The following is a 139,727-nucleotide window of genomic DNA, read 5'->3' on the forward strand; positions in this document are numbered from 1 at the left end:
TTCACTGCTTAGTCTTTGTATTCAGAACTGTAGCTGTATCCTCACTGATGAAGCTTTTTGAAGAACCAAAGAACTGGGGATACTTGATGTGTCAGCAGGAGTCATCTGAGTTAACTATGAACTTCAATGCCAAGGAGAATTTTCACCCATTTGGTTAAAGCCTTTCTCACAAGAAAAAGCTTGATACTTTTAAGCCCAGCATTTCAAATATTGTGAATTCTCAGATTGTCAAAATCACCAATAAAAATTCTATGTGGGTTATCTGTTACTTATCATTTCCATCCTATGACTTTCCCTTCATCCATAACTGAAATTTTACAGGTGTTAAGAAATTGTTTTCACATAAAAGATGTGGAAACCAGGCAGTTATGCCATTAATTGTGTCATCTAGGGCTATTGATCTTTGAAGTATACATCAGACCAGCAGAATCACCAGCACCTGGGAGCTTTTCGGAACCGCAGAAATTCTCAGGCCCTGCTCCAGACCTAATGAATCAGAATATGCACTTTAACAAGATCCTTAAGTGGTTACTACACACACTCAAGCTTGGAATGCACTGACCTTCTCAATGCAAAACATTGAACAAATATTCATATGCCCATTCCTCACACAACCCTATTACGCCATGCATGACTGTAATTGCTCTGGTCATTTGGTCCTATGCATGAAAACAAGGGGCAGTGAAACTTGCTCACCTTATTTCTCAGGCTGATGATTAGACTTAAAACAAGTAAAACCCTATCCAATATATATTAGGTACACATGAAATATCAAATCCTTTAATAAACAGTGAACTACATACAAGTCCCAGGCATGCCACAACCACTTCTGGACTGAAAATCCTAAACAGCAAAAAAGACTGCCACTGTTACTAGATATCCCAAAGACAGAACTTCTTTTAAAATGCAAAATCTATTAATCAAAAATAAAATGTTGAGTGTTTTCGCTTTTCAGAATATATATATTTTTTAATTTTAATTTTATTTTAGCGTATTGTGGGGGTACAAGTGTTAAGGTTACTTATATTGCCCATCCCTCCTTCCCCCTCGAGTAAGAGCTTCAAGCATGTCCATCCCCCAAACGTTGCACTTCTTACTCGTTGTGGTTGTATATACCCGTCCCTTCCTCCCCCCTCCCACCCAGAATATATATATTTTTAATTGAAATATGTTATCCTTCAGTCAACAACTATTCAAGACATAAACCGTTTCGGGAAAGAAACACTGTACAGAGTCCCTCCTGCGCACTTCCCCTCTAGCCAAAGCAAGGAGCCCTGACCTAAGCCCCAAGGAAGCTGCAGGAAGCCACGCCTAGGACTATTACCGGGCACTCGTTTCCCAGCCCGCCACTGCCTCGGCCACACCTCTGCCCGAAATCCAGTCTGATCCGGTTGTCTCGAGCGCAGCTGGCCGCGTTAGGGACTCAGTGAATGGACCCGGCTTAGCTAGGTCAGCCCGAGACGAACCAGGGCCCGCCTGAGCGCGGATGTGCCAGGGCGCCTGGGCTCAAGCCTCGAAGGGGACGCCACTCCGGGCTTTCGCCGGAGTGAAAGCTGCAGCCACGAAACATCCTCGCAAGCGCTGAACACGTCCGAGCGCGTGGGCAGGGTCTGAACCTCGCACCGCGACCTCCGGGAAAACACCACAGCAGCTCACGTCCAGCCCGGGCTGGGGTCGCCTAGCAACCAGGAGCCAAGCGCGCAGACGCCAGGCATTGGCCGGCGCTCGTCACGTGAGCAAGCACCACTGCATACTGGGAGAGTACGCTCCGGGCACGTGATGACGCACAAGAACGTTTCCACAAAGCGCTGGCTTGTTTGGCTTTCCGCGGCGACCTGGTACAAAGTCCTGGCCTTGGGTGGTGTGACCAAAGAGAGACAAAACGGGCAGTGAGGCCTGCCTGCGCCAGATGTGGTGAAGCAGCCAAGCGGTGCAGAATCGCGCCCGTGAGGCCTGTTTGGTCGTGCACGAGCATTTCTTCAAAATAAGACTGACGTCAGAGACCCAAATCCGCCGCCTGTGGGAAAGGTTTGACCAACCGGTCCAACAGCAAATGTTAGGCTACCCAGACGTTTCCTAAGAAGTCAGAGCTGGAAAGTAAGGCTATTGAGTTGGCCAGTGTTTATTCAGCGCTGACCAGAAGGGAGACTGCATCTGGGGCAACAGTTTTATGGGGCGGGGTGGGGGGACGCGTCTTGTTGAAGCAATTACTGGAAAAGTGGTAGTTCCATTGGTAATTTTAGAGAACCGCGTTCTGGTTTATAATCCAGCTTCCCAGGGGACAGAGCCTGGTTATGCACATGTCAGTCTGTGAAATCTAGGTCCCAATAACAGGCAGATCAGGATGTGGGGGGACCTCGCCACAGTCCTGGCCAAAAAACCTAATGCGAGAGCGATTTGAGGTGATAACTGGGATGGTATAGACCGTTTTGAAAGACCCCAGGAGGTTGTTGGTGACACAAGCCTTTCTAATAAAATTTCCTCTAGGAAGCAGAGGAGTTCAAAGTACTATAATATGTTCTGTAATACTGGCACATACCTTGTAGTCATCCTTGATTTCCCTTTTACCTGCCATAGCCAGCGCATCAGGACATCTTGGTGGCCCTGCCATCAGGCTGCATCTGGAATCTGACCACTTCTCCCTGCTTCCACAGCTGCCGCCCTGGTCGCATCCCCTGTGATCTTTCACCTGTGTTACTGCGGTAGCCTAACTAGTCTACTCTTGCCTGGCTCCACAAGTCAGCCAAGGTGATCTTTTAACACTCAAGTCACATCATGTTGCTTCTCTGCTCAAAATCTTCCAGTGGCTTCCTATTTCAGTCAATAAAAGCCAAAGTCCTTACAACTGCTTACCGCATAATCTGGTTCCATGGGCTCCTATCCACTCTTCCTCCTTCCCTGACCTCCAGAAGTGCTATTAAATGTTCTATGCCCAACATGGTTCTCTTGCTTATGGTAAGTGAACCAACTTGCATCAGCAGTGCCCACTTTCAGAATGCTTTGTATCCACTTTATATCTTAAAAGTCAGCCTTTATACACTGACCGATAACACCTGAAATTCTCCACAACTATGCTGTGTTCCAAAAAGGACATCCAAGTTTTTGTGAAGAACCAAGTGTTTGTTGCAGAGAAAGAATAGAAAGGAACAATTCAGCAACCAAAGTGGGTCTTGAACTAAGTGTGTCAAGGGTAGATAAACAAATCCTGGCTTTGCAAAAAAAAATTCCCTGCTCAGATGGCAACAGAGTAAGTGAAGTAGGCCATGTCAGACCAGAAGTTTCTTGAGAAAATTTACTTTTCCCACCTTTATTCCCTATAAAATGCAAATAACCTGAGAGATCATATTAAGTTTCAGCAGTCATAAACACTTAGTGTGAGTGAGTACAGATCCTTTCTTGAGAGTAGTTTTTTTTTGTTTGTTTGTTTGTTTGTTTTTTTGAGACAGAGTCTCACCTTGTTGCCCAGGCTAGAGTAAGTGCCATGGTGTCAGCCTCGCTCACAGCAACCTCCAACTCCTGGTCTCAAGCAATCCTCCTGCCTCAGCCTCCTGAGTAGCTGGGACTACAAGCATGCGCCACCATGCCTGGCTACTTTTTTCTGTATATTTTTAGTTGGCCAATTAATTTCTTTCTATTTATAGTAGAGATGGGAGTCTCACTCTTGCTCAGGCTGGTTTCAAACTCCTGACCTTGAGCGATCCGCCTGCCTCAGCCTCCCAGAGTGCTAAGATTATAGGCGTGAGCCACCATGCCCAGCCTCTTGAGAGTAGGTTTTGAAAACGAAAGTAGGAGCACGGGAGAACTAAAAGGAGCAGGGGAAGGAGAAAGTCCAGGCACAGAGTTGAGCTTGCCAAGGACAAACTTTGGCTGAGTATTGCCCAGGGCTGAACTGCTCTCTAGCCCCAACCTTCTGAGTAGGCAAATTATGGCAAATGAAATTAGAGCCAAGAGAAGTCTATAATATTAACTTAAATGTTTTGATAACGCAGTGAGTACAGGTATATTGGAAATGAAGAAAAGGAGTTGACCCAGAATACAGTGGGACTGAAAGGCTATCAGATCTTAGGAAAGATAAGCAGGAAAGGGAAGCAGTGTTACATTATACATATGCACATGATCCTGGCCTAAGAATAAAAAGAGGTTTTTGTGTTAAGGTAAAATGAGTAAAATGAAGCACCAGCAGCTATCATTTGACATGCCAGAAACAAGACAGTGAGAGAGGCTTCTTTGAGCAACCTAACCAGAAACCAATGATGAAGGGAAAGTTTAAAGAACAATATATATTTGGTTTTTTTTTTTTTAAAAAAAAAGCAAATTGGACTGGTGTGATGGCACACCCCTGTAGGCCCAGATGCTTGGGAGGCTGACAGGGGAGGATCACTTGAGCCCAGGAGTTTGAGGCTGATGTGAGCTATGATGATGCCACTGCACTCTAGCCCAGGCAACAGAGTGGAGACCCTGTCTCAAAAAAAAAAAAAAAAAATGCAGTAGTTCACAAACATCAAACAACTATTTACAGTGTTTGTGGGAATTGGTTCCTACTATAGGAATTTTTAAAATTAACCAGGGTAGATGCCTTTACTGGTTTGTTCTTTTTAGTTTGGTAAGAACCTAGAAGTAGAAACTTTGCTGGTGTGATGAAAGAGTTTTGGAGCACAGCAAGGTGACTCCACACATAATGTGTAGGCAGAGCATTTTTGTTTTAGTTAAAGATTAGGAACAAATGTTTTCACTCTTAAAAGTTTCTTTCAATTTGAAAAATCTGTCACTATGTGAACATGGGCAAATTAGCAGATTATTTAACACCCACATGCCTCAATTTCCTTATCCATGAAATGGGAATGAATACTAATAGTTCCTATCCCTGAGAACTTTTTTTTTTTTTAAGACAGGATCTCACTCTGTTGCCTAGGCTGGAGTGCAGTGGTGTCAATGTAGCTCATTGTAACCTCAAACTCCTGGGCTCAAGTGAACCTCTCACCTCAGCCACCCCAGTAGCTGGGACTACAGGTGCACGCCACCACGCCCAGCTAATTTTTTAATTTAATTTTATTTTTTGTAGAGACAGGGTCTCACTATGTTGTTCAGGCTGGGTTCGAACTCCTGGCTTCAAGTGATCCTCCCACCTAGGCCTCCTAAAGCACTAGGATTAGAGATGTGAGCCACTGTGCCTGGCCCCCGGGGGCCTTTAAAAAATGAAATGGGGTCATATGTGTGGCAGTGTAAAATACTGGTCAAGACTGTGGGCCTTGGGCGACTTCTGGGGCCCCCCTCTCTTGGGGCCCCAGAACCTTGTACACGAAAAAACAAATAAAATAAAATAAAAAAGACTGTGGGCTTGATTCAAATTGTCTAGTTTGAATCCTGGTGCTACCATTTACTACTGTTGTATCATTGACCAAGAGACTGTCCCCTCTCTATGCCTCAATTTCTTCATCTGTAAAATGGAGATAAGACCTCATAGGATTTTTCTGAGGATAAAATGACTCAACATCAAGTGCTTAAAAGAGCGCCTGGCACAAAGTGAGCATTCAGTAAATGTTACCAATCATTTGCAAGGTGCTTGACACACAGAAGTGATCAATAAATGGGATCTATTCTTGGTAGCCTTGCTGATCTAGAGCAGGATTCTGGATTCTGAGATCTCCCTCCTTTGCTCAACCTTTAGACCACTCCATCCTGACTTAGAATTAAGGACTGGAGGTGGGGCACCAGTGACTCAAGCCTGTAATCCTAGCACTTTGGGAGGCTGTGGCAGAAGGATTGCTTGAGCCCAGGAGTTCCAGGGAGACCAGCCTGAGTGAGACCTGTCTCTACAAAAAAGTAGAAAAATAAGCTGAGTGTGGTGGCATGCACCTATAGTCCCAGCTACTTGGGAGGCTGAGGCAGGAGGATCGCTTGAATCCAGGAGTCTGAGGTTGCAGTGAGCTATGGTGATGCCACTGCACTCTAGCCTGGGAGACAAAGCAAGACCTTGTCAAAACAAACAAACACACAAAAAACAGGCAGGAGGGACTAGTTTGGGGACATTAGACCAATAAGCCAAATTGTTGGCAGAGGGCTTTGCCACATAAGCTTGGTAAATCTAAGTGGGAAAGGGTTGTAGAATAGCCCCCTGCCCACCACATTCCAAGGACTACGACCTTGGATCTGAATCCTTGGTACACAGAAAGAGTATATCTTGGTTACTGGGATGTGTTGATTGTGTATTGTTTCTTGGGTTTCCTTTCTCTTAACTCAGAAGTCATTCCTCTGTCACCCTCATCCTCCAAGTCCAACCCATTGGCAAGTTTTGTTGACTTTTCCAGATCTCTCTCAAAGTGTATAAGTGTTAAAAAAAAAAAAGAAAGAAAGAAAGAAAAAGTATCTCTCCAGCCCACTTGCTTCTCTCTGTCTCAACTGCCTCCTCTCCAGTTCATCATTTCTCCCACCGAGAATCCTGCTGTAGTCCATATTTTCCTGTTTCCCCTTTTGCCATAGTACAACCCATTCTCCCAACTCCACCAGTGTGCAGTGTGCATTTTAAAATTTTTTAACAACTTTATTGAGATGTGAATCACATATCATACAAATAATCTATTTAAAATGTACAATTAAATGGTTTTTAGTATATTCACAGGGTTGTATAACCATCACTGCAACCAATTTTAGAACATTTTCATCATCCCAAAAAGATACTCTGTACCCATTAGCAATCACTTCCCATATACTACCATTCCCCCTTCTGCCACCAGCCCTAGGTAAACACTAATATACTTTGTCTCTCATGGATTTGCCTTTTTGGGACATTTCATATATTAATAATTATAATCATATAGTACATGTCTTTTGTGATTGGTTTCTTTCATTTAGCATAATGTTTTCAAGGTTCATGTATGTTGTAGCATATAGTAATACTGCTTTTTTTTTTTTTTTTTTTTGAGACAGAGTCTCACTTTGTTGCCCAGGCTAGAGTGAGTGCCGTGGCGTCAGCCTAGCTCACAGCAACCTCAAACTCCTGGGCTCAAGCGATCCTTCTCCCTCAGCCTCCCGAGTAGCTGGGACTACAGGCATGCACCAACACGCCCGGCTAATTTTTTGTATATATATTAGTTGGCCAATTAATTTGTTTCTATTTATAGTAGAGACGGGGTCTCGCTCTTGCTCAGGTTGGTTTCGAACTCCTGAACTCAAAGGATCCGCCCGCCTCGGTCTCCCAGAGAGCTAGGATTACAGGCGTGAGCCACCGCGCCCGGCCGTAATACTGCTTTTTTTATTGCCAAATATTTTTCCATTATATGGATATACCACATTTTGTTTATCCACTCATCAGGTGATGGATGCTTGACATATTTCCACTTTTTGGCTATTATGATTAAGGCTGCTATTAACATTTATATACAAGTTTTGTTGTTGTTGTTGTTTGAGACAGAGTCTCCCTCTGTTACCTGGGATAGAGTGCCCTTGCATCACCCTAGGTCACAGCAACCTCAAACTCTGAAACTCTCAAACTCCTGTACTCAAGGGATCCTCTTGCCTCAGCCTCCTGAGTAGCTGGAACTACAGGTGTGCACCACCATGCCCAGCTAATTTTTTCTATTTTTAGTAGAGACAGGGTCTTGCTCTTGCTCAGGTTGGTCTCAAGCTCCTGACCTCAAGCGATTCTCTTTCCTTAGCCTCCCAGAGTGCTAGGATTATAGGCATGAGCCACTGCATTATGTACACATTTTTGTGTGGATATATATTTTCATCTCTTGGATATATTCTTAGGCGTGGACTTGCTGGATCATATAACTCTATGTCTAGTATTTTGAGGAACTGCCAAACTGTTTTCCAAAATGGATGCAACATTTTATATTTCCACCAACAGTGTATTAGTGTTCCAGTTTCTCCACAGTCTCATCACCACTTGTTATTATGTCTTTTTTTATTTCTTTTTATTATTATTTTTTTATTTTTGAGACAGAATCTTGCTTTGTTGCCTAGGCTGGAGTGAGTGCCATGGCATCAGCCTAGCTCACAGCAACCTCAAACTCCTGGGCTCAAGCAATCCTCCTGCCTCAGCCTCCCAAGTAGCTAGGACTACAGGCATGTGCCACCATAACCGGCTGATTTTTTCTATATATATGAGTTGGCCAATTAATTTCTTTCTATTTATAGTAGAGACGGGGTCTCACTCTTGCTCAGGCTGGTTTCAAACTCCTGACCTCGAGCAATCCTCCCGCCTCAGCCTCCCAGAGTGCTAGGATTACAGGCGTGAGCCACTGCGTCCAGCCGGACATACGTCTTTTTTGTTATAGCCCTCCTAGTGGGTGTGCAGTGGTATCTCCTTGTGGTTTTCATTTACATTTCTATTTTATTCTGCTCACAGAATCTATGGTTCACAAATTCAAAAGGAGTACAATGGAGATGGCTCCATGATGTCTACAGCCTCAGCTGGAAAGATATATAGGCTGGAGATGACTCAACAGCTGTGGTTGAAATCATCTGGAAATGCCTTCACTCATATGCTTGGTGATCTTTGATCTCAGCTGAGCTGTTGCCTGGAACATCTACACATATTGTCTTCATGTGGTCTCATTGCATAAGCATGGGCTTCCTCATAGCATGGCTGCTGGTTTCCAAAAGCAGGTGTTCCAAGGGAGAATCTATATTGCCTTTCATGACCGAGTCTCAGAAGTCACACAATGTCACTTGTGTGGCTGGGTTCAGTGGCTCATGCCTGTAATCCTAGCACTTTGGGAGGCTGAGGTGGGAGGATTACTTAAGCCCAGGAATTCAAGACCAGCCTGGGCAATATAGACTCCATGTCTACCAAAAAAAAAAAAAAATATATATATATATATATATATATATTTGTTGTTGTTGAGACAGTGTCTCACTCTGTTGCTTGGACTAGAGTGCCGTGGCATCAGCCTAGCTCACAGCAACCTCAAACTCCTGGGTTCAAGCAATCCTTCTGCCTCAGCCTCCCAAGTAGCTGGGACTACAGGTATGTGCCACCATACCCAGCTAATTTTTTCTATATATTTTTAGTTATCTGGCTAATTTCTTTCTACTTTTTAGGTAGAGACAGCGTCTCACTCTTGTGCAGGTTTGTCTCAAACTCCTGAGCTCAAGCAATCCTCCCACCTTAGTTTGCCAGAGTGCTAGGATTACAGGCGTAAGCCAGCTCACCCAGCCTCTACCAAAAAATATTTAAAAAATAAAATATTATCTGGGTATGATGGTGAGCCTGCAGCTCCCACCTACTGGTGAGGCTAAGGCAGGAGGATCATTTGAGCCCAGGAGTTTGAGGTTACATTGAGTTATGATTGTACCAGTGCAATCTAGCCTCAGGAGACAAAGTGATACCATGTCTCTAAAAAATAAATAAAAATTAAAAAACATTGTTACTTATGCCAAAGTCAGTCTGCCATGATTTGAATCGAGGGACATACAGCACCCACATAATGGAAGGAATGTCATGATCACATTGTAGGAAGAGCATGTAGGATAGGAGATATTGTTGTGATAAAATCTGGCCGATCTGGGAACCTGAGCACCATTAGAAAAAATACAACAGAAAATTTAATCAATGATTCCATCCTCAGCTGATTCCATGACACCACCTGGCTATCCTTGAACATTTCTTTGCTCAACTTGCCATGGTTACTTCAAACCATCTCCACCATGGAAGGCACTATGTGTATGTCTTTGCTAGTACTCATTCCCAACCACCTTTTCCCCATCTATGTCCTTTAAAAGAGGTTAGAAAAGCTAAACACTCAGTTTCCTAGCCTCTCTTTCATCTATATGGCATAGTCCTGTCCAGCGTAATGTAAGCAAAAATCTGCTGAGGGATTTCTGGGCAAGCTTCTTCCTTGAATAGGCAAAATGATGCATATTGCAACCCTCTGGGAGAGGCCAAAAGAATTGCAGAAGTATTGGCCCTGCTGTCATTGAGCCACTGAACCAATATAGTTGCCTACCTCCAGGCCTCCTATCCCATGAGACAATATACTTATTTGTTTAAGCCACTGATAGGCTTTCTGTTACTTGTAGTCAATACAATCACTCCCCTGAATCCCCTGCTCCTCAACTTTCTCTCTCTCTCTCTTTTTTTTTCTTGCAACAGAGTCTCGCTTTGTTGCCCAGGCTAGAGTGAGTGCCATGGCGTCAGCCTAGCTCACAGCAACCTCAAACTCCTGGGCTCAAGCAATCCTCCTGCCTCAGCCTCCCGAGTAGCTGGGACTACAGGCATGCGCCACCATGCCTGGCTAATTTTTTATATATGTATCAGTTGGCCAATTAATTCCTTTCTATTTATAGTAGAGACGGGGTCTCACTCTTGCTCAGGCTGGTTTTGAACTCCTGACCTTGAGCAATCCGCCCGCCCCGGCCTCCCAAGAGCTAGGATTACAGGCGTGAGCCACAGCGCCCGGCCTAATTTCTATTTATACTAGAGATGGGGTCTTGCTCTTGCTCAGGCTGGTTTCGAACTCCTGACCTCAAGCAATCCACCCACCTCGGCCTCCCAGGGTGCTAGGATTACAAGTGTGAGCCACCACGCCCGGCCAACTTTCTCTCTTTATAAAAGACTTCAACTAATAATTTTCTCTTTCTTGCCACCAAACCTACCACTTGCTGCTACCTTGTATAGGTACCATTCATAGCTACCTTGTTTCTTCCTTCCCTTTTGTTATAATGGAAGAAGGGTTCCTGCTCCATAGACGGAGGAGTGGGAGTAAATGGGGAGATGCTAATGTTGAATCCATTCTATATTCATCTTCCAGTTGTCAACGGAAAATAAGCCAAACTCTGTAAAATAATCTAAAGAGATTTATTCTGAGCCAAATTTGAGGACCATGACCGGGAGCCACGCCCGAGAAGCCTTGAGCAAGCGCACTCGCTGTGGTTGGGTTACTGTTTGGTTATACATTTCAGGGAGACATGGATTACAGGTAAAGTCATAAATCAATACATGGAAGGCATGCATTGGTTTGGCCCAAAAGGTGGGCCATCTCAAAGTGGGGGGAGGGATTACAGGTTAAAGGTGGGTTTAAAGACTCTTTGCCTTGTAATTGGTTAAAGAAATGAAGCTTTGTGTACAGACTTGGAATGTCTTAAGTTAAATTAAGGAAGTCTCTTAATTAGAGACAAGCTACTAGCCATATGTTGTGTAAATGGAAGCCCTGCAGGTTTGTCTTGCAAAGCCTTAGGCCTGTTAATGAGTTACAAAGGATGTCTCCAAGAATGGAGGGGGGCATGGTGAGGCACATCTGACCTCCCTCCTCTTGGCTGGCAATTCAGTTTTAGGGTATCCCCTTGGCCAAGAGGGGGTGCCTTCAATCAGCTGGTGAGGGGGAGCTTTAAGATTTTATTTTACTTCACACAGTTTTGGTTTTCTTAGTCATTCTCACATGCTGGGCCTCTACTACTCATCAGCTATGTAGCCTTAAACAGGCCATTAAAGTAACAAATTTGTTGAATAGATTCTAAGCTGTGCTCAATGAAGGCATTGGGCTAGATGCTGGGGTTAGTCAGGGCCAGGAAACAGACACAGTCCAAGCAGGCAGAAAACTTTGCAGGGTAGGGGAACTGAGCCCCAGAGGAACCCAGAGTGAGCAACGGGCTGGGAGGGCAGAGCATGGGAAGAGCTCAGGAAGCAAGGCTGGCAAGGCTGGAGAGGTAGGGAGGGGCCAGAGCCCCCACACCCAGTTCTACAGCCTCCACAGGGTAATGATTTTGGTTTTAATCCTAAATCACAGAGACAGGAAATAAATCAATCTCTCTGATCCTCAATTAGACCTCAAAAAATATGTTTCCGAACTAACTAGCCTGTTAGTCGCCTGTACTAGCTCGAGGTGTTTTTTGTTTTGTTTTGTTTTTTTTGAGACAGAGTCTCACTTTGTTGCCCAGGCTAGAGTGAGTGCCCTGGCGTCAGCCTAGCTCACAGCAACCTCAAACTCCTGGGCTCAAGCCATCCTCCTGCCTCAGCCCCCAAGTAGCTGGGACTACAGGCATGCACCACCATGCCCAGCTGATTTTTTCTATATATATGTTAGTTGGCCAATTAATTTCTTTCTATTTTTAGTAGAGACGGGGCTGGTTTGGAACTCCTGACCTCGAGCAATCCGCCTGCCTAGGCCTCCCAGAGTGCTAGGATTACAGGCATGAGCCACCTCGCCAGCCGGAAGTGTTTTTCTGTTTTTTTCAGGTCCAGAGTTAAGGGCAAGGACTTGTGTTTTCATTCATATTTGCGTCGCCAGTGCATAGCACATGGTAGGCGCTTAATAAATGCCTGTTGGTGAATGTGGATTCCTGCACAGATTACTGTTATGTATTAAAACAACTAGTTTAACAGAGTTTTCTTTCTCCGCATTCCTCTCCGCCCCTCCCCTGTCCTCGGCTCCCCTCCCTCAGCCCTCCCACGCCCCTTCCCACTCCTCCCGCTCCAATCCACTCCAGGCTCCCCGCCTCCCCGCCCCGGTCCCGCCCCCGGGAGTCATGAAGGCGGAGGAGGCGAGGCGGGCTTTACGGCAGCCGCGTTGCGGCGGGGCGGGGCGCCGGGCGGCTGGTGTGCTTGGCGGCAGAGGTGGGAGGCAGGCCGGCGGACTCGCAGGCGGGCGGCGGTGTCCGTGCTCGCTGGTGAGGGCGGGAGGGAGTGACTCACTGAGCGTGTGTGAGGGAGGGAAGGAGCGAGCGGGCGAGCGAGCAGCCCGCGCCGTCCTCCGGCAGCACCAGCCAGGCCACGCCGCCGCCGCCCCGCGCCCAGGCCGGGCCGAGCCGAGCTGGGTCGGGCCCGGGCCATGCTGCTCACCGTGTACTGTGTGCGGAGGGACCTCTCCGAGGTGACCTTTTCCCTCCAGGTCGACGCCGACTTCGAGCTGCACAACTTCCGCGCGCTGTGCGAGCTCGAGTCCGGCATCCCTGCAGCTGAGAGCCAGGTACGCCGGGCAGCGAGCCGGGGGCCTCCTCCCGGAGCCAGCCCTCCCTGCCTTGGGGCCTCACGCCCTCCCTTTGCTACTGGTGAAGAATTGGGGGTGGGGGGTGGAGGAGAGCAAGGATAGCCATTCCCAGCTCGCCCCCGCATCCGGGAGGGAGCTGGAATCGGTAGCTTCCCCCACACACCGTGAGTGTGGGGTGGGGTACGGGAAGAGGGAGCAGAGAACCTGACCGCGGACGCACCCACTGCAGCAGGAGGGGCGCGTGGACTTGAGTAGCCCTACACTCTCTGGCTTTTTGGCCCTTTCTCCCTTACTAATCCCGAGTTTGGGGTGTAGTCGTGGACCTAGGAAGCAGTCTTGGGTTTGCAAGGGTTTCTTACATCCTGCTTCACCAACCAGAAATACCAGTTTGGATCACTGTGGTAGATATATGTTCATCTGCTTTTTTGGAGAGGGTTCCTGCTTAACTATACGCGGATTGCCTTTGAATGTACCGATTTGCTCTTTAGGTGAAGGAGAAAGTTTGAGACTTGGCCCTACCTCGTTTTGAGGTCTTTGGAAGTGCTCTTTTCCATACCACATGCGTTTGTGGTTAAATTCTTTTTAAAGACAGTAAATTACTCAAAACTGTTTTCCTTCAGTGCTTCCCTGGTAGTAAGTCGACAATCCCTTCTTTTAGGTAACAGTTCAGAGTTTGGGTCAGTTCAAAGCTTAGTGCTTTGTAAGGATATTTGCTTGAAAATGGCCTAGTATCTTCTCAGTGCGATTTCGTGGTTTCATTTCCCTACACGGCTTGCTGGACAGAAGTTCAGTCCGTCTTACATCTTAAATAAGCAAAGTAATTTATTTTCAAAACGCTTTGAGGCTTCCGCTAGTCTTATCAAACAGAATTGGCGACAATAGCTCTGTAGCCTTTACACTAAAACACTTAGATCCTGGCTTGATTAAGTGAGCAGAGGAGGATATAGTCTAAACATTAAGAAAATTATAAAAGTCTTCTAAGGCCCCAGAATGTAAATCTTGATTTTCTACTGCAGTTAGGAAATAGTTCCAAAAACTATTACCCAATTACAAGCTTGTTCTGCTGTCTTATGGTAAGCAAATGTGTCAATATTTTGTTCAGAAGTATGATTCCTTTACACAATGTGAACTTTAGAACCTTGGCATAAAGCTATTCAGAAAGAATTTATTTCAAGGCACAGAGTGTGACTCAATTACGCAGGCTGGCAAAGGCCACAAAGAAATTGTTAAAAGGGATTTTTCTTTTTTGCAACTTCTTTTGTAAAAAGTTAATCCACGAAAACTCAGGAACCAATTCCTCCTGTCAGTGAATCCCTCATGTGGAGAACTAGGAAAGGACAGTTTAAATAGAGAGGGAAAATGAACTCAATTTTTTTTTCTTGGTTTTTTTTTTTTTTTTTTTTAGGAACTCAATTTTTGAAGATGGCTTTTTCAGTTCTTTTCCTTGTGGCTCTTTTAATACCCTGGTTATAATCACCAGCTGGTAGGGGAAATAAAAAATTACAATGCAAATTGATTTTGTTATTAGGGTTTGGGAAAAGAGATTGAGACTTTCTGTTTTTGCACTTTTTGTGATGGTTGTAACAAGAAATTTAAGTAAATTAAAGGGGTGTCAGATTGAAAGACAGTTGTGTGGTCGAGGCAGGCACTGTCCTCTACCAGTTCAGAAAGTTGGGAATACCTCACTAATACAACGCTAAATCCAAATTCTATGTCATTGATTTTGTCAATGTTATGGCATTTACTTCCTCCACAAGCCAAATTAGCATATAGAAACCCTGGTTCTGACTAGTGTTAAGCCTGTGTTAAATATCCAAAAACAGCTCCTGTTTTTCAAGTTTGTTCTCTTGGCTCCACTGTAACCTGACAACACAGTATCTATTTTAGGATGTCTGGTGGTCGGTTGTCTTTCCACTTGCTTGCCCATCAGGCAGGAACAGGATCCACCCTAGACACTTGAGTCATTTCCTTTCATCAAATCATAAAAGTAAACATCATTATAGTTTTAACCTACAAATACATCATCTTCACATTCTTGAGGGGCCCCTCCATTTACCTTCCAGGGTTCTCCCATATTACCATCTTCCCTTCCTCTCATAGATCTACTGGTTTGTTCACCTCACTCTATTTACCTTCTTCATTCTCATTCCTTCACTTCCCATTTCTGACTCCATTTCTTCAAGGGAGATTTTTTTCTTTTTTAATGTTCCTAGCTATTCTTTTCTGCCACTATGTGTCCAGACCTCTAGTCTCCAAACTTTTTCATTCATTGATCCCTGTCAGTAAAATGTTTCAGAACGTGCTCCTAGTTATGTGTATAATATATAAATGAATTAATGTTATGCATTATATATGTCCATGTATTATACACTATAAAATATATAAAATGTATTATATATACATATCTAGTACATTATGTACATAAGTCACATTATATACATAAAGTAATATATACATTATAAACACACAAAACAGAAGTTCAGGAAAGTTGAAGTGAAAGAAATGAAAATAAAAATTCTAATATTTTGTGTTTTTTTCCTATACCCTTACAGAATTGTCTTGCATGCCTGTCCCACCTTGGATATCACTGGTTCAGAATTTAGTTTTCCACATGAGTGACAGTTGTGCATAGGCATACACTTGGAAAATGTTAATTTTTAACAGCTCTAGTCTGATAATAGTAGTTATAATGCAGTGATCAAGAATTTAGAAACCATCTCTGCATATGATTAAGGTTGGGCATGTTCCATCTCTTAATACAAACGTGGGTCTGGAAACCAGTCTTTCCTCTGATGGCTTTGATGCAGACTTGTCTGGGTTAACTTCAATGATCAGAACTTAGCTTCACTTTAATATCTTCCTATTTTTGAACCATCGTTATAATTATGTAGGTAACGTGGTAAAAAGTGCACAGAATGTGGAAGGTGGAAGGGCCCTCAAATGAAAGGCATATTTAAATGCTGAGTAATAGGCTGGGGGAGTTGGCTCACGCCTGTAATCCTAGCACTCTGGGAGGCTGAGGCAGGAGGATTGCTCGAGGTCAGGAGTTCGAAACCAGCCTGAGCAAGAGCGAGACTCCATCTCTACTATAAATAGAAAGAAATTAATTGGCCAATTAATATATATAGAAAAAATTAGCCAGGCATGGTGGCGCATGCCTGTAGTCCCAGCTACTCGGGAGGCTGAGGCAATAGGATCGCTTGAGCCTAGGAGTTTGAGGTTGCTGTGAGCTAGGCTGATGCCATGGCACTCACTCTAGCCTGGACAACAAAGCAAGACTCTGTCTCAAAAAAAACAAAAACAAAAAAAGATAAAAATAAATGCCGAGTGATAGCAGTAACTGTATGATCCTGGAAACGCAGCTCTGTATACAGCATGGTCTGTGGTTTGTAAAACACTTTTAAACCAGTGGAAACTGAAATTTCCTCTTGTAGCTGATTTTGGCATGTTTGTTTTCGCAGGTAATTTTCATGTATTTTTTTCTGATGAATAGTACATCTTTATTATAGAAAACATGATACATAGAAAAGAATAAAGAAGAGCACACTTATTACCTCATAACCTAGAGAAAACTGTGGCTTTTTAATGTATTTTTTCTAAGATTTTTTTCCTTTTTATAGTTAATATGTCTTTTAAACATGATGGGGCCTGAACTATATAAACATGAATTGTTTATATGAAATTTATGTGAAAGGAAATTATCTTTCTTCAGTCACTGCTACAATGTTAGCATTTACCCATAACACTTCAGATTCTTCAAATGTATAATTTTTAATGGCTGTAAAATATACTGTCATATAGATGTACTGTAATTTATTTAACAGTTCCCGTGTTGGGCATAATATTGGGGAAAATTGGAAACAGCTATGAGTAACATTACCATGGGCATTTATATACTTAAGGCTTTATCCTCCATTTCTGATTATTTTCTCAGGTTAAATTCTTAAAGATATGGAATTGCCAGGTCAAAGGCATAAACTTTTTTGAAAGGCTTTTAGTAATCCTTGCCAAATTGCCTTCCAGAAGGGTTGTAAAAGTCAAGTTGGCCATTACATGGGATGGTATGTATGGATAACTTGGCTTATAGTGAGCACTCAGTTAATGGTGGTGCTATTATGAAGCCATTCACATATGGTTCCAAAGGTTTTGTGGCCAGTTTATGGGTCCTTAATGCTGGAAATGTATTGCTAAGATTTCTGTTAATAGAAGGCTCTCATTCAGAGACCAGAAAGCATTTGACCTCATGCTTAAATATTTTAGAGTTTTATTAATTAGTTTATTGTTAAATGTTGATTAAGATTAGAGTTCAGTCTCTAGGGTTCCTCCTCTGGTGTAAGTATTAGCAGTTATGCCAGTTCTGCCCATTAAGACCAGTAGCTATATACATCATTCCATCACAATAGCTGCCACAGTATTTCCTCAGCAGACAATATCATTTATATAAAGGCAGTCAGCATGATCTAACAATAAAAATGTACGACCCAGAAATCACTAACATCAAGCATGTATATGAAATATGGAATATTGCTATCTGCCCCGATTTCCTGGAAGTACTACTGAAAAACTTGGGTGAGGAGCAAATGTTCTTCGCACTGACAAAGCAGCAGCTGTGCTCCATTTTAGTCTAAGGACACAAATGAGATCAACTAAAGCTTAGTTATAGTTATAATTGCCACAAAGAACTGATTTCTTTGTTAGAATAGGCTTAAGAGTCCAAGAAAGAATTATTTTGCAGTGTAAGTCCCAAAGTAAATCTGTGATCTTCCAACTGAACATGAGTATCATCTGTAAAATGGGAATCCGGCAAGCGAGGAGGTGGTGTTCCTTTCTTTGTTTTCAGAGCAAGGGGATACATTAAGCAATGGACGGTATTTTGATCCTCCTGGTGGGTATAAGGCCTTCCGTGACTCATTAAAGTCACCAGACTAATTCACCAGGCCACTTTGGGGTTATGTTTGGGGAAGATGTGTTAATATAAGGTACTAGAGAAGAGTATAGGCTTTAGAGTCAGTCAGATGTGGTTCTAGTCACAGTTCTCTCTTTTTAATAGCTGTGCGGCCTCAGGTCACTTAACTTTCTGTATCTGTTTCCCTGTCCATAAAATGAGACAAATAATGGCTACCTCATAAAATGATTGTGAGACTTAAATGAGAGGATGTGAGGGTTAAGTGGGAGGCTGAGAGAACCTTGTAGATTGCTGGCTCTTAGTAGAAGCTCATTCAGTGATAGCCGACTGCTATTTTAATTTGGCTTTCCAGGTAGTATTTCCAACCCGAAGAGAATTCAGTGATCTTGTGGATAGGATCGTCTTAATCCTGAGTTTGAGTCCTCATTGTAAATAAATACATTTTCTCTTATCAGTTAGAATATGTCATTGCCCCAGGAGACTGATAATGTATCTCTAAATACATGAGAGTTGAGTTTCTGAGCCTGGAAAATTAAAGAGTAGGTTGTTGACTACTAGTGACTTCATTATGGTGGCTTCACAATGTTGATGCCACCTGTAAAAGCCTGCCTAGTGGGCATCTCTCTTGGCTTGGCATGCCTCTTTCTTGTTGCACACCTCAACCTGTGACGCTTATCAGTTTTGGTTTATGGATTCTCCTTTTTTTTTTTTTGAGACAGAGTCTCTCTTTGTTGCCCAGCCTAGCTCACAGCAACTTCAAACTCCTGGGCTCAAGCAATCCTCCTGCCTCAGCCTCCCGAGTAGCTGGGACTACAGGCATGCGCCACCATGCCCGGCTAATGGTTTATGGATTCTCTTCCAAGCAGTCCCACAAGTTATAATATGACTCCTGGTTGTACTGCAAAAAAAGTCTATGTTAATTGTGATATACTTTAGTATGATATGTGCTTAAATAAGGGTGTGTGAATGGGATGATAGAATGACAGTTACAGTCTGTTAGAATGTATTTTAACTCTGCAAGTTGGAGTTAAGAACCTATTATACCTTTTCTAGTCATGTGTAAAATTCGTAAAGTGTATTTGAACCCACAGTCAGGTTTTTGCTCAGCCTCAGAAGGGTTCCATTTTGGAGGGAACTAGATTCAGTTTCCTATTAGTCCTGTTCCTCATGTCAGTGTAAATTCTGAGAGCAGATGTGACAATCACTTTTTTCCTGTTTAAATGCCACATTTTCAGTTCTATGCCAGTTAACCTTACCATGAGAGCTGTGAGGAAACACTGTGGAATGATGGTATAGCAGAAAGAACTGGAAGGGACAGCTGTAATGATGATCTAGCCCCAACTGCTTGCTTGACAAATGGGAGGGGTGGCCTGGACCTTGTGAGTGGCATGCCCCTCTCTGAGAGTTACTGGCAGAGCCAGCATAGAACTCAAGTTCCTCAGTTTGCATGTGGCCTGGTGAAAAGCGAATCACTAGGAAGAAAACCTTTCAAAGCCTGAGTTTGTTCTGAATGCCTTCTGGAGTACATAATCATGCAGGGCAGGTTTTATGTTCCTTCATGATAAAATTACAGTAGGCCTTTGTGTGTTCCTTTCTTTTCTTTCCACAACACATTTTTATTTAGTACATCCCTGATCCTTTTTTCCATCTGTGTTTAATTGTGGTTTTTTTGGTGAATTTCTTTCACTTCTACTCACAAGCATAAGAGTGGTAAAAGTTAGGAGAGGGTAGAACAGAAGTAAGAATGCAGGAAGGGTAACATTTGGGAACCTTTTAAACCTGCCAATGTACAATATCATTTATTTTTTTATTTTTTTTTGAGACAGAGTCTCCCTTTGTTGCCCAGGCTAGAGTGAGTGCCGAGGCGTCAGCCTAGCTCACAGCAACCTCAAACTCCTGGGCTCAAGCAATCCTACTGCCTCAGCCTCCCGAGTAGCTGGGACTACAGGCATGCACCACCATGCCTGGCCAATTTTTTCTATATCTATTAGTTGGCTAATTAATTTCTTTCTATTTATAGTAGATACGGGGCCTCCGCTCTTGCTCAGGCTGGTTTGGAACTCCTGACCTCGAGCATTGTGCCCACCTCGGCCTCCCAGAGTGCTAGGATTATAGGCGTGAGCCACCGTGCCTGGCCTATAATATCATTTAAAAGTACACATTATTTAATAGTACTGTAGTTAACTTACCCAGAATAAATTGTTCCTTTCCCTCCCTGCTCAAAATTAAATCTAAAATTATATCCACTACTTTCATAAATTCATCCTTTAATTCAACAAATATTTGAACATCAGTTATATAACAGGCCCTGTTATGGTGAATGAAACAGAGTCTCTGTCCTCAAATGGCTTACATTTGGTGGGGCAGAAAGGCAATAAACAGATAAATATATATAGTATGTTAGGTGAGAGTATATTTTAAATAGGATATTAGGGAAGAGCTCTGAAGAGGTAATGTTTGATCAGAGATCTCATAAACATTACTAGGGAAAGAACATTCTTTAGGTGGAGACAAGAACAAGTGAAACAGCCCCAAGGGGCAGGTTGATTTCTATTATTTGAGGAACAACAGACATGCCAAGTGAGTTCAGAAGGGGAGCCAGGGGCCAAATTTTGGGGGCCTGGTAGGTGATGGGAAGGATTTGGGTTTTATTCTAGGTGTGTTCAAAACCCATTGGAGAGCCAGGCCTGGTGGCTCACGCCTGTAATCCTAGCACTCTGGGAGGCTAAGGCAGGAGGATCTCTTGAGGTCAGGAGTACGAGACCAGCCTGAGAAAGTTCTAGACCCCTCTCTACTAAAAATAAAAAAAAATTAGCCGGGCATGGTGGCATATGCCTGTTCCCAGCTCCTAGGGGACTGAGACGGGAGGATCACTTGAACCTAGGGGTTTGAGGTTGCAGCACTCTAGCCCAGGCAACAGAGTGAAACTCTCTCCAAAAAAAAGAAAAAAAACATTGGAGTGTTTTGAACAGGGAATTATATTATCAGGTAAGAGGAAAACTGGTCATTTTTGCTTTGTGTGCCATATTGCTTCTGAGTGCTTTATACTGTTATATATCTTTTCTTCTTGTAGATTGTCTATGCTGAAAGACCTCTCACAGACAACCACAGATCCCTGGCTTCTTATGGTTTGAAAGATGGGGATGTTGTGATTTTACGACAGAAGGAGAATGCAGACCCTCGACCTCCAGTGCAATTCTCAAGTAAGACATCTCTTAGTGGTTTAGCATCTCCTAATCCAAGCATCAATAGGTGGCAGAACATAGTGGTTCAGTTTTGGATTTGTTTTGGATTCAGACTACTAGTATACAGATCCTGATTCTGCCTCTTGCCTGCTGTAACTTTGGACAAGTTATATAATGTCTCTAAATCAGTTTCTTCTTTAAGATAGGAGCCATGATTAATCCCAACTCCTAGAGTTGACATGAGAATAATGCATGTAAAATCTTCAGCACATAGCAAGCCCTCAATAAATGTTAGCTTCTGTTATCAGTGATAATTACACAGTAAACTTTATCCTTGGAAATGACTTGAGAGATTGCATACGCCTATGATTTCTAGCTGACTTTTGCTACTTTGTGCCTGGCTTTCAGTTTCTTTGTGGAGCATTTTATAGTCAGCTAGGCACTTGCACCCACATTTCACGTGATCTCATAAATTGGTTGTGGGGGAAGAGATCCCTCTTTACAATTATTTATCATTAACAGATGAAACTTAGATTTTAAATGGTGTCTTCACAGTTACATTGCTAGTACGTGAAGACACAGGAATTAAAACTTCGAGCTTTTTCTGTTATCCTAGACTTAATGAACATTAAGTACCTAGGCCACCAAGTTGTGGTTTTTCCCACCAGCTATGTTAATCATGTGAAAAGAAACTGTTAGCTGTCTTGGATGCTCTATCCAGAATAGGTCTTTATAGTCTGGAATCTGTGCATTGGGATTTAGGAGCTTTCTGTGTTACTGAAATAATATGCAGAATTGTGTGGGTGTGAATGTATGTCCATTTGATGGGGTGAAGGCCCGTAGCTGTCTTCAGATACTCAGAGGGGCTCATGATCACAAAAAGTTTATAAGGTCCTGATGTGGTACTGCTTGGTGAAATGCATTAGTTTTTTCCATTCCCTAACGTATTCTGGTAGATTTCTCTAAATAGTATTTAGCCTCCAGGTCACCTGGTTTTAAAGTTTATGTTAACAGATGATAGGAGTCTGGGTGATGACCGACTCCAGCTTTGAGCACAATGCTTTCTTTTTTTTTTTTTTTTTTTTTGAGACAGAGTCTCGCTTTGTTGTCCAGGCTAGAGTGAGTGCCGTGGCATCAGCCTAGCTCACAGCAACCTCAAACTCCTGGGCTTGAGCGATCCTTCTGCCTCAGCCTCCCGAGTAGCTGGGACTGCAGGCATGCGCCACCATGCCCGGCTAATTTTTTATATATATATCAGTTGGCCAATTAATTTCTTTCTATTTATAGTAGAGACAGGGTCTCGCTCTTGCTCAGGCTGGTTTTGAACTCCTGACCTTGAGCAATCCGCCCGCCTCGGCCTCCCAAGAGCTAGGATTACAGGCATGAGCCACCGCGCCCGGCCGAGCACAGTGCTTTCATTCAGCCTGAAACTGGAGCTGTACAGGCCCAGCAAGCACTGGCTCCACCATATCTCAATTACATTAGTCCCTTGGGGCTACTGCTAAACTTTATAAAGAGTAGTTGTTTAAATGAAACAATCAATAAATACCAAATCTTCCTTTGTTTAATTTGGTGAGGTTGTAAGTTCCGGAGATACCCCATTTTGTTCCTGTAGTGTCCCATATGGACAAAAGATCCAATAGGTTTCGGGTTGAAGGGATCTGGTTCATAAAGTAAACATGTTTTCCAAAATTATTCTGAAGTGAATGGACTCTGAAGATAATGTGTAACAGTGGTGGAGATAAAATTTCTTGGCCTGTAAAGAAGGCCTGCCCATATGTGTTTTGCTAGCTGGCATAGATTAACTACCTCACAGAAATCATGCCATTCACGTTACCTTTTCATTGGTTGGGAGTTAACACTCACTCTCCCTCTCTCTTTCTCACTCTCTCACTTTCTCAGTCTCTCACACATACACTAGCTGACAGCTAAAGTCTATTTGAAGAAAGTAGCTTGTCGAACCTGTGCTAAAGGGCAGAAACCTTATACCTGAGTTGAAGCATTACCTTTTTCTATTTGAGGTCCAAAAGGCTTCAGGATAGTTACATACTTGGGACAAAGTTTGGCTGTCAAATACATTTTGGGGCTTAAAGAAATGGTTTTTGTTTTTTTGTTTTTTGAGACAGAGTCTCACTTTGTTGCCCAGGCTAGAGTGAGTGCCGTGGCGTCAGCCTAGCTCACAGCAACCTCAAACTCCTGGGCTCAAGCAATCCTGCTGCCTCAGCCACCCAAGTAGCTGGAACAACAGGCATGTGCCACCATGCCCAGCTAATTTTTTCTATATATTAGTTGGCCAATTAATTTCTTTCTATTTATAGTAGAGACAGGGTCTCACTCTTGCTCAGGTTGGTTTTGAACTCCTGACCTTGAGTAATCCGCCTGCCTCGGCCTCCCAGAGTGCTAGGATTACAGGCGTGAGCTACCGTGCCCGGCCTTAAAGAAATGTTGATTCACTCAGGCTTAGCTCCTCATTCTGGCTCTACTTGTTTACTTTTTCTTTTTTTAAAATAACAGCTTTATTAATATAAAATTCACATACCACACAGTTCACCCATTTAAAAGGTACATTTCAATGGTTTTTTAGTATATTCATAGAGTTGTGCAACCATTACCACAATCAATTTCAGCATGTTTTCTTCACCTTAAAAAGGGAACCCTGTATCCACAGCAGTGATTCCCCTTTTCTCCCTAAGCTCCTCAGCCTGAGGCAACCACAGTTTACTTTCTGTCACTATGTATTTACCTATTTAGGACATTTCATAGAAATGGAGTCATTCTGTATGTGAGTTCTTTGTGCAAAGATTAAAAGTCCCTTTTATTTTCCTTTCATTTTTTTTTTTTTTTTTTTTTTTGAGACAGAGTCTCGCTTTGTTGCCCTGGCTAGAGTGAGTGCCGTGGCATCAGCCTCGCTCACAGCAACCTCAAACTCCTGGGCTCAAGTGATCCTCCTGCCTCAGCCTCCCGAGTAGCTGGGACTACAGGCATGTGCCACCATGCCCGGCTAATTTTTTCTATATATATTAGTTGGCCAATTAATTTCTTTCTATTTATAGTAGAGACAGGGTCTTGCTCTTGCTCAGGCTGGTTTCGAACTCCTGACCTTGAGCAATCCGCCCGCCTCGGCCTCCCAGAGAGCTAGGATTACAGGCGTGAGCCACCGCGCCCGGCCTCATTTTATTTTTTTATAGATGGGGTCTCACTATATTGTCCAGTGAGACAGGCTGGATTTGAACTCCCGGGCTCAAGCAATCCTCACTTCTCCAACTCCTGAGTAGTTGGGATTAGAGGCACACACTGACATGCCTGGCTTTCCTTTCATTTTAATAAGGTCAGCTCACCCTGGAGCATAGAAGTTGTAGCCTCTTGACCTGTGATGGCTTTTGGTGTACTCAACGCTGAGAACCTATGCAAGTCCCTTTTCTTCTTTCTCTCCTGTAAATTGGTTACACCAACTAGCTCTGCAGGGGCATGAGAAAAGCTAGCAGTTATGCACAGATGAAAGTGCAAATTCACAACTATTAAGAACTTCCCTAAGCCAATATGTTCAGCACAGACTTGCAGAATTTAACATCTAACATCTATGCTGTTCTCTTGATATGTATAGTATTCTTTACCCCAAGTGTCTGGGGTTTGAAGCATATGTCAAACCAAACTAGGATTTTTCTCAAGAACCACATCCAGAATTATGCAATTATATTTATTGAGACTAGCTTTAATTTTAAAAAACATAAATAAAAATTTGATGTCTATTCTGGGATATTTTACAAGCCAAAAATTTGGGATTATACCATTGCCTATTCCCCCTTCTTTCCTGTCAGTTCACTCTCAGACTATAGTCTTTGCATTGAGAGTCAGTGTGAGAAAGAGCAAGAGAAAAGCATTCATGTCTACAGTTGCCATTTGCTGCTGTTCCATACCATGTATGAGCAAGTGTTCTGCTGTTGCCTTCAAATGCTTGTTTTTACAGAGTCATTCCAGTAAACTTTGAATTGATTTTCCCCAACAGACTTACCCCGAATAGATTTCAGTAGTATAGCTGTGCCTGGCACATCAAGCCCCCGGCAGCGTCAGCCACCGGCAGCACAGCAGTCCCACTCATCTCCTGGAGAAATAGCTTCATCTCCTCAGGGTTTGGACAACCCGGCCTTGCTCCGAGACATGTTGCTATCCAACCCACATGAGCTGTCCTTGCTGAAGGAACGCAATCCGCCCCTGGCCGAAGCCCTGCTCAGTGGAGACCTTGGTAAGCTTATACATTTGGAGGGCTGTCAAGCTGGCCTGAGTTGCAGCAGTTGTGTCCCAGCAAATGGGAAGAGCCTCAAGCAGCTGGTGCGTTCAGCCCACTGTCACATGATTTACTAAATACACCAGTCAGCTGTCTGTGAGAGGTAAATAAGCACCAATGACCAAGGCTGAGATAACTTGTCGTAGTGATAGCATTTTAGGACTGAAATCCATGTAGACCAGCCGCCTCAGTTTATATGTTTTTTTCTCATTGTTTTTAGCAGCATATAACCCAGTTACTGATATTTTGACTTGTTTTAGTTAGATCTTCAGTTAAAGAGAACACCAAACAAGCCAGCTGATCCTGGCTGAAATGTTTTTAGTTACTGAAAACAGGTCCAGTGCCATCAACTTGTATGGGAAAGTGGACCCCCGCATCCCCTTCCACTCCAAGTTTAAGTGGTAGCAGGGTTGTTGCCAGCAGTTTGTTTAGAGCTATATTTGAGCCATTCTTTTACAAAACAGAACATTTACTTTTAGTAATCTTTAGAAATAGTTTTCTCTGTAACTTCTTTTCATTTTACTTTTGGGTTTATAAGTTAAATTAGGTTAAAATTTAAAATATAATGAACACTTAATAACTCATTCTTTAATAGGCCATTTTTTAAATTGAGGCCTTATTTACCTTACAGAGAAGTGTGCAGATTTTTTTTTTTTTTTTTTTGAGACAGAGTCTCACTTTGTTGCCCAGGCTAGAGTGAGTGCTGAGGCGTCAGCCTAGCTCACAGCAACCTCAAACTCCTGGGCTCAAGCTATCCTCCTGCCTCAGCCTCCCGAGTAGCTGAGACTACAGGCATGCGCCACCATGCCCAGCTAATTTTTTCTATATCTATTAGTTGGCCAATTAATTTCTTTCTATTTATGGTAGAGATGGGGTCTCACTCTTGCTCAGGCTGGTTTGGAACTCCTGACCTCGATCGATCCGCCCTCCTCGGCCACCCAGAGTGCTAGGATTACAGGCGTGAGCCACCGTGCCCGACCTCAGTCATCTCTTATAGTTGTATTTTGAGAAGTTGTTTGGTGTGGAAAAGTGCTCATAAAGAATGAAAATATAGGCCGGGCATGGTGGCTCACGCCTGTAATCCTAGCTCTCTGGGAGGCCGAGGCGGGCGGATTGCTCGAGATCAGGAGTTCGAAACCAGCCTGAGCAAGAGCCAGACCCCGTCTCTACTAAAAATAGAAAGAAATTAATTGGCCAACTAATATATATAGAAAAAATTGGCCGGGCATGGTGGCACATGGCTGTAGTCCCAGCTACTTGGGAGGCTGAGGCAGGAGGATCGCTTGAGTCCAGGAGTTTGAGGTTGCCGTGAGCTAGGCTGATGCCATGGCACTGACTCTAGCCTGGGCAACAAAGCGAGACTCTGTCTCAAAAAAAAAAAAAAAAAAAAAAAAAGGAATGAAAATATAGTGGTACTTAAGATTTTTCTCCCTTATTTTTGTAGAGAAATTTACCAGGGTCCTGGTGGAGCAGCAGCAGGACCGAGCCCGGAGAGAGCAAGAAAGGATTCGTCTTTTTTCTGCTGACCCCTTTGACCTTGAAGCTCAGGCAAAGATAGAAGAAGATATAAGGTAATGACCTAGTCATCTAAAGAACAAGACTCAGAGATTCCAGATTTCCCAAACTGCAGGTCATCTAGCATCTGCCTGGAGGTAGCTTCGTGTTGTGCACTTGAGGAAGTAACCTCAGTCTTATAGGCTGTTCTTTCCTCTTCCCTTTTCCTCATACTTTGATTCAATATTACAAAAGTATAGGTGTGTAACTTAATGACTTTCTCTTTTCCTAAAATTTTAAGGAAGACTCCCTGACAGAGCATCATTAAAACAGCTCCAGGTAGACAACCCCAGGACTGAGCAGAAGCCTCCATCTGGTGAGACCAAGAGGCTGGTTACTTTATTACGTAGGCTAATATGGATCTCTTTCCTTGGACATATTGTGTGAGTCCTGATTAAATCCACGGCGGCTTGAACATGATTAGATTAGAGATGGCTCTGCACAGGTGGAATCTTATAGTCCTGTTTTCCTTTTTCAGTTCTTGTATTGGCCATAGTGGATAAACTGATCGCCAGACACATTTCCAGCTCCAATTTCTGTAATGCAGTGGTTCTCACTTGGGGCTACATTAAAATCACATGAGAAGCTTTTAAATGTGCAAATGCCTAGGTCCTTCTCCCAAATCAGAATCTTCAGGCATGGAGCCTAAGCTGATACAGTGATGCTAATGCCAGTCTCAGCCTCAGTCATATTGCTAGTCACAAGCAAGATACAGTTCAGTCAGTCCCTTTGAATAAAAGCTGGTTTTCCTCCCCTAGATTCACTTTTTGTTGCTAATTGTCAAGGACTTAGTGTAACTACTAACTGTGACAATCCTCAGACTGAGCAGCTTTTTACGCACTGTGTCATGTCATCTTTGGTTGCTTAACTTGGGCATTATGTTACCCTGTCAACTTGGAAATCAAATAATGTTTTGTTAGTTTCTTATTATTCTTACTGCATATGAAATCAGAGAAATATATGTTGTACACCAAAGTCAGTTGACAGCCCTAAGCCATTCACTTGTATTCTTGTTGATTAAGTGTTCCCATTAATTGTATTAGATATTGGTGAATGTCTTTGAGAAACATGTCACCAGTTAAATTTATTCAGAGAAACAGGAAGATATTTGTGTCCTCTGAATTTGATCACATTGCAGCTATAAGAAAATACTGATATAAGTTTTAAGAATAGTTGCATTCAAACCAGGAAGCAGGAGGGGTGAGAAAGCATCATAGGCAAACCATACTTCCCAGCTATTGGAAGAATAGAAGTGAAATGGAGCCATATGGATGGCTCGAGTTTCTTTCCAGGGGTGGGTTAAAGGAAACAGGGTAATGCCTTTTATTCTTTTAAAGGAGAAAACCTTGTGCCTCTGAAGAGACTCCCTGAATAGCCCAGAATAGGCAAAGTAGCTGGTGTTATCTCAGAGGATATTTTTTTGAAAGTTTTTTGGGTTGGAGGGAATACAAGGTTGGATACACAATTAATTTTAGGTTATTTCTAAATGTAATGTGCAATAGGATAAAAGCTGTATAATTATATCAAATGCCTATTAAAGATTCATTTGGCTTGCTATACCAGTGATTACACAGGGTATGTGTACACCTAGGTATAATAGTTTGCATATTTGCCTAACTAAATTAAATGAAGGTGCTTTTGACCTTCTGAGAAGTTTAATATTTTATTATAGAATGGTTGGTAAAGCATTCAGTAAGTTCAGGTGGGCATTGTTACAAAAAGGACAGACACTATAGTTAGAGTAATGGTCAGCAGACTTTTTCAGTAAAGGGCCAGAGAGTAAATATTTTAGGCTTGCAAGCTATACAGTCTCTGTTGCTCATGTTCAACTCAGTCAATCACTACCTTGTGAAAGCTACCACAAATAATATATAAATGCATGGTGTCACTGGATTCCCATAAAAATTTGTTTACCCAAACAACAGGCTGCAAGTTGTTTACAGTGTGTTTTACCCCACATCTTGGACACTGTTCTGTTATTGTTTCTGTCCTTAGATAAGTTGCCCAGCTGCTGACCTAGTTTACATTAATGTTGGTAGTATTTGGTAATGTTTTTAAAAGGAGACTGGAAATGAAGACATGAAATGTTGGCATAAGCAAGAACTCTCTTTTTTTTTTTTTTTTTTTTTTGAGACAGAGTCTCGCTTTCTTGCCTAGGCTAGAGTGAGTTCCGTGGCGTCAGCCTAGCTCACAGCAACCTCAAACTTCTGGGCTCAAGCAATCCTACTGCCTCAGCCTCCCGAGTCGCTGGGACTACAGGCACGAGCCACCATGCCCAGCTAATTTTTTTATATATATATATATATATATATATTAGTTGGCCAATTAATTTCTTTCTATTTTTATAGTAGAGACGGCATCTCGCTCAGGCTGGTTTTGAACTCCTGACCTTGAGCAATCCTTCCGCCTTGGCCTCTCAGAGTGCTAGGATTACAAGCGTGAGCCACCGCGCCCGGCCAAGAACTCTCTTTTATATGCTTATTTCTCATTTAAGAATGAGATATATTGCTTTTTTTTTTTTTTTTTTTTTTTTTTTGAGACAGAGTCTCGCTTTGTTGCCTAGGCTAGAATGAGTGCCGTGGCATCAGCCTAGCTCTCAGCAACCTCAAGCTCCTGGGCTCAAGCAATCCTTCTGCCTCAGCCTCCCAAGTGGCTGGGACTACAGGCATGCACCACCATGCCCGGCTAATTTTTTCTATATATATTAGTTGGCCAATTAATTTCTTTCTATTTATAGTAGAGACGGGGTCTCGCTCTTGCTCAGGTGGGTTTCAAACTCCTGACCTCAAGCAATCTGCCCGCCTTGGCCTCCCAGAGTGCTAGGATTACAGGCGTGAGCCACCACGCCCGGCCTTTAAAATTGCATTTATAAAGTTTCAACATTCCACAGGATAAAAAGGGTATGACCCTTGCTCTTCAGTTTATTTTCTTATTTCTAAGCTTATAAAAGAAGCATAATTATTTTATATTAGGTCGTGTCTTTATGCATTTAGATTTTTTTGCCACCTGTGTTTCACTACCTCCTAATATATCACCTATTGCAGGATAGAGTACCAGTTTCTTTTTTTTTTTTCTTTTTTTTCTTTTTTTGGGCCAGGTCTGGTTGCAAAGTACCAGTTTTCATTTCCATGACTCACTTGCTATAGTTGGGGCAAAAGATCTGTACATTTTTTTTTTTTGGAGACAGTCTCACTCTGTTGCCCAGGCTAGAGTGAGTGCCATGGTGTCAGCCTAGCTCACAGCAACCTCAATCTCCTGGGCTCCAGCAATCCTCCTGCCTCAGCCTCCCAAGTAGCTGGGACTACAAGCATGCGCCACTATGCCCGGCTAATTTTTTTTTCTATATATATTAGTTGGCCAATTAATTTCTTTCTATTTATAATAGAGATGGGGTCTCACTCTTGCTCAGGCTGGTTTCGAACTCCTGACCTCGAGCAATCCGCCCACCTCGGCCTCCCAGAGAGCTAGGATTACAGGCGTGAGCCACCGCGCCAGGCCTGTACAGATTTTTAATATTGTGACTTTGAAACTGATTTCTCTTCATGGAAGTAGTGTTTTCAGTGTCCCTGTTGTTGGTCTCTTACAGGCAGCAGAACATTGAGGAAAACATGACAATAGCTATGGAAGAGGCTCCAGAAAGTTTTGGCCAAGTTGTGATGCTTTATATAAACTGCAAAGTGAACGGACATCCTGTGAAAGCGTTTGTTGACTCAGGTGATGTCTCCGTCTTTTGTGTCTCAGTCTCCCACCCTGACACGCTGACCTGACATGGGAGAAGGGGAGACTTGAGTGTCTGTTCAGATGGCCGTGCTCCTTTGGATCGCCAACTTAACAAGCCTAGGAGTTTCTGTTGCACTTGACAATCCTCTTATTAGTAATAGGTTTATTTCTTTAATCTTTTTTTAACCAGTTTTGCATTTTGCAGTGTCTCACTTATCTTTCGAGCTCCCCTTATTTAGTCCTGAATTTCTCAGATACTTCTGTAAGAAATAGGGATTAAATAGGTTTAGAAGAAGGAGCTGGGTAGAGTATAGGTTGAAACATAGTTCATACTGGCCTTTGTGCCCAGCACTTTGCCAGGATCTGTGAAGAGTGTAAAACTTTTTAGTACTGGGCACAATTCTTGCCTTAATAGTCAGGTAAGGAGACGGAGTTTCCCATTGGCAGAGTCAGGTAATCCTTGTACTAATTGGCACATTTTCTCTCAGTAACAACTTTGCTTTTTAGTAAGACCACACCGTGTAGCATGTTGTGAGGATATGACCAAGTGGTCTCATGTGTGTCTTAATTCTGGGTATCTCAAGGTGGTAGGATAGGTGAGTTCATAAAGCAGATAAATCCCTTGGTCAAGTAATACTCCATTTGTTGATTCAGGAATACTGGAGCACATTCTAGCATTCAACTAACTCATTAAGCGATTGTATCTTAAGATACAGGTATTTTGGGGAGAAATAAATCTGCTAATTATTCAGTTTAAAACATATCTACTGAAGCCAGGTGCACTGGTGTGCACCTGTACTTCCAAATGCTCAGGAGGCTGAGGTGGGAGGATTGTCAGAGCCCAGGAGTTCAAGGCTGCAATGTGATATGATTGTGCCTGTTAATAACCACTGCATTCCAGCAAGGGCAACATAGAAAGGCCCTGTCTTATTTAAAAAAAAAAAAGTCTGTTGAGTGCTCTGCGTAGGGCCTTGTGCTGGGGGCTTGTCAGTAAGACTTACTAACTAGAGCTTCAGAGAGCTCCTGTATGAGTGAGAAGGACAAATGCATGAGACCCTGTGTAACACTCAAATATTGATCCCTTACTATGTGCCAAGCACCATGCTAGGTGCTTAATATCTATCATCTCACTCAATTTTATTTCATCCTTAGAACATCTCTGTGAGCTTTATTCTATTATTCCTATTTTACACATAAAGAGGTCACTCTCTACAGTCTCTTTTTTACACATAAACTTAGGTGTAGCGAGGTGAAGTCACTTTCAGGTATATAGGGTTTGTGAGTGGTGGACCTGGCTTTAGCCCTGATCTGCTTGATTCCAGAACTCTTAACCACTGTGCAAAAATCAGGTGAATGTTGGATAGGCCTAAAGACCACATTCCCCCTCTGACTAGAGTGTTCAGGAGTGTCGTCTCAAAATGGGACATTTGACTGAGTTGTCTCCCTGGGCAGAGGATTTGGGGCTTTGATCTAAGGCTTGGGAAAAGGCAAGAGAGCAGGAGAAAGGGGCCCTTCTCATCCTGAGTTGCTTAATTATATCAATGACTAGCTTTGTGAATTAATGTGAGAAGGAAAGAAGCAAAGAAAGAATTGCTTTCTCACATTCCCTTTTCCTTCATTGTCTCTGGGCCTTCTTGAATCTAACCTTCTTCAAATGCCATGAGTGGCTGGATGCAGTGGCTCACAACTGAAATCCCAGCACTTTTGGAGGCCCAGGCAGGAGGATCCCTTGAGGCCAGGAGTTAAAGACCAGCATGAGCAACATAGTGAGACCCTTTCTCTAAAAAAAAATAGAAAAATTAGCTTGTCATGGTGATAAACACTTGTATTCTCAGCTACTTGGGAGGCCTGAGGCAGGAGGATCGCTTGAGCCCAGGAGTTTGAGGCTGCAGTGAGCTATGATCATACCACTGCACTCCAGCCTGGGAAAGAGAGAGACCCTGTCTCTAAAAAAATTTTCTTAAAAAGTAAAAGTGCCATGAGCTTGCATTGCGCCCAAACTGTAGAATATCTAATGAGTAATAATGAACAGGAAGTGCTGGCATTGAATGAGAGAGAAGGTAGTTGGGAAAGGGTGGTCTGTTGGGGAGGAGGTGGGTCTCAAGCTGGGCCTTAAAGCATCAGTGGAATTGAGAGAAAGTGAAAGCAGGGGAGGGGCCACTTCACAGGAGGGTCACAGTGAGTAACGGGCAAAGGGGACACATCTTCCTGCTAAAGTGGAGGGGTTAGAGTAGTAAGAACACAAGGCTGGAAAGAAACAGTGGGGCCAGGATGAAGTGGAGTCTGAAGCTATGGTGGTGGTGGTTTGAAACTAATCTTACAGAGTGGAAACCACTGAGGACTTTTGAACAGATGAAGTAAGTGATTTGAAGAAGGTGTATTTTAGGAAAACTGAAGGCAGAACACAGATCTGGAGAATTCTGTCCCCAACAGGGTCAGAATTATTTATGTTATGTATCCTTTAAGTTATGTATCCACAAAGTGGTTTGGAAGCCAGAGAAATTTTTCACTTGCTAGAGGATAGGGTGTGAGCGAGGCTGATTGCTGTGGTAGATACAGGGTCAGAAATAGCAGAAATTGCGTAGAGCTTATTTACAGATTTGGGACAGTTTGAGATCAGAGAGAAGGCTTGAAGAGATGTCAAGTGAACCATGCCAGGTTTTATGGCTGCAAGAAAATAATTCCATTGGCAAAGGTAGAGAAATCCAAATTGAGAATTAATTTGGGGAGAAAGAGCTTTATACATGTTGGCTTTGAGGTGGAAATGTCTAATATACAGGAATGTGGTACTAGAGTTTGAGGGAGAAATTAGGACTGGGAGTGAAGGTGTCTGTCTTCTACACAGGCTGACTGTAGCTGAATATGTGTAATTGGGATAGAAAATAGCTGAAATGCCCTTATCTTTATTTATTTTGAGACAGAGTCTCACTTTGTTGTTCAGGCTAGAGTGAGTGCCATGGCGTCAACCTAGCTCACAGCAACCTCAAACTCCTGGGCTCAAGCAATCCTTCTGCCTCAGCCTCCTGAGTAGCTAGGACTACAGGCATGCGCCACCATGCCCAGCTAATTTTTTCTATTTGTATTAGTTGGCCAATTAATTTCTTTTTATAGTAGAGACGGGGTCTGGCTCTTGCTCAGGCTGGTTTCGAACTCCTAACCTTGAGTGATCCTCCCACCTCGGCCTCCCAGAGTGCTAGGGTTACAGGCATGAGCCACCGAGCCTGGCCTTCTTTTTTTTTTTTTTTTTTTTTAGTTTTATATAGAGACAGGGTCTTGCTGTTGCACAGGCTGTTCTTGAATTCCTGGACTCAAACAGTCCTCTCACCTTGGTTCCCCAAAGTAGTAGGATTGTGGGCATGAGCTACCACAACTGGTGAGGATATATATTTTTTTTTTTTTTTAATTTTTTTTTTTTTTTTTTAGACAGAGTCTCACTTTGTTGTCCAGGTTAGAGTGAGTGCTGTGGCGTCAGCCTAGCTCACAGCAACCTCAAACTCCTGGGCTCAAGCGATCCTCCTGCCTCAGCCTCCCGAGTAGCTGGGACTACAGGCATGCGCCACCATGCCCGGCTAATTTTTTATATATATATCAGTTGGCCAATTAATTTCTTTCTATTTATAGTAGAGACGGGGTCTCACTCTTGCTCAGGCTGGTTTTGAACTCCTGACCTTGAGCAATCCGCCCGCCTCGACCTCCCAAGAGCTAGGATTACAGGCGTGAGCCACAGCGCCCGGCCTATATTTTTTAACTAATAAACTATTTTGTCCCAAAATTTGAAATAAAAATAACTTGATAAAATGCCAAGACATATTGAGTATAAACTGCTGAGTGTGAAGTAGTGCTTAATTTGGCATTGCCATCTGTAGACATTGTGGTCATCGTTTGAACTTTTAGGAGGTCTTTCCAGGTAGTTTTGCATTTACTGGCAAAGTTTTAAACTATGACTTAGTTGTTACATTGCAACAAAATATTCTGTCCCTCAATGTCAAGTTTCCATAGTATGTTTCAGATTCCATTGTGTAACTGAAAACTGAGTAAGTGAGCAGGATACCTGCTAGGTAGGAGTAATTTTACAGAGATAAAAGCCTAGGCATATATTAGTACCTGACTTTTTGCCTTGTTATTATTGCTGTATTTTGAGTCTTGCCCCAAGGGTGGATTTTGTTTTTATTATCTGTTGTTTCTCTTTCTCTCCAGGTGCCCAGATGACTATTATGAGCCAAGCTTGTGCAGAAAGGTGTAATATAATGAGACTGGTGGACCGTCGATGGGCAGGGATTGCCAAAGGTGTGGGCACCCAGAAGATTATTGGAAGAGTACATCTAGGTGAGCAAAAGGCCCTGGGAGATGCTGTCTTTTTTTAGGGTATTTGTAGGGTAGTCAGTTTGTAAGATTTTGGAGGGTTTTTTGTTTTGTTTTTTAATTTCTTTTGTGTGGATACATCTGATCTAGTAAGCCACATTCCTAGAAATTTTAAATCCTGTGTTCTATCAAAGATATACATGTACATGCTTTTGCTGGTTAAAAAAACTAGCCGCCTACGTACTTCTCTTTCCTGTTCCTCAGAGATAATCCCTTTCAATTAGTTTAGCTGATTTCTTTTGGTACTCACCTCCGTGTTTCTAAACAACATGTTTATATTTCTGTTTACTGTTGTGACTATGTAAATGATTTTGAGAGCTTGAGTCATCTAATTGAATATGACTTTTCATGTCTAAATTCTTTTCTCGTACAATGAATAATCGTCTTTTTTTTTGTCATTTGGTTTGTTATGTACTATTCATCCACATATACTTCCCTGGTTGTGTAAATCTCCTTTAAACAGGCGCAGGCACATCAGGTATTGCATATGTTTCATTCTGTTGAAGATACTTCTTCCAAGGCCTGCACTGCTGGTTCCAAGACTGCTTCACAGCTCTTGTTCTGAAACCTTCCTTGAATCCTGAGGAAGAAATCCTGAAGATTCCTTTCTCTTTTGTCTTGCGATGGATTACCTGAATCCCTGTCTTCCCCTGTTTTGTCTTGCTCTTCAGTTTATTGATGTGCCTCTTGCTGTAACTTCCTGGGAAGAGGTGCGTGGGAGTAAGTGGAGACCTTAAGTACCAGAACATGTCCTTTTTCCCACATTGTACCTGTCTGCCTATGTTGGAATTTATTTTCCCTCACAATTTTCAGGCATTGCTCCTTTTCACTGTCGGTCTCCCTGTAGAGAAGCTGGATGCTATTCTGATTCTTGATCCTTTATGTGAAAGATTTCTTTTTCTTCTTCGAAGCTTATAGATCTCCTTGACCTTTGTGTTTAGAAATTTCATAGGGATGTACTTGGCTGTAGATTTCTTTTCATCTGCGTACTGGGTATGGGTACTTGATAACCTTTTCAGTCTGGAAACTCATGTCCTTCAGTTCTGGGGACTTTCCCTGAATTATTCTGATGATGATTTTCCTCCCTTCTATAATATCTGTTATCCAGATAGGATAATCAGTCTTCCATCCTGGACTTGTCATACAGTTTTCTTTTCTTTCTTTCATTGTGTTCTGGTTTTTTTTGTGTGGGATTTCCTCAACTTTGTCTTCCAACCTTTCTGTTACTTTTGTGTTTGTATTTTATTTTAGATGGTTTTTATATTATTTGCTTCTGCTCATATTAAAGAGTGGGACACCAAAAGGCTGTTTGGAAGGTGACCTGGGTGGGTGGCCATGGCACATGTGGTCTTCACTATAGGGTAGTCTGGAAGTTGGCAGGGAGAAAAGGGCTGGAGTCTCAGGAGACTTTGACTTAATCCACCCCCTGGTGTTTGGTCACATGCTTATTGTTCTGTCCCTGTCTTCCTCCATGCCCACCTTGTTAAGAGTGCCTCTGTTTCACCCTCTCCAGAAAATATACCTCTAGTCTGCTGCTGGGGTGAAGGGTCACCTGGCTGAGCAGAGTGCAGGAGGGGACGCCCCAAGGTCTAACTGTGCCTATACAGACTTCCAACCAGCCTCCCTGCTTTGGGCCCACCTCTACTCGTATTTGCAGAGGTACTTGTGATCGATTCCTAAGCCTTGTAGGAGTTGTGCAATGTAAATTGGGTTGCTGTCAGTTTTCCTCATTGTCATCTGCTTTTTAGTTCCAAAATTTTGTTTCTGTTATCTCTTCCATTGTATTTGGCCTTAGGAATTTGGGCCTTAGAAAAAAACCAAAAACTTTTTTCCTAATTTTTTAGGAGTAAATGTAGATAAATGTGGGTGTTCAGTCCTTCATCTCTAATCAGAACTGTTCTTTTTTTTTTTTCCTTTCTTTTGCTATCCATTTAATAGATGCTCATTGTAGAGAACTTTGAATGTATCGAAATGTGAGAAGCAACAACAACAAAAAAATTTTCCCTAAATCCCTTTAGTAAGAATCAACCACCAGTATCATTTGGTTATATCTCCTTCTAGTCTTTTATCTGTGCATTTTTTTCTTATAAAAGGTGGTCATATAATATAGAAAATTATATACTCTGCTTTAAGAAAAAGTGATAACATTTTCCTAATGTCACTATAAATTTCACAGGTATTATTTACATAAATGTATGCCATTGTTTTATGTGGGTTTAATGATCAGCTTTTGGGGTATGTTCCCTCCCCCCCATATTTTGTTGTTATTACATGGCAGTATAGTTTTATGCACATTTTGATTTTTTTTTTCTTAGTCCAAGATTCCTGTAAGTGAAACTACTGAATCAAAAGTTATGAATACTTTTAAGGTTCTTAATATATTGCTAACTAGTACCAATCTGGTTTATCCAGCACTGAATGAACATTCATCTTAATATCTAATACTATTAAGTAATACTAGTTCTTCCCCTTAAATTTACAAATAAAAAAGTTGTTTCTTACTGTTGTGAGTCATTTTTCTTTCATTGCAAATGATAGTTTTTCTACTCATTTGCCCTTTCCTTCTTTTGAAATACATTTGTATGTTTATTGGGGTATTGTGTTTCTTGTATGATTTGTGTAGCATAAGGATAGTTTAAATACCTTATTCTTATACTTTCTTAAGCACAGTAGGACTGAATTGGGGAGGAATACCACAAACTGGTTGATTTAGAGGTTGAGGGGGGAGGATCCCTTGAGCCTAGGAGTTTGAGGCTACAGTGAGCTATGATGACACCACTGCACTCTAGCTTGGGTGAAAGTGAATAAACACCAACTAGGAAAGAACTTTAGGAACACATACAACTAATAAAGGATTTGTGTTCAAAATACATACATAGGAGGCCTATCTTCCAACTCAGTAAGACAGACAATATAAAAATTTATAGAAACAGTTGAATAAGCACTTGAGAAAATCCAGATGGTTATTAAATACATGAAAATTTCTTAACTTCATTAATCAGGGAAATACAAAATTACTTATCAGATTAGCAAAGATTTAAAATGTAATATTAAGCCTTCATTGACTTTTTTTTTTTTTTTTTTTTTTTTTTTTTTGAGACATAGTTTTGCTTTGTTGCCCTGGGTAGAACACAGTGGCAGCATCATAGCTCATTGCAACCTCCAACTTTTGGGCTCGAGCAATTCTCCTGCCTTTCAGCCTCCAGAGTACTTGGGGCTATAGACATGCACCACCACACCTTGACCCTTCATTGACTTTTAAGCTGATCATTGGTCTTATTAGATTTTCATAAATTAACCCATCTGTTTGCATGCTTTGCCTTGGCTTTGATTGATTGTAGGAAGCAAGATACTGAATGATGGGTACCTTTCCAAAGCTTGTCTCTGGAGCTTTTGAAGTAAACATCAGTAACCTTTTCTCTTCTTTATGTGCTTTAGCTCAGGTTCAAATTGAAGGAGATTTCTTGGCATGTTCTTTCTCTATACTTGAGGAACAGCCCATGGACATGCTTCTGGGACTGGACATGCTTAAACGGCATCAGGTAATTAAGAGATTAACTTTCCTTTTGTATCTGTTTTTTGTACTTTGATTACATTATTATATCATTTCTATTGGTTACATATACTGGAAAACCAAAAAGCATGACTTTTTAAGCCTTTTTAAGACATTTTAATCAAATGTCTTTTTTTTTTTTTTTTTTGAGACAGAGTCTCACTTTGTTGTCCAGGCTAGAGTGAGTGCCGTGGCATCAGCCTAGCTCACAGCAACCTCAAACTCCTGGGCTCAAGCGATCCTCCTGCCTCAGCCTCCCGAGTAGCTGGGACTACAGGCATGCGCCACCATGCCCGGCTAATTTTTTATATATATATCAGTTGGCCAATTAATTTCTTTCTGTTTATAGTAGAGACGGGGTCTCGCTCTTGCTCAGGCTGGTTTTGAACTCCTGACCTTGAGCAATCCGCCCGCCTCGACCTCCCAAGAGCTAGGATTACAGGCGTGAGCCACAGCGCCCGGCCTAATCAAATGTCTTTGATTATGTTGTAATGCAGGGGTTGAAATGATTTTATTAGCTAAAATAGAATTGCTTTTTGTGAGATCTTCTGTGAATCTGTTTAATCTTGTCATGTGTTTTCAGATTATAATGGGCAGTTTGGTTCCCTTGTGTAATTTTAAGGTTCTGATTAGAACTGGTAAGATTCTCATTGGTAGTTTTTTCATGATTTACTGTAAATTTAGCAAATCTTTGGTATTTTTAGATGCTCGTCGAACAGTACATGGGAAGATCTACAAGATTAAGGAAAGAGAGCCAGGTGTGGTGGCACTTGCCTATAATCTCAGCTGTTAATACTTGGGAGGCTGATGGCGGGAGGATCAGTTCAGCCCAGGAATTTGAGACCAGTCTGGGCAACATATTGAGATTCACATCTCTGAAACTAAAAAATAAAAAGGTTAAGGAAAGTGTAAATAAAATGTTGGGATTGAAAGTGTTTATTTAGTATAGGGAGAGGAAAATATATATAAATATATATTTTTTTGATCGGGGTTATTCTCATTATCAGGAGTATTATACTGTTTATTTTTTTCTTTTTTTTTTTTTTTTTTTTTTTTATATTTTTTTCTTTTTGAGACAGAGTCTCACTCTGTTGTCTTGGCTAGAGTGCCGTGGTGTCAGCCTAGCTCACAGCAACCTCAAACTCCTGGGCTCAAGCAATCCTTCTATCTCAGCCTCCCGAGTAGCTGGGATTACAGACATGTGCCATCATGCCCGGCTAATTTTTTCTATACATTTTTAGTTGGCCAATTTCTATTTTTTAGTAGAGACGGGGTCTCGCTCTTTTTCAGGCTGGTTTCGAACTCCTGAACTTGAATGATCCTCCCAGAGTGGCTAGGATTACAGGTGTGGACCACCTCACCTGGCCTACAGTTTTTGTTTTGAGACAGAGTCTCACTCTGGGTAGAGTGCAGTGGCATCATTTTAACTCACTGCAACCTCAAACTCCTGGGCTCAAGCGATCCTCCTGCCTCACCTTCCCAAGCACACACTGCAATGCCTGGCTAATTTTTCTATTTCTGTAGTAGAGAACGGGGTCTTACCCTTGCTCAGTCTGGTCTCGAACTCCTTACCTCAAGCAGTCCTCCTGCCTCGGCCTCCGAGAGTGCTAGGATTACAGGTGTGGGCCACCTCACCCTGCTGAGAATAATATTATTGCTTTGTGTTCATATTTCGATTTCTACTCTAAAGCCAAATAATTTAAGATATACTGCTCTCATTGAAGAAGCAGTTAGTGTCCACCGGGTAATAAAAATTTTTCATGGTATGGTTTTATATCTAGTAAATATTTCTATGTCACTATTTCTTAAAGTATTAAATTCCTATAAAAGAAGATGCATTATATTGATAATAAGATACAGCATTCTAAATAGAAGGAATGAGTGAATGTGTGTGTAAATAAAGCTTAACTTATCGACTTGCTACTATTTTTTAGTTATGGTATAGACTGACAGTCTCCAGCTTTATGGATATAAATCATAGGTGTATAGCTCTTCTATGTTAAGTAGTTGTAAAAATAGACAGAAAGCGAGGATAGCATAAGTTTGAAATAAAAAACACTTTTGCACAGATTGCCTAGCACATCCACCACTATTGAGACTGTTGGTATGGAATTTAAATAAAAGCTGTACTTTATTATGATAAGGTGAAAGAAGCAAAATATAAGACTGTATGGCCTTGATTTTATAAGAAATCGTTTGTGTGTTCTTAAAGGTGGGGCTGCTAATCATGCAAGGAAGGGGCTGTTCCAGATTTTGTACAGTGAACATGTATTACTATGTTTATAATCAGAAGTGGGCAAATCTTGTTTTAAAGATAGAGTCTCGCTTTGTTACCCAGGCTAGAGTGAGTGCCGTGGTGTCAGCCTAGCTCACAGCAACCTCAAACTCCTGGGCTCAAGCAATCCTGCTGCCTCAACCTCCTGAGTAGCTGGGACTACAGGCATGCGTCACCATGCCCGGCTAATTTTTCTATATATATTAGTTGGCCAATTAATTTCTTTCTATTTATAGTAGAGATGGGGTCTCACTCTTGCTCAGGCTGGTTTGGAACTCCTAACCTCGAGCAATCTGCCCGCCTCGGCCTCCCAGAGTGCTAGGATTACAGGTGTGAGCCACCGTGCCCGGCCGATGTTGTTCTTTGTGTTTCGGGTTTTATTTTTATTTTTTAGCACTTTTTTTGTGAGACAGAGTCTCACTCTGTTGCCTTGGCTAGAGTGCTGTGGTGTCAGCCTAGCTCACAGCAACCTCAGACTCCTGGGCTCAAGCAATCCTGCTGCCTCAGCCTCCCGAGTACCTGGGACTACAGGCATGCACCACCACACCCGGCCAATTGTTTTCTATATATATTAGTTGGCCAATTAATTTCTTTCTATTTATAGTAGAGACGGGGTCTCGCTCTTGCTCAGGCTGGTTTCAAACTCCTGACCTCGAGCGATCCGCCTGCCTCGGCCTCCCAGAGTGCTGGGATTACAGGTGTGAGCCACCACGCCCGGCCTATTTTTAATTTTTTTAGAGACAGGGTCTTCTTCCCCCCATCACCCAGGCTGCAGTGCAGTGGTCTGATCATAGCTCATTGTAACCTGAAATTCCTGGTCTCAAGTGATCCTTTCCTGCCTCAGCATCCCAAAGTATTGGGATTACATTCGTGAGCCACCACACCAGCCTGAATGGAGTTTTAAATTTGGGAACATAGTCTTTCTGCATGTTTTATCTGCTATAACCATTCTTTGTTTTCCTCCTTCTAAGTGTTCCATTGACCTCAAGAAAAATGTACTCGTGATCGGCACTACAGGCTCACAAACCACCTTCCTTCCTGAGGGAGAGCTACCAGAATGTGCCCGGTTGGCATATGGTGCTGGGGCCAATCGAGAGGATGTGCAGCCAGAGGAGATTGCAGACCAAGAATTAGCTGAAGCCCTTCAAAAATCAGCAGAGGATGCAGGTATTTGGAATGGCCTAGCTCTTGAATAGTACTTGATTGGTTGGTGAGTGGGGACATGCTGGCTTCAGGGGGATAGTGACCTTTCCAATTTGTAATCAGTCTCATCGTCCTGTAGTAGATGTATTCATTGTTTGTCTTCTTACTTCCTCCTTCCCATCTCTTAATACAATAAAAAAAAAATGCTGTGCTTCAACAGATCAAGAACCAAAAGTCCATTGTTATGTGTAAGATAGATCGGTGCATTATTTGTCTAGGCATTTTTTTTTTTTTTTTTTAAGAGATGGGGTCTCGCTCTTGCTCAGGCTAGTCAGGAACTCCTGACTTCAAGCAATCGTCCCACCTCGGCCTCCCAGAGTGCTAGGAACCGGCGTGAGCCACCATGCCCAGCCTGCCTAGACATACTTTGGTAGCTTCCTAAAATATCTTCTGCTTTTTTTTCTGTAAAGAAAGTTATAACAGGCTGGGCTCGGTGGCTCACGCCTATAATCCTAGCACTCTGGGAGGCCGAGGCGGGCCGATTGTTTGAGTTCAGGAGTTTGAGACCAGCCTGAGCAAGAGCGAGACCTGTCTCTACTAAAAATAGGAAAAATTAGCGAGCCAACTAAAAATAGAAACAAAAAATTAAATTAGCCAGGCATAGTGGTGCATTCTTGTAGTCCCAGCTACTCAGGAGGCTGAAACAGGAGGATCGCTTGAGCCCAGGAGTTTGTGGTTGCTGTGAGGTAGGCTGACGCCAAGGCACTGTAGCCCGGGCAACAGAGTGAGACTCTGTCTCAAAAAAAAAAAATAAAGAAAGTTATAACAGTATAGCAGATACTAACTTTTGAGGTCAGTAATATTTCCCTGAAAATTTCTTTTCTTAGTCCTATTTATTTTGAACGCTAGTATTGCTACTGTAACTAAGCAGCCCCAACTTTAAAAATATTTACTGAAATTGCTGCCGCCAAGGACCGAACCAACAAGAAGCAAAATTGAACATTAATCAAAATGTAATGTTTTATGCCCTTAAACTGAGATCACAGTAGTGTCATCAGGCCATATCAGGACAGTATGTACCCAGGCATGGTGGCTCACATATGGGATGTATTTTCTAGAAGCTGAAAAGAATTAACTTTTAAGGGCTGGGTGCAGTGGCTCACACCTATAATCCTAGCACTCTTGGAGGCCACAGTGGGAGGATCTCTTGAGGTCAGGAGTTTGAGACCAGCCTGAGCAAGAACCCGTCTCTACTGAAAATATAAAAAAAAACTAACTAGGCATGGTAGTGCACACCTGTCATCCCAACGACTCGGGAAGCTAAGGCGGGAGGATCACTTTAGCCCAAGAGTTTGAGGTTACTGTCAGCTAGCTGATGCCACGGCATTCCTGCCCAGTCAATAGAGTGGGACTCTGTCTCAAAAAAAAAAAAAGAAAGAAAAATTTTAAGTTTGGGTTATTTTAAAATCTTGAGCTGGAATTATTCATCAGAATGACTAATACCACACATTGCTTTTTCTAGTACATTAAAATGTTTAAGAGTTACAGGTTCAGGCCTGGCGCGGTGGCTCACGCCTGTAATCCTAGCACTCTGGGAGGCCAAGGCAGACGGATCACTCGAGGTCAGGAGTTCGAAACCAGCCTGACAAGAGTGAGACCTCGTCTCTACTATAAATGAAACAAATTAATTGGCCAACTAAAAATATACATAAAAAATAGCCAGGCATGGTGGCGCATGCCTGTAGTCCTAGCTACTTGGGAGGCTGAGGCAGGAGGATCGTTCGAGCCCAGGAGTTTGAGGTTGCTGTGAGCTAGGCTGACGCTATAGCACTCTAGAGGGGGCAACAAAGTGAGACTCTGTCTTAAAAGAAAAAAAAGAGTTACAGGTTCAGGGAATAGCTTCTAAAAACAGAAGAGGTATGAAGTTTAAAAATAAGCCAAATTTGCCACTATTTTACTGGAGAACATTCAGGTGTCCATCTTTGAGCTTCTTTAAAATGGGCATGGGTAACAGATGGAGTTTTCCATACTGGCCTTGTTTAGAATCTACTCCAGCACCTTTTGGCTCCGTTTCAGATACAAAGTACAGTTTTAGTGGTGACTTAAGTATTTTGTATAAAGGGGAGAATTTTGAACAATGAGACAGGGAGAAACTAACTTTAATAGTTTTAATCTTCTCAGCAAGGTAAGCTTGAATGAGTTTGACTCACCCACTTACAACATTTTGCATTTTGGGGAGTAATTTGTCATCGTAGTCGTAATACAGTGTGTTAATATGAGACTATGTTACCATTTCATTAAATGTCTTTTTTTTTTAACCTCTACAGTTTTGCTACTATTATTTAAGAAATGTTAGCTGATGATAACAGTGTTTTCTAACCTACTAATAACAATTACCCTTTTTGGGTGATTACCTTATTTCAGTAAAAAATTTAAGAGATTAAAACAGATACACTGATGTGTTCAGGCGCAGTGAAGGGGCTATAGCAATTTCAAATGATTAAAAGGATATGGGCCAGTCGCGGTGGCTCCTGCCTGTAATCCTAGCACTCTGGGAGGCCGAGGCGGGTGGATTGCTCGAGCTCAGGAGTTCGAAACCAGCCTGAGCAAGAGCGAGACCCCGTCTCTACTATAAATAGAAAGAAATTAATTGGCCAACTAATATATATAGAAAAAATTAGCTGGGCATGGGCACATGCCTGTAGTCCCAGCTACTCGGGAGGCTGAGGCAGTAGGATTGCTTGAGCCCAGGAGTTTGAGGTTGCTGTGAGCCAGGCTGACGCCACGGCACTCACTCTAGCCTGGGCAACAAAGTGAGACTCTGTCTCAAAAAAAATAAAAATAAAAGGATATGGCAGCCAGGCGCGGTGGATCATGCCTGTAATCCTAGCACTCTGGGAGGCGGAGGCAGGCAGATTGTTTGAGTTCAGGAGTTTGAAACCAGCCTGAGCAAGAGAGAGACCCTGTCTACTATAAATAGTAAGAAATTAATTGGCCAACTCATATATATATATAGAAAAATTAGCCGGGCATGGTGGCACATGCTGTAGTCCCAGCTACTCAGGAGGCTGAAGCAGTAGGATTGCTTGAGCCCAGGAGTTTGAGGTTGCTGTGAGCTAGGCTGAGGCCACCGCACTCACTTTAGCCTGGGCAACAAAGTGAGTCTTTGTGTCAAAAAAAAAAAAAAATGGCTTTTTAACCCATGTAACCATCTGTTGCTGATGTATATGGTTTATGATAGTTTTTGGAATGTTTAAATAGTTAAATAATTTTACCACATCAGGTTCTGTTTGTTTAGAACATTGACTCTTCTGGTATCACCAAAATCAAAATTCTGGATATAGTAAGTGAAAGTATTTTGTTTAAAGCTGCTTTTTTGGTATACTTTACCCCAAAATATCTTTATCTTATCAATTACTTGAAAAATAATTCAGAGCAGGAGCTATGTCTGATATGTTATCTAAAACGTGAGTAAAAGGTAAAGAAGGTCAGGATAGAATTTAATCAGGTTTGATTTGCTCTAAAAATTAATCTCAACTGAGAAAGAAATTTAGAAAATGACTGTTACATGTGTTGACTCACCTTTACTCCATAAGATTTTTTTTCATATATTAATAATTCCATCTAATAGATTTACTTTTTTCACCTGTCCTACATGTTTGCCCATGAATCCTGTGTATGTGTAAAATTAATTTCTTTCCAAGTTGTGTTAAAAATCTGTTGAAATTGATACATTGCTTTGTATATTGTGAGAGAATTAAAGCAATCAACAAATATTTTAGATGTCCAAACTACAGAAACATTCCCCAACTTTCACTCTACCAGTTCCTGATTTTAAAGATGGCAAGGAATGGAGACTATAACCCTGCATGCTGTGTGGTTTGCATTGTTAACCCAAGTTTGCTTGTCTGTTTCCTAATTCAAACAGAGCGTCAGAAGCCATGATGCATGTAGTGTGTGTGTACTGCAGCTGGAGTGGGCCCCAGACCAGGTATTTATAGACACCACGTTAAGCCTTCCGTCCAGTTGTCATCTATGGTCTGAAAGTCTCTGTATCTGCAGCAGTTTTAGAAGTTAGCTTCTGTTATTCACCATTTCACCTTGTTTAATCTGGTTACAGTGAGCCTGTGTATACATTTATATGTTGCCATGCATACATACATACATGTGTAAGTATAAATTCCTGTTTAAAATTGTATTAATTATTACAGCAATGCAAGGGTAAAAAAAAATCCCAATAGAAACAGTGTCCATTATACCTACCACATCTGACTATTGTGAATGTCAAATCAAGAATATTGGTCTCATAGCACTTTATCATCGGAGATAACTGTACTTTTTGGATTTCATAAGTTCCTTTCCTCTGAAAAACTAAGAGCTCTTTTTTCACATTATTGCACATAACTACCTGGAGTTATAGAGAGGCAGAAATTTTAATTCTGTTGAAGAAATAGAATCTTAGCCCAGGGGACTTGTTGAGAGTCACAGGGTCAGTAATATAGGCAGAACTTACATCCTATCAACAACAGGATCTAAGACTTTGCTTTTTCCTTTGTCCCTGGCCTGACAGATTTTCTATAGAAGGCACTCTTGCTTCCATTTCCCTGTGGTATAAATTTGGTAAATGTCAACCTGAGTATATCATCAGCCAATTAACCAAGAGGAAGAAAGGTGGTCTTTTGAACTGTTAACCTAGGACTTGATAGCAGTTTGCAGGCTGGTTGTAATTAGATATGTACCATTTAATTTCTTTTTTCTCTTTCCTTTTTTTTTCTCCCTCTTTTAAGGATGAGTTAAAAGCAGGCATAGTTTAATCTTACTATCCATTATCCTCATCCACTTCTCTTATCATTCTGTAAAATTGACCCGGTCCTTCCCTACATTTAGAACTTAGGCCAGTGAAACTGACCTCAGCTACAGGAGGATCATATGCTACTTTCATAGTGAGTACAAAATCCATTGAGGCCGTGTGCACCTTGACCCCACCTGGTTGTTCATAACTGGTGTATCAGTGCCAGAAGGCTGTTATCATACCTCTCTGTTGGTAACATGGATATTTCACTACATTGTATTTTTTCTGTTAGCATTAGTTCAGAATTGAATCTCTTCAAGAATCAGCATTAGAGATTGATAAATAAAACTAATAACTGTTTCTAAACTCTAATGCATATAGTTTAAACTGAGACAAATGTTGTTTTCCGGTGTACCCTAAATTATAAGTAAGATTGTTTCATAAAAAGTCAATAACTTCCTGACTCAGTGCTTTATCTTCTCATGCTATTAACCAATGTTTGATTAGAATGATTTAAAGCCATTTGAATATAACTGGATTGCTTCATAATTTAAGGCATGATCAAGTCCCCCTCCATATTGCACGTAAACATTTAGCACAAAGTGTTTGAGTTGCATCTCCCCTAATAGTTTGTATTGTGAGGTCAATTTTGTTACCATTCTTTTGACTGTTAAATTAAAGATCTTAAAATAGGCTAGGCGTGGTGGCTCATGCCTGTAATCCTAGCACTCTGGGAGGCTGAGGCAGGTGGATTGCTGGAGGTCAGGAGTTCGAAACCAGCCTGACAAGAACGAGGCCCCGTCTCTACTGTAAATAGAAATTAATCGGCCAACTAATACATATAGAAAAGAGTTAGCCGGGCATGGTGACGCATGCCTGTAGTCCCAGCTACTCGGGAGGCTGAGGCAGTAGGATTGCTTGAGCCCAGGAGTTTGAGGTTGCTGTGAGCTAGGCTGACGCCACGGCACTCACTCTAGCCTGGGCAACAAAGTGAGACTCTGTCTCAAAATAAATAAATATCTTAAAATAAGTGTATAGAGGTTGATTTTTAACTGTATCAGTGGGAAAAGGAGAGTTGGAGCTGATGGGTTTTTTCCATTTTCTTTAAATCTGAACTTAACATTATTAGGAACTGATATTTAATGATAGTATGATGTTCAAGCTAGTGTTTAAGCCTGCCATCTTGTTTGAGTGATCATTAAGTTGCAGTGACACTAGTCATTGCCTATTAAAAAACTATTAATGAATTATCTCCTTCCACTGCTCCACTCACATTCCTCTTCCCTTAAAACACTCGAATGTTCTTCATGTAGTTATATTCTATTAATGTGATAAAAATAACTAGTGATCCTTTTAAAGGTGCATTATTTGGTGGGATGCTGACTGGGAATTAATCCATTTGATCATTAGCTTTACTTTTATTCTCTGAGTCAGATGCGTACATAGTTTTACCATGATTTGGGGGAAGCTTGGCTAGAAATAAAATCGAATTTTTGCTTCTCTATCTTCTAGCAGTCCCCAAGCATTACATAAATTATTATTTCTCAGCCAGGCACAGTGGCTCATGTCTCTGTAACCCCAGTACTTTGGGAGGCTGAGGTGGGAGGATCCCTTGAGGCCAAGAGTTTGAGACCAGCCTGGCCAACTTATTGAGACTTGTCTTTCCAAAAAATAAGAAAAATTAGGCCGGGTGTGGTGGCTCATGCCTATAATCCTAGCACTCTGGGAGGCCGAGGCAGGAGGATTATTTGAGCTCAGAAGTTCAAGACTAACCTGAGCAAGAGCGAGACCCCATCTCTACTGAAAAAATAGAAATTAGCTAGACAACTTGAAAATATATATATACATATATATTTTATATATATGTAATATATTACATATTATATATTATACATGTGTATATATAAATAACAATTAGCCGGGCATGGTGGTGCATGCCTGTAGTCCCAGCAACTCGGGAGGCTGAGGCAGAAGGATCGCTTGAGCCCAGGAGTTAGAGGTTGCTGTGAGCTAGGCTGCCACCACGGCACTCTACTCAGGGCAACAGAGTGAGACTCTGTCTCAAAAAAAGAGAATAATTAGCCAGACATGGTAGTGGGTGCCTGTAGTCCCAGCTACTTGGGAGGCTGAGGCACGAGGAACCCTTGAGCCTAGGAATTTGAGGTTGCAATGAGCAGTGATGATGCCACTGCACTCCAGCCTGGTTGACATTGTGAGACACTGTCTCTAAAAAAATTTCTTATTTCTCTGTATATTTCCTGCCCTGTCCCAGTATTCCTGGTTTTAGACTTCTCATTTATAACCTCAGCATTCATATTTGAATAGGAGAAGTGCTTTGGCATGAGAATCATTCTGTAAAGTTTTTCAAAATCTATAATGTCCTTATGTCTCAACTGAGGAGCTAACTGAAAATGCAGTTTCCAGGCTTTATTCCCAAGGATTTTACCCCAGAGTCTGCATCCTTAACAAGCATCCCAGCTGATTTTAGGGCAAGTGGTGAAGAAAATACACTTGGAGAAACTATTATAGAGTTCTAGACTCACTGGGAATAAAGGTACATAAATGTCTTTCAGTCTTGAGCACTAACTCAGCCATTATGTGAATGCATGTTAATGGTACTAAGTCATATTGAATTACAGTATGCATGTTTTATTAAGAACATGCCTACCTCTTATTCTGATGCTGTGATGTTAAATTGTCTACCACAGTGAACAAGATTCTTGTATTTTTAAAGTCATATCTATTAGTACAAGAGAAACTCAAGTTTAAGGATTAATTTTATTCTGTGCTATTTAGATTTATATCCTTTGATAATTTAATGGCCTTAGTTATTTGCTAATGAATCTTCTTCCTTTCTCTTTTGTTCCATATAGAGAATAGTGGTAAAGAATCTACCTCACTGGGAATGTCATCGGTACCAACTTCAGATGGATTTAACCATCCAGCCCATCCTTCAGGACAGAGTACTGAGATTGGTAATCCTACGAGTCTTGCTCGCTCTGTCTCTGCTTCAGTCTGCCCTATCAAGCCCAGTGATTCAGAAAGCATCGAACCTAAAGCTGTGAAGGCTCTGAAGGCTTCAGCTGAATTCCAGATAAATTTCAAAAAGAGAGAACATCTTCCTCTGCAGGATCGTTCTGATCATGCTTCTCCAGTAGACCATGCCCCAGCAGACCAGAATTCAGCTATGCCTTTGCAGATTTCGCCCGAAGGTGCATTTGTTGCAGATAGTCTCGAGAAATCTGCTGGAAAAAGCACCCAGGGCCTCAAATTTCATCTCCATACAAGACAGGAAACTAATTTATCTGTCACAACTACTAGGATGCATGAACCACAGATGTTTCTAGGCGAAAAAGGTTGGCATCCAGAAAATCAGAACCTGACTCAAGTGAATGGCCTTCAGCAACATGAAGAACCAGGGAATGAACAGTATGAGGTTGCACAACAGAATGCTCCATGTGACCAAGAACATCTTTGTGACATAGGGGACCTTGAACTTCCTGGAGAAAGGCAACAGAACCAACAAAAAATTGTTGATTTGGAAGCTACAATGAAAGGAGATCAGCTACAGCAGAACCTGGATCCTCCAAGTACAAAAAAAAGTATTCTACCTTCAGGATGCTTTAGCTGCTCAAATTCAGAAACACTTATGGAAATAGATATTGTTGAACAGTCCCTAGTTGCTGTGCTTAATTCAGCAGACAGTCAGAATGCTGATGTCAAGAACATCAGTGCATCGGATCTGACTTTGGATAATCCCTTGATGGAAGTAGAAACATCAAAATGTAACCCTTCATCTGAAATTTTGAATAATTCCATTTCCACTCAAGATTCACAGTCCCCAGAAAGTCATGTTGAAAGGCCTGGAACAAATAAAGAATATGGCAATTACTCTGCCTCTCTGAGTGTCTGTGGCAATTGTCAGCCCTCTGTGGAGTCAACAGAAGAATCTTGTTCATCTATAACAGCAGCCTTGAAAGAACTTCATGAACTTTTGGTTATTAGTAGTAAACCAGCTTCAGAAAATGCATCTGAAGAAATTATCTGTCAATCAGAAGCAGTAGCAGATGGCCAAACTGGTATTAAGGGCCTTTCTGAAAGATGTGCCCAAAATGAACATCTTACCCAGGATGAACAAGTCTCCTTTCATCAGGCCATGTCTGTGTCAGTCAAGGCAGAGAGATTAACGGGCACCTCACCTGGCACTGGAATAGAAGATGTAGAAAATATAAACTCCAGGGGTCCAGGTGATGTCCTGTCAACTGATAAGGAAGGTGTCCCCAGATCTAGGGAATCAGTAAATGAGAACAGTTCTGTCACTGTAACCTCAGCTAAAACGTCTAATCAATTACACTGCACCTTAGGTGTAGAAATTTCACCCCAATTTTTAGCAGGTGAGGAGGATGCACTCAGTCAGACTTCTGAGCAAACTAAGTCTTTGTCATCCAGTTTCATATTGGTTAAAGACCTGGGTCAGGGCATACAAAATCCAGTGACAGACAGGCCTGAAACCAGAGAAAATGTCTGTCCTGAAGCTGCAAGGCCATTTCTTGAATATGTACCACCTACCAGCCATCCATCAGCAAGTCCCTCCGTTCTTCCACCATTAATTTTTCCTGCCACAGATATTAACCGGATTCTCCGTGCTGGCTTTACTTTGCAGGAAGCTCTTGGGGCTTTGCATCAAGTTGGTGGAAATGCAGACCTTGCACTTCTTGTTTTGCTAGCAAAGAACATTGTAGTTCCTACATAACTATGGGAAAGTGGGCTAGACCATACTCCATTCCCTTAAAAAAAAAAAAAAAAAAAGCTCTCTCTATATACACACACATACACACTCACCACATATACAGTATGTAGAAACCTGCAAGCAGAATGTTGAGCCAGATTTTTTTTAAGAGATTTTTTTCGGCCAAAGTAATTTATGATCTCTTGTCTGATGAATTTGTCTATTCTATTTGTTAAAATTTGGGCCTTTTTAAATGTATTGGCAGTATGTGCATACAAAGCTTTTTATTCTCATTACGATGATGTATTCTGGAATAAAATGGATGGTTTTGTGTAATAGCATACCATTTTAGAATGAGAGTGAATGCTTTGGAAAGCAGAAGCCATGAGAAAAATCCCACCACCTATGCAGCTAAAAACAGATCAACTCCACACCGTAACTGTGTCTGTGCTATCAGCAAGGTATGGCTTGTTGACTCAATTGTCAGTTTAGAAACTTTCAACCACGTAGTTTGGTGTTTGGAATTATACCCAGTGCTCTGTGTATTATGATTCATCAATTATAACAGGAAATTGAAGAATAATTGAATAATATCTCCTAGAGTGGTATGTTTTTATTTGTGTGCTTAGGATTTGACATTTTAATCGGGTGAGTGGGAGGGTTTAAAACTTGAGCTACTTTGTGCATTACAGGCTTCTGCGTGGATTGCCAAATACATTTATTACATTGGGTGGGACATTGTGGGGGAATTAGCATTAGAGTGAAACATGGTGCTACCCAGGTTAAAGAAAAGAAAAAAAAAACAAGAAAAACCAACCATAATTCCATTTGCAGATGTCAAGAACTGAGAGAGAAAAACAATGACCTAAACACTGGAATTTACTAGAGATTGGGTTTGCTAGCATCTCACTGACAACACCTCAACCCTTAATGACTAACAGTGAACTTCAGTTCAGCTAATGGGTTGCTTGCCAGTAGTTTATTTCCTTTCAAAACTCATCTTCTACTAGGAAATTCTTCAAAAGCTCAGTTTGAGCTGTGATCTTAGTGAAATACTCTGAAGTATGATAACCTTGTCACTGGTTCATCTTGGTGCTTGGAATGGTCAGTCTATTGGTGAGTGTCCTTCATAGCAGTGGAAATAGTAATTGCAGTTTCTGACTAAGTGGCCTTGGTAGAGTTTTCCATCCCTTTCTTTTCTCAGGAGTTTCTTTTTTAATCAAGACTCATCATATTTGTGTTTACCATGTCAGGTTAGAGTGGGGCATAATATATAGATGTATTTATTGTGGCCTTTTTTTTAATATAAGGACTAGCCCTTGGAAATCATTGTCCTGTGGGCCCCACTGTGCAATAATCCTACTGGATAGGTTTTAGGTAAATCTTTCCTGGAATACAAACTGTTAGGTACCTAACCAGAATCTGAAATCTTGGTTTTATTGAAAAGAACTTTGACAATGATAATTTCTTATTCCAGGTTATAGTTGGTAACATGTTTGAAACAAATTTTGAAAGAGTGATTTCTCAACTTAGTGTTAAATGATTTTGTCTTAAGTCTGACTCTGTGAAAGCTTGTTCTTTCTATTAAATTTCAAGTCATTGAGCACAATCAAAATGGAAGCTCATATCTCAGGAGTTTTTGAAATTTTAATTTAGAGATATTTCTCTTCTACCCTGTCCCAGCCTCTTTTTGCTATGATGTTTGTGTTCTATGAGTTTAGTGACGTGGTGTCAAGCCACAGATTCATCATGATCCTTTAAGAAGTTAGAAATGGTTGAGGGTGATGAAAGAAGTTTACTACTTTCCAGAGGGCACTCAGAACAGCAGGTTAGCCAGGTTGTCTTTAAGAGGTTCTTTCAGACAATCACTTCTTATAGACACTTTTGCCTGCCCTACACCAAAGATGTAAGATGCACTAGGACACTGCTTATAGGGTTCTGTCAGCTGACTCTTAGAGCTGTGATTGTAGTTAAGTAGTTGGTACTATGATTGAAGCAAAATCTAGTAGCAATGCAATGGGGCCCTATATTTGCTTTATGAGTGGTGGTTTGGAATGTATTCTGAGCTTTGGAACCCTGGGGTGGGGGAAATTATTAATGACAATAGACTCCTCCCAAAAGGCCTTCTGTGTAAAGATGGGCCTTGCAGTTTCTGTGTTAGCAGAACATACTTTGGCACATTGTTCTGCTGCATGGCCACTGAACTTTTATAATGTGGAGATTTGGGAAACAGTCCCAGGTGGAATATATAATATCAGTCTGGAAAATATTTCATTGCAATAGCTTTCGATGTATGTATATTTATTTTTAGGTGAAAACTGAATAGATCTATAGTTGCACATGTATTCTTGTTAGGAATACTTTGAGCTTAACCCACTTGCCAAATATCTATATCCCTGTCCGTTTTTGTCTTTTTTTTTTTTTTTTTTTTAAGATGGGTTCTCATTCTCACTGTGTTGCCCAGGCTAAACCCAAACTCCTGGCCTCACAGTATGCTACCGTACCCAGCTCTCACTATATTTTCATAATTGCTTTTGATTTTTAAAATCTTGTCCATTTGTATAAAAATAAAATTGTTAACACCATTAGGATTTTGGGTAACTTTTAAATGTAGCAGTCCTAGAATGCAAAGGGTATTAAGGAATATTATACTAGTAAACCCTCATTGTCAGTTTTTCAATATTTAACACCTTAAGAGCTCCAGAAGTGCAGAAATTATAGGTTAACTTGTAAAAATAAGATGAAATCATTGTTAACTCCTGTGGTTGCCAACAGAACTGATAACAGCCAGCCATAACCAATAATGGGCAGATTTACTGGACAGCTCCTTTACCATAACCAGGTAGTATGTAATTCTGTGGTCAGCACTTCCCTCCAAGGGTGGTGGTCTCTGTTTATACACCAAAGAGAGATTTTCCTGTAGAACTTGTGCTGTTTTCCATTAAGTTGGTTCCTAGACAACAGCTATACCTAGGATACAGATTTTGCTCAATTGACAATGTTAAGGACTATATCCAGGCAGCCAATAGCCTTCATTCCACAGTTTGGGCTTTGGCTGTTGACACGTAGAGATAACCAGTTGCTTGGCAAAGGAGCATGTGTTAAAACTGTCCTCACAACACTTTCTAGAGCCCCTTTTCTCCTGATGTACTGAAGGAGACACCCCCACATATTTTTTCCCAAAGCATTTGTCTAGCAAAAGGGTGCATAGAAATGGAATGTGAGGCTTTGTGCCCCTGATTTTATGATAATGAGTGGAACCTAACCTGCCTGTTCTTCCCTTAACCACACCTTTCTATCTCCAGTGAAAGCCATAAAAATTTAGTTTAACTTGGTAGCCCATGTCTATATATACATGTATAAGCTATCATACACACATGGTGATTGACAAATAACTTACAGTTAATTTTATATAGATTAAAAACCGAGCAATTTTTGTATCTGTAGACATATTCACTTACGGTGGCTTTTGTCCCACCATGTATATAGCAAACAGCCATGCAAATCACTGGCCAGGAAAGTTGTGGCGCATTCTGATTGCCTTTTCCTACCTGTTTGCCACCTGTGGTGAGGGTGAGCAGGGTAATTGAGCTGCTGCATACTTCAGATTGGTTACCCCTGGCTGTGTGTACCAAGAGAAGCTGACCGGATTATGCATTCTGCTGTTTATTAGCACAAATAATCACCAAAAAGCCAAATTTCTGTTTTGAATTTGGTGAGTTAGTGTAGTCTGTGGCTGAACTAGAAAGACAAAGTTATCAAGAGCTTCCCTTCCTAGAAAACGAATGTTACTTTTCATGTTCTATAAAATAAAATTGCTTTTTCTTCCCGAGAACTAATGCCAATTCCTGATAAGAAAGTATAATAAATTCAAAGCCTGTCCTTGGGAGGGAACTGGAAATGTAAAATCATGGTTCAGTTTTTCTATCTTAGTGGTCCCTCAATGGGTTTTACTAGAGGTTCATTGAATAAAGAATTTAGGGGTGCACCTTTGATGTACTTGATTTTCTTTTGTGCCTTAGTTTCTCTGAATAGCAGAGGTATCAAATTTTGGTGGTGGGGGAGAATGGGAGCGTTAGGGGAAAGGTTTGAAGATAGCCCTCCTGTAGATGGAGGGCATACTTAAAGGTGCCCTAGGGCTTACCTTTTTTTGAGTTGGTTCAGAGTTGCTCACATCAAATCACTGGATTTCCCCAGATAGAAGGATAAAAATATGGATTTTTCAGCCTGAGCAACATAGCAAGACCCTGTCTCTACAAAAAAAATTTAAAAAGCTAGCTGGGCATGTGGTTGTTGTGTGCCTATAGTCCCAGTCACTTGGGAGGCTGAGGCAGGAGGATCGCTTGAGCTGAGGAGTTTGAGGCTGCAGTGAGCAATGATGATGCCACTGCACTCTACCCCAGGCAACAGAAGGAGACTGTCTCCTAAAAAAAAAAAAAAAGATATTTTTGCATCACATGTACCAAAAACTGTTTTTAGCTGTTATGTTCTGTGTTGGTTAAGGGAGAGAAAAGTTCAAGAAAATCTTATATATTTGAAAGGAAATTGGTACTTTCTTGAAGGCTATGCAATATGTGTCTTTGAACAAGAATTCTTAGTACTTTGACTCATTCATCAAACAATGAGTGCCTGTGTGCCAGGCCCTGGTGACTCTGGGGATCCAGGGGTGACCAAAGCACTCTGGAACCCTGCCCTTATGAAGCTTTCAGTCTAGTGGGGTGACATGAAACATTTTAGCTTCAAAAACAAGATCTATTTTTGCTTATTAGCATGCTTTAATTTAGAAAGTCATTAGAGTTACTTGGTTTCATTTCAGAGCAGACTGGGAAAATCAGGCTCACAATGGAATTAGATGGCTATGAACTTGAAACGTCTCTTTAAAAAAATCTGTTTTTAAAAAAGTGGAATCAGAGAAACCAAAAAATGTAACATTTGGTAGATCAGATATTGAGAAGTCATGCTGGGGGAGGAGGGAATGGGCAGGATAGAAGGGCAACAGGTAAATGGAAGATGACCCTAAAATGTACCAGTGACAGCCTTTCCTTTCATCAGGACCTTGTGTGTGGGGTAGAGAGGGCGCGTGCTGCGGCATTTTCCCGCACCTCCTCTGTGAGCACGGCTGCTCCGTACTGGCCATCTGGGCTAACGGGACTTCAGAGGGTTCTGTGGGATGTGCTATTTTAAAGCAGCCAAGTGCAGCATGTGAAAATGGGAATCTAGAGCAGAAAATGTAGCAAGCAATGGCGTTGGGATTAGGTGGTGGGCAGGATTGATTTACAGGAGGGTTCAGGGCTCTCCTAAGTCTGTCCATAGGACAGCTCTGCCAAAGGGACCGTCTTTAACCCATTATTTAAAATGCCACAATAGATACCATCCTGAAGCATAGAGGTAAGATTTCTGGATCTTAACTAGTGACTTCTGAGGTTTACAGTTAGAAAACTTGCACAAATGTTTATCAGTTATATATTTGGTGATTGGTAGTCCAGACCCTCTGGGGGCTGTAGAACAGGAAAGGATACAGTTGGTAAGTTTTTAGAGCACCATTTTATGGAATGAAATCTGCAAAGAAAACAGTTCAAGGGCATAAGGGTTAGAGAATGTTTCTTTTACCTAAAATTAAACTGCAGAAGATCAGGGATGCGGGGGTATGGAATATAAAATTAGGATAATTTAAGCAAAACTGTTTCATTAAATATATATGGTAAGGTTTTCATTAGCTAATCTGGGGAGGGAGCATGCTAAGGTATTTCTAATGGGAAACTATTTTGTTTACAAGAGTTTGTTTTACATGCAACCCTGAATGAATGTGGCCTAAAGGTAGAGCTGTATTTCCTGTCAGCAGTCAGATCAGTCTGTTTCCAGATTCCTTCTGTGAGTACCTGATGCAGAGGAGACCTTTTCCTTTCTTGAAGGCTCCACAGCTTTCTGAGTTTGCCACCCATCTGAGACCTCATTTGATTAGTTTTCCATTCTCTAAGGCCCTGAACATCCTTTTGAAATAGATCTGGTGATATACCCAGGGCAATTCAACCTATTGAGTTGCTTTTTTTTCACTGTGTACCTTCAATGAAAATTGATTTGCTTGTTTTTATTTCAGATCTCTTCTTAGCAAGTTGGGCTAATGGCCTTTGCACTCAAAGGTTTGTTTACCAGTTTTGTAGCCATATTTGGCAAATCTTAGCAAATAGAAACCCCTTCGTTTCTTCCCACCCCTTCTATGTTCTTGCAGTTGCTCATATATTGCAAGATTTTCTGACTTTTCTTAAGCTTTGATACTACTGCATCTTAGAAGAAGAACTAGGCTGATTGGCAAAGTATGCTTGCCAGTGGCTCAGTCATTCCCATGATGCTTTGGTTTTGAGAGTTGGGAAAACTCTGAGAACTTAAGGGAACCGAACTCAGGAATCCCAAAGTTGGTTGCATTGTGCCATTGGTTTAGAGGCTGAACATAGGACCTGTCTGCAGCTTAGTGAACTAGATGTATTTGGGTTTGAATATTTGTCACATACTGAAATGTAAGTCAGCCCTAAATAATCAAAACACTTTATTTTATTTTTCTTTTTTTAATAGGAACTTTCTGAAGAAAAAGTGGTGTGTAAAACATTTGATATTTAAAACAATAAAGTTTTTATCATAAAACTTCTGTTTGATCAATTTCTTTTAAACCAAAGTGGTTACTTTTGTCTTTATCACTATCTCCCTGCCCCTTTAAATAACTTCTACCAAGGTACTGTGACTTGTGGAATGTGCCTGAACCCCAGAAGAAATGGGCATCTCAGAGCCATTAAAGTAACTTCCAGAGAACCACTGCAGGAGGACAGCTATCTGCTGATGTAAAAGATGTGCATTTTAGAGCGAGATACGGTGACACACACCTGTGGTCCCAACTATGTGGGAGGGTCACTTGAGCCCAGAAAGCCAGCCTGGACAACATAGTGAGACCTCATCTAAAAAATGCATTCTGTGGCTGGGCGAGGTGGCTCACGCCTGTAATCCTAGCACTCTGGGAGGCCAGGGCGGGCAGATTGCTCGAGGTCAGGAGTTCGAGACCAGCCTGAGCAAGAGAAAGACCCCGTCTCTACTATAAAAATAGAAATTAATTGGCCAACTAAAATATATATAGAAAAAATTAGCCAGGCATGGTGGCGCATGCCTGTAGTCCCAGCTACTCGGGAGGCTGAGGCAGGAGGATCTCTTGAGCCCAGGAGTTTGAGGTTGCTGTGAGCTAGGCTGACGCCACAGCACTCACTCCAGCCTGGGCAACAAAACAAGACTCTGTCTCAAAAAAAAAAAAAAAATGCATTTTGTAACTGCAAATGCAGTTGATGCACAGTAATGGAAATAACACCTGCAATACAGTATGGTGGTTAAGACTAGAGCTAGGTTGCTTGGGTCTGAATTGTACCTTTGCTACATACTAGGTCACAGGACTAACTTGTCTAACCTTTCTGTTCATGGGTTTACACATATAAAATGACTGTCAGTGTGGTTGTAGGGCTTAAATGAGTTGATATATGTAAAGTGCTTAGAAGAATAGCTGGCACAAAGTAAGTGCTCATTAGGTGTGAGCTAGTAGTAGTCGTATCATTTAAGGGATTTGAGGATGCTTAATGGAATTTCCAGATGTGAGTTAGCATGCCCAACAGTCTGGTGTGGGGGAAGGGCTTTTCCCCATGCAGTTAGTCCTTCAGGTCCTAGCCTACCAGGTTCTTCAACATGTGACTTCCAAGGTTGCCTTTGGACATCAGCATCCAGCCGGCCTACCAGGGTAAAAGAATAATTTGTTCACGGGAGGTTTTATGTATCAAGCCTGGCAGCGATGTCATTCACTTCTCTTCCCACATCTGCTCAGTCTCATGACCACGCCAAACTGCAAAGGGGTGGGTGGCGGGGGGATTGTGAACTAGAATCTACTTGTGTGCCCAGGCCTAAAGACTAGAAGTACAGCCGGGCGCAGTGGCTCACGCCTGTAATCCTAGCTCTCTGGGAGGTCGAGGCAGGCGGATTGCTCAAGGTCAGGAGTTCAAAACCAGCCTGAGCAAGAGCAAGACCCCGTCTCTACTATAAATAGAAAGAAATTAATTGGCCAACTGATATATATAGAAAAAATTAGCCGGGCATGGTGGCGCATGCCTGTAGTCCCGGCTACTCGGGAGGCTGAGGCAGGAGGATCGCTCGAGCCCAGGAGTTTGAGGTTGCTGTGAGCTAGGCTGACGCCACGGCACTCACTCTAGCCTGGGCAACAAAGCGAGACTCTGTCTCAAAAAAAAAAACAAAAACAAGAATAAAAGTACAGTTTGGTGGTCAGCTAGCAGTCCTTCAATTTCACCCTACGTGTAGACCACACATAACCTTTCCCCAAAGGAGATGGCCCCATATCCCATCCAGGCGCTCCACTGACCTCAGAATCCACACTCCCCTGCAATGCCCTGTCTTCTTCAGGTCTTGATCATGGCGCCTTAAGGTCTGACAAACTCTGAACAGATAAATGCTCTCCTATTCCATATACAGTGATGGAGCAGGGGCAGAGTAAACACAATGGCAAATCCCAATTGGAAAAGGGAAGGATGGGAAATGAAGCCGTTGCTGGCTCCAGCAAGTAGAAAATTGTGCTGGACAGGCATTATGAAGTGGTTTATTTAAGATTGTCATCATCCAGTTTGGAGGAAACTCCCTTGTCCACGGCCCGACCTGAGTAGGTGTTGACTTTGCTCTCCCTGGGGGTTGGCACGGCTTTCCTAGCCAGCTCACTGCTGGTACAAGTCTGGGGACCTGAGGGTTGTCTAAAGGTTTGGAAAAAACAAAAAAGAAAACAAGGCAAAACAAACAAGAAAATAAAGGTTTGGAAAAGAGCTGGTGGCTTTTGAAATCTGAGTTTGTGATTTCTTTGGCAGAATAATTTACTTAGTAACAGTAGGCTTCTGATATTTGCTTCCAGTCAGTTCTATATACCAGTAACCACACTTGCAGTCCTTGCCTATACACAATTCTCAAGGCTCCTTAATTTTGCTTTCTCACTTCTAGTTCCCTCTCAGTGGCACTTGCCTGGAGTTCATCTGAAATATATCTGAGTTGGGAAACCTTAATATATAATATTTGCTGCAGGGATGAGTCTACCTGGGGCTTGGTATTCAAAGCCTATTTCAAACTTAGCTCTTATCTGGGGTCTACAAGAAGGAAGCTGGTTTTTTACAACCTCAAGAACCCAGGTGTTTTGGCTCTTTTCATTTCTGCTTATAACCAGTCAATCCTTTCCTAAGTTTAGGTCTTTCTGCAACGTATATAAAGTAAAACAGTGCACAGGCATGACTTTTCAACTCTTCCTCTTAAGCTGGAGCTTCAGGCTGTGCAGGTAATGTAGCCAACCATCCGAAGTGCCACAGGAGATAGTTTTTCCAGATATATTCCCCCCTGAATAGCAAATCGCCATTTTTCCAGCCTTCTATTTCAGTTGCCTTCTTGACTACCAGATCAGTGTCATATTAGATTTTTGTGATCAGCATCCCATTTCACTACCAATGTTTGAATTAGTTCAGGTAGGCTAACTGCTGCAACAAACCAATCCCAAACATCAGTAGCTTAACACAAAAAAACCGTACTGCTCCTTCACGGACAGTCTATGCGGGTCCAAGTCAGTCAGGTGGGAGCGAGTAGGAGAGCTCTTCTCCACACTGTCATTCTGGAACCAGGCTTCCGGAAGTTCTGCCATTTTCACGTGGATCCCAAGGCTGCCTTGGCCTTCAGCATTCCACTGGATGATGATGGAAGAGAGGCGACAAGCTCAAGAGGTTTTATGGGCCAGACCTGGAAAGGATACGTATCACTTCCCACACAAAATCAGCAAAAGCAGTCACCTGGCCACGCCTAGTTGAAGGAGCAGCAGGGAAACAAATTACTAGCTGGTGTCTGGTAAGAAATCAACTAACTCAGCCGGGCGTGGTGGCTCACGCCTGTAATCCTAGCACTCTGGGAGGCCGAGGCAGGAGGATTGCTTGAGCTCAGGAGTTTGAGACCAGCAAGAGCAAGACCCCATCTCTACTATACATAGAAATTAGCCAAACAACTAAAAATAGAAAAAAATTAGCTGGGCATGGTGGCACATGCCTGTAATCCCAGCTACTCGGGAGGCTGAGGCAGGAGGATCACTTGAGCCCAGGAGTTTGAGGTTGCTGTGAGCTAGGCTGACGCCACAGCACTCTAGCCCGGGCAACACAGTGAGACTCTGTCTCAAATAAATAAATAAATAAATAAATAAATAAACAAAAAATCGGCAAACTCGGCTTTGGCCTCAGAAAGAGAGAATATCAATTTTCTAATCTCTGGTCAGGGAATAGAGTCTTGTCTGGTCTCCCAGTTATAATACTCACAAATTAAGACCCATACTTCTGAACTGTTTAGAGTTGATTTCCTAATCGTTGAGAGTTTCAAGACAATTTCTTTCCTATCCTAACGCTTTCTAAATGATGTAACCATGCCTGATTTTTAAAATTTAAGGTATTTTAAAATTAACCATTTTGAGTCTCTTTACTCAAGAGTAAGAATTGCCCTAGGGTGTTAACTAACCAGTGTAGAATCATTGCTTTGTGTATAGGTTTGCGCTGTGAGGCCTTTATTTGAGAGAATTTCAATGTATAATACATAGACCAGCTGGTTTAAATAGCTTAGCCAAATCCTCCCTTGTTCTGTTACCCTTCTTCACCTTTCTAAAAACAATGGTGAGAAAAAAAAGGCTTTTTCTAGTTGGAGATAAGTAATTATTATTTTGCTGTAAGGATCTTAATCTTTTGATATTCAGTTTCATTTGAAATGAGATTTCTAGTACTTGAAAGAGTTCAGCTTATAACAGTAGCGGTTGTGAGACATTAATTTGTTATTAGTGGAAAGAAGTAGGGGGTCCTTGGCACAGAGAAAGGAGAATTCACTGCATCTTTATTTTCAAAAAGACAACGTGTCAGGGGAGTAAATATATTGGGGAGGATTATGTCAGAAATCTATAAAGCTTGGGGGAAGAAAGTATAAGAAAAGGGTAGGATATACAAGGGGATTTCAAAAGGTTCATGGAGGCCAGGCTCGGTGGCTCATGCCTGTAATCCTAGCACTCTGGGAGGCCGAGGTGGGTGGATTGCTCAAGGTCAGGAGTTCAAAACCAGCCTGAGCAAGAGCAAGACCCCTGTCTCTACTATAAATAGAACGAAATTAATTGGCCAACTAATATATATAGAAAAAATTAGCCAGGCATGATGGCCCATGCCTGTAGTCCCAGCTACTCAGGAGGCTGAGGCAGGAGGATCCCTTGAGCCCAAGAGTTTGAGGTTGCTGTGAGCTAGGCTGAGACCACGGCACTCACTCTAGCCTGGGCAACAAAGCGAGACTCTGTCTCAAAAAACAAAACAAAAAAAACTTTATTTCTTAACATAAGCTCCATAAAGTTCAAGACACTTTGTAAGTGATGATACCAGCCATTTAATCCATCCCTAAAGAACTGAGTATTCTGGGAGTTTGTCCATGTTAATGCATTCTCTCTTACATTATTAACCAAAGAAAGATAAGTGACGTTTAAAGATTTATTTTTTATTTATTGTAGAGACGGGGTCTTGCTATGTTGCACTGGCTGGTCTCAAACTCCTGGCTTCAAGTGATCCTCCCAAATGCTGGGATTACAGGTGTGAGCCACTGTACCTAGTCCTTTTTCAGATTAGGAAACAAAAATAAGTCAGAGTAGTGATGCCTAATGATTTTCCATTGAAACACTTGAAAAATCGTCCTCATTTGATGACAGGAATGAATAGATATATTGTAATGGTGGAGAAGGACTCCCTGGGGAAGCTTCCCCAGGCATTTTTCTGCTAAAACTTTGGCTAACTTTCTGAAAACACTCTTATAATAAGCGGATGTTACTGTTCTTTGGCCCTCCAGAAAGTCAACAAGCAAAATGCCTTAAGTGTCTAAAAACACTGTTGCCATGACCTTTGCTCTTGACCGGCCCATGTTTGCTTTAACTGGACCATGTCCACCTCTTGGTAGCCACTGCTTTGATTGTGCTTTGTCTTCAGGATTGTACTGGAAAAGATTGTGCAGTTACAATTCTTCAAGGAAAATGCTTCAGGACCTTGATGCCACTTGTTTAAAATTTCCATTGAAAGCCCTGCTCTTGTCTGCAGCTTATCTGGGCACAACCGTTTTGGCACCCATTGAGTGGAATGGAAAGTTTGCTGAACTCTGATTTTTTTTTTTTTTTTTTTTTTTTTTTTTTTTTGAGACAGAGTCTCGCTTTGTTGCCCAGGCTAGAATGAGTGCCATGGCATCAGCCTAGCTCACAGCAACCTCAAACTCCTGGGCTCAAGCGATCCTTCTGCCTCAGCCTCCCAAGTGGCTGGGACTACAGGCATGCGCCACCATGCCCGGCTAATTTTTTATATATATATTATTTGGCCAATTAATTTCTTTCTATTTATAGTAGAGACGGGGTCTCACTCTTGCTCAGGCTGGTTTCGAACTCCTGACCTCGAGCAATCCGCCCGCCTCGGCCTCCCAGAGAGCTAGGATTACAGGCGTGAGCCACCGCGCCCGGCCTGAACTCTGATTTTTTAAGTCAGAATTATGTAAGCTGAACTAATTGAGATGTCTGTCATGTAGGCTATTGTTTCTGCTGTTAATCATCAGTCCTCTTCAATTAGGCACAAACACGCTGAATTGTTTTCCTTGCATACGGATGTGGATGGTCTGCCACTACAGGCTTCATCTTCAATATCATTTTGTTCCTTCTTAAAACGAGTTATCCATGTGTAAACTGCTGATTCCTTTGGGTCATTGTCCCCATAAGCTTTTCGTAAAGCATCAATGATTTTACCATTCTTCTACCCAAGCTCCACCATAAATTAAATGTTTGTTCTTGCTTCCATTTTAGTAGAATTCATGTTGCTCTAATAGGGGCTCTTTTCAAACTCATGTCACCCTTCTTAGTGCCTCACACTAGATCCTGTTAAGACATGTTATAACAAGTTAGTATGAATTTATTTTGGTACCAAAAAAAAATGGAAACTCTTGCACAGTTTTTCATAATATGCATTTTCCACAAACTTTTAAAAATCCCATCATACATTTAAAAGTAGAAATACAGGGCCAGATGTGGTGGCTCACACCTGTAGTCCCAGCACTTTGGGAGGCCAAGGCGGGAGGATCACTTGAGGCCAGGAGTTCAAGACCAGCCTGTGCAACAAAGAGAGACCCTATCTCTAGAAGAAAAATTTTTAAAAATTGCCCAGTGTGTGGCTCATGCCTGTAATCCTAGCACTCTGGAAGGCCGAGGTGGGCAGATCTCTTAAGGTCAGGAGTTCAAAACCAGCTTGAACAAGAGTGAGACCCCATCTCTACTAAAAAAATGGAAAGAAATTAATTGGTCAACTAAAAATATATAGAGAAAAAAATTAGCCGGGCATGGTGGCACATGTCTGTAGTCCCAGCTACTTGGGAGGCTGAGGCAGAAGGATTGCTTGGGCCCAGGAGTTTGAGGTTGCTGTGAGCTAGGCTGATGCCATGGCACTCTAGCCCAGGCAACAGAGTGAGACTCTGTCCCAAAAATAAATAAATAAATAAAAACAAAAATTGCCCAGTGTGGTGGTACACACCTGTAGTCCCAGCTACTTGGAAGGCTGAGGCAGGAGGATCACTTGGGCCCAGAAGTTCGAGGCTGCAGTGAGCTATGATTGTACTGTTGCATTCCAGCCTGGGTGATAGAGCAAGACCCTGTCTCAAAAAAAAAAAAAAAAAAAAAAAATTATAAAAAGTAGAAATACAAGGAAATAGAAAAAAATTTCAAAAAAGAACATAATTCTAGGCCAGGCACATTGGCTCATGCCTGTAATCCTAGCACTCTGGGAGGCTGAGGCCGGAGGATTGCTGGAGCTCAGGAGTTCAAGACCAGCCTGAGCAAGAGACCCTGTCTTTACTATAAATAGAAAGAAATTAGGCAAACAACTAAAAATAGAAAAAATTAGCTGGGCACAGTGGTGCATGCCTGTAGTCCTAGCTGTCCAGAAGGCTGAGGCAGGAGAATCACTTGAGTCCAGGAGTCTGAGGTTGCTGTGAGCTAGGCTGATACCATGGTACTCTAGCCGGGGCAAGAGAATGAGACTCTGTCTCAAAAAAAAAAATGCTAAATCTCAAAATATGTAGCAAGCAGTACACATTACCATGTTGCACAAAAAGGCTAAATTATCACCGGACGCTGCTTCCTTGTTCAGAGCTGCAAGGGTGCTAATGGGATTAACAACTACCAAGACTTATCTGTGGAGCGGGTGTGGCTTCGTTCCTCCTAGAAAGTTACCAAAAGCCAACATTTTCCCTGTCTGATCCCTGATCCCAGACGTAGGAAAGCGAAGCGCCCTGAGCTGGAACTACTCCATCACTCCTGACCTACTCTCCTCACTGCCTCCCCCTGACAGGTAAACAGCCCCTGCATCCTTCCAGCTGTTCACTCTAAAACCTCCACTCTTTTCTTTCTCACCCTACATCCAACTCATCCTAAATCCTGTGAACTCCAATGCAAAATGTGAGAAATCTGATCATATTTGGAGCCCTGGCCCTAGGCACCATTCCCTCTCACCTGGATTATTGCAGCTGGGCACCCTGCCTGCTCTTGTCCTCACGTTCTGTTCTTAGCACAACAGCCAGTACGACCGTGTGCAGTCACATCAGGCCTCTCCTCCAAACCCTTCAGTGGGTCCCCACCTCACACAGAGTAAAGGCTGAAGTCCTTAGGATGCCTCCAGGGCTGCTGTGGCCCTCTCTGCCTTCACCTCCTGCCTCCTCCTCCGCTCTGAGCCACCCTGGCCTCCATGGGCCCTGAACGCACCATGCTTGCTCCCACCCCAGGGCCTTGGTACTTGCTCTTTCCTTAGCCTAGAATGCTCTTCCTCCAGATACCTTTGTAGCTTCTCTCCCACTTCTTTCAGATCTTTATTTCAGATATTTGATAAGTATTTGATAACCTCTTCAGGTAAAGTAGCCACAGAAGTCCTCATCCAGGTGCTAATAAGTGACAATATAGGCCGGGCGCGGTGGCTCACGCCTGTAATCCTAGGATTCTGGGAGGCCGAGGCGGGCAGATTGCTCGAGGTCAGGAGTTTGAAACCAGCCTGAGCAAGAACGAGACCCCCTCTGTATTATAAAAATAGAAAGAAATTAATTGGCCAACTAATATATAGAAAAAATTAGCCAGGCATGGTGGCGCATGCCTGTACTCCCAGCTACTCGGGATCGCTTGAGCCCAGGAGTTTGAGGTTGCTGTGAGCTAGGCTGAGGCCATGGCACTCACTCTAGCTTGGGCAACAAAGTGAGACCCTGTCTCAAAAAAAAAAAAAAAAAAAAAAGTAACAATATATATTACCTTAGTGATATCATCTTAGCGAGGCCTTCTCTGGCTACTTTCTAGAATTGTAGCTGCCCCTGCCACGACACTTCCCTTCTATATTTTTCTCCTTAGCACCTAACATACTCTGTGTCTCACTTGTGTATCTTGTTTATTATCTTCCTCCCCCACTAGAATGGAAGCTCCACGGGGGTAGAAGTTTATGTTTGTCCTTTTCAATGCGATATCCTCAGTGCCTGGAACGGTGCCTTGTGCATGGTAACCACTCAGATGTGTTTGCAATGAACAAATCCATGAATACCATTATTCAGCCTCAGTTTCCTCATTTCAAATCCCTGAGGGATTGTGCCATAAGTGGGTGACATAGCTAGTAGCACAACTGTGCCTGACACCCAACCAGGTCACTGAGGTCAGTTTGCAGGTTTAGAGAAGCTATCCTAGGATGGCATTGAGTTTAATGTAGATTTAAGACAGATGACATTCTAAGGTTAGTACACGTGCAGGCTTCTGTGTGAAGTAGTACTTTTTTTTTTTTTTTTTGAGACAGACTCACTCTATTGCCCAGGCTAGAGTGCCATGGCGTCAGCCTAGCTCACAGCAACCTCAAACTCCTGGGCTCAAGCAATCCTTCTGCCTCAGCCTCCCGAGTAGCTAGGACTACAGGCATGTGCCACCATGCCCGGCTAATTATTATTTGGCCAATTAATTTCTTCCTATTTTTAGTAGAGACGGGGCCTCGCTCTTGCTCAGGCTGGTTTCGAACTCCTGACCTTGAGCGATCCACTAGCCTCAGCCTCCCAGAGTACTAGGATTACAGGCATGAGCCACCTCACCTGGCCTGAAGTAGTACTTTTTATTATACCCATATATAAGACTAATTTGGGACATTGACCAACAGCACCTCTCTGCAAATGGTTGTACAGACTTTGACCATAGTTCCTCATCCACTGTCTTCCCAGAATGGAGAGGCCCAAGTCAGGTGCAAAGAGAAACTACTTGACATTTGTCTTTAGCTCTCTTTCTGTCCTTTTACTTCCATGGCCAGCTACAACTTTTTCTGTATTTCAGTTGAATTAAAAGTTAATCGGGGCCGGGCGCTGTGGCTCACGCCTGTAATCCTAGCTCTTGGGAGGCCGAGGCGGGCGGATTGCTCAAGGTCAGGAGTTCAAAACCAGCCTGAGCAAGAGCGAGACCCCGTCTCTACTATAAATAGAAAGAAATTAATTGGCCAACTGATATATATATAAAAAATTAGCCGGGCATGGTGGCGCATGCCTGTAGTCCCAGCTACTCGGGAGGCTGAGGCAGGAGGATCACTTGAGCCCAGGAGTTTGAGGTTGCTGTGAGCTAGACTGACGCCACGGCACTCACTCTAGCCTGGACAACAAAGTGAGACTCTGTCTCAAAAAAAAAAAAAAAAAAAAAAGTTAATCGGGCCAGACGAGGTGGCTCATGCCTGTAATCCTAGCACTCTGGGAGGCCATAGTGGGAGGATCGCTCAAGTTCAGGAGTTCAAGATCAGCCTGAGCAAGAGGGAGACCCCCGTCTCTACTAAAAAATAGAAAGAAATTAATTGGCCAACTAAAAATATGTAGAAAAAATTATCCGGGCATGGTGGCGCATGCCTGTAGTCCCAGCTACTTGGGAGGCTGAGGCAGAAGGATCACTGGAGCCCAGGAGTTTGAGGTTGCTGTGAGCTAGGCTGACACCACGGCACTCTAACCGGGCAAGAGAGTGAGACTCTGTCTCAAAAAAATAAAAAGTTAATCAGAAAAAAGAAAAAATTAATCAGAAGATGTTCAGTGAACATTCAGTAGCCTGTGCCGGACCCTCGGTGTGTGAGCCCAGCGTCGACTGAGCTAGCGAGGGTGTGCATGCCCACGGGGCTTACATCGTAGCTCTGGAGCCTGACGACACACACGCACCAAGTAGTGATCAATTCTATGACGAAAATTTAGTAGATCGGCATGTTGGAGGGACTAGAGGCTGCCCAATCAAGGAGAAAGGTCTTCTGAGGAGGTAACATTTAAATTGACACCTGATTGATGAAAATGCCCGGTCCCAGATTTGGGACGTCTTAGGTTAAGCTAGGCTGCGGGAATCAAGAGGCCCCAAATTGCAATAACTTATCACAACAAAAGTTTCCACTGGACTCTGTTACAGTCCAAGGCAGGTGTTTTTGGTCCATGGGCAGCTCTCCGCTGTGCTGGATTCCGGGATCCAGGCTCTTTACATTCTGTAAGTCTGTTATTCCCTTGACTTCATCTCACCTGGAGGGAGAAGAAACAGCATGGAAGAGGATACCCACTTGCTCAGAAGCCCAGCCTAGCAGTGGGTCGCTTCATTTCTGCTCCATTGGAGAGGACTTGATCGTACACCTGTGCCTGTGGCAAAGGAGGCTGGGAAAGGTAGTCTAGCTCCGTGCCTGGTTCCAGTCCTGTCACTGTGGAAAGAGAGAGCAGATTTTGGTGAACAGCTAGAGGCCCTGGCCACAACAGGGAAGAGCACTCCCTGTAAAAGCCTCGTGTAGGAACATCCTGGCGTGTCTGGAAAGATTAGGAGGTGAGTCGGTGGGGGACGCTGGATCAGATCAGCCATGATGGCCTTGGAGGCCAGAGAAGAGTATAGGTTTTATCCAAATGCTAGGGTAGGAAGCTGTTGGAGGCTTTTCAGCTAGGAGGCTGAATGATATCTCAATTTTTACTGACCCATCTTGCTGACTAGACAGTAATGAGGAAGGAACTGGATGTTCAACAATTTAAAATAAAATCAGCGGCCAAGCGTGGTGGCTCACGCCTGTAATCCTAGTGCTCTGGAAGGTCAAGGCGGGCGGATTGCTCGAAGTCAGGAGTTTGAAACCAGCCTGAGCAAGAGCCAGACCCCGTCTCTACTAAAAATAGAAAGAAATTAATTGACCAACTAAAAAAATATATACATACAAAAAATTAGCCGGGCATGGTGGCGCATGCCTGTAGTCCCAGCTACTTGGGAGGCTGAGGCAGGAGGATCGCTTGAGCCCAGGAGCTTGAGGTTGCTGTGAGCTAGGCTGACGCCATGGCACTCACTCTAGCCTGGGCAACAAAGTGAGACTCTGTCTCTAAAATTAAAAAATAAAAATAAATTAAATTAAATCAGCTAGATTAAAGCTCTTTTGCCTTGGTTTCCCCAGTCCTAAAGTTGCAGATTGTCTACACTTCTTCCTGGAGTTAGAGTTCATGTGTGGGGACCTGGGCTGTTGAAGGTATGTACGACCTGCCCCACAAGACTCCCCTCTCCATATGGGATCAAACATCTTCACAAGCCTGATGGCCAGGGAAATATGTATTTCCTCCTCTGGAAACACAAATCCGCTTGCCTTGAGTTTGGAGGAAAGGGAGGAATTAGTCCCTAAACCAACTCGTCTGTTTTCTTTTTTCAATCCTGTCCAATGACTTTTTAGGGGTGTGGCAGGATAAAACTGCCAGAATGTTTTCCCACCTTTTCCCTCTCTGGGGCAGTGCACATCTTTGGAAAGAAAAGCACAGGATCGGATGTGAGGGCGACCTGGCTGCAACATCTGTCACTCCATTGATCGCCAGGGTTCATTCAGCTGATCTGGCTGGCTAGGCGGGTGTCCCCTTCCTCCCTCACCGCTCCATATGCGTCCCTCCCAAAGCTGCACCCTCCGTCGAAGAGGACGACCTTCCCCGCTAGAGGAGGACCGGTCTTCGGGTTTGGTCAAGGGTATACAGTAGCTGTGCTCCCCTACTAGAACCTCCAAACAAGCTCTAAAGAAAAGCATAGGATCCTTGGTGCCCTCCAGTGGTCTTGCCTTCCTTCCCAGATTCTTCCCTTTTCTTATGGCATTTAGCAGTGTGAGACTTAGATGAGGACACTTAAAAAGCAAAATAAAAAACCCCACAAGTCCTAGCATTCTGGGGGGCTGAGGAGGCTGGATTGCTTGAGGTCAGGTGTTCGAAACCAGCCTGAGCAAGAGCAAGACCCTGTCTCTACTAAAAATAGAAAGAAATTAATTGGCCAACTAATATATATAGAAAAAATTAGCCAGGCATGGTGGCGCATGCCTATAGTCCCAGCCACTTGGGAGGCTGAGGCAGTAGGATTGCTTGAGCCCAGGAGTTTAAGGTTGCTGTGAGCTAGGCTGAGGCCACAGCACTCACTCTAGCCTGGGCAACAAAGCGAGACTCTGTCTCAAAAAAAAAAAAAAAAAAAAAAACAATAAAAAAAAAAAACCCACAAGAACAGAATCCTTTTTCCTGTGTCACTGATTTGGAAACTAAGGCAGAGTGATCTGCCTGAGGCCCTGGCATGAGTCAGTTAATGTTTTTGATTCTTGCTGCCTTTGACTCAGAGTCCCATGCACTTGCCATGTGATCGGTGAAGTCTTATGCAATAAAATGAATGGGCTTCAATTTCGAGCTTAATGACTCCCAACAACAGGCTTGATGGGTATTCTGTGTTCTTCATTTCAGATTTGCCCTGTTTTTGACAAGCAGGATGCAGTCCATATTTGAACTCTGGGCATGGAGCAATCATCTGTACATGAATGCACTTGGTGTCTTCCCTTTCCTGCAAGAAGTTTTGTTGGACTAAAATGTGCATCTCTTCTCCCACCCGCTCACATACCCATGCAAACCTTGGGAATTTGGAAGACAGTAAGACCATATGTTTCTCTGAATGATGTAAAAAGTTAAATATGGGCCAGGTGAGGTAGCTCATGCCTTTAATCTTAGCACTGTGGGAGGCTGAGGCAGAAAGATTGCTTGAGTTCAGGAGTTCGAGACCAGCCTAAGCAACAGCGAGACCCCAGCTCTACTAAAAATAGAAAAAATTAGCCATGCCTGGTGGCATAGCCTGTAGTCCCTCCAAGCTACTCGGGAGGCTGAGCAGGAGGACTGCTTGAGCCCAGGAGTTTGAGGTTGCAATGAATTAGGATCATGCCACTGTATTACAGCCCAGGAGACAGAATGAGACTGTCTCAAAAAAAAAAAAAAAAGAATTGACTGACCATCCCCCAATGTGTGCAGATGAAAACAATATGGCAGAAATGCCACTACCTTCTCTCATCACAGACCAGGTGGACATCCCAGAATAAAAATAGCTAAGGAATAAAAATACCCATTGAATCTATCATGTGCCCAAGCCATGAACAACCATTTGCAGGATGGTAATGCCCAGCAGAAGATGCTATTCAACAGCAGGGGAGAATCACATAGCTTGTTGGCTCTACTTTGGGCTGATGGGATTTTCGTGAGCCAGAGCTGCCTGGTTGCTCAACCTCTGAGCCAAGTTGGGGCCTGTGGGCACCCATGCCAGGATGGGCTGGGAGGGCAAGTGCACCATTAGACTAGTCATTCATTCCAGCTGACTTTCCTCCTACTTGCCACAAACATCTTTGGACACCTAGCTATTTCCTTTGTCATGCAAAGTAACGTGTCCTTCGACCTTTTCTCTACCTATCCAGTGACCGCAGCCTCGATCGCTGCCTGTCTTTATTCTGCCTTCTGCCCAGCTCCAAGGAGGCTGCTATCTCTTATTTTCCTGAACTCAGTACAAATAAGAAATTATCTTAGGTTTAGTTACTATAGACTTTGCTTCTTTCTCTAAAGACTTAGACCAAGCCCCTGTGGGGTCTCCTCCTAGAATAGTATGCAAAAAACGTAAAGGGGTCCTTGGCCCAGAAAAGGAGACAAATGGTTTCTGGAGTCAGATTCCTGGATTGGCATCTGGGCTTCATCACTTGTTGTATGCTTTTAGGCAAATCACTTAACTCCCACCCCTCAATTTCTACAATGTGTACAAGAATCATTGTGCGAGGACACATGAGACAAATGTACAAGACAAATGCACTGGGCTCAGTACGGGGCATAGTTAACACTCAGTACTTGTCATCATTGTTATCATTAGTCTGAAAGTATTAAGAACTCTTGCCCTAGGCCCTGAGGTGGTCACAGAATGCAGCAAACCCAGCTTCTCAAGTTGTTCCCTTTCCTTTTCTTGAGTTTATTTTGTCCCCTTAGCCAGTCACATAAAACCAAAATAAGCTAACGATTACCATGTTGGGGTCTCTCCTTGGGAAACTGGGGGTGGGGAGGGCTCTCTTGGATATATGTGGGCTAGGCCCCTCTGAGAGCTGTGGAATCAGTGTTTCAGATGCTGTGTGGGGGACTTGAGGTTGGGATAGTCTGAGCAGAGGAGAGAGAAGACTGGGGAGCCAGAGTTGACAACTGGGATGTCTAAGATAAAAAGGAAAAATTAACAGATGTATTAGGACATATTTGTTTGAGGACTAAATGAGGGAAGTGAGCTAGGTAGGAGACTGAGAACTCTAAGTGTAAGGGGATTTTTTAGAGATGGCACATTTGATTTGCGGAAGGGAGTGCAAATTTGGGGAGGAGGTTCATGGGGACAGGGGCTGAGTGAGTAGCTAGGCCTCAGGACATGTGGGGCTGAAGAGTTGGGGAGGGTAAGGAGTAGGAAGGGCATTAGATATGAAGGGGAAGTGAAGAGGGTGTGTTTGGGGGTGGGGAGGGCACCAGGGACCTGAAGTGGCCTGAAGTTTAGTTCTGGGGGTTGGGAGGTTGAGTGAGGAGTGGAGAGGATGGGGAGGGCCGGGTCAGCAGGCAGGTGAGGGTGTTGGGGCCTCTAGGCTGCCAAAGCCAGGGGGCCTGAGTCTGTGCATTGAGGGGGCCCCTGGGCTAAGGAAAGGGAGGGGGGTCTGCGGGGCTCTGGGGTCCCTGACCAGAGGGGGTCTCTGAGGAGGGCCGGGGTCCCTGGCAGGGGAGGAGGGGTCTGTGTGCTGACCAGGGCCGGGAGAGGGGGTTTGGGGCCCGTGGGCTGGAGGAGTCTCGGGCCAGCAGAGTCCCTGGAGTTTGTGGTGTCTCCGGTCCGGACCGAAGGGCGGGGAGAGGTGTGGGGCTGACGAGGGCCGTGGGGGAGGGGCGCGGCGTCCCCGGGCGGTGGTGGCGGGAGCTGCCGGGTCTCTGAGGAGGGCCGCGGACCCGGGCGTGTGCGGGTCTCCGGGTCCCGGGAGTCCCCGGCGCGGGCGGGCCCTGGCGCCGCCCCGCCTGACATCAGTTCCTGCCGCCGCCGCCACCGCCGCGCACAGCCCGTGGCCTCCTTCCCGGCCGGCCGCGCTCGGGAGCCGCCGGGCCGCGGCGGAGCGAGGGCCCGGGCGAGGCGAGGGCCGGGCGGCGGGCGCCGGGCCCCGCGGCCGGCACGACGGAGCCCCCGCACGGCCGGCGGCAGCGGTTGGCGGCGGCCCCGGGCCCCCGGCGCGGGAAGCGGCGGCGGCGCTGCGGCGGCGGCGGCGGCGACAGCGCCATGGAGCCGCGGGAGGTGAAGGACCGGATCCTGGAGAACATCTCGCTGTCGGTGAAGAAGGTGAGCGCGGCCTCCTCGCCCGGCCGGGGCCCCCTCAGCCCTCCCGCGGCTCTCGCCCGGCCGGCGTCCCTCCTGCCACCGCGACCCGGGGCCGGGGGGCGGCCGGGAGCCCCGGGCCCGCGGAGGGGAAGCGGGGCCGCTCACGTGAGCTGCGCGGCTCGGAGCTATTTTTACAGAACAAAGTTGAGGTCAGCACCCTCAGAGCTTCCCCACGCCCGGCCCGGGCCCTGCCTTCCCGGAGAGGGTGGGAAGAGCCCACGGGCAGCGACCCCGCGCCCTGCATCCTCCCAGCTCCCCGGCTCGCCTCGCCGGAGTCTGGAGGTGGCGGCGAAGGCCAGTGATGGCAACTTCCAGTTTCCCCAGCCCTGTGTCCCGGCGACATCGCCCGTGGTCCTGGGAAGTCGCCTGAATAATATTGTCCAAGGTTGGCAAGAGACCCATTGCAGAGCTTTGGTTGAGAACCTGAAGTACCAGGCAATTGCGTCTTACATGGTGATCCGTGCGACTGGGTGACACCACAGACACCCTGGGGCTTGCGGCAGTAGCGATCATTGTCCCAATTCCAGGTAGAAATGAGTGCAGTACCTGTCAAGGGCATGTATTTGTGATGAACTCAGCTTATCTGAAAAAGGGTCCTGTGCCAGGTGGTGGAATTCATATTGACCGAAAACTTACATGGCCAAACCAGAAAAGATTTTTATTCCTAACTTGAATTCCTGGCTCATTTGATAATCCCAGAAACGGGGGGAAAAAAGAAAAGGCTTGAGTGGGGGTAAGACTCACTAGGCTATTTTTACTACTGCAAGGAACCAAAATGAAGAGAATTAATTAGCTCAACCATATACTTAAATAACTGTGTTTTCCCCACTTAAATTCCTCAAAAGTAACATAGGCAAGCAATTTGACCTTTCATAATGATAAACGTGACTTAAAGAGAAAAGTGGATCCCTAATTGCTATTAACTAAAATGTTCCTCTAAAAGCACAACTTCAAATAACATTGCAGACATCCAACAAGAGTTTTGTTTAGTTTTCCTGAGCTTTGCTAATGCAATGGGGTATAGTTTTGCTTACTCAAGGAGTGCAAGATGAGCAAATACTTTGTTAAAAAGCAATACATCTTTTGTAATGGAAGAGAAAGGAACAGAGTGACCTCTCTAATCTAATCTGGGCTGATTATGGCTTCAGGTAGAAGGTTTTGTCTTTGGATTCCAAACCAATAAATGGGGAAGGTCCTTGATACGGGATGGTAAACATGGGCACCCCATCACTTGTGTAAGAATGGATCTTTGGAAGGCGGAGATCCACTCTGTAAATCAGGGCGTCATTTATGAAAGAGTTGGGTGTGTTTGTCGAGGTGTTTGGACAAGCACATTTTATTGAGCTATAATGCACCCCAGAATATGTAAGTCACGTGCTAGAAACTGCAAACCCATCCCTGGGTGTATCACAACCAAAGGCATGACTAGCATCATGGTTAAGAACATGGTTTCTAGGGTCTGGCTGTGTGTGTTGAATCCCCACCCTGCAGATTAATAACCCTGGAGCCTTGGGCAGGTTTCTTAACCCCTCCATGCCTCAGTTGCCTCCTCTGTAAGCAGGGATAAAATTAGAGTTGTGGTAAAGATTTAATGAAAGTATGTAGAATGTCTAGAATGGTTCTTTTATTTTTTGAGACAGAGTCTCACTCTGTCACCCCAGGTAGAGTGCAGTGGTGTCATCGTAGCTCCTCACTGCAACCTCAACTAGGCTCAGACGATCCTCCTGCCTCAGCCTCCTGAGTAGGTGGGACTACAGGCATGTGACATGATGCCTGGCTAATTTTTCTATCTATCTATCTATCTATCTATCTATCTATCTATCTATATATTTTTTTTTTTTAAGAAAAGATGGGGGTCACGCTCTTGCTCAGGCTGGTCTTGAACTCCTGAGCTCAAGCAGTCCTCCAGCCTCGGCCTCCCAGAGTGCTAGGATTATAGGCATGAGACACTGCACACACCCCTAGCATGGTTCTTGACCCAGTCTTAACTGGTAGCTTCGTTTGTGTTAAAGAGCCAATTCCTCACTTTTACAAGGTTCGAAGATGGCTCAAGTGCCTCACCACTTAAAGGTTGTTATACAACACCATTTGTTCTTGTTAGCCACTTCCTTTGTATGCTTGTTTCAGACAACTGCAATATGATTCTTGCATCGTGAAGTGAGTTGGGTTTTCTAAATCAGTATCTGCTTCTAATAGGAATCAGTTAGTTTTGCTACTGCATTAGACATTGAAGACTAGCAGTTCTTGGATTTGATTTGTCCTTAAATGCCAGTCTCTCTTAAATTTGTTGTACAGCACCTTGAGAATTCCTTTGCCTTTTTTCTTCCATCCCACCACCAGTAAAATGGTCTTACCTGTCCTTATATAAGGATGTTGCATGAAGAAAATCAGATGTGTATTTCTGCAAGAAAGATCCATTGTGTATTATTATATTTGCAAAGAGTATTTTAGAACTTTTTATTAAAATATAACATGCTGGCCGAGTGTGGTGGCTCATACCTGTAATCCTAGCACTATGGGAAGCTAAGGACCCAGACCCAGAAACAGAACATGACCATTATTGCAGAAGTCCCCCCAACCTTGTTCCCCGTCCCAGAAACTACACTCTCAAGGTAACCATTATCCCCAAGCAATATTGTTGAGTTCAGCTACTTTCACACCTAGATTTTGTGATAGTGCACATCCATGATAAGAGAGGTGGGAGGATTGCTTGAGCTCAGGAGTTTGAGACTAGCCTGAGCTTAACGAGACCCTGTCTCTACTAAATATAGAAAAATTAGCCGAGTATGATGCTCGGCCCTGTAGTTACAGCTACTCAGGAGGCTGAGGCAGGAGGATCGCTTGGGCCCAGGAGTTAGAGGTTACAGTGAGCTATGATGAAGCCACTGCACTCTAGCCAGGGTGACAGAGTGAGACTCTGTCTTATAAAAGAAAAGAAAAAATATATATATAATACGTATACGGAAAAGTGCACAGGTCCTGAGTGTATAGCTTAATGTGGTTTTTGTTTGTTTGTTTGAGACAGAGTCTAGCTTTGTTGCCCAGGCTAGAGTGAGTGCCGTGGCATCAGCCTAGCTCACAGCAACCTCAAACTCCTGGGCTCAAGCAACCCTACTGCCTCAGCCTCCCGAGTAGCTGGGACTACAGGCATGCACCACCATGCCTGGCTAATTTTTTCCATATATATTAGTTGGCCAATTAATTTCTATTTATACTAGAGATGGGGTCTCGCTCTTGCTCAGGCTGGTTTCGAACTCCTGACCTCAAGCAATCTGCCTGCCTCGGCCTCCCGGAGTACTAGGATTACAGATGTGAGCTTAATATGTTTTTACAAACACACATATCCAGCACCCAGACCCAGAAACAGAACATGACCATTATCACAGAAGTCCCCCCAACCTTGTTCCCCATCCCAGAAACTACACTCTCAAGGTAACCGCTATCCCCAAGCAATATTGTTGAGTTCAGCTACTTTCACACCTAGATTTTGTGATAGTGCACATCCGTGATAACGCCAGAGAGGTGAAATAGCTGTTATCCCACCTAAATCCAAGGGAACCTGTGTTCTGATAGGGAGACAAGATTCTTAGGGGCCAGAGAGAACTGGGGTCTTTAATAGTTAACACAAATGAAATGAAAATGGTAATAATAAAAAGCAAGTTCCATATGTGCTTAAAAGGGAGCTAGTAACAGAAACACCCAGGTGCTGCTAATAAAGCCTGTGGTTGCCAATTTGTGAATAAAGAGAAATGTCCACCTCAAGGAGAGTGCTGGCATTTGGGATTGGCCCGTGGTTCTAAATAGCATCTTCTCCAGGGGTGGGAAGGCGGTGATTTTCAGGAGAGTTTTGTTTCGTTTTCGAGGAGCAGCGAGTGTCCGTTGCATATTCACGCAGCATGAGCAAAGGCTCTGCGCTGTAAGAAGCAGCCTCTAACCTCTAAGAGTTTGTGTGTTGGTTGAGCTGGAGAGAATTTTGAAAAAATAATAACTAGGATAAAGAGACACTCTCAGAGAAGGAGTCTTGAAGGATTGGTAGAATTCAGAGAAAGAAGCAGCAGGCATTCAAGATAGAAGGAACAGCCTCCTAAGCATCCTCAAGGAAGTGGGGCCCTCCAGGTGGCCTCCGGAGGACAGTGGGGAGACAGACCAGTCTCAAGAGTGCGGAGGGTTCTGCAGGATGTGGCTGGCAAATGCTTTCTGTGGCCCAGTGGATACAAATGCAGGTTTCACAGGTACACAGACCTGGGCATGCGTTTATATTCTGGGTTTGTCACTGACCACGTACACCCTGGCAAAGACTGGACCTCTGTTAGCGTCAGCAGCCAGAATCTACCCACAGCGTTATCTTGAGAATTCAGTTACGTGGTGACGCGCTTACGGCACTTAGCACGATACCTAGCACACAGTAAGGCCTCAATAAAATATAGCCACCGTTACTACTTGCAGTGTGGACTCTGCAGTTTACTCTTGCACAGTTTTCAGTGAAAGTTTTGTACATACTGCTCTGTTTCTTCAAGCTCAGGGGTCGGCAGATTATTTCTTAAAAGGCCAGATGGGGCCGGGCGTGGTGGCTCACGCCTGTAATCCTAGCACTCTGGGAGGCCAAGGCGGATGGATTGCTTGAGGTGAGGAGTTCAAAACCAGCCTGAGCAAGAGCGAGACCCCGTCTCTACTATAAATAGAAAGAAATTAATTGGCCAACTAATATATAGAGAAAAAATTAGCTGGGCATGGTGGCACATACCTGTAGTCCCAGCTACTCGGGAGGCTGAGGCAGTAGGATCGCTTGAGCCCAGGAGATTGAGGGTGCTGTGGCATCAGCCTAGCTCACAGCAACCTCAATCTCCTGGGCTCAAGCGATCCTACTGCCTCAGCCTCCCGAGTAGCTGGGACTACAGGCATGCGCCACCATTCCTGGCTAATTTTTTCTATATATATATTTAGTTGATCAATTAATTTCTTTCTATTTTTAGTAGAGACAGGGTCTCGCTCAGGATGGTTTCAAACTCCTGACCTCGAGCAATCCGCCCGCCTAGGCCTCCTAGAGTGCTAGGATTACAGGCCTGAGCCACCACACCCAGCCTTCCAATAAACCTTTATTTACAAAAATAGGTAGCAGGCTGGATCTCATCCCACGGGTGGTAGTTTATATATGTACACATGTGTGCATACAGAAAAGTCCTCACAAGGGTAAGCTACGGGTCACCCCCAGAGAAATTGGGGTGACCAGTCCTATAGTTAACCAAATCTCTGTTGTAGCTGTGTTTTTACGTGTTATATCAGGCTTGTGGAGGAAATATGGACACTTGTAAATCCCATCACGTGTACATGTATTCAGTTATTCAAAAATGTTTAGTGAGCACCTTCCCCAGTTCCTCCCTGTTCTGGGCCTCACAAAGGTCACAGTGAACAAGGCAGATAAGGTCTTTGCCCTCATCATGGAGCTGACATTCTGGTAGGAGAAGGGTGACAAATTAGTAGACAGACAAATACAGAGATGATTTCATTTATTTTTCCTTTTTTTTTTGAGACAGAGTCTCACTCTGTTGCCCGGGCTGTAGTGCCATGGCGTCAGCTTACCTCACAGCAACCTCAAACTCCTGGGCTCAAGCGATCATCCTGCCTCAGCCTGCTGAGTAGCTGGGACTACAGGCATGCAGCACTATGCCCAGCTATTTTTTTCTATATATTTTTAGTTGGTCAATTAATTTCTTTCTATTTTTAGTAGAGACGGGGGTCTCCCTCTTGCTCAGGCTGGTTTTGAACTCCTGACCTAGAGCGATCCTCCCGCCTCGGCCTCCCAGAGTGCTAGGATTACAGGCGTGAGCCACTGCACCCGGCCATTTTAGACTGTGGTGTTACAAAGGCATTATTGGGCAGAGCTTCCTCGTAATTTATAAAGAATTGGCAGGAAAGTTTGCTTTGGAGGAGGCAGTCAGGGTAGACTTCCCTAAGGCGTTGCATCCAGCAGGGAACACTGACTAGGATAAGATGATGAAAAATTATTCTAAGACAATAAGTAGCTGTTTTAAAAACACAAATAGCTCAGAGGTAGGTAAAATGAGAATAGTGCCCTCTTCTCCCTCCCCTTAAATGGGATAAATGAATTCTAATAAAGTAACTGTCACTCAGTGGCTATTCCTGGGTAGTGACAACCTTCTCTGCCTAGGGCTCCTACCACTTCAGTTTGCCAGACACTTACCGCCCTGTCAGGGTAGGCTCTGAGTGAGGTTCTATTTCCGGCCGGGCACACCCTGTCTCGAGCAGGAGTCTCCCAGCCCCAGTCGGGATCTGCTGGTGCTGGTGCACGAGCTGCAGCTGTTGTCCAGCCTGGCCTATTGTGCAGCTAAAAAGGCCGCCTTGGGTGGTGGACTTTTCCCCATTTTTCTACCCCTCCAGATAGGTTAGATCTGCTGGCACGTTAAAAATCAGCTGGGGCAGCTCATTCCTGGAGAGGGACTGGTAGGTAGGTAGATGTGAGAATTATATTGATTATTTGGTGTGGATCAATAGTTTTGTTCTCTCTGGCTTTACAGAAAAACTCTTAAGAGTTTTAAATGTTCTCAAAATCCCTAAGGACCTGAGTCACCAGGGCAGGCATCTAAATAAAATACTAACTGCACACATATTTTATAAACTGAAAATGCTGGGGGGTCACTGTGTCTTCTCCCCACCTGCTAGTGTTCTCTGTAGCTATTTCTCTGCTGCTTTCCTCTCTCTCAGAATAGGGGCAGTGTGGTGAGAGCTGGAAAGGACCCGAAGGTCCCCAACCAGGAACATGTATGTATGGCAGGATCCTGACCCATGAGTAACCCCAACCAGGCCCAGGGGTAGATAGATACTAGTGGAGAAGCGATAACTGCTTTTTCTGAGTCCTGCCCATTCACTTGTAAGATATGGTTCTCCTTTGGAGAAATGTTCCTCTGACATCAGGTTTCTGTGTGAAGGCTTGTGACACTGTGGTCCTCTCCGTCCCATGACAGAGCACCCTGGGCCCTCTCTCTCCAGGCCATGGCTCTAGCTTAGGCCTGTCCAGATTGAAAGGCCCCCATTTGATGATTTGAGGCCAGGCAGAAACTCACCTGGGTTTAGACAGAAACAGACACACTATTCAAATGGGGTGGACCACAGCTCACTCTCTGTGGTCACTCTGTAGTCACAGTTAACACTCTGGAGTCTCAGATGGAGCCCTGGTGATTCCTGTGGGTCTCCCTCAAAACTCACTCAGCTGGAGGCTGGATGAGTGTGAGAAGAAATGCTCAGCAAAATTGAAAATCTTCTGCCAGCTGAAAAAAATGTTAGGTCTGGAAACCAATGTTGAATAAGAGGTGGGGTGGTCAAGACATGTTTTAGGTCAAGGAATTTGGCCAGGTGCTGTAATCCTAGCACTCTGGGAGGCCAAGGTGGGAGGATCGCTGGAGCTCAGGAGTTTGAGACCAGCCTGAGCATGAGCAAGACCCCATCTCTACTAAAAATAGAAAAACTAGGCTGGGCGCGGTGGCTCAAGCCTGTAATCCTAGCTCTCTGGGAGGCCGAGGCGGGTGGATTGCTCGAGGTCGGGAGTTCGAAACCAGCCTGAGCAAGAGCGAGACCCCGTCTCTACTATAAATAGAAAGAAACTAATTGGCCAACTAATATATACAGAAAAAATTAGCTGGGCATGGTGGCTCATGCCTGTAGTCCCAGCTACTTGGGAGGCTGAGACAGAAGGATCGCTTGAGCCCAGGAGTTTGAGGTTGCTGTGAGCTAGGCTGACGCCATGGCACTCACTCTAGCCTAGGCAACAAAGCGAGACTCTGTCTCAAAAAAAAAAAAAATAAAAAAAATAAAAAATAAAAATAAAAAATAATTAAAAAAAAATAAATAAAAAATAAAAATAGAAAAACTAGCCAGACATGGTGGCGCATGCCTGTAGTCCCAGCTACTCAGGGGAGGCTGAAGCAGGAGGGCTGCTTGAGCCCAGGAGTTTGATGTTGTAGTGAGCTATGATGACACCATTGTACTCCAGCCTGGGGTGACAGAACAAGACCCTGCCTCAAAAAAAAAAAAAGAAAAGAAGAAGACATGTTTTTTTTTTTTTTTTGAGACAGAGTCTCTTTGTTGCCCAGACTAGAGTGAGTGCTGTGGCGTCAGCCTAGCTCACAGCAACCTCAAACTCCTGGGCTCAAGCAATCCTGCTGCCTCAGCCTCCCAAGTAGCTGGGACTACAGGCATGTGCCACCATGCCTGGCTAAGTTTTTCTATATATATTAGTTGGCCAATTAATTTCTTTCTATTTATAGTAGAGACAGGGTCTCGTTCTTGCTCAGGCTGGTTTCAAACTCCTGACCTCAAGCTATCCGCCCGCCTGGGCCTCCCAGAGTGGTAGGATTACAGGCGTGAGCCACCGCCCGGCTAGAAGACATGTTTTAATGTGGAAAGAAAAGAGCTGGTGTTCGGAGTGTGAATGCTGTGGGGAGGAGGTTGGCATTTGTGGGGAGCATGGGGCTCCGGGGTGGGTCATTCTTACCTCTCAAGCCTGCAGTGCCCGTCTCAGGCATCAAGATTCTCCACCTTGGCGAGAGTGTGCTGCTGCTGACGCTGGCAGTGCCCTTCTGTCCGAGGAAAGCAGTGGGGCTTTTCTGACTTACAGTGTTAAAAGCTCTCCCAGGCAGCCATCTCTGCGGAAGAAGCAGGTTTCTCAGGTTGGGATCTGGAACCCTGCCATGCACCATGGAGTGAGCAAGTCTGGCCCACAGCTCTCCTCCTTGAGAGTCTAAACCTGGCAGCCCTGCCTTCCCGATTGCTACTCACTCAAGGTGCACATGTCCGAAATTTCCATTTGAATCAGGAGAACAAGGATGACTTCTGGGTGGGGCCTTTTGACTGGAGTTGAAAGTTCAGGTCATTGATCTGCTGGTTATTTGAACCATCCCAGGTTCTGAGAGCATCTCTTGGCCTCTCTCCAGTGAAGCAGCTGGCCTTGCTACACGGATATTCTCCCGTTTTATGCATTTGTGATTTATCATTTTCTCCCTTGCTTATAAGTGTTTACAAACATAGAAATCATAGAAGGTTATTAGTTTCCTGTAGTCTCCCCTCCTCCCTGATTAACTGTATTTAACAGTTGGCCAACAGATTCTAAGAAACCCAATAATATGTGAGAACAAGGAAGGAACTGATGCACACTTGCAATCTACAAAAGTCTCCAAACTTAATTCCAGGGAGTAATAATCAACCTTCACCGGTCACACTTTGCCCCACATTGTTTGTTTTTGGTGTTCACGGACTGCCAAGGCGTGAGTGTCGGAACACGGTGAGGGCAAGGGGAGTACCGACACCACAGGAACCCTTACGTGTGCCAGGCCCTGCGCTTGGCACGTTCAAACTTGCAGGATGGCTCCTGAGGCCTGTTTAATACAGGAGGAAAATGGAGTTTAGAGACATAACTTGCCCAGAGTTATACAGCTGGCAAGGGCCGAGCTGGGATTGGAACCACTCTCTGGCTCCTGCTCTTTCATTTCTCTGAGCCTGTCCGTCTCCACGGTGTGGGTCTGTCTCCACGGTGTGGGTTAGTCTCGAAATGCTAACAGGTAACACGGCAGTCTGTGGGCCGGTCCTCCATAAAACCATCCATTCATTTAACAAATACTTGTTGAGTGACTGTTGTGTGCTGAGCATTCTTCTAGTCACTGAGAATCAGCAGTGAACAGATCGTACCAAGCCTCTGCCTCCGTGGGGCTGACGTTCTGGAAGAGGAGACAGACATCAAACAAATTATAGTAGCACAGGGGTATATCCCACGTCTCCCTAATGTCCTTTAATAACCATTATGGTTTTGTGATCCATGAAGTTCCCACCAGGCTTCCTAACTCCGTATTTATATTTTCAGCTTGTAAAGCACTTCTTTTTTTTCACCCTAGAGACAGTCTTGCTCTGTTGTCCAGACATGAGTGGAGTGATGCAATCATAGCTCACTGTAACCTCAAACTCCTGGGCTCAACAATCCTACTGCCTCAACCTCCCAAGTAGCTGGACTACAGGTGTGTGCCACCATGCCTGGCTAATTTTTAAATTTTTTTATAGAGACAGAGATCTCTCTATATTGCCCAGGCTGGTCTTGGACTCCTAGCCTCAAGTGATCCTCCCACCTCGGCCTCCCACAGTCCTGACATTACAGATGTGAGCCAGCCACCATACCCAGCCCCTGTGAAGTATTTGGATTGTACTGCAGGGGCCTTGGAATAGAGGCAAGGGTCCCCCAGTTACCCCCAACCTAACATTGTCATTTAGACAGTGACTTGGTAGACATTTTCCTTGGGTCGTCAGGGTAGGGGAGTACCCATGAGGTCATGTTGTAGGCACAGCAGAGGAAAGGGAAGCGAAAGTTGAACAAAGAACCAACTAAGGCTCCAGTGCTTTGCAAAGCTGGTTAAAATGAGGCTTTGAAAAACTCCCTTCTCCTCCTGCCAGTGCTGCACGCAACACAGCGCAGGTTTCTGCCAGCTCCTGCTTCCATCCCAGTGGTGGGAGGATGGGGTAGAGTTGTGAGTTGTGTGCACTGCATGTTCTTTTGGGCCGTGCAGTTCTTTCTGGCTGGCTTCTAGGTCTCTGGTGTTCACCTAGGGACCACTTGGCAGAGTCACTTATCATTTTTCTCCCCACCTTGAAAGGAGTCCTTGGTCCCTCCATATGAAGTCAAGCCCTGTGCTGAGTTCTTTTTTTTTGAGACAGAGTCTCACTTTTTTGCCCAGGCTAGAGTGAGTGCCGTGGTGTCAGCCTAGCTCACAGCAACCTCAATCTCCTGGGCTTAAGAGATCCTCCTGCCTCAGCCTCCTGAGTAGCTGGGACTACAGGCATGTGCCACCATGCCCGGCTAATTTTTTGTATATGTATTTTTAGTTGGTCAATTAATTTCTTTCTATTTTTAGTAGAGACGGGGGGGGGGGGGGGGGGTGGGTCTCACTCAGGCTGGTTTCAAACTCCTGACCTCGAATAATCCACCCGCCTGGGCCTCCTCCCAGAGTGCTAGGATTACAGGGGTGAGCCACCACGCCCTGGCCTGCTGTGCTGAATTCTGAGGCAGAGGAATCATAGTGCCTTGAGGCTTAGACACTCCCCTTCCAGGAAGGGGAAACATTTAACTGCTTTTGGAAAGTATATTCTGTCAAATTACCCAAGAGATCTGTGCGCAAGTAGGCTAGTTGCCTTCAGCTGTCGTTCCTACACACCCAAAGAAAGCACAGAAAAATGAAATCCACACATAATTCAAGTACCTGCTTTTTTCAACTTTCCCCCTGTGTGTCTTTCAACAGAGCTGTCAGTTGAACAGATACCCCACTGCCTCTCCACAAAGGGGCTGCTGTCTTTAGTGGTAAATGGATGGTTAAGAAGCATTAATTTTACCAAACTTGCTTAAAGAATGATGCAGGCCCATGTAGACACACCTTTTATGACAACTCTACATGTGGAGCTGCCAGTCAGTCCAAGGATGCCACCCAGCCTGGGCACAGTCCCTTCCTGGGCAAGGACATTAGCTGCCCTGCAAAGACATTGCTGAAGGACATTTTTCATGCCAAGAAACTAGGCTGATCATTTCTGAATCACAGGATTTCTGGGCTTTCTTGCTCTATAATCCACTGTAATTGATTAACATTGAGAAACATTTTCTAGGCTCAGGTGCGGTGGGATCTCAGGTGGGGGGTTTTTAAATTAGGAGAGGAAGTCAGCAGCCTTGTGGTTGTCTGGGGTTGGTGGAGCAGCAGACACCCAGCAGTGAAGCCTCTGTTCACACTCCTCTGTTGTCTAGGAGGGAAGCCACTAGGGCATTCCCGACACTGCCCCCCGACTCCTACAGAGCCCCATCGTGGAAGCCCTGGGTATGGCCCAGGCCCCCGCTGCTCTGCCCTCCTGGGTGAGACACTGGCATGAGCTTCCCGGCTGGTCACAGCAGGTGCCCCGGCCAACTGCGCTTTGTCCCCAGCCGGGCGAAGGAGAAGGAGCTCCAGGCCAAGACTGCAGTAGAGTAGAAGGACACTGGACAAGGCCACGGGGTGCAAGAAGTGCCTCTGTCTCCCTGGACTCTAGTCACCCCACCTTTAAAATGAGGGTTCTGGCTAAGTGATTATTTTTCTGATTTTCATCACGTTCATCAGTTCAGTTTCATTCACTGACAACCTCTCCCTGCTCCCCACTCCCCGTCTCTAACTCCCATCACACGCCTTCCTGCACAGGGCGTCCGTACTGGATGGGAGCCCCAGAAACCTCTGCTTCCTGACCACATGATTTCTAAGGGCTTCTCTGCTCTTGAATTCTGAAGTTCTTCTGTCCCGGCCAGCATTCAGCCCTGCCTTAGATCCCAGTGGAGGTTCCGTACAGAAATGCTGTTGGCAGGGGTGTTCCATTCCTTGGATCAGTAAAACAGGCATTATTGTTCCTAAGAAGCTTTGCTAGGACTTAAGAGACTCCAGCCTGCCTGCCTTGTTTGTTTGTTTATGTGCCTGCTCTTGTATTTTTGAGGGGAGGGATGATGAGCTCTGGTTTTCCTTTTAAATCCCCGGCAGTCTGTGCCTCTAGCTGGAGCAAGTTGCTGGCGATCAAGGTGGGCAGGCTGTCGTGCTGGCCTCCCCAGAGGGACATTAGGTAGTTCTGATCACAGTGATCCTTCTCCAGCTGCCACTGATATGGATGCGCCCTCTTGGGGTCCCTCTCTCCCAGGAGTCCAGGCATCAAGGTTTGGGGACATCCCAACTCCAAAGGTAATAAAGATATTGCATGGCTTGAGCTCTGCTTTTCCTCTGAGGATCTGCCTTGGGAAGGATGAATGTCCGTGAAGACCAGAGGGGTGGTTTGCCCAGCCGGCGGCCATGCTGGGAAGAGACAGGCAGTGCCTGCTTTCTGTCCATGAGGCTCATCTGTCACCTGCAGCACACTTGCCGCACCATCAAGGGAGAGGCAGCCTCAAGGTCTAAGTGGACCTAGAGCGTCCCTGCAGTCCAGTCTGGCTGTGAGGTTGAGTTGCTCTTATTTAGCTGTGGTCGTCATTAATTTAACTCTTTCTTGTTATTTTTATTTGTTTTTGGAGACAGAGTCTCGCTCTGTTGCCCCAGCTAGAGTGCCGTGGCGTCATCGTAGCTCACTGCATCCTCAAACTCCTGGGCTCAAGTGATCCTCTTACCTCAGCCTCCCAAGTAGTTGGGACTACAGGCGCATGCCACCATGCCTGGCTAATTTTTCTATGTTTTGTAGAGACAGGGTCTCACTCTTACCCAGGCTGATCTCAAACTCCTGAGCTCCAGCAATCCTCCCACCTTGGCCGCCCAGAGTGCTAGGATTGCAGGTGTGAGCCCAGCCTGATTTAACTCTTAAAAGAGGTGATTTGAGGTAAGGTGACCGTCCACCCATTCTTGGGGTCTTTACTACTTTTGGATTTCCATCTCCTAGACCTGTACTGCTGAGGCTGTTTGAAACGTTCTGTCTAAATATATTTTGTCTCCATGGAGCCAGCAGGGAGGCTGCTGTTACCTGGTGACCTCCTCCCTGGGCAGCAGCAGAGCCGCCGGCGCCAGGCCGCCTTCTCCTGATCTGTGGGGGAGCAGGCGTGGAGCAGGCGCAGCGGCGCAGCCCGGCAGTGGTCCGGCAGCTAAGGCAGGCATGTTTACGGCCTTGTGTCCATCCAGCCTCTGCTGAGGTTGGAGCAGGGACTTTTATCCTGCTGGGTAAATATGGAAGTGTGGCGCCCCTCCCCCGAGCGTCTCCAGTGCAGCCTGTAGGTGGGTGGCGGAGCTGGAATCCAGATCTCCCATCCGTTGGGCTGGGCAGTGTTGCGGCCTCTGTGGTCTCCGCTGACCAGGGAGAAAGAAACGAGGTCACCTGGACCGCCTCATTGTCATTTGGCTGTTTATAATCTTTGACAGGTGCCTTTGAGTTATCTATTAGGGACCAATCTAGAAGGATTTCTTAGTACCAACCCTAGTACTAGAAATTGTTTTGTGGCTGTGTGTAGAGAAGAGAGAGAGGCTGTGGCAGCTCAGAACAGGAGTGGGACTCACCCTAATTAAAATGCTCTGAGTCAGGCGTTTCTTGGCTTGCTGGAGTGTGCCACCCACATTTCCCCGAAGCCATGGGACCTGGCGCAGTCTTAAGATGGCCTTTCTTCCCAGAGCACTCGGGGAGCACCGTGCTCCTGGCTTTGGGAGAGTCTGGAATGTGCAGAGCCAGTTCATCCCGGGCCTGGGCACACCCAGAAAATCAGGAGCAGGGACAGAAGAGCAGCTCAGCTGGTGCAGAGTGTGGCCTGGAAGCATGCTTTCAGACGGAGGCCTCAGAGGTCACGGACTTTAGGGAAATCATGACATTTAAAAAAAAATTGCTTTTTTTTTTTTTTTTTTTTGAGACAGAGTCTCACTTTCTTGCCCAGCCTAGAGTGAGTGCCGTGGCGTCAGCCTGGCTCACAGCAACCTCAATCTCCTGGGCTCAGCGATCCTACTGCCTCAGCCTCCCTAGTAGCTGGGACTACAGGCATGCGCCACCATGCCCGGCTAATTTTTTTTTTTTTGTATATATATATTTTTAGTTAGTCAATTAATTTCTTTCTATATTTTTGGTAGAGACGGGGTCTTGCTCAGGCTGGTTTTGAACTCCTGACCTCGAGCAATCCACCCGCCTCGGCCTCCCAGAGTGCTAGGATTACAGGCGTGAGCCACCGCGCCTGGCCTAAAAAAAAAAAAAAAAAAAAAAAATTGCTTTAAGTCCTAATCCCTCTCTTCATTCTCAGCTGATCTTGCTTATTGTTAAATTTTCTTCTGTTGAGACTTTTTTGGTCTTGCCACCATCAAGCATACAGACCCACCTGCGCCTGGGCGTCCACCTGTGGCCACCCTCCCTGGGGTGGCCACAGCCCGTCCTGTCTTTCCAGTTCCCTGACTTTGCTCCTTAGCTCCACCCATTTTCCTGCCTCCCTTTTGGCAAAACTGGTCACAGGGGTTTTCTGTGTTTGCTGTCTCCTTCCTTTTTTCCTTCCCTCCCCCCTTCTCTCCCTTTCCCTCCTTTTTTCTTCTTGCTCTCCGTCTCCCCTACCCTTTTCTGTCCAGTGCCCGGTGTCTGGAGCACACACTGTCCAGGTTTTCTGCTCGCCTGGCAGGCTGTGCCTCCTTCACCTCAGGCAGTGATCTCGACCTAGGGCCGTTAAAAAGAAATGCTGATTCCTGGGCCCTGCCCCAGAGGTTCTGATTCTGTGGTCTGGGAGGGCCCTGGGCACTGTTATTTTACTCACATTCCCCAAGTGCTCTGTTGTGCAGCGTGGGCAAGGACGCCTGGTGTGAGCTGAGGCCCAGGCAGCTCAGCCCTCCAGACGCCCCTCCTCCTGCGCTCCCACGCTTTAAATGCCACCTAAAGGCTGGTGGCGCGACCCCTTCCTGAACTGAGACCCATTAGGTATCTGACAGTGTTCTGAACTTGTCCCGGCCAGAGCAGAACTCCACCCGATCCAGAATGGTGCTGCCCCTCAGCTGCTCAAACCAAAAACCTTGGAATCGCCGTTGGCTCCTCCCTGTCTGTCTGTCCCCCATGTCCGATCCATCAGTGAATCCCAGGAGCACTGCCTTCAGGGCCTGAACCTGGCCCTCCTCACGCCATCCCCCGGGCCAGCCCCTGCTCCCGCCATCCCGCGGTCCGCAGTTGGGATCGCCTTCGAGCCAGTCTCTCTCTGCCTCCACCTTGGCCTTCTGCCCACACTCCACACAGAGGCTGTAGCAGCCTGTACCATCGCATTGGATTATGTTGCTTCCCGTCCTCAACCTTCCAGTAACTTCCCACCAAGTGGGCAGTGCAGCGCAGTCCTCACCAGGGCCTGTCTGGCTGTACGTTATCTGGCCCTTGGCTGCCTTCTTGACCTCATCTCACGCTGCCACCCCTGCCCCCAGGGCTGCAGCCTCCTCACTGTGGCCTCTGCTGTTCCCTCCCCCAGATGCCACACGGTCATTTCCTCTGGGAGGTCTTTGGCCCTGCATTTATAACAGACCTCCATACCCTGCTTTGTTTCTTTATAGCACTTATTACTCCCTGGTGCCATACTATATATTGCACATAGCTTATCTCTGCCACTGTATCTGATATATACATAGTAGGTGCTCAGTAACTATTTGTTCAAAGATATGACACTTCATGGCTTGAACCTCCCCTTCTGGACGCTGCTGAACTGAGCTTTGAGCAAGCCTGTCATAAGTGTGCATTCCTTTTTAAAAAAAAAAAAAAAAAAAATATATATATATATATATATATATATATATGTTTTTTTAAGAGACAGAGTCTTGCTGTGTTGCCCAGGCTGGAGTGCAGTGGTATCATCTTAGCTGACTGCAGCCTCAAACTCCTGGGCTCAAGCAATCTTCCTGCCTCAGCCTCCCAAGTAAAGGGGACTACAGGTGTGAGCCACGATGCCAAGCTAATTTTTTTTTTTAAGTTTTTTTGTAGAGACAGGGTCTCACTATGTTGCTCAGGCTGGTCGAAATCATGGCCTCAAGCAGTCCTATTGGCCTCTGCCTTCCAAAGTGCGGGGCTTATAGATGTGAACCACTGTGCCTGGCCGCAAGTGTACATTCCTTGCCACCTGTGCTCAAGGCTCCAGACTGAGGGTCAGCGTACTTTTCTGTAAAGAGCTGGATCATAAATACTTCAGGCTCTGTAGCCTGTAGTTTCTGTCTCACTACTCAACTCTGCTGTCATAGCACGGTAGCAGGAAAGAGCCTTTTTTTGAGACAGAGTCTCGCTCTGTTGCCTGGGCTAGAGTGCCGTGGTGTCAGCCTAGCTCACAGCAACCTCAAACTCCTGGGCTCAAGCGATCCTTCTGCCTCAGCCTCCCGAGTAGCTGGGACTACAGGCATGCACCACCATGCCCGGCTAATTTTTTCTATATCTATTAGTTGGCCAATTAATTTATTTCTATTTATAGTAGAGATGGGTTCTCGCTCTTGCTCAGGCTGGTTTGGAACTCCTGACGTCGAGCAATCCGCCTGCCTTGGCCTCCCAGAGTGCTGGGATCACAGGTGTGAGCCACTGCACCCAGCCACGAAAGAGCCTTGGATGATATACATAAACAGATGGGTGTGGCTGTGTTCTAATAAAACTTTATTTACAATATAGGAGGCAGGCCCACCAGCCACCCTGCTCCCGACAGACCCCAGCTAATTCTGAAATGTTCTGGCCTTTCCCCGAATCTGCATGAACAGAAAGGAAACAGAGCTGTTTGGCAGTCAGATCAGCAGGATGAATTTCTTCCCAGAAGTGGGGAAAGTGCCTCTTGGAGCAGTTGTAGCTTGTTTTCACCAAACAAGACACTTACTTCCTCACTAGGGAGATGCCAGAGTGGGACAAGGACAGAGAGAATAACCTGCGAGCTTTCTTCTTAGAGAAGCCGTGCTGGCTTCTCTCCGTGCTCTGTCTTCCAAGAAGCAGAACTGCAGACGACACTGAGCTCATACCTAATGTGGGCTTTTTAGTTCTCATGATTCAAAGGAGAGAGGACTGTATTTTTCTCTCTTGGGTTCCCCTAAAACATATTAGGAGGGGATTTAAACCGAGTCTAATGTTTTATGTATATTATTAATTAAGGGATCTTGAACCCTGGTTTGACGAAAAGACCTGAGTTTAAAAGTCTGGCTTTGCCACTTACTAGTTTTGTGACCTACTTTATGGGGTTGCTGTGATGATTGAATTGTTTGTAAGATGTGTCATCATCATCATCATCATCATCATCATCATAGCTGCTAACATTTATTAAGTGTTTATGAAGTATCATGTACTTCGATAAGTGTGGTATAAGCATTATCTGAACTCTCATGACAACCTATAGGGGAGGTACAAAGCCATTTACAGATGAGGAAACTGAGTTTTGAGAGGTTAAGTAACTTGCCCAAGGTCACCCAATGACTGAGTAGAGGGATCCCTCATTGAACTCATTCAAACTGAGTAAGTTGTCTGACTACAGAAACCACACTCTTTTTTTTTTTGAGACAGAGTCTCGCTTTGTTGCCCAGGCTAGAGTGAGTGCTGTGACATCAGCCTAGCTCACAGCAACCTCAGACTCCTGGGCTCAAGCAATCCTCCTGCCTCAGCCTCCCGAGTGGCTGGGACTACAGGCATGCGCCACCATGTCCAGCTAATTTTTTCTATATCTATTAGTTGGCCAATTAATTTCTTTCTATTTATAATAGAGACAGGGTCTTACTCTTGCTCAGCTTATGTTTAGCCAAATGCTAAACGTGGGTTTGTTATTAATGTGTTTGTTATTAATGTGTTTGTTATTAACGTGTCACGTGGGTTTGTTATTAATAATCTCAGCTAGTGTTTGTTGAGCACTCGCTGCCTACCCAGATCTATGCTAAGCATTTTGCATGCTTTTTATCATTCAATCCTCTAAATCAGCACTATCCAATAGAACTTTCCACCATGATGGAAATGTTCTCTATCTGCACTGTCCCCTACAGTAGCCACTAACCATCCGTGGCTATTGAGCATTTGAAATGTGGCTAGTGCAACTGAAGAACTGAATTTTTAATTTTGTTTTATTTTAATTAATTTAAATTCAAATAGCCACATGTGGCTAGTGACTACAACATTGTACAGCTCAGTTCGAAACAGTCCTTCTATAGCTATTTGACGGCTGAGAAAAAATGAGCATTAGAGAGTTAGATAGCTGTCCAGAGGTGCCCAACTCTGTAGTAGCAGAGCCAGGCTCTGGAGCCACGTTTCCCGCCCTCAGAGCCTCCACGGTCCACGTGGTATACGCCCTGTGTTCTATGCTTTTTGCAGTAATTGTTTCGAGTTTGCAGATTGCTCTCTAACTCATACCACGTGTAGGGATGCAGCTCCCCTGGAAATAAATATGTGAGACATATCTAAAGAAAACTGTAAAACTTACCAAAGAAGACCTAAATAAATGGGGGGAAAAATCCCACGTTCCTGGGTAGGAAGGCTCAATATTGTAATATTATTTCCTCCCCAAATAATCTGTGAATTCAGTATAATTCTCTTCTAAATCCAAAATGGAATTGTAATGAAATTTGATTAAAAGAATGTGTTAGAATAGTCAAGACAGTTTTGAAAAAGAACAGTTGGGGTGGCTGGCGTGGACTGTTCTGCCCATGTCAAAATGCTGAATAGAGTGAAAGAATTAAAAATGGGGGACTGGCAGGAGACCAATAATGCGAAATAGTTTAGAAAGGGGCATATGAAATCACAGATAAGTAGCGAAGGGGCTGGACCATTAATAAATATTAGTAAATATGAGGAAAATGGGTTATATATCTAGAAAATAATAAAGCCAGACCCTCACCTCATGCCATGTATAAAGTAAAGATTTAAACATAAAAAAACAAAAATGCAATGTCCTAAAACTACAAAAGAATAAAGGTACTTTTATAATATTAGACTGGGAAAAATGGGAAACTGCATAGGAAAAGGTTGACAGATTTGACATAAGAATTAAACATTTCTCACTAGGGAATAAACAAAAGCGACGTTTAGAGGTCACTTGACACTGAGGGGGAATAACGCATAACAAACTGGGTTAAATTCTTAAAGAGCTGCACCGAGTCACTGAGAAAAACACAAGCAGTCAGGAAAAGACTCTGCAAAGGTAGGCAGTTTGTGGGGGAAAAACCAAATGGCTAGTAAGGATGTCAACTGCACTTTTAATCAGGGAAATACAATTCAGAGCAATTAATTAGGTACTATTTTTCACCAGTTGGACTGGCAAGATTTGGACTAATTCTATCCAGTGTTGGCCAGCATGTGGGGAGCGTAAAGCGATCCAGCGTTCTAGATGGGCCGATTGTAGGTGTGTTAGTCCCTCGGCTCAGCACCCCACTTGTAAGCACTCACCGCACAGAAATGCCCGCACAGGACTGCACGGTGATCACTGCAATATATGTGACACCAAGGAATTGGAGATGAAATCCATGTTTCACAGTGGTTGAAGCATAGTATATCATATTTTAGAATACAGTGTGGCCATGAAAACAAATACAGTGTCTGTATGTAGTGACGTGGAGATATACGTTGCATGTAATCTTTAAGGCAAAGCAAGTTTCAGAACAGTGAGTATAGCAGGAGCCTATTTTCCTTTTTTTTCTTAGGTCTGCATATACAGGAAAAGAGTTGGGAGGATACAGGTACACCCAGCTGTTGACAGTAGGGAACAGGGGTGTGGGAGGGCTTTATATACATCTCCACGTCACTTGCAGTTTTACAACAAGCACATGCTCTTATTATAGATAATGTTAAAAAAAAAAAAAACAACAAACACATGTTGTTTTCAAAATAATTTTTCTTTAAAGGTATCTTGGTCTGAGAAAGGAGTCTGAGTTCCAGCCATGTGTCCTTCTCTTAGCTAAAAATCATATTGAGGGACTTAACCTCTTCTTGCCTTAGACACCTTCTCCGCTTAAAAACAAATAAATAAACAAGCCTGGTGTGGCTCATGCCTTATAAACGTAGCACTCTGGGAGCCAAGGCGGGAGGATTGCTCAAGGTCAGGAGTTCAAAACCAGCCTAGGCAAGAGCGAGACCCCGTCTCTACTATAAATAGAAAGAAATTAATTGGCCAACTAAAACTATATAGAAAAAAAACTAGCCAGGCATGGTGGCGCATGCCTGTAGTCCCAGCTACTCGGGAGGCTGAGGCAGGAGGATTGCTTGAGCCCAGGAGTTTGAGGTTGCTGTGAGCTAGGCTGACGCCACGGCACTCTAGCCAGGGCAACAGAGTGAGACTCTGTCTCAAAAAATAAATAAACAGATAGATAGTTTTCCATGTTCCTTGAGTGTTATGGTAGGTATGGCTACTTTTATTGTTTTTTTGGGGTTTTTTTGTTTTTTTTGAGACAGAGTCTCGCTTTGTTGCCCAGGCTAGAGTGAGTGCCGTGGCGTCAGCCTAGCTCACAGCAACCTCAGACTCCTGCGCACAAGCGATCCTGCTGCCTCAGCCTCCCGAGTAGCTGGGACTACAGGCATGCGCCACTATGCCCAGCTAATTTTTTCTATATATATGAGTTGGCCAATTAATTTCTTTCTATTTATAGTAGAGACAGGGTCTCGCTCTTGCTCAGGCTGGTTTCAAACTCCTGACCTCGAGCAATCCGCCCGCCTCGGCCTCCCAGAGTGCTAGGATTACAGGCGTGAGCCACCGCGCACGGCCAGTATGGCTACTTTTATAATCAAGAAAATGAATAAGCCTCTGTTTTGCTTTTTTAATAAGGAAACCTCACTGGATCTCTAAGATCTTTCCAGCTCTAACATCTGCCTAACTCTCCCTGAGCTCAGATTTACTTAGGTTTTAAAATTAAAAAAAAGAAAAAGAAAAGATTGCCACCAGTGTTGCAGTACCTCGATACTAAAAAGTGTGCAGGAATGCTTCCGGGCATTGCTGAGAGGGAGTTGTGCAGTTCTGTGGGCTCCTTGCTCTTTCTTTCAGCTCTAGAAACCTTTCCTTCTGGTGCTCTGATTTGCTTGCCTCTGGGAGGAGGGCAGGGAAGACCACGCAGCACTGAGGTCTGTTCCCAGCTAGCGGGGCTGCTGGGCTTTCTCCGGGCCACAGAGAAGAGAGGCTATTTTTGTTGTGAGGACTGAATCGTTGGCCTCTCTCCAAGAGCACATGCTTATTGGTGTGGTTGATGTATCTTGCCTGCTGCGGCCGTCTCTACCACCGCTTCCAGAAAACACTTGAGAACACATTTGTCCCAAGAGCTTAACCCTAAGACGAGCATTCAGGATCTGTGCTCTTTCCGTGTGTTCTTCTCCCTTCTGGCCATGGCAAGGGCAACAGCTGGCAAAGATATGGCTAATGTGAACTTGGAGAGACTTTTCTTCTAGGGCTTTACTTGAAAGTGGCCCTCCCTCCGTAACTGGGGTTGCAGAGAACTGTTACTGGTTAGCTGTAACCAGGCCGGTAGAGCCACCTTTGCCCTCCTCATTAGCCTGGTGGGTTTGCACAGTGCTGCAGGTCACCTCACCTGCTGTCCAAATCTCCTTGTATCAGTCCAGCCTGGGAACAGTGTCCTTGGTGTAGGGTGAACATGAGCCTGGCGTGCGCCCGGATGCATATCTAGCCTTGTCAGTTTCCTCAGGCAAATCCAGTGCCCTGTGTCAGCCTCTGGCAGGAAGGCCATCAGACCAGGTGCCCCAGTCCCTCGGCTCTTAGTGCGTGCAGAGGGCAGCTCCAAGCAGGGTGTTGCACAACCCCGGGATGTGTGTGGCATTTATATGGCTAGCACTATATGTAGTGCACACCACCTGAGACCTATGCATCAAGTTGTCATCATGCAAAGTGCTTACTGAGGTGAGGGCCTCTTGTGGACTAGGTTGTCAGGGTGTAGCCTTTGCCTTCTGGAACTTCCAGTACAGGACCAGCAGCTGGGATGGGGTGGTTTGAAGTAGATGTCTCTGTTATCACGAATGCATCATTTCACTATGGTTTTCTCAGCTACCTTTTTTTTTGAGACAGACTCTCACTCTGTTGCCTGGGCTGGAGTGCCGTGGCATCAGCCTAGCTCACAGAAACCTCAAACTCCTGGGCTCAAGCGATCCTCCTGCCTCAGCCTCCTGAGTAGCTGGGACTACAGGCATGTGCCACTGTGCCCAGCTAATTTTTTCTATATATTTTTTTTAGTTGGCCAATTAATTTCTTTCTATTTTTAGTAGATACAGGGTCTCGCTCTTGCTCAGAGCTGGTTTCGAACTGCTGACCTTGAGCGATCCACCCACCTTGGCCTCCTAGAGTGCTAGGATTACAGGCCTCAGCTACCTTCTTGATTCCAGAACTTCTGTAGCCCTCCTCTTTATCCATTTCTGATTTGGGGGAGCTTTTTCCTTTCAGTTGCAGAGCTACTTTGCTGCGTGTGAGGACGAGACCCCTGCCATCCGGAATCACGACAAGGTCCTGCAGCGTCTGTGTGAGCACCTGGACCACGCGCTGCTGTACGGGTGAGGTGGAGGAAGTTTCTGAAGACGGGAGCACGTGGGGCACAGTCGGGGCCATGGGTGGCCTGCAGAGAGAAAGCCCCAGCTTTTGTGCCTTTCTCTTTGCCCCTGGCAGAAAGAGATTTGTTCCACTCAAGTGGGCTGCAGTCTGTCTGCAGTCATCCCAGTAAATCGTCCCTGTGCAGACAAACATGCTGGGGGGCGGGCTGGCCACAGATGAACCGATGGTGTGAAGGCGTGCTGCTTGCCTGTGGGACCCTGTGGGACTCCGTCACTTCCTGCCTCGAGCGGTGACGTGAAGGCTGCGGGCCAGCTGACTGCAGCCTCGCAGGGCAGCCCCCTGCAGCTCCCGGCAGCTCCTGTCCTCTTTTCTCAGCCTGCAAGACCTGTCCTCTGGCTACTGGGTGCTCGTGGTGCATTTCACCCGGAGAGAGGCCATCAAGCAGATCGAGGTTCTGCAGCATGTGGCCACCAACCTGGGGCGCAGTGAGTAGTGACAAGGAGACACTGGGCAAGGACCCGTTTCATGGGTAGCTTGAGACTCAGGGTCAGCCCTGGGAGGCTGATTACCTTGTGGTGTCCGGGAGGCCGTGGGGTGTTAAAATGCCGGCACCCTGCACGAGGCTTCTTATCTCCCTGCATGTGACAGTTAGTGGCACAGCAGTGATGGGGTGAAGGAGAGGGAGCCGCCAACAAGAACTGGACTCCTGTCAGATCCCAGCCTGAGCACATGATGCGGAGTCTGGTTCCCCCCCCAGGTAGGATCAGTGTTAGCTACGGGATCAGCGCAGAGCCAGCTGAAGTATGCAGCCTGCCCCCTTAGCAGAGCGTCCTGGCCAGCCACGGGCTGGGTCTGCCTGGAAAACAAAGAGCCCAGGCGTTATGGTGTCCCACCAAGTGAGAAGGCTGGTGGGGTGCCCGCTCCCCTCACTTGCTCTTTCTTTCCTCTCTGCCCTTGCTTGGCAAGTAAACGCCAGCGCCCTGCCAGGCCTTCCTGCCAGTTACTCCTGCCTTCGTTTGCAGGCCGGGCCTGGCTGTACCTGGCCCTCAACGAGAACTCCCTGGAGAGCTACCTGCGGCTGTTCCAGGAGAACCTGGGTCTGCTGCATAAGTACTACGTCAAGTGAGTGTCGGAGTGGCCTGTCTCTCCTGGCCTCAGAGCCACTCCCAGAGGCCCTTGCCACGCACTGGCGTCCTGCTGGGCTCCTGTGTACAGCTGGGTGCTCGGCAGCTGCCCGACGATCCTCTACCTGGCCTCCAACCTGACCGGAGCGCCCAGCCCTTGGCTCCCCCGCTGCCGGGGTTGCTGCAGGAACAGTGTTTAGTAGCCGCTGAGAGCCTGGCGGGCCTCACGCAGGCCCGTCTCTGAAGACACTGGCAGGACAGTGCAGTGTGGCTCCAAACCTAGTAGGAGAATGGCAGAAGTAGAGTGGTGGGTACGGCTCTATCAAGCCGGGTGCCATCCAGGGGACGGAATGTCACATGTCAAATTTCAGCACAGTTGGCATGATGGTGAGGTTGGCCAAGCTGGTAACCAAACCCAGAAGCACCATTTTGGCTTGTTGTGTCTCGCAGGAACGCCCTGGTCTGCAGTCACGATCACCTGACACTCTTCCTGACCTTGGTGTCCGGGCTGGAGTTCATTCGGTTCGACCTGGACCTGGTGAGACACCACAGCTCCCGCCTCCCATGGGAAGCAGAGAGGTGGGCAGGGTGGGGGCAGGCCGAGCGGTGGCTTCACTTTTCAGGCCTCTTTCAGGGAGTGACTGAGGATGGCCTGTGTGTTCCGGTGCGGGAGAGGTTGCAGGGTCATGGAATTGAGTGGAAGGGGGGTGGTTCTCTCTTAGCTTATTTATGGCAAGAACTCCTGATTCAGACCGCTTCCTCCTGTCTCTCTGTGCAACTTGGAGAAAAGCCACATTTGCTTGGAGTATCTTAGCCCGGAAAGAGTCACCTGCATGTTTAGGACATGAGCGTTTGAGGACAAAGCAAATTCAGCCCTTTGATTCCTGGGATCCCAGCAACTGCCGTCAACACCATGCTCCCACCTGCCGTGCTCTGGGCCCCCCTCTTCAGTTGCTCAAGCTTCCCCCGACTTCACGCACTGTTCAGATGTGTTGCTGGCCTGGAGCTAAAAAGGCTCCCAAGCACGTCCGTGACTCAGGCGCATCAAGATGGATGTGGCTGCCCTGTCCTAACTGAGTCACCTTCCGTGGCTCCTGCCCTCATGGCACAGACTGAAAAAGGAACTTGGCTAGTACAGGTCGAACATCCCTAATACGAAAACCCAAAATCCGAAATGCTTCAAAATCTGAAACCTTTTGAGTGCTGATATGACGCCAAAGGAAATGCTCACTGAAGCATTTCGGATTTCAGATTTTCGGATTAGGGATGCTTACCTGATAAGTGTAATGGACGTATTCCAAAATCTAAAAAAATCTGAAATCTGGGAACACTTGTGGTTCCAAGCATTCCCGATAAGGGATATTCAACCAGTAGTAGAAATTGGAGAAAATGAGCAATTCTAATAGTAAAAGCAATCGAAGAAATATCAGAGGGTGTAGGGGGGCTCTGAGAGTCCTGTCATCTGTCAGGCCGAAGTCCACAGCTTTGAAAGCCAGCACCATTCATGTTGCTCTTCTTAGCAGCTTATGTCTGAATTCACTGCTTTAAGCCCATTAATTCCCCAAGGGAAAACTAGCATGGGAGGGAACGGCAGAGGCAGATGCACGTGTCCCAAGCCTGGATTCGCTGTTTTCCAGCCCACCTGAGCCTCCCACCAAACCTCCCTCTTCGCCTCTCTCCTCAGGACGCCCCTTACCTAGACCTGGCCCCCTACATGCCCGACTACTACAAACCTCAGTACCTGCTGGACTTTGAAGACCGTCTTCCCAGCTCGGTCCACGGCTCAGACAGCCTGTCCCTCAACTCCTTCAACTCCGTTACCTCCACCAACCTGGAGTGGGATGACAGTGCAATTGCCCCATCTAGTGAGGGTGAGTGGCCCAGGGCAGAAAGGAGCCAGCCTCCGCTGGCAGCTGGACTCTGGAGCCACTTAAGCCTGGCTGGGTGACGTCTTTCTTGGCTAGTTTTGGTCTGGTGATTGGAATTTTCAGTTACTCAGGGCCAGCCATTTCCCAGATCTTCATTTACTCAGAGTCCCTCTGGTGGCTAAAATATGGATTCTGGGCACAAAGAGCCAAAATGAGATTTTATGCATGTTAGACCCTTTTCCAGAAGGCTCTAGTCACGTGCCCCGGGGCAGTGTTCTGAGCAATGTGACCTGGGAACTCATGCCTGACCGTCACAGGGGTGAGCGCTGCCTGCTTTGGAGAGGGCACCCCACCCCAGATCCTAGGCAGAAAGAGGCTGAGCAACTCCTAGAAGGAGAAGAGAGAGCTGAGTGGGTCAAAAGCCTCGGGGGAGCCTGCCACAGTGTCCCGTGTGTCTGTCCAATTTCCAAGTCCCTCCTGCCCTCGCTGGTGTGTTCAGGATGGTCTCACCCATTGCATCAGACACTGAGGAGAACTCTGTAGGTCATTTTGTTGTTTTGGTCCAACAATTTATTGGAACAGCCTGGTTTCTTTCAAACCTTGGACCTTGGTATTTGTTGGTAAAACTGACCATTGCCCCAGCCTTGTCCCCTGTGGGAAACCAGGTCTCTTCATTCACCCCACCCCACCCCACCCCCCGGAAGGGGATCCAAGTACACGTTCAGCCCCTGGAGCTCCCCAGAGTTGCCTCAGCATTGAGACCTTGACCTTCCTCTTTCTGTATTTCTGCTGTGTCACTGGTTGTAGTCCCAGGGAAGGGAGGTCACTTTCAGACTAGCTGTTAGCGAGGCCTGTGGTGCTCAGTGTTTGAGCAGATGGTGGCCCAGTCTGTCCCGATGGGGCCCGTGGGCTGCCTGGGAGAAGTCGGGGGGTGGGCCTGGCAGGAGCAGCCGGAGCAGCGTGGACAGAGGTGTCCCCTTGGGCCCACCTCATCTCAGCAATTTGGAGATGGCACAGCTCAAGGTGCTCGAGCAGGACCTTACTGCTCTGCTGGGGTGCAGAGGGAAGGAAGGCAAAGGGTAGAAAACAAGCTTAGGTACAAGGGTGTCCAGGTGTCTCTGTGCCAGCCCCAGCTTCTAGGTGTGGACAGGGATTGTCACCAGAGGTCTTTCCAGCCTGTCAAAAGCTGCTGGGCCAGTGCCGGAGCTAAGAAGCAGCCAGGGCCCCAGTAAGGTCCCTGAGGTTGTTAGATAAAATGTAGAAAGTTTAAGTCTTTCCTCTCCTGTTTTCTCCCCATGTCTCCCACCCCGTTGCCCCTACCCTCCCTGTCCCTCCACTGCCTGTGTTCTAATCTTCAGTTTTGTCCCTCGTTTTTGTAGATTATGATTTTGGAGATGTGTTTCCAGCAGTGCCGTCTGTACCCAGCACAGACTGGGAAGGTGGGACAGAGTCCGCTGTTATCCTCTTTTCCTGTTTTGCAATGTCTCCATGCCAAGCTTGCTGCATGTATCAAAATCAGCTCCTTATTATTTATAATAACGCCCATGATCATAATAAAGCCAAGTTTGGTGTCCTAACAGATGGAATTCTGCAGTAGAAGAACTTGACCTTTAGACCTAGGTGAATCCCTTCTCCCAGTGCAGGACTCTGGCCTTTGTGTGGTAGCCTTTTGGAGTCACTGAGTCACTGTGGTTTGGGGGACAGTGGATCACCCTTCCTGAATCTGGTGCCAGTTGATGCTTACGAGGTGTATAGGAAAGCCGCTGAGTTGTAGGGCACTAGTGGCCTGAGCCAGTGAGCCGAGATTTGTTCTGGAAAACGATGCCTTTAAACTTGTGGATCGTAAGCTCCTTTGGGTCAGACGTTCATCAGGGAGAGAGACAGAGCTGAATTCTTTCAGCCCATTCCTAACGGCTTCCTCATGTGTGTTTTGGAGCAATATTGAGGTCCAAGTGAGTGAATTGCCCAGGTACAGCTGAAACTTCCTGCAGGGAGAATCTCTTTGAAGTTTTAAGGCAGATAGAATAAAATCTGTCAGCCCTCCCACTCTGGCTACCAGGCAGCAGTGCTTGGGCAGTTTTCTGCCGGAAACCTGCTTCTGGGCTTGCATAAATTCATAAAGCTATTCCCCAGGCTCCTGTAATTACGCAAAAGTTGACTTTCTGATAAGGTGACTGCTTCCCCTGAATCCGAGGCCACGCCAGATCCCCTTTAGTAAAGAGCCCCCTGCCCTGTGGGCCACCTCCAGCCGGGGTGGGGGTGCCTGGCCGGGAGGTGAGAGCCGCCTCACCCAGAGGATGAGGAGCGGGGCTCTCCCCGTGTTGTTAGAGACACGATCTCCGAGGAATGGATGATGGAGATTTTTTCCCCACGTAATAGGGCTATGAAATAGTTTCACTTTATGGGAAATAAGATACAGCATTGGGAAAAATAAATTATGTTACCTGGCCAGGAGGGTAGCGTTGAAGAGTCCCATGTTAAATTAGCCTGAAATCCAGAATTCCATCCTAACATCATTTTCCTCTCAGCCTCTCCTCTTGCAGCCCACGTGCTGGGCAGTGGTTGTTTGCCCCTCTGATTCTAACAACTAACCTCCTGCTGACATGCCTGTTGCAGTCCCTTGTCAAGCAGGGCCTGACGTTCCTCTGCAGCCCTCCAGAGCTCCCCGGGGCCTGAGAACTAACAGCACTGCTTGGGGGCCAGGCTGGGCCCCCAGGGCAGGGGGAGATTTGCCCCAGCAGTGACCTCCTGCTTTCCTAAGTCCTTGAGCACTGCAGAATTGCTGCGCACACTCTGGCAGCTCACCTGGGGAGGCTCTGTGTTCTCCTTGGACCTGGAGGGAAGCAGGACTTGGGGCAGCTCCAATCTCTGGGCTCCGGGGCTAGGATTTGGGGTGGCCGTTCCATGGTCTTTGGCTTGTTTACAGGACTGGTGGGTATCCCAACCTTGACACCCACCATGTCCAGGGTCACTCACCTCTCGGGACTCCTCTGGGAGCAGCTGCATGTGTGCAGAGCACCCTGGGGTCCGGAACAAGAACTCGTGGGCGTGGCAGGAGCCCTGCTCTGACGAAGGACTTGGTTTTCTGCATCTGAGAACTCAGGCTCTGAGGCCCCAGGTCTCAGATGTTGCTAGTGTTTTTCTGGCAGAGCTGGTAACAGCTTTGGCCCCTTCTTTACCCTTACATTAAAAGACAGTATGCTTTTTAACAACACAGACAGTGTGCTGCGTGAGCAGACAGCTGCCTGCAGTTTGCGAGACCCACTGAGACCTTGCCAGCAGGTTGGGCCCTCCCAGCAGGCTGGGGGCAGCATTTTTGCCTCCTCTCCTCTGGGCAGATAATGGCCAGCAAGACGGGCATAGGCCAGCAAGTGGAGCAGGACCAGCCTGTGTCCCTTGCCATTAACCCTCACCAGGAGGTGTCACCAGCTGGGCTCAGTTCTCTGCTTGGGCCACTCCCACCTGCCACGGGATAAATGGCCTGTGTGCTGCCATGCCAGTGCTCTCTCCCCTCCCTGCCCTGTAGCCTGGGATGGATGGGTGGGTGGCAGTGGGCATCAAACCAACTTTTCTCTGGAGGGGCGGCAGTGCCCCACCTTCTCCCCAGGTGGTGCTGTGGGGAGGGTGTGACTCAGGACCCATCAGCCCGGAGTTCTCAGCTCCACCCTTACATGGCCTGGGGGATGCTGGGAGAGCAGCCTCTGTGGGGACAGCCATGGCCACACCTGCCTTTGCTCCCTCGTCCCTCGTTCTTGTTCCCTGCTCTGTCATCTCCTCTCTACTCTGTGCCCTTCTTTCTGCCCCCGCCTGTGGTCCTCACCCCTCGGGCTCCTCCTCCCGTCCGCTCGGCCCTGCCCTAGTCTGCACTGCTCCCTTTCTCTCCCCCTTCCTCCCTCTTCCTTTGTGTTCCACTTTGTCTGCCCCTGCGGGGACCCTTCAGGGAGTCGGTACCTCTCAGCCCTGCTGCTGACTGCCCCCGGAGGGTCCTGACAGGAGGGCTCTGGGGTTAACCCCAGAGGTGTGCAACTGTCTCCTCTTGGTGGCTCCCAGCCACACTGAGGTCGCCGTCCCTTGAGCCTGGGGGCCCTTAACACAGACCGGCCAAAGTGTCGTGCTCTCTGGTGGTCTCCCAGTGGTGGTAGGGACGGTGTCCCGCCAAGCTGCTCCTAAAGCACAAACCCCGTGTCCTGATGGGTTGGGGCTTCTCCTCTCTAAACGGGCACCCCATCAGGTTTCCCTGGGAGGAACTTGCTCTGGGGGCCTGGGGCCCAGACAGTGTCTGATGGGCTGTGTCCTGCCTCCTTGTCCTCCCAGACGGAGACCTCACAGACACCGTCAGCGGCCCCCGCTCCACCACCTCGGACCTGGCCAGCAGCAAGGCTTCCACCCGGAGCCCCACCCAGCGCCACAACCCCTTCAACCAGGAGCAGGCAGAGGTCGTTTCCTCCTCCGATACCACCCCCGTGCACACCACCCCTCCGGAGAAGGACGAGTCCCGGGCCCTGGACCTGCCAGACGCCTGCACGGAGCTCGAGGTCATCAGGTCAGCGGGAAGGGGCCCAGAGAGGAGGTGGGTGCTGGGGTCTGACCTGTGCACTCCTGGCATCATTTTTCAGTCCATGGTAGACTGGGATGCCCCCTGAGGGCAGCTGGACATCTTCCTGGAGACCCTGCCCGCTGTTAGGGCGTTCTTTGGGCCAGGGGAAGCGGCCCGGGCTGGTCAGCTCGGGCTGCCGTAGCAAAGGGCCAGGGACGGGCACTTAGAACAGCAGATGCTGTTTGTCAGTTGGGGAGGCAGGAAGTCTGAGATCGAGGTGCCAGCACGGTCAGGCTCTGGCGAGGGCTCTCTTCTGGATTCACAGGTTTCTGTCTCTTGCTGTGTCTCCACGTAGTGGACAGCAGAGAGAGCTCTCTGGGGTCCCTGTCATAAGGGCATTATCCCATTCATGAGGGCACCTCATGGGCTAATCACCTCCCAAAGGCCCCACCTCCTGATACCATGTCGAGGTTATGATTTCAACATAGGAGTTTGGGCCGGGCACGGTGGCTTGCGCCTGTAATCCTAGCACTCTGGGAGGCCAACCTGGGAGGATCGCTTGAGGTCAGGAGTTCAAGACCAGTCTGAGCAAGAGTGAGACACCCTCTCTTCTCCCCCCCACCCCCCCTCATCAAAAATAGAAAACATTAGCCAGGCGTGGTGGTATGGGCCTGTAATCCCAGCTACTTGGGGGGCTGAGGCAGGAGGATCGCTTGAGCCCAGGAGTTAGAGGTTAGTATGAGTTACGATGGTGCCACTGCACTCTAGCCAGGGTGACAGAGTGAAACTCCTGTCTCAAAAAAAAAAAAAATTAGGAATTTGGTGGGGCAGTGGGGAGATGACACATTCAGTCTCTTGCCAAGGCCAAAGCCCTGGAGGCAGGTGGCGCAGGCAGTGGCCACAGCTGGTATCTGGGGCCTTGTCCAGGCTTCCAGGACCTTTGTCCAGTCCTTCTAGTACCAGATAGCACCTTCAGACCGCTTCTTCCCAAGGAAGATCTTGGAAGTTAATGCTTAATTTCTGAGATCCATACCAATTCTAGTTCAGCCCAGCTCACTGAAGGAAAAGTATCTTTGTCACGTTGGCAGGGACACAGAAGGGAAGGAGGTGAGTGAAAGTGGGACTATTGGCCAGAGCCTCCTCAGCTCAGGAGGTGATCCAGCCACTGCCCTTGAAGCTCTGCCCTGGGAACAAGAAGCCCTGTGCATGTCCGGCCTCCTGGAGGCTTGCAGCCCCAGGCAGGGCCTTGCTCTGGAGCCAGGGGGCCCACCCCACTGGCTGGGTCCAGGCAGGGTGGCGTTCACAGTTCAGAGCTGGGATCACTTAGCTGGGCCCACCCTAGCCAACTTGGAAGCAAAGAGGAGGGCCAGGAGTTTGAGCCCCGAAAAAGAAGTACATTACTGGGTGCTCGTCCATGGTGATACCTGCTGAGGAGGGGTCGGCGCAGCATCCATTGTGCGCACAGGGAGGGTTCAGTGGAAGGGCATGGCCTGTGTTTGTGTCCTAGAGCTAGCTCCGTTGTTCCCTCAGGAGGAACCTATGGGACCTGCTCAGGGGTTCCTCTGGCTGCTGTCATCTGTGCCTCCCTCCCACGGCCCCCTGCCCCTCCTCTGCCGGCAACGGGGCTGCCCTGGGGCCCGGGACCCCTCACCCAGCACTGCCCAGGACCATGGAAGCACTGGCTGTGCCTTCGGAGGTCACACTCCCAGGATCGCCCCTTTGACCCAGCCTGGTTTCCCTCAGGACGGGGGTACTGAGGTGCTAAGTCTCTCCCCATCATGACTATCCCAGGGTCACCAAGAAGAAGAAAGTCGGCAAGAAGAAGAAGACCAGATTGGACGAGGAAGCAAGTCCACTTCACCCAGCCTCCGGCCAGCACAAGTGTGCCAGGCAGGAGGATGGTGAGAGCCTCGTCAGCAGCTCCGGCCTGGGGCGGGACTCGCCGGACGCCACCCTTGAGGAGGGAGAGGGCCCGAGCCGCACAGCCGGGAGCAGCGAGCGCTCTGAGCTCGGCCACGTGGGCTTGCTGATCCCCGAAATGAAGGACACCTCCATGGAGCGCCTGGGACAGCCCCTGAGCAAGGTCATTGACCAGCTCAACGGGCAGCTGGACCCCAGCACCTGGCGTTCCCACGTTGAGCCCCCTGACCAGTCCTTTCGGACCGGCTCTCCCGGGGTTACCCCGGAGAGGCCGCCATTTTGCGACTTTAGTGAGGGGCTTTCAGCCCCAGTGGACTTCTACCGCTTTACCGTCGAGAGTCCAAGCACTGTTACATCAGGTGGCAGCAACCATGACGCTGCAGGGCTTGGCCAACCGCTGCATGTTCCTAGTAGCCCTGAGGCTGCTGGCCAAGAAGAAGAGGGAGGAGGAGGAGAGGGACAGACGCCTGGGCCCCTAGAGGACACCATGGGGGAGGCTCAGGACCTGGAGGCCCAGGAGGTAGAGGCCCAGCTGTCCCTGGACAGGGAGGGGCCTGTGCCCGAGCTGGAGCCCGGGACTCAGGAGGCTCTTTGCCGGCTCAAGCGAGACCAGCCCAGCCCGTGTCTGAGCAGCGCCGAGGACTCGGGGGTGGACGAGGGGCAGGGGAGCCCGTCTGAGATGATCCATTCGTCAGAGTTCAGGTAAGCGAGGCTGTCTGTGCGGCTGGATTGACATTCGCCCAGTCCTTGAAGCAGGGGACATCGGGCCTCCGGTCTCCCAAGAAACCAAGCACAACTCCCAGGAGCCCTAGCTGGGGGAGAGGGGGTGTGACGTGCGCTCCCTAACTTTGGCTCCCGGTGGGCGGTGGAGCCACCACCACCTGCTCTGCAGGTGAGGCCTGTGCCCCCAGGCCCAGCTGACACCTCGCCCTTCCCACGCTTGGCCCCTCACAGGGTGGACAACAATCACTTGCTCCTGCTGATGATCCACGTGTTTCGAGAAAATGAAGAGCAGCTGTTCAAAGTAAGTCCCAGGAACTCTGGACCGAGCCCAAGATAGCCGGGGCAAGCCAGGCAGACATGTGCGGAGGGGTGGCGTGCGTCTGGGCAGGCGCCACGGGGCTGACTCTGGCTGCTTCGGCCCCTCAGATGATCCGCATGAGCACCGGGCACATGGAGGGCAACCTGCAGCTGCTGTACGTGCTGCTCACGGACTGCTGCGTCTACCTGCTCCGGAAAGGTGCCTGCCGCCCCTGGCAGAGCGGGTTGGGGATGAGACTGGCCCTCCCCGTGTCCCCAGTCCCCCTGCCCCTCGCCTCTCAGCCGCCTGGCCTGTCGTGATGAGAAGGCACTCCAAGGAAGGTGTTGCCGGCAGTCCCAGGGCCCGAAACACGAGCACCCATGCCGTTCTCCTGCTGCGCGGTTTCACACTGCAGGGCAAAGACGGGTCCTCTCCGAGAGGGGCCCGGCCTTGGAGAAGGGGGCAGGGGAAGGAAAGAGGCCAGCGGGGTAACAGGCCTTGGGATCTCCTCTCTCAGGGGCCGCAGAGAAGCCATACCTGGTGGAGGAGGCCGTTTCTTACAATGAACTTGACTATGTGTCGGTGAGTTCAGGCTCCGCAGTTGGTGTCCCTGCTGTAGGTGCAGGGCTTCTGGGGCCACCCCCCTTAGAGATGCAGAGTGAGGCACGTCCCCTGACTGGCCCCTGGGGTTCTCACAGAGGATTCCGTGGGTGACACCGGGGATAAGAACCAAGCTCAAGGCTGCCTCCTGCACCAGATGTCTGACCGTCCTGCCTGACTCAGGCTACTGGGACTTTAGGTGGAGGCGACCCCAGGGCCTGCTCCCTCCTCCCCAGCCAGCGCTCAGCCTGGCGACACTGCCTCCCCGCCAAGGCCTGTGTGCATGTCAGGGTGTGGTTTCTGGCAGGTCGGCCTCGACCAGCAGACGGTGAAGCTCGTGTGCACCAACCGCAGGAAGCAGTTTCTGCTGGACACCGCCGACGTGGCCCTGGCTGAGTGAGTGGCAGTCCCCGGCCCGCTAGCAGGACTGCCATTGGTGTGGCGTGGCCTGGGGGTGGGGAGCAGGACAGAAGGGAAACCTGTGGTCTGGTCAGAGTGACAGGCGAGTGGACCATCACCAACTGACTGACTCGTGTGGTCAGCGCAGGTGACCTCAAGAAGGGAAGCGGGGTGGCATGAGTCGCCCAACAGGAAGGAAGGCACAGAGCCATGCTGCCGGGCCGTGCTGTGCCCTCCAGCACTTGTATCATCGTGCACGCCCCTCCGTTCAAGTCCTGCCAACTGTCACCTTGTCTGTCTTCCCTCACTGTCAACATCCAAGGCCCCTCAGCCATTGGGAATGGCCGGGCCTTCTCCAGTGACCGTCTGATGACCTCAGACTCCCACCTCCTCGCTGCCCTGCCTGCCGCTCTGAGCACAGGGTCCAGCCAGGCCCCTCCCTCAAGCTTCGGTGACCGCTCCAGGCCCTGTCGGGTCGAAGCCCTGTTCCCAGGCCCCTGACAGCAGCCCCGCTCCCTGCGCAGGTTCTTTCTGGCTTCTTTGAAGTCAGCCATGATCAAAGGCTGTCGAGAGCCACCCTACCCCAGTATCCTGACGGATGCCACTATGGAGAAGCTGGCACTGGCCAAATTTGTGGCCCAGGAATCTAAGTGTGAGGTAAGAACCCTGGAGAGGGAGGTGGGTCACATTCCTTGAGACACTAGTGTGACAGCCAGCCTTGCTATTAGGGTTAAGCCATGCAAATAGGTGTCATTAGCATTTCTCAATATCCCCCCCCCCCCCCCCCCCCCCCCCCCGCCTGCGACAGGCTTTCTTACTCTGGGTCCTGTCCTCCTCCCTCCTTGCTATGTCCTGAGGTTAAAACACCCTTGCTCTCTCCACGGCCACTCCTGGTGCCGGTCCATCAGTGAGCCACCTGCCTGGCTGGGACCTCACCCACTTTGTCTGCTGCCCCCACCCCCAGGCATCCGCCGTTACTGTGCACTTCTACGGGCTTGTGCACTGGGAGGACCCTCTGGACGAGTCCCTGGGCCCCGTCCCCTGCCACTGCTCTCCCCCCGAGAACACCATCACCAAAGAAGGCATGCTGCACTACAAGGCGGGCACCTCCTACCTGGGCAAGGAACACTGGAAGACTTGCTTCGTGGTGCTCAGGTGGGAGTCCCGCGGCCCCATGGCTCAGGCCCAGGCCCTAGAGGTGGTTGGGTGGCTGGGTCCCCAGCAGGTCACTGAGGGAAAGGCCTGAAAAGAGGACACCTCCGCCTCCCTTCTCCACAAGGGCTTTAGAGTAAACGTACCCTGGGTTATTTGTAAAGCCAGTCTACTCAGGGCCACGGTGCCACAGGTGCACTCGGGCTGGGTCTAGCTGAGGAACCGTGATCTGAGCCATGTTCCTGCTGGCCCTCCAGCTCTCTCTTCACCCCCCTCCTTGGATGGCGGCCCCTGGCCTCCTTTGCCTCTGGGGCTGGTGGCCACTACTCATGCAGGGGAGGGGAGGCCTGGGATCCGGACTCTGTGTGGCCCTAGCCCTGGGACGGGCCTCACTCCTCACTCCTCCAACAGCAACGGGATCCTCTACCAGTACCCCGACCGCACGGATGTCATCCCTCTGCTCTCGGTGAATATGGGGTGAGTGTCCCAGGAGACGGGGTGCTGCCTGAAGGTCAAGGCTCGGCTGAGCCTGGGGCCCAGAGCTCTTGTTTTCCCTGGTTTGCCATGGCTGTCCCCCTTGTCAGTTTAGCCTCTCCCCCAGCCCCTACCCAGCAGCCTTGGCTGGGGCCCTGGGGTTTGGCGCACTGTGGGCCACGAGGAGCCCACCGAGGGGAGGAGGGAGGGAGCAAGGATCTCCTTGCCTGGAATGGGACCAGTGTAGGAGGGAGGCAGGCACCCCCCACCCCAAGGAAGCTCCTAGCCTGAAAGGGGACGGACACATGCACCCTTGGAAAGAACCGTGGGTGAATGAATGAATGAATGAATGGGCACCAGTGCTGAGAATGTCACTGATCGCTACTCCTCCCCTGGCCATGTTTGGGTATCTAGAAGGATCTTGGCAATTTCAGAGATAAGGGGTGTTATCTAGAAAGGGGAAGTCTCTCCTGCCAGCCTTGTGGTGTCCCCTGGCCTCAGCTCTGTGGGGCAGGTCCTGTGTCCGCAGCCCCGGGGGCTCCCAACCCACCGCCCCTGCCTCCTCGCTCCCATTTCACCCTCGTCCTCTGGCCCAGGGGGGAGCAGTGCGGTGGCTGCCGGAGATCCAACACCACGGACCGGCCCCACGCCTTCCAGGTCATTCTCGCCGACCGGCCCTGCCTAGAGCTGAGCGCCGAGAGCGAGGCCGAGATGGCCGACTGGATGCAGCACCTCTGCCAGGCCGTGTCCAAGGGGGTGAGCTGCTCCTGCTCCGACAAGATCCCCAGGGTCCCGTCCCCAAACCCGCACCAGTCACAGAGCAACCTGTGAGGACCAGGACAGACTCCAGGGGGCAGCCCAGGAATGGACACTGGAGCTCAGGGCCACCTGCAGCCTAGAGCACTCCCACCATCACCCCTGTCCCCAACTATGCTCCTGATGGGGCGGAGCCTGCCTGACTCCTGGGGGGAGGACAGAGGACTGGGGAGCTCTGGTGCAGCCCAGCCCTGGAGGACTCAGCCTGCCTTGCCCCTGCCCCCTGCCGATGCCCTCAGGTCATCCCCCAGGGGGTGGCTCCCAGCCCCTGCATCCCCTGCTGCCTGGTCCTCACCGATGACCGCATCTTCACCTGCCACGAGGACTGCCAGACCAGCTTCTTCCGCTCGCTGGGCACAGCCAAGCTGGCTGACATCAGCACTGTCTCCACCGAGCCGGGCAAGGAGTACTGTGTCTTGGTGAGCTGGGCACGCGGGGGTGGGACGGCAGCAGGCCCTGCAGGGGGAGATCTCTGCTCACCTGGGGCCTGGCTCGCCCTAGGAGTTCTCCCAGGACAGCCAGCAGCAGCTCCCACCCTGGGTTATCTACCTGAGCTGCACTTCCGAACTGGACCGATTCCTGTCTGCACTGAATTCTGGGTGGAAAACCATCTACCAGGTACCTAGCTCAGCCAGGGCCCCTGTGGAGTGGGAACCACCCCCTGGGGAAAGGAGCCCCCGGCTGCTCCCAGAACCTGGCCCTGCTTCTAGGGCCGGGGGTGGGGTGGTTGACAGCAGAAGCCCTGGGACAGACACAAAGTCCTGACTCCTGGGGAGCCTGAGGGGAAAGCTGAAAATAGAACCCGGGAAACAAAATTCCTGACCTCAGTTCCGGTCAAAAAGCATGAATTAAGTGCTTATGGCGGGCCTAGAGCTGTGCCCAGATGGCACGGGCCCAAGAATGGCAGAGCATGCCCCTCGCCCTCCGAGCTTACCGTGCGGGAGGCGCCCGTTAGGCCCCTGGGCAGAGTGGGTCTTCGAGCACAGGCCATGCCTGGGGCAGGGCTGGTCAGAGCGCGGGCCGCCTTGGGCCAGCCTGGGAGCTGCGGCCTCCCGGGAAGGAGGCGGCTGGGGGAGCACCTCCCATTTTCAGCGCCAACCCTGGTGGAAGTCGTCCCGGGGAGGGGTGTAGAGGGCTCGTGAGGGCAGGGCCAGGCTGGCGCCCGGGAGCCCCGGCAACCCCTGGCAGTGCGGGGCCTGCGGCCCTCACATCTGGCGTGCACGCCCCCAACACAGGTGGACCTCCCACACAAGGCCCTCCAGGAAGCCTCCAACAAGAAGAAATTCGAGGACGCCCTGAGCCTCATCCACAGCGCCTGGCAGCGGAGCGACAGCCTGTGCCGAGGCAGAGCCTCCCGGGACCCCTGGTGCTGAGGCGGGGCTGGTTGGCACCCCGGTGGGGCGGGAAAGGGAGCACGCGTGCCAGCAGGCACTGTGCAGTGGCCGTGCCATCGTCTGCTCGGGAGCCGAGGCACACTCCTGCCCCAGTTGGCAGAACCACCAGTGTGGCTTAAGACAGGTCTCTTCACTCCCAGGGATCCAGATGGGTACCCAGCACCCCGGGCATCCTGCCAGGCAGGGAGCGACTGGAGATCCCTGGGGCGGGGGGTCTGAGCCCTGTGGGCTCTGCAGACGGCCCTCCTCCCTGGGCCTCTGCCCCAGCGTGCACCATCTCTTCAGAATGGCGACGAGAAGAATCTAGATCTAAGGGAGTCCCTCTTCCTCTCCTGGGTCAGGGCCAGGACAGAGGCTCAGGGCTGCCTGGGGTCCCTGAGTGCCCAGCCACCCTTGTTCGTTTTGGAACACTCTCCTGGCCATGTGGGAACACCAGGTGTCTGTGCATGTTGCCTCCTAACTCCATCCCCGCGCAGCTGCCTGCGCACGCCCAGGCCCTGCCCTGCCCCTCCCCCGGCCCGCAGTGCCGCAGCACCCAGGAGCAGAGGGGAGGCAGGAGGGGTTTGGAGAGGAGTGGAGCCCACCAGGCCTGGTGTCCGGCTGACATCTGTCCCCTGCTTGGCTGGAGCCAGGCCTTTCCCAAGAGCTTTGTCAAGAGCTCTCTGAGGATGGGGTCAGGTGGTTTGGGTTTTGTTTTTTAAAATAAAATAGACACGTTATATTGCCAAGACTTGTCACTGGCTCTCCTTGACCAGGGTAGGGGGAGGGAGATCTCCAACCCCCCTCAGGCCCACAGGCCCTTCTTCTTCCCCATTCTGCAAACTTGCTCATCACCTGCTCTGTGCCAACCCTGGAAACCAGATCCACTTCCCCTGGTGGGCTCACTATCAGCAGGCGCTCGGGGCCTTGGGAGTTCCTTGGCCTGACCTTTGCCCTCCCTCCTGTTGCAGTGGCCAGGGGAGGGGCAGCCGCCAGCTCCAGTCCCAGGCCTGTCTGCACTGCTGCCCACTGGCAGCCTGCCCAGCCCCGGGCAGGGTGCTCCAACCTCTGCAGCCCCCGGGGGCAGGGGGCAGTGCCAGCTGCTCTGGGAACAAACCCAAGAGAGTCCAGGCTGTCCTCACGGCCTCTTGCTGAGTTGTCCCCTCTGGGGGCCAGCCAGAGGGTACGGCCCTCAAGCCACTCAGCACTGCTGCCCCAAGGGCCTCACACCTGGGTGGAAAGGGCTGGGGCAGGGAGGGGGGTGTGGAGGCAGCAAAGGTGGGTCCCAGGGGGCGGTTCTGCCTCTGGATTTGACTGGGACCTGGGTGATTCAGGGTGGGCTGGCTGGAGAAAGCTGCCTTGGGGCAGAGGCCAAGGTGGGAGGCTGGTGCTGGTCCCAGCCCGGGCAGACAGGCATCTGACAGCAGGGCCGGGGTGGGAGTTCCCTCCTGACCAGACACAAAGGGTGTTTCCCTCCCCAGCTGGCTCTCCTGCAGGGAGCTGCAGAGCCTCCTGCCCCAGTCAGGAGGGGCTCCCTCTTCTGGTGGGCAAGTCCTTACCTGCCAAGTGCTAAAGCCATGAGGTCACCTGATTTTCCATCTCCTACCTACCCAGGGACCCGGAAGTCAGGGGGCAGGGATGGGTGGCAGGAGCCAGAGGCAGCCGGGGATGTGGACCACCTTTATTGGGTGAAGCCCTGTGCTAGGCGAACTCTTGGCACATCTCCAGTCCTCCAAAGAACCTTCTGAAGTGGACGTCAATAGCCCCATTTTACAATGAGGGAGACTGGAGCCCAGGGAGGGCGACTTGCTTGGGGTCGCATGTAATAGCGGTGCTAGGATTCCAAATCAGCCCTTCTCCACCTCTGTTCCCTCGGACAGAGGGACCGTAGACTGTGGGGCCAGATTGGAAGGTTGAGGCCTGGAAAGGGAGTCACACTGGCAGTGGCAGGGGTGGGGGTGGGCAGTTGCTGGGTTGCCCCTACACCTGGTCTAGGGACCTCCCAGATACTTGCCCTGTGCCCAGGGCTCTGAGCCGGAGCAGGACAGGCTAAGCCAGAGGCCAGGCAGGAGCACCAGCCCTGTGCCCAGGGCCAGGGGGAGGGCAAGAGGAAGTGCCCGGGCTGGTTGGCACCTTCTCCCCACCCCCATCCTCCGTCCAGCCCCTAGTGACCTTTCCCCCAGATCCCAGGATCCAGGCCCGCCCCAAGGTGGGAGGTGTGGGGACCGAGGCAGCTAGGATTGGACAGAGCCAGCGGGGGCGTGTCCCAGGCACAGCAGACCCGGGCAGCTGAGCAGAGCAGGTGGACTCCAGGCAGAGCAGCAGCTTCCAGGCATCCCTAGGCCTGTCCAACTGGGACCCCTGTCCTCTAAACATGGCCTCAGGCACCCTGGAGCTCCAGCCCTGTGGCCCTGCGGGGACACAGGCAGCCTAAACACCACCAGCCCAGGGTCCTTGCCATGCCCCTGCCCCAGCCTCAGCAAGCCCCTGGCACAGAGGCCATGGAGACGGTGCCCCCAGCTGTGGACCTGGTGCTGGGCGCCTCGGCCTGCTGCCTGGCCTGTGTCTTCACCAATCCCCTGGAGGTGGTGAAGACGCGGCTGCAGCTGCAGGGGGAGCTGCAGGCCCAGGGCACCTACCCACGGCCCTACCGGGGCCTTGTGTCCTCTGTTGCCGCCGTGGCCCGAGCCGACGGGCTGTGGGGCCTGCAGAAGGGGCTGGCCGCCGGCCTGCTGTACCAGGGCCTCATGAACGGCGTCCGCTTCTACTGCTACAGCCTGGCGTGCCAGGCCGGCCTCACCCAGCAGCCGGGTGGCACCGTGGTCGCCGGCGCTGTTGCTGGGGCACTGGGAGCCTTCGTGGGGAGCCCGGCTTACCTGGTGAGTACCTGGTCTCCAACCCCCAGCACCCCGTGACTCGGCTCCCGAGGAGGCTCTGCGGGCTCCGGGGCTGGCAGACCTGGCAGGGTGGGGCCGCTGGGTGGGGCTGCTCCCCAGAACATCCCAGCCCAGGCCTGGAATCTGCCCCTTGCCCAGGGCACCAGGGCCTTCCCTGATCCATGCTCCCCTGGGGACCCTGCCCCCACTGGTCCTTAGCTGGGGGAGGGGCAAAGGGTGGCAGGTGCAGGGCTTCAAATCCTAGCCGGGTCACTTTCTTCCCGTGCGGACTCGAGTAAGCTAAGAATGAAAGCTGCCGTTGAGCCAGAGCTCGCCGTCCTGCGAGGGTGCTGGACAGTCACCATCTCCCGCAATCCTCAGAACAGCCTTTCAAGGGTGACAGACAAAGCTGAGGCCCAGAGAAGATCAAGTAACTCACTCCAAGTCACAGCGAGATGCAGGCAACTCCAAAGCCGCGCCCCAACCCCATTTGGCAGGCCCTCTAAGCTTGGGGCGCGGGACCTCAGAGCTCTGGGTTTCAGGCACAGGCTGGGGGCGCCCTCAACACGCACAGCCTGTCCAGCTCCCTCAGGTTCTGTCCCCAAGCTGTCTTCCCCTCCTCTCGCACAGGTGAAAACGCAGCTGCAGGCCCAGACGGTGGCTGCGATGGCCGTGGGGCACCAGCACCATCACCAGGTGAGGACCGTCACTGCCCAGAGCTCCCTGGCTGCATGGGCTGGATGGGCTCCAGGACTGGGCAGGGGCTGTCCAGTGACCTCCTGCCCTGTGCCTGCAGAGCGTCTTGGGTGCCTTGGAGACCATCTGGCAGCAGCAGGGCCCGTCGGGGCTATGGCGGGGCGTGGGTGGGGCCGTGCCTCGAGTCATGGTGGGCTCTGCCGCCCAGCTGGCCACCTTCACCTCAGCCAAGGCCTGGGTGCAAGAGCGACAGGTGAGGGGCTGGGGACACCTGTGCCTCCTTCCACACAGGGAGGTCCAGGGGGTGGCAACGGGTGGGGCCCGGGCTCTGCCCTCAGTGGTGACCCAAGCCCTCGGGCCCAGCGGGAGGGGGGACAGCAGTGATCTCCGAAGCTGTGAAGGAGCTGGGGGTGGTGGGCTGGGGGCCATGGCTGGAGGGGCTGGTCTGTTCCCCTCTCTCCAGCCCTCGCACCCCCTGCATGCTGGTGGGAAGAGGGCAGTTGCAGGGTCAGCAGCCTGTGCCCTCCCCACAGTGGCTCCCAGAGGACAGCTGGCTGGTGGCCCTGGCTGGAGGCATGATTAGCAGCGTAGCCGTGGTTGCCGTCATGACCCCCTTCGACGTGGCCAGCACGCGACTGTACAATCAGCCGGTGGATGGAGCTGGCAGGGTGCGAGGGGCGGGGGGCAGGGGACGTGGGGTGCTGGGAACACACCCCGACACAGACACGAGCAGCCAGAGACGAACAGACACGTGACACGCATGCAGACACAGCAGCTGGGCTTGTTGCTGAGCACCTGGTCCCAGGCGCGGGCTGAGCACTTCCACACTGGGGTTAACTCCATCCCCACGACCACCTTCATTTTCCTGATGAGGAAACTGAGGCTCAGATCAAGTGACTCCCCTGAGGTCGCCCACCTGGTAAGTGAAGGAACCAGAACTGGAATTCAGGCCTGACCCCACGGCCTTCTCCTGGCACTGTGGCCTCACGCATGTGTCAACCAAAGGCGCCACCCACAGGGTGAGTTGGTGGCGAGATCAGCCCGGGCACCGTGAGCCAAGCTGAGCCCCCTGGCGTGGGGCTGTGGCTGCCGGGAGGAAGAGGTTCCCTTTTCCAGTGTCACAGACCAGAGGGTCACCTGTTTGTAATTTGCCCAGCTGGGGGGGAGTCCCTTTCCCGTGTCCCCACAGAAGCCTTGAACACACAGACACCTGGCAGGGCCCCTCGGCCCTTGTGGTGACTCCCGCCCCATGTCTGTCCCCAGGGCCAGCTGTACGGGGGCCTCGCGGACTGCCTGGTGAAGATCTGGCGGCAGGAGGGCCCCCTGGCGCTCTACAAGGGTCTGGGCCCGGCCTACCTGCGCCTGGGCCCCCACACCATACTCAGCATGCTCTTCTGGGACGAGCTGCGGAAACTGGCCGTGCGGGCCCGGCACCGGGGCACCTAGGCCACGCCCTCACCCCACACCCGGACACAGCCCGGCACTTGCCCGGCGGGACTGGCCGCCCCAGAGTGGGCCATGTGCCCAGGCCCTGCCACAGGACTGGGGGAACGCGCACAGCCCATGGCCCAGCCAGCGCCAGAGCATCCACTCCAAGTTATTACCGACTCTGCTCTCCAGAAAGTTCTCTTCCTTCCCTGTACTGGGCCATTGCATCCCAGAGCTTTATTCCTCGGTATAACAGCTGCTGCGGGCATGAGCCCAGTGCCTTACACGTGTCAGCTTGCTCAGTCCTCACACAGCAGCACGAGACAGTAAATCCTCTTTTACCATAAGGAAGCTGAGGCTGAGAGAGGTGACATGGCTTTGCCCAAAGCCACACAGCTTTGCAGTGGCAGAGCCAGGACGGGAACCCAGGTCTGCCCACCCTGGACCTGTGCCCCTGATGAGGGCCCTGCCGCATCGGGACCGTGGGATCGCGGTACCATGGGGACACCCGGGTGCAGGGGAGGCCACGGCGTCGTCATCTATGTTGTTTGCTCAGGCTGCCATCACAAAGTGCCACAGACCAGGGGACTTAGACAATGGAAATCTGTTCTCACAACTCTGGAGGCCAGAAACCTGAGAGCCGGATGTCAGCAGGGCTGGTTCCTCCGAGGGCGCCTTCTCCCTGTGTCCTCTCGTGGTCGTCCCCCTGCGTGTGTCTGTGTCCCAATCTCTTCTTGTAAGAACACCAGCCATGTTGGACTGTCGTGGTTATGAGGCCACTGCATGACCTCATTTGACTTCATTATCTCTGCAAAGGCCCCATGTCCACGCACAGTCACATCCTGAGGTCCTGGGGGACAGGACTTCAACATACAAATTTTGGGGGACAAAATTCAGCTCCTCTCAGGGCTTTTGCTGAGGGCCGCCCAGGGCCCGGTGCTGTGGGCATTTGCACGGAGCCTGAGGTTCTTCGGGAGCCCTGGGGTGCCCGTTGTCCAGATGAGGAGACCGAGGCCGGGAAAGGAAGTGACAAATCAGGGTGGGGCCCGCGGCTGGAGGAGCAGCAGGCGCTGGGGGAGCAGCAGGCGCCGGGCCCTCTCCAGGCCCACACACGCCCCGCGTCAGGCTCTCAGCGCCATGCGCCACCATGACGCTGCAGCGGGGACCCCAGCCCCCTGGAAGGGGCAGCACTGGCCGGGCTCAAGCTGCCCCACCTGCCTTCCCTGCCGCACACTCCAAGTCAATAAACTTTTCTATTTTGTTTAGTTCAATGACTCCCCTCGGCCACCAGCCTCAGACCCCGTCCCTGACCCCCTCCCTTGGCTGGCTGCTCTTTCTCGCTGCCCTGACTCTGCAGGCAAGGACCGGGCAGGCGCCTCGCTGGCCAGCCCACCCCACCCGCCCCGGTGAGGCCCGCCACCTAGTGGACACAGGCAGGGACAGCAGGAGGGCAGGAATCCGCGCCAGGCCAGAGCCAGACCTTAGGCTTAGGGAAGCCGGAACCAGACCTCACAAAGAGCTGGCGGGGCCTGACCTCTGGCTGCGGAGGGCAGTCGAGCCCCTGACCTGGAGCTGACAGGACACGGCCGGACCTCTGGCTGCAGGCGACAGAGCCCCAGGCCTGGGGCTGAGAGAGCAGAGCCCACACTTCAGGCTGAGAAGACAGGACCCAAACCTAAGGCAGGGGCAGGGTAGATGGAGCCTGGGGCCTCGGGAGGGTGAGAAAAGTGGACGCAGACTTTAGCAGGGACAGAGACCAGAGACTAGCCCCAGAGATACATCCCCCTTCACCTCACACTGCCAAATGGGGGCACCAGGCAGCAGCTGGCTCCCCACGCCCCTGTGCTCGCCTTCCTGGGGCCTGGAAGAGTTACGCCCCTGGCTCTCCTCCCCTACCCCAGTCTGGGCTTGGACCTCCCCCTCCAGGGCCCTCCTCCCCTTGTACTGACACCTTTGCCCTTTGCCCGGTGACATCATCTGTCTGTCTGTGCAGACCTAGTTAGGCTGCCTCTGGGCTGCCATGTTCCACCTGCCGTCCCTCCCCTCCCTCGAGTGGGGCTCCGGCCTCCTGGACTCCCTCCTGCAAGGTGAGGCCTCCCCCTCCCACTCAGCCCCACCCTCCCAGCTCCGGGCAGTGCAGGTGCACCCCACCCACGCAGGTCTCCTGCCGCCCTGCCACCTGGGCTATCCCCTCCTCTGCCCCACCGCCTAACACTCCTTCCTCCTGCACCTGCCACTTCCCTCCCACACCCCCAGGCCTGGTCGGGGCCCTCGGAGTCTCGGTCCTGAACAGCCTCCTGAAAGTCTACTTCTTCGTGGGCTGCGCCAAGTGAGTGCCCACCTCCCCGTCCCACTCCAAGCCCCTCGCCAGGCCCCTGGGCCCTGTACTGTGACTCTGGTCTCTTTGGGGAGGGCTGGCAGCGGACCAGGGAGTATGACTGGGGACACAAGCACCTGCCAGGGGCCGAGGCTGGTGGCTCCACACCCCTGTCCACACCCACTTGCCCCCACAGTGACCCACAGCGGCGGCCCCAGAAGGAGCGGCTGCAGGCCCAGTGGGCCTCACTGGAGACGGTGCACGTGGCAGGGCTGACCCTCTTCCTGACCATCGTGGGGGCTCGCGTGGCTGCCCTCGTGGTGCTCGAGTTCTCCCTCCGGGCTGTGTCCACACTGCTGTCCCTGGGCAAGGTGAGACCGCAGGGAAGGTGGGGTGAGTCACTCGGGTTGTGATTGCCAAAGCAAAGTCTCCGCTCGCAGTGGATACAACCCGTCCCCAGAAAATCACAGCTACGGCTCCTGCGTCTCGAGCTTCCCAAATGCCAGGCCCTGTGCTAGGTACTTTGTGTGCAGCATCTCATCTGCTCCTCACAACCACAGCGGGTAAAAGTCATGGTCCCGGCCGGGCACGGTGGCTCATGCCTGTAATCCTAGCACTCTGGGAGGCTGAGGCAGGTTGATTGCTCGAGGTCAGGAGTTCGAAACCAGCCTGAGCAAGAGCAAGACCCCCGTCTCTACTCTAAATAGAAAGAAATTAATTGGCCAACTAATATATATAGAAAAAAATACCCGGGCATGGTGGTGCATGCCTGTAGTCCCAGCTACTCGGGAGGCTGAGGCAGGAGGATCAATCACTTGAGCCCAGGAGTTTGAGGTTGCTGTGAGCTAGGCTGATGCCACGGCACTCACTCTAGCCTGGGCAACAAAGGGAGACTCTGTCTCAAAAAAAAAAAAAAAAGTCGTGGTCCCCATTTCACAGATGGGGAAACTGAGGCTCAGAGAGAGTAAGTGGCTTGTCTATGGTCAACAACCAGCAAGGGGTAGTCAGGTTTGAACCCAGGTCTTCCAGGCTCTTTAGCTAACAGATGGGCCCCAAGTAATAAGACAGGAATGAAATTAAGGCGGGAGAAACGATCCCATTGGGGCTTAACCTGAAGCCAGCATGCCACTTTGGGAGCCACCCCCAGGGTCCCTCAGGCTCCAGCGTCCTATGGGTGGGGCAGCCCCCATTGCTGTCGCTCCGCTGCCGCCCCCAGGGCTCCCGGGACACGGAGCGGCTGCAGCTCTACCTGCTGTGCCAGTACTCGCTGGGCTGCGGGCTGGCCTGCGGCCTGAGCTTCCTGCAGGAGGGCGCCCCTCGCCACACGCTGAACCTGCTGCTGAGCCTCGGGCTGGCCGCGCTGCTCGCCTCGGGGGCCCGGCGCCTCCAGCGCCACGTCTGCCGCCTGTACGAGCTGCACAGCAGCCAGCGCTACTGTGGCGTCTGCCTGGGCCTGCTGGCCAACGCCTACGGCCTCCCCCGGCTCCTGGGCCGCGCCCTGGCCGTGGCCTTTGCTGTGGGCGACCTGGCGGCTGTGGCCCTCATCAACCAGGACTTCCTGACCACCTCGGAGGCCGTGCGCTTCTGGACGCCGCTCACCATCTGCTACACGCTGCTGGTCATCTACATGCAGGGTGAGGGCCGGGGCCTGAGTCCGTCCGGTCGGCATTCACGACCCGCTGCCGGCCAGGCTCTGTCTGATGGCTCGGACACGGTGTGCGGGAAGAGGGGAGGCAGGACGGGGCTGTGTCCTGGGCCAGCAGGAGACTAGCGGGGGGCGGAGAGTCCTGGGAGGCAGGAGCGCCTGGCGCCCTGCAGGTGCTCAGAGAGCGGATGGGGACGAGGACCACAGTGGGGGTGGGGGAGGCTCGCTCTGGGGAGGGCGGGTCTGGGAGCTGGGGGGTCCAGACCCAGGATGCAGGGGCGGGTGGTGACAGGCGCCCGTGTCCCTAGAGGAGCAGCGGCAGCACCCCGGCACGCAGGGCCAGGTGCAGACGGTGCTGGTGCGCATGGGCGGCCTGTTCGTGCTGCTGCTGACCGTGGGCCGCTGGCTGGACCTCCTGGGCGTGCTCGTCTCCCTCCTGGGCGAGCTCTGGTGTCTGGTGGGCGCCCGGCCCCTGCTTGACCTTTGCCAGATACAGGTGGGCACCCCCAGCCCACGCGTCCCCGACACGGCAGCCCTGTAGGGACCTCGAGAGGCCACGTTCAAGAAGAGCCGGGCGACCTCTCCTGGGGTGGGGACAGCGGGAGCTGGAATCCCCTCCAGCCCCGCTCCGACGCCAGGCCAGGGCTGTCCTCCAGGTCACTAGCGGTGGGGAGGTTGAGGCTCCCCCTCCCTGTCCACGACCCTCCAGCCTGCACCCCAGAGCCCAAGTGAGAGGAAGGTCCCGGTCACTGGAGCCCGAGGCCCCCAGGGGAAGGGGAAAGTGGCAGCTTCCTCCCTCCATCCTTCCCTCCCGCCTTCCGCAGGACTTTCCACCCCAGAGGACTTCCGTGTCCACGCCCAGCCCGCCTCGGGGCTCGGCCCCCTCCTGACCCGCCTGAGGGAGGGTTCGGAGTCTGTCTCAGGCCCACGCGGCTGACCTGTGTGGCCTTGATCCCAGGACGCTGCCTGGAGGCGGAGTGGCAGGGCCGGCCCCTGGGTGGGCGCTGGGGACCCTGCGGGAGGGCAGGGGTTTGGGATGGGCCCTTGGAGAGAGGGGCGACTCGGGGCCCCTGGGTGATTCCCTCTTGTTCTCAGGGTGGGCGACAGACTCAGCCCCTCACCTGCCTTCCCTGGTGGGGCTGGGGCTGGGGAGTTTCACTGTCTGCACCGGCCTCCCCTGCGCTCCCCGTAAACAATAAAGTGGTGGTTTGCTCAGCCTGTGCCTAGAGTCACGGACACAGAGAGGGACAGAGGCCTTTCTGAGGCCACACAGCCCTCTGGCAGGATCCTGGGACATGTGCCTCGGGCTGGCCTGGACGGGCGCCCTGGGGGACAGGGCTCTCTGCAGACCCAGGAGGAGTTCAAGCGGAGTGGGGAGGGGTGCGGGGCGGGAGGGACACATGGCCCAGCACCCACTTGCAGACTTGGGGGGACGGTGCCATGCCCTGGCCCATCCCAGGCTGAGAAAGAGATGAAGGAAGCCTCTGTCGGTGGTCTTGGGTCCCCAGAGACCACCAGGGTCCTTCCCACCTCAGCCCTGTTCAGCCCTGTGTCCCCTGCAGGGCCCAGCTCAGGGAGCACGAAGGGTCGGGTGCCAGCTCCTCTGCCTGCCTCTGTGTGCCTTCGGACAAGCCGCCGCCCGCTCTGAGCCTGTCAGCAGAGTCACTGCCATGTGTTGGTGCTTACCAGGCACGTGCTGGGTACTTTCATAATTTCATTTAGACATCAGGCCCCAGAAGCAGGTACTGTTATCTGTTTTTACAGATTCACAAACAGGCTCAGAGAGGTTAAGTAACTTGCTCAAGGGCACACAGGTAGTAAGTGGCCAAGCCAGGATGTGAATCCAGGCGGCCTGGCCCCCAGAGCTCACGTGCTTTGCGTGCTCCCCGCTGCCCTCTTCTTGTTGAAGATCCGGCCCAGGGAAGCTGACAGCGACAGGCGGGCGTGAGAAATACGGCAGGTCCACTCCTGATGGGCGCTGGGATGTGGTTCCGGCCAACTTTTGTCCAAGGCAGCTGAGCTCCAGCACAGCCACGTTCTGCTAGCCCAGGCACCCAGCCCACGGGGCACTGGGTTCCATGGGGACTGAGGGCCCCAGCTCAGGAGAGGCCCCACAGGGCAAAGGCGCCGCCCCATGGTGGGCTTGGAGAGTGGGGGCCGTGGGGGCTTTTGGGTGGGGGGAGGCAGGGCCGGCGTCAGGAGGAGATGAGGCCGGGAGAAGGCACTTCCAGGCTCTTCTTGCCTCTCAGCAAAGGACACCACGGTCACCCAAGGGCTGCAGCTTGGGAGCAGGCAGGGGCTGGCCTGGGACCTCCAGCCCTTACCCAGTGCACAGCTGGGACACAGGGCAGGCCGGACCCCAGGCTGGCTGGGTGGTTTTGGGTCATCCCCCAGGAATGGCCACCCCTGGGACAGCTGGAGCCCAACCTCTGAACCCTGCTCCGGCTGTACCACCAGGACAGGCCTCTCATCCCAGGGCGTGGTCGCTGCGGTGGGGGAAATACCCATGGAAGCCCCTCCCCGAGTGCAGGCCCCAGCCCACCCCCGCCTGGGAATGTGCCCTGTTCCCTCTGGGCAGGAAACTTGCCCGTCTGGGAGGAAATGGCTCACTCAGGTGGGCACGGGGCCAGCCCTCGCCAGACCCAGACTGGGCTCTGGGTTCCAACCGGGGCTGTGTTTTTGCTGGAAGGTGCTCCAGCCTCTCAGCCCCTGGCAAGGCCTGGGACCCCCTGGGGACAGGGCCAGGAGGGGACTGGACTCAGCAGTCCTTTCCTTTTTATGGGCACAGGGACCGTTTTCCAAACAAAAATTGGGACATGTGGCTGGAATGGGATTCTTTTCTTAACAAATTATTTCTGTGAAAAGTCTGGCAAGAGTATAAAAATTAGATCACCCTAAACAAGGCATTTAGCAAATCTCCTGACCAAATGAAGAAAAATGCGCCTTCGGTCCGGAGGCCGCAGGACAACCCGCATCTTATGGCCCGGGAGAAGCACGGGGATGGGACCAGCTCTCCCTCGGAGGCCGTGAGAGCCTGACGCCTGGGCCGGGGTCGCCGGGGCCGAGGTCCCAGGGTGGGGGCAGCTTCGTTCCGCAGAGGTGGGAGACCGGGGTGCCTGGTTTCTGCTTAGAGCCAGCGGTGACCCTTGGGGCAGCTAGGACTGGGGTGGGCCACCCTCCCCTGTCCTCAGCCCCCCACATCTGGCTTTTCTGAGCTATGCCCTTGTCCCTCTGAGGTCCCTGCATTTCTTCACCCATTCACTCATTCAGTGCGTAACCCCTGCGTGGGGGCAGGCACCGGGCTGGGCGCTGGGGATGCTGAGACCAGTAAGAGGCGCGACCCTGGCCTCCTGGCGGTCACCCAGTCGCCTCCCACAAACCAGCTCGGCAACTAGTGCTGCAAAGAAAAATAAAGCGATTGTGGAGGTGGGTGTTATCTATGGCTATGTAAAAAGTCACACTCCCAAATTTAGCAGCTTAAAATGCAGATGTTTATTGTCTCCCTTTTTCTGTGGATCAGGAATCTGGGTGCGGCCTAGCTGGGTCCCCTGTCCCAGGGTCACTCACAGGCTGCAGTGCAGGTGTCAGCTGGGGTCTGGGGGCCTCCTTCGGCTCCTGGCCATGTGGGCCTCTGTGTAGGGCAGGTCACAACACGGCTCTCACTCAGAGCGAGCCAGCCCGAAGCCTCCATCTTCCTGCAAGCCCAGGCTAGAGTGAGTGCCGTGGCGTCAGCCTAGCTCACAGCAACCTCAGACTCCTGGGCTCAAGCAATCCTCCTGCCTCAGCCTCCCGAGTAGCTGGGACTACAGGCACGCGCCACCATCCCCGGCTAATTTTTTCTATATATGTTAGTTGGCCAATTAATTTCTTTCTATTTATAGTAGAGACGGGGTCCTGCTCTTGCTCAGGCTGGTTTCAAACTCGACCTCGAGCAATCCACCCGCCTCAGCCTCCCAGAGTGCTAGGATTACAGGCGTGAGCCACCTGTAAGCCAGTATTGACAGCGACACGCCATTGTTCTCGCCACAATCTACTGGTGAGAAGCAAGTCACTAGGCACCACCCACTCAAGAGGAGGGCGTGCATTCAAGGGTGTCTGGTCCCAGGGGACATCTTAGAAGCTGCCTTCCACAGAGGGCTCCTTTGAGGAGGGGACATTTGAGCAGAGACCTGGATGAGTCGGGGAGCCAGCCAGGCCGGGAGCCAAGGGAGCAAGGCCCCAGCAGAACAGCGTGAGCTGAGGCCCTGCGGTGGGAACAAGCCGGGAGCCCTTTGGAGCACCACGGCTAGGACAGAGTGGCAGGAAGGCAGCCACAGGAGTAGGCAGGGCCCCGTCACTCAGGCCCCGGCCCACTGAAGGTTCTGCCTGATACAATCTGACTTACGCCTTTAAAGGAGTCTAGGTTAGGAGTTCGAAACCAGCCTGAGCAAGAGCAAGACCCCATGTCTACTATAAAGAGAAGGAAATTAATTGGGCAACCCATATATATACAAAAAATTAGCAGAGCACGGTGGCGCATGCCTGTAGTCCCAGCTACTTGGGAGGCTGAGGCAGGAGGATCGCTTGAGCCCAGGAGTTTGAGGTTGCTGTGAGCTAGGCTGACGCCACGGCACTCACTCTAGCCTGGGCAACAAAGCGAGACTCTGTCTCAAAAAAAAAAAAAAAAGAATATACCGTTTACTTTGGGAGGCCAAAGTTGGTGGGATCACTTGAGACTGGGAGGTCAAGACCAGCCTGGGCAACATAGTAAAATCCTGTCTCTACAAAAAAAGAAAAATTAGCCAGGCATGGTGGCACATGCCTGTAGTCCCAGACTACTCTGGAGGCTGAGACAGGATTATTTGAGCCCAGGAGTTTGAGGTTGCTGTGAGCTATGATGAGGCCACTGCACTCCAGCCAGGGTGACAGAATGAGAAGAAAAGTTAGTTTAGAAGCAGGGAAAGCAGTTTGGAAGCATTTGGAATAACGCCGGTGAGAACCCAGGTGAGAAGACAGGACCTGGCCACGTTGTGCTTTAATAAGGAGGGGTCTTGGGCTTGGGGCTGCTGAGGTAGATCTGCAAGGGGCGGGTGTTGGGATAGAGGTTCTGGGTGGGAGGGGGCACAAGGAGGAGGATGGAACCAGCGAGGGCTTGGGGCAGGCTCAGGGACCTCCCCAGTGAGGGGAAGAGGGGCCCTGAACAGCAAGGCCTAGGCTGAGCAGGGGCCCTCCCCCCCTCCCCCTCCCCACCCCTCCCTGCAGAGCCTGTGCGGATTTGCTGAGTGGATGGCCTGGCGTGGGAACCAGCCCGCCTGGCCAGACCCAGCTCAGGCCCCTAAACTCGGAGGGGATTAACACCCAGACATTGTTGTCACAGCCAGGTCTCGGGAAGCTGGGCCCTGCCTGGGTGAGGCAGGTGGACACAGGCTCGGAGCCTGAGAGTGGGGGCTCCGTGTGGCTCCACCTGTGGCCTGGTGATTCCCCCTTGGGAGCCCCTTCTGAACAACGTTCCCTACAAACTTGGCCTGCTCAGTAAAGGCGCCTGGAGCTAGACTGCCTGGGTGTGAGTGACACTCATGCACTAGTGGCTGTGACCTTGAGCAAGCCACTCTCTGTGCCTCAGTTTCCTCCATTTGTTGAGAGGATTGAAGAAGATGATGGAGGGAGGGCAGCAAGCCCAGAGCCTGGTCGCCCCACAGGGGACTGCAGCTCCGTCTCAGCCACACCCTTCCGCTGTGATGGTCGAGGAGCACGTTTGGGAAAGGGGACGGGGCAGGGGGCACTGACCTGGGCGGCAGAGCAGGAGCCCTTCCCTGGGGAGGGCACGGGGGGGGGGGCCCCGGCGCGGGCCCAGCGCCCATCCTGGCCAGATTTCCCCCCACTAGAGAAAGGCGAGCACGTCTGCACCTTGCTTGCAAAGAGCTGCTCCCAGGGCAATTCTGCCAAAGAGCTACAGCCTGTGCTAAGCATCTTTCTCGCGTTATCTGCACCCCCGCTGCCCCCCACCACCTTCAGGACTGAGAAAGATTAAGTGACTTGCTCAAGTAGGGGAGCCAAGACCCAAATTCAAGTGGGTCTGACTCCAACATCCAAGCTCTTAATGCTCACTGCCTTTTACTACCTACCGACCACATGATTTGTTTGCATAGATAGCTACTTTAGACCACATACGCATTCATTTTGTAGGAATTGCCGAGGCCCCACTATGCGCCAAGCACCGAGCCAGGTGCTGGAGACACAAAGAGCCATCAGATATGGCCCTGCTCCCAATCTGAGGGAAAAGGACATTGGTGCAACTGAGCAACCTCAGGATATATCCGTGGGATGTACAAAACTCCTAAACCTACCTGGAGGAGTTGGCAGGCTTTGCAAAAGTGGTGACAAGAGTACAAGGTTTACCAGGAGGGAGAGATGATCTAGACTCATGGAGCCTCACCAGGCTTCGTTGTGACTCTTGAAAGCAACAGAAATACAATTTTAATTGGCTTAAGGAAAAGTAAAAAAAAAAGAATGCATTGGCTCCAGAGGCCCAGAGGTAGGATATCAGGCGTGGCTGGATCCAGCAGCTTAAGTGATGAAATCAGTTATCTCTCCTTTTCTAGGTGTTTGTCCTGCTGTCCTTTGTGTTGGTCCAAATAGTAGCAAAAGTGGTGCCAAGCTTGCATCCCGCCAGCTAACAAGCCCACTGGAAAAATACTGCCTCTTTCTGAATAGTTCCAGCATAGGCCCAGGAATGAGTTTGGGTTCTTATTTCAGAACTAACAGCCATCATGATTGGCCAGACCTGGGTCATGTATACACCCCAAGAGGCAGAGGTTTGTAGCAACCCCACCTGAGCCCCAGGCATTGAGAATGGAGGTGACGGCCAGGTGTGGTGGCTCACGCCTATAATCCTAGCACTCTGGGAGGCTGAGGCAGGCGGATCACTCAAGGTCAGGAGTTCAAGACCAGCCTGAGCAATAGCGAGACCCCATCTCTACTAAAAAAAAAAAAAAAAAATTGAAAAAAATTAATTGGCCAACTAAAAATATATAGAAAAAATTAGCTGGGCATGGTGGCACATGCCTGTATTCCCAGCTACTCAGGAGGCTGAGGCAGGAGGATCACTTGAGCCCAGGAGTTTGAGGTTGCTGTGAGCTAGGCTGACACCACGGCACTCTAGCCAGGGCAACAGCGTGAGACTCTGTCTCAAAAAAAATAAATAATAGAAAGAAATTAATTGGCCAAAAATAAATAAAATAAATAAATAAATGAGAATGGAGGTGAGGTTCCCCAAACAGAAGCTGCTTTCTGTTATCAGAACAAAGAAAACGAGGGAGGGCCGGCAGGACCCTCGGGATGTCCCTTAGATTCTCTTGCGGGACGAGTCTCTGCCCTCCCTCCCCTGCAGCGCTTTGCCTACCTCACTCTGATGTCCCCAAATGTCTGTCCTCTCCACGGTGGGAAGGGGAAAGGAACCCACCTTTGAACACCTACTAAGCGCGAGGCACTTTTATCTACATTCATCCCACTGAATTCCCACAACGAAGCCATAAGGGCAGTCCTGTGACCCCTGGTCGCAGGAGGAAACTGAGGCCCAGACAGAATTGATTTGCATGAGGCTGGCAAGTGGCAGAGCTGGAATCGCTCACATATACTGATGTCACAGCTGTGTCTGTGCCCATCCGACCCCACCACTGCGTGGGAGATCCCACTACCTACCCTGCTGCCACCCACACCGGCCCCCACTCAGGGGGGGCACCCATTCTGGCCCCCGCAGCAGGGTGCTCCACACAGCAGGTGCTCGGGCGGCCCCACCCCCACCCCCACCCTCTGTCTGTCCCAGCCCTTGTTCATTCCTCCACAGCACGTCTCACTATTGGTAACTATTATGTTATATTAACGTGCATAGGTGTCACTCTCCCCCACCTCCCTGTAAGCTCTGTGGGGACAAGGATGGCTTGTGTCTGATTGATTCCCGATGGCTGCTCGACTCACACCTAGCACACAGTAGGTGCCCCGCCAGTCTGCTAAGCCCAAGCCCTCCCCTGAGGATGGCAGCAAATGTCCCACCGCCTTGGGTCTTGCCCCCAGACCTCTCTCCTCCCCTTCCCTGCCACCCAGGGTCTCAGCCACCACAACCCTAATAGAAGATGGAGCCCATTTGCCCACCGGGGCCATCTGAGAGGGGAAGAGAGCCACCCGTGCCTGGCAGGGAGGCTGGAGGGCCACAGGGCCTCTGAGCTGGCAGACAAAGGGCGTGTGTTCTCGTCCGGCGCACTTCTTGGGTTTCTGTTGCAGGAAGTTTGGCACCTGCTATCGGTGACACTGACACCTGGCTGGTGCAGGAGCCTGTTGCCCCTCCATCCAGGAGCAGCGGCGGCGGGGGAGCAGGCGGCCAGAGCAGCTGGACGGCAGGTGAGTGAGGGCAGCTGGACCCCCGAAGCCCCCTTGGACTGTCCCAGAGCAGCCGAGGGAGGCCTTGGTCCCAGACTGAGTCAGTGTGACCTTGGACATGGCCCCAAGTCAACCCTTCGGTGCCTCACTCTCCCACCTGGGGGTGCACTGAGGTGGCTCAGGGACATCATGGAGGTGGGGGGGCTCCATTTTTATCTGCTTAATTGAGCTTCTAGGTCACCAAGCACTTGAAAGTGCACTACAGCTGACAGTGTCTGAAAAGCCCTGGATGGCACCTTCCTCCTTTAGGTCATTCCCTCCCCCCACGGCCAGTGGCTCCCTCCCGGCAGGGGCACAGGGAAGTGTCCACATGGTGCTGCAGAGTGGGGGCGTCACCGCCAAGCTGGGGACTGAGCTGACCAGGGGCTTGGGCAGCCTTGAGTTCTAGTCTCACTCGGGTCACCTCTCCGAGCCGCGGCTTCCGCATCTGTGAAGGGTGGCAGAGTGCCTGTCCCTGGGACCAGCTCAGCCCTGTGCCCTGGGCCACACACTGGTCTGGCTTGAATCCAGCTCTGTCACTGGCCTCTTGTGCAGCCTTAAGCCTCCCAGGGCCTCGGTGTCCTCTCTGTGGACGGGGACCATCACCCTGGTGCTCAGGGCTCCTGCAGGGACAGAAGGGGAAGGTCTAGGCTGGGCTCCAGCACCTCTGACGCCCCCACGGCAGTTAGCTCAGCGAGGCTGTGAGGATCCAGTGGAAACGGGTGACCAGAGGGACGGGAAGGACAACGATCAGTGTGTGAGCGATTCAGAGCGTCCAGGTACCCCCTCTTGCCGCCATGAACGTGGGCCCCTCCGGAGCAGCCCCAGAGCTACCTGGCGGGTGGGGTGGGGACTGTAGCTGCAGAGTGCAGATCCCGCCTGGCTGCCCCCCAGATGGCGCTGGGTCAGCACTCCGGCCCCAGCCACTGTGGCTTTAATCAAAAGAACAATCTGTTTGCCTCTGAATCAGACCCAGATTCCTTTTCCCACAATGTTCCTGAGGCCTCCAGGGACCCAGGCGGGCCATCCCGGCCCCATCGCGCCCCAGAGCCCTGGCTCTGCCTCCCGGCTCCTGTTCTATGGACACCAGCTTTGCCTGGGAACAGGAGGTGGAGGGAGGGGTCAGCCATGGGTCACGGACAGGCCCGCTGGGGCCTGTCTCCCAGGACACTGGCACCCGCCTGCAGAGGGCTTGAGACTGGCGGTGACTTCTGGGGACGACGGCAGATCAAGGGCATTCCCTGGGAAAGCCCCAAACCCAGCAGACCCTGACCACTGACTGTGCACCTCACTGTCCTTACCACCTGTTATCCTCAGGCCACCCTGGAGAGGAGGCGGTGCTTGCTCCCATTTTACAGATGAAGAAACTGAGGCTCAGGGAGGTGGAGTGACTGCCCAAGGGCACATCTTAGGGAAGGGCTGTGGAACCCTGGTCAGCCTGCCTTTTAGGACCAGGGCAGATCCCAGCGCCAAACTGGGGTGTAGGCACCCCCTCCTGGGGACAGGGCAGGTGGGGTGGCCAACCCAGGTGACCTAGGGGAGGAGAAGGGTAAGGACCCCTCCGGGTACACAAAAGACATGGGGAGGAGTGGGCGCAGGGAAGGACGCCCACGGGGCCTGGGCGAGGGGGAGGGGAGGAGTGGTCGAGGGAACAAAGGGAGGGGGAGGGGGCGGCGCGGGGCGCGGCCGGGCAGGTGGGGGGGCAGGTGGGGCGGCCTCGGCGGGGCGGGAACCCCGCGCCCCCTCCCCTGGAGCGTCACCTTTTATGGTAAAGGCGGCGCGGGGCGGCGGGGCGGAGGGAGCCGAGGGGCGGGGAGGGCGCGGGCGGGAGGCGCCGCGGCTCCGGGCTCTGCGCGTCCGATCGAGCGGCCGGGGCGCGGGCGGCCCAGGTAAGCGCGCGCGGGCGGGAGGGCGGGTGGCGTCCTTGCGTGCCTGCCCGGCCACTCACCGGTGACAGCCGGGCAGCCCTCGGCCGGAGCCCACCCCGCCCGCGCCCGGACCCCGGCGTGGGGTGCAGACCCGCCTCCTGGTCCCCGTCCTCGGGTCCCTGACCCGGAGGGGGAGGGGCAGGTCTGGGGGCGGCGGGGTCGCGTCCCTGCCCGCAGCGGGACCGACCCGAGCGCAGGGCGGAAGCTGGCTCACAAAGGGACGGCGTCCCGCACAAGGATCGAATTAAAGTCCCGGCGGCGCCCCTCGGCGACCCGGCGGCCGCCCTGCTCCGCCGCCCGCGGGAGGGCGCGGGTTCCGGAGCTCCGGGCCCCTCTTCCCGGCCGGGTCGGCGAGGGGAAGCAGGGCCCGCGGCTGCCCCTCTCCGGGCCCCCGATGCCCGTCGGGCGCTGGGAAGGTGTGGGACTAGGCGGTCCCCGGGAGTGTGCCGCGGCCGCCCTCCCCGGCCTCGACCCGGGGACCCCGGGAGAGGCTGCGGCGGCGACAGACCCCTGCTCTCCATCACGGTGGCAGCTAGTCCGCGTCCCCCCGGGACCCTCGCTGGAGCCCAGCCCGCAGAGCCGCTCCTCTCCCCCAGGGGCTGACCGACCCGCTGTCCTCTTGGCACCTACCGAGTGCCTGGATTCTGAGCACCCCGTCCTCCCCGCCACCCCTCAGGACAGACTCCTTATCTTCTTCATGAAAAAAAGCCAGGCCAGAGAGGTTTGGTGACCTGCTCAGGGTCACCCAGCAGGAAAGAAGTAGGGCCCAGTGTGAACCCCTCTCTGTGCCTTCACTGGTTCCCTGGGGTGGGAGAGAGGCTGAGCGAACCCCTCTCCAAGCGGGTCCCCTGTGTTTGGTGGGGGGTCAGGGCACAGTCCCTCCCCCACCTCCAGCAAAGTTTAATGCCAGACCCAAACACAGACTACGTTATCCAGTTACTAAAGAACAAAGCTTAGAGGTGGTTCGAGAGGTTTTTTTGGAGGGGGGCAGTCAGGAGTGGGAAGGGGGACGCGGTGGGGGGTGGGGGCCCCTCCCCCTCAGCACCGTATCCCCTGCCCAAGGGCTGCAGCCTAAAGCTGGCTGGCTGGATCCCAGCCTCCTTCCTTCCTCTTGACAGGAAATGACTTTCCTTCCCTTTGTTCCCACTTTCTCCGCTTACCCAACTGGATCTCTGATTCTCCCTGGGTGGGGTGAGGGTGGGGGTGCCTTGGGCAAGGCTGGCTGCCCGATGGGGAGCTTATACACACCCCATCCAGGGTGACTAGGGCAGAGTGACAGAGAGAGAAGCTGAGGCTCCCTTTCCTGGTGGGACGTGACAGGGCTTTGATACCCCCCAGCTCAGGCCCTTCCCCTGGGGCCTGAGGTCCCTGCAGTAACCGCTTGGGAGAGAGGGGGGTGCTGCCCAGCTGTGAACATCTGGCCTCAGTGCTGAACATTTTCCGAGAAACCGGGCAGATCTGACTTCCCGGAGGAGTGTCATAGGGTCAGGGCTGGGGGTGGGGGTATCTGGGACCAGCCCAGAATGCAGTGACCACAGGATACCCCGGCTAGATTGGGCCATTCCTGGTGAGAACAGGCCTGGGAATCTTGGGGGGCCTTGTGCTGTCAAAGGAAGAAAAGGTGTGTTGTCTAAGGTCCGAGGACACCCTGGACTTCCCGTTAGAATTCGGAGTCTGTCGTGACGGCCCTGCACTGTGGCCCTCCTTGCAGCTGGGCTGAGAGTCAGGTGAGCACTCGGCCCAGTGCGAGGCACGAAGCAAGTGCCTGATATTTCTTCCTTAAATTTCAGGTGCAAGCCGGGCGCGGAGGCTCACACCTGTAATCCTAGCTCTCTGGGAGGCTGAAGCGGGTGGATTGCTCAAGGTCAGGAGTTCGAAACCAGCCTGAGCAAGAGCGAGACCCTGTCTCTACTATAAATAGAAAGAAATTAATTGGCCAACTAATATATATAGAAAAAATTAGCTGGGCATGGGTGGCGCATGCCTGTAGTCCCAGCTACTCGGGAGGCTGAGGCAGGAGGATTGCTTGAGCCCAGGAGATTGAGGTTGCTGTGAGCTAGGCTGATGCCATGGCACTCACTCTAGCCTGGACAACAGAGTGAGACTCTGTCTCAAAAAAAAAAAAAATTTTCAGATGCACTCTGAACATCATTTACAAAAATAGATTCTTAAACTTATAACAAAGTGTGAAACTAAAGCCTGTGACAGCCAGGATAAGTATATATACTTCCAAATGTCACTGCCAAAACAAGAAACAAAAGAGAAGTACTTTTTAAAAGAATTTTTAAAGGTCTTTCCTGACATATTGATCTCTTCTTCAGAGCAGGTATTTTATGTCAGGCTGGGCTGTACGAGTAGCCAAACGTGCAAACCAACTGGATTGGAATTTGGGAGCACGTGCTGCTGTTTTTGCTATTATTATTTTTCTCCATCAGTCACCAAAGGGGCCCGAGGCAGCCACACACTTTGGGGCCTATGAGTTCCCACTGGGCTCCCAAGTCCACCATTAGGGTCCCTCGGGGCCCCATCCCCCACCCCACTCCACTTCTTGAGATTCACTCTCTGGGTCCCTATTTTGTCCCCACGTACCTGTGGACTGGGCTTTGGGGCCTGTCAGGATGACCCAGACAGAGTGAGATAGCCCTGGGCTCTCATCGTGGGGTGCCCAGTGAGGACTCCTGAGCTGGGCATGGCCGACTCACCCCCTGGCAGCCCCACCTCAGCCTCGGCCCCTGAGGCTGCTGTCTGTTGGAACCACCTGAGAGATGGAAAATGGGCTTTTCCTGACCCAGGGTGCCACCCTGCTCCCGGATCTGCAGGCTGGTGCTACCCCGCACCATGCACGGCCCCCAGGGCACACGGAGCACTCGGACACAGCTGGGGTCAGACACCTGGCAGTGAGCCAGCCTGTCCTGGGGGCTGTCACCTCCCTGTGGAAGTGCATGACTGCCCTGGGAGGGGACCAGCACTCAGGGGAGGCTTCCTGGAGGAGGTGATGTTTAAGCCGGGCGTCTAAGAGAAGGCTGAAATTCACTCTGTGGGGGCAGAAGAGGAAAAACATAGTAGAAACAGGCTGGATGTGGTGGCTCACGCCTGTAATCCTAACATTCTGGGAGGCTGAGAAGGGAGGATGGCTGAGATCAGGAGTTCAAGACCAGCCTGAGCAAGAGTGAGACCCTGTCCCTTAGAAAAAACAGAAAAATTAGCCAGGTGTGCTGATCTGCACCTGTAGTCCTGGCTACTCTGGAGGCTGAGGCAGGAGGATCGCTTGAGGCCAGGAGTTGGAGGTTGCAGTGAGCTAAGATTACACCACCACACTCTAGCCCGGGTGACAGAGCAAGACTCTGTCTCAAAAAAAAAAAAAAAAAAAAAACCCATAGTAGAAACATTCCAAGGCAAGTAAGATAGAAAGACACAGCGAGGAGGAGGAGTCCGAGTGCTCTCAGGGAGGTGGACGCCACAGCAGTTCAGACTTTATCCGGATGCTGGTGGTGGAGAGCCATGGAGGGAGGGGTTTTGAGTAGAAGAGAAAGATTCGTGCTCCAGAAAGATCAGGGTTAGGGGTTAGGGGGTGAGGCTAGAGACTATGGACCCACCCGCTCCTGGCCTGGGCCTGATCCAAGGCCACGGTTTTGGGGGTGGCTGGAGGGAGAGATTCTGGCTCTGGAAGGCAGAGAAAGGCATGCTGGGTGCAGGCTGGGCTGACAGGGCACAGCAGAGCACAGTGGCCGAGAGCACGGGCTCTGGGTTCAAATCCCAGCTCTACCAGTTGGTAACTCTGGACGAGTGACTTTGCCTCTCTGAGTGTCAGTTTCCTCATCCGTGAGCCAGGTCATAACGTGCCTCCCCCCGCAGCAGCCTGGGAGGGGTCGGGAGTTCATGCACGAGACATGCCCTGAGCCTGCGAGCTCCACGCCAGCTGGTCTTGGTGAAAGGTCGCCCTTGCTGCGCTCCTGCCCCCGGAGGCTTCCCTTCTCTGTCCCTGCCCCAGCCCCAGCCCCAGCCCCAGCGGGGACTTAGGCTCTCCCAGGAGAATCCAGATCCCCGGTGAGGGTTGTCACCCGAGTGTGGCCCAGCGGGCAGGCGGGGCCCTGGGCTGGGGGCAGTCAGGGGAACCGGGGCTGGGCCGTTCCCTCCTCACGCTAATCAGATGAGGAAAGTCGTCATTTGTGAGGTGAGGCGGGCAGACCTGCCCTTTTCTCCCGCAGGTGAGCAGGTTAGGGGGCAGTCAGGGCTTTTGTCCCAGCCTGTGGCCACGTGTCCTCCCTCCCCTTCCCCCCTCTGGCTGGGCCGGGTGCTGGGCTGGGTGGCTGGCATGGTGGGGTGGCTGAGCTACCTGGGAGTTGGAGGGAGGCTCCATGGCCCCGGGGGGGGGCAGTTTCTGTGTCCAGCTGGAGCCTGAACCTGAGCCTGCTCTGCCCCAGCCCCAGCAGGAGCCGGCGCGATGGCCGCGAAGCCTGAGAAGAGGGTAGCCTCGTCCGTCTTTATCACCCTGGCGCCGCCGCGCCGGGATGTGGCGGTGGTGGAGGAGGTGAAGCAAGCGGCTTGTGAGGCCCGGCACGGCCGTGGGGCTCCCGCCCCCATGAAGGCCCCCGCGGCTGGCTCGGCGGGGAGGCCCAGCCCCTGGACACCCTCAGGCAGGGCTGCAGCCACCGTGCCAGCCGCACCACCCCAGCTCTCCAACGGAGGTAAGAGGGGCAGGACTTCGAGGGAGACCAGGTCACAGGCAGCACTGAGGTGAGCAGGAAAGGGCGGGCTCCAGAGCCATTCGTTCATTCATTCGTTCATTCCTTCATTGAGCCCCTACTACGTGCCAGGCAGACTCTGGAACCCACCTGCCTGGCTGTGAGTCCCGGCTCCTCCATTTCTTGCCTGTGTGATGTTGGCAGGCCACTTGACCTCTCTGTGCCTCAGTTTCCTAATTTGTAAGCTAGGGATAAAGATAGTACCTTCCTCAGAGGGTGTTTATGAGGCCTCAATTAAATCATACATACGTAAAGAGGTTAGCCCTGCACCTGCCACGCAGAAAGTGCTGAGAGACAAGGTTACATCCTAGTGGGGGAGACTGAGATAATAAAAATATAATGTACAGTGTCAGGTAGACTCGAGTTCTATAATGAAATAAAACATAGTGAAGAGGTGAGGAGGTGCAGCTTTTTAAGGGGTGGTCCTGATGGCTTCCCTGGGGAGATGACGTTTCAGTGGAGACCTGAATTACATGATGGCGCTGACCGGGGGGGCGGTAGAGCTCACAGGGCAATGCATACAGCAAGTGCAAAGGCCCCGAGGCAGAAATGCATTTGGCAAGTTGAAGAATCCAAAGGTCGTTTTACTCTCTTGAGCTCTGCCGTTCGATCACTTGCTGTGTGATCTTAAGCAAGCTGTTTCCTTGCTCTTGGCCTCGGTCTCCTCTTCTGGAAAATGGAAATTCGAATGTGTATGTGACCTATCGGTCACAAAACAGATACTTCATGAAGGACTCTTCGTTTACCTTGTGTTGGGTCTGAGCTGGCCGTGTTGCCATGGTGACAGGACACCTTCCAGGCATCTTTCCCTGCCTCTCCCAGGGACGGGCTCAGCTGCTGGGTGGGGTAGGGGTGAGGAAGGTGACAGCCCAGGGCCCTGGGGCAGGGGGTGGCTTATCATCTGCCAGGGCCCCAGCTGCAGTGACAAGGTACCGAGACGCTAAGGGTGGGAAGCCGGCCCAGGATGGCAGCTGAGCCCCCAGCGTCCCCTGGGTGCCTAATCAGGTGTCCTGCTATCCCAGAGCAAGGCTAGGGCAGCCCTGTCCATCATCACCATGGAAACCACCTAAAGACCAGCGGGAAGTGACAATTACTAGAGGCCAGAAAGGAGTCAAGGAGCCCACAGGCGCATACACGTGACAGTGTGTGGATATTCGAGTGACATGCTTCTTCACGATCACGGAACCTCCTAAGTTGATCTTTCCTTCCTAATCACACACCCCAAGAACACAGGCTCCTTCCAGCTGCCACTCCGTGTAGGAGAACCAGGACCATGTTGACAAAATTGACACATCAGGACGTGTGATCCGATGGGAAAGATAAAACTTATGTCCCCTGTGGGTGAAAATATAGTCTGGATGTCAGAATTTCCAGGACATTCTCATCGGTTATTGGAATGATAGGCAGAAGATCCCAGGAGCGTGGGGAATAAAAATCAGACTGTCCTTGGGAAGGGCTGGTCTAGCAGTCTCTGGTCGGCGTGGCCGGCCAGGCATCGTGTCTGCCAATTTTGTGCCCTCCTCAGGACACAGGGAATCCTGGGGGTGGGTCTCGCTGGCGTGAGATGCATTTTAGGTGAGCATCTTGGTCATGTGTCTGGTCTGACCGCAGAACACAAAGGCTGGCCCTGGCAGCGGCTTGGAGCCACCTCTGCAGCAGGTTGCCTGTCTTGACGCCCTACCTGGTGCTTGTCCTCTCAATTGTCCTCATGCATCTCGGGGACCCCCTTTCTATCCACCTTCCCTGGGCCTTGGGTCCCCGTCCCTTGCTTCTCTCTCTTGGATTCCTGTCCACCCTTCACGGCTTGGGGCCCTGCACCACGAGGCAGCTGTGGGGAGAGGCCTCAGCACTCTTGCTGGGATCCGGCCCTGACTCACTGGCCCCTGGATGTCACCTCCAGCCGCATCAGCATCACCTTGTTCCCACACAGCCGCCTGGGCCCCGCCCCGGTATTTCTGAATCAGCAGGTCTGCAGCGGGGCCTGGAATTTGCATGTGTTATTCATTTCCAGGCAAGGCTGATGCCCTCACTTTAAGAGCTGTTGTCCTAGTCCAGCAGTGTCAAGCAGGTGAGAGTCTGGGCTGGAACAGTAGTTCTCAAAATGTGGCCCTCGGACCAGCCACACCAACATCACCAGGGAACTTAGCAGACTTGCAAATTCTCACCGCCCAGCCCTGCTGGATCACTCAGGGGTGGGGCCCAGCCCTGTGCATCTGAACAGACCCCCCAGGTGGTTCTGTCCCATGCACGATTGTGAGAAGCACAGGTCTAGAGCAAACGTCCTGGCTGTGCAGCCCCTCAGCCCTGGGTAGACAGGGGGAGGGAGGCGCTGTCTTTGGCGAACGGATAAGAGCCTTGGCCTCACGGGCTTTTAGCACTTTCCTCTGCTTGCCATGGTGTCTCTGGCATCCTGAGCTCCCGGAGCCTGGCCCGACTTGTGCACCTGCGACAGGAGGGCCCCCAGAGGGCCCCTTTTCCCCGGGGCACTATCAGCAGTGCTCACCCTGCACTGGCAGTGGAAGGAGGATTTTCGAAGGTGTGGTCCCAGCCCCTCTCTAAGGCTTCCCTCCTGACCCCCAGGGGCACGGGTGGCAGTAGGACAGTGATGTTTCCTACACACAGAAAAGAGCCTGGGGTTGAGGCCGGAACCCCTGAGAATCCTTATTTATTTTATTTATTTATTTTTTGAGACACAGTCTCACTTTGTTGCCCAGGCTAGAGTGAGTGCCGTGGTGTCAGCCTAGCTCACAGCAACCTCAAACTCCTGGGCTCAAGCAGTCTTCCTGCCTCAGCCTCCCAAGTAGCTGGGACTACAGGCATGTGCCACCATGCTCGGCTGATTTTTTCTATATATATTAGTTGGCCAATTAATTCTTTCTATTTATAGTAGAGACAGGGTCTCGCTCTTGCTCAGGCTGGTTTTGAACTCCTGACCTCGAGCAATCCGCCCTCCTGGGCATCCCAGAGTGCTAGGATTATAGGCGTGAGCCACCGCACCCGGCTGAGAGTCCTTAGCATTGAGGGCCACTCCTGTCCCCACCCCTCTGCCTGGGAGCAGGAGTGGAGCTGTGCTAACAATGGAAATGATTCCGTGCCAGTGCGTTTGTCGTGGGTCCACGTGGGTGTGTGGCTTTATGACACTTTTAAACATACATGGCAGTAAAGAGAGCCGTACAAGGAACCCTGCACACCCCACTTCAGTGTCAGTGATGAGCAAGATTTGGCCACATTTGTT

General features: G+C 49.0%; 5 protein-coding genes across 12 annotated transcripts in view; all 5 read left to right on the top strand.

The window, feature by feature from the left end:
- Positions 1-1,369: 1,369 nt before the first annotated feature.
- Positions 1,370-58,076, top strand: DDI2 (DDI proteasomal shuttling factor 2). 6 transcript variants are annotated; one of them, XM_075994288.1, is made up of 10 exons: positions 1,370-2,097; positions 10,755-10,922; positions 20,909-21,038; positions 25,027-25,263; positions 26,750-26,876; positions 30,446-30,573; positions 34,777-34,905; positions 38,380-38,483; positions 41,741-41,936; positions 49,578-58,076. In XM_075994288.1, the coding sequence occupies exons 2-10, from the start codon at positions 10,827-10,829 to the stop codon at positions 51,455-51,457; spliced, it is 3,027 nt and encodes a 1,008-aa protein (XP_075850403.1). In that variant the 5' UTR covers positions 1,370-2,097; positions 10,755-10,826; the 3' UTR covers positions 51,458-58,076. The 6 variants fall into 6 exon arrangements, with proteins under 6 accessions (XP_075850403.1, XP_075850408.1, XP_075850412.1 ...); XM_075994308.1 differs by lacking the exons at positions 1,370-2,097; positions 10,755-10,922 and adding exons at positions 12,616-12,908; positions 45,841-45,903 and having other exon boundaries at positions 49,578-49,712; XM_075994293.1 differs by lacking the exon at positions 1,370-2,097 and having other exon boundaries at positions 10,731-10,922.
- A 15,940-nt stretch (positions 58,077-74,016) lies between these two features.
- On the top strand, positions 74,017-112,621 carry PLEKHM2 (pleckstrin homology and RUN domain containing M2). 2 transcript variants are annotated; one of them, XM_020281590.2, is made up of 20 exons: positions 74,017-74,186; positions 97,075-97,181; positions 97,555-97,664; positions 98,202-98,301; positions 98,754-98,841; positions 99,988-100,174; positions 101,551-101,610; positions 104,486-104,714; positions 106,500-107,330; positions 107,583-107,652; positions 107,778-107,868; positions 108,167-108,231; positions 108,557-108,645; positions 109,173-109,305; positions 109,613-109,803; positions 110,212-110,277; positions 110,871-111,030; positions 111,330-111,509; positions 111,592-111,708; positions 112,326-112,621. In XM_020281590.2, exons 1-20 carry the CDS (start codon positions 74,127-74,129, stop codon positions 112,461-112,463), a joined length of 3,072 nt encoding a protein of 1,023 aa, XP_020137179.2. In that variant the 5' UTR covers positions 74,017-74,126; the 3' UTR covers positions 112,464-112,621. The 2 variants fall into 2 exon arrangements, with proteins under 2 accessions (XP_020137179.2, XP_012618502.3); XM_012763048.3 differs by lacking the exon at positions 101,551-101,610.
- Positions 112,622-114,107: 1,486 nt separating this feature from the next.
- SLC25A34 (solute carrier family 25 member 34) lies at positions 114,108-118,728 on the top strand. Of its 2 annotated transcripts, XM_012763049.3 has the most exons (5): positions 114,269-115,342; positions 115,970-116,035; positions 116,136-116,288; positions 116,569-116,703; positions 117,299-118,728. In XM_012763049.3, the coding sequence occupies exons 1-5, from the start codon at positions 114,923-114,925 to the stop codon at positions 117,479-117,481; spliced, it is 957 nt and encodes a 318-aa protein (XP_012618503.1). In that variant the 5' UTR covers positions 114,269-114,922; the 3' UTR covers positions 117,482-118,728. The 2 variants fall into 2 exon arrangements, with proteins under 2 accessions (XP_075850449.1, XP_012618503.1); XM_075994334.1 differs by lacking the exon at positions 116,569-116,703 and having other exon boundaries at positions 114,108-115,342.
- Positions 118,729-119,326: 598 nt separating this feature from the next.
- Positions 119,327-122,640, top strand: TMEM82 (transmembrane protein 82). The gene is made up of 6 exons (XM_012763050.3): positions 119,327-119,550; positions 119,720-119,792; positions 119,977-120,151; positions 120,997-121,414; positions 121,734-121,921; positions 122,250-122,640. Exons 1-6 carry the CDS (start codon positions 119,484-119,486, stop codon positions 122,313-122,315), a joined length of 987 nt encoding a protein of 328 aa, XP_012618504.2. The 5' UTR covers positions 119,327-119,483; the 3' UTR covers positions 122,316-122,640.
- An 8,991-nt stretch (positions 122,641-131,631) lies between these two features.
- The window catches only part of FBLIM1 (filamin binding LIM protein 1), a 23,185-nt gene continuing 15,089 nt past the window's right edge, over positions 131,632-139,727 (top strand). Inside the window, exons 1-2 of the mRNA XM_020281587.2 lie at positions 131,632-131,708; positions 136,172-136,435. Coding sequence (XP_020137176.2) covers positions 136,192-136,435 — 244 coding nt within the window. The 5' untranslated portion in view covers positions 131,632-131,708; positions 136,172-136,191. The remainder of the gene's footprint in view (positions 131,709-136,171; positions 136,436-139,727) is intronic.

Source organism: Microcebus murinus, chromosome 2 (assembly GCF_040939455.1).
Source record: "Microcebus murinus isolate Inina chromosome 2, M.murinus_Inina_mat1.0, whole genome shotgun sequence".
NCBI classification, from domain to species: Eukaryota; Metazoa; Chordata; class Mammalia; order Primates; family Cheirogaleidae; genus Microcebus; species Microcebus murinus.

What these genes read in the sequence shown, in the direction of transcription:
- DDI2 (XM_075994286.1), top strand. Translation starts at nt 12,771, where the DNA reads ATGCTGCTCACCGTGTACTGTGTGCGGAGGGACCTCTCCGAGGTGACC. An exon ending in ACCTCCAGTGCAATTCTCAA is followed by an intron (nt 21,039 to 25,026) that starts GTAAGACATCTC and finishes TTTCCCCAACAG; the next exon opens with ACTTACCCCGAATAGATTTC. An exon ending in CCTGCTCAGTGGAGACCTTG is followed by an intron (nt 25,264 to 26,749) that starts GTAAGCTTATAC and finishes TTATTTTTGTAG; the next exon opens with AGAAATTTACCAGGGTCCTG.
- PLEKHM2 (XM_020281590.2), top strand. Translation starts at nt 74,127, where the DNA reads ATGGAGCCGCGGGAGGTGAAGGACCGGATCCTGGAGAACATCTCGCTG. An exon ending in ACTTGCTTCGTGGTGCTCAG is followed by an intron (nt 109,804 to 110,211) that starts GTGGGAGTCCCG and finishes CTCCTCCAACAG; the next exon opens with CAACGGGATCCTCTACCAGT. An exon ending in CTGCTCTCGGTGAATATGGG is followed by an intron (nt 110,278 to 110,870) that starts GTGAGTGTCCCA and finishes CCTCTGGCCCAG; the next exon opens with GGGGGAGCAGTGCGGTGGCT.
- SLC25A34 (XM_012763049.3), top strand. Translation starts at nt 114,923, where the DNA reads ATGCCCCTGCCCCAGCCTCAGCAAGCCCCTGGCACAGAGGCCATGGAG. An exon ending in TGGGGAGCCCGGCTTACCTG is followed by an intron (nt 115,343 to 115,969) that starts GTGAGTACCTGG and finishes CCTCTCGCACAG; the next exon opens with GTGAAAACGCAGCTGCAGGC. An exon ending in GGCACCAGCACCATCACCAG is followed by an intron (nt 116,036 to 116,135) that starts GTGAGGACCGTC and finishes CTGTGCCTGCAG; the next exon opens with AGCGTCTTGGGTGCCTTGGA.
- TMEM82 (XM_012763050.3), top strand. Translation starts at nt 119,484, where the DNA reads ATGTTCCACCTGCCGTCCCTCCCCTCCCTCGAGTGGGGCTCCGGCCTC. An exon ending in CCTGGACTCCCTCCTGCAAG is followed by an intron (nt 119,551 to 119,719) that starts GTGAGGCCTCCC and finishes CCACACCCCCAG; the next exon opens with GCCTGGTCGGGGCCCTCGGA. An exon ending in TTGACCTTTGCCAGATACAG is followed by an intron (nt 121,922 to 122,249) that starts GTGGGCACCCCC and finishes CGCCTTCCGCAG; the next exon opens with GACTTTCCACCCCAGAGGAC.